This window comes from Pseudophryne corroboree, chromosome 9, assembly GCF_028390025.1.
Source record: "Pseudophryne corroboree isolate aPseCor3 chromosome 9, aPseCor3.hap2, whole genome shotgun sequence".
Lineage (NCBI taxonomy): Eukaryota > Metazoa > Chordata > Amphibia > Anura > Myobatrachidae > Pseudophryne > Pseudophryne corroboree.
The window spans coordinates 280,378,041-280,522,219 of NC_086452.1; the positions used below are offsets into that span (position 1 = coordinate 280,378,041).

The 144,179-nt window shown below is 46.1% G+C and overlaps 1 long non-coding RNA gene across 1 annotated transcript; it reads right to left on the bottom strand.

The window, feature by feature from the left end:
• Window positions 1–36,521: 36,521 nt before the first annotated feature.
• LOC134956960 (uncharacterized) lies at window positions 36,522–103,820 on the bottom strand. Its single transcript, XR_010186337.1, has 4 exons — window positions 103,766–103,820; window positions 38,323–38,391; window positions 38,035–38,247; window positions 36,522–37,122 (listed from the first exon to the last, which is right to left on the bottom strand). It is a non-coding gene; the product is annotated as an uncharacterized LOC134956960 (long non-coding RNA).
• Between the last annotated feature and the right edge of the window lie 40,359 nt (window positions 103,821–144,179).

The following is a 144,179-nucleotide window of genomic DNA, read 5'->3' on the forward strand; positions in this document are numbered from 1 at the left end:
GTCAGCATACAGCGGCCAATCCGGTGCTTGGCCGCACCCACTTTCCCTCACTCCACCAATGTCAATGCACCAAGGGGTATATAAGAGACTGCAGGATCAGTCTGCAGGCATCCTGGACTTTGTGTCACTCCTGCGACTCATGTGAAAGGATCTGTTCCTGTTTCCTCCGTGTTCCTGGCTCTCTACCTAAGAACTTGTACTCCTGGTTATTGCACAGCTCCGTGGAACTTCAAGTCCCAGCAATACCTGCATTCATCAACAGGCTTCACACCCATCATCATCTTGTGTGCTCCAGCCTTGCAGTAGAGACTGACTCCAGGTGTGTTCCATTCCTCCACCTGTGATACAGCTTGCTTGCTGTCAGTGCTTCACCACCTGCACTGTGGACTTAGTCAGACTCCTGCCTCTGCTACCAGGTTTGCCATTTAACACCATCACTGCCAAGTTCCATGTTTTAACCTGCACTGGTTTCCATACCAGAATCATCTTTACAAAGTTATCATTTCATCTGTTCACCATATTACCGGTTATCATTTCTCCAGTCATTATTCATTCCGTTGCCATAGACTTTCAGCTATTACGCTGTGTGATTGACATTGCATTTATTATTATTATTTCTGCTGCCGTTCTGTGAATCATCTGTTAAATAAATATCATTGCGCTCATGCGCAGAAACGTTATCCAGCCTTCTCGTTTTCTCCCATCCACCTCCACTGACCCACTAGCGCCCCCTCCGGGGACACAGCCAAAACACAATCTGACAAAATGCACCACAGGTATGGATGGATAGTATACTTGACGACACAGAGGTAGGTAGAGCAGTGGCCTTCCGTACCGTACTGCTATATATATATACTGGTGGTCACTGTCAGCAAACTGCAAAACTAAAATGCACCACAGGTATAGAATTTAGATGGATAGTATACTTGACGACACAGAGGTAGGTAGAGCAGTGGCCTTCCGTACCGTACTGCTATATATACTGGTGGTCACTGTCAGCAAACTGCAAAACTAAAATGCACCACAGGTATAGAATCTAGATGGATAGTATACTTGACGACACAGAGGTAGGTAGAGCAGTGGCCTTCCGTACCGTACTGCTATATATACTGGAGGTCACTGTCAGCAAACTGCAAAACTAAAATGCACCACAGGTATAGAATCTAGATGGATAGTATACTTGACGACACAGAGGTAGGTAGAGCAGTGGCCTTCCGTACCGTACTGCTATATATACTGGTTGTCACTGTCAGCAAAACTCTGCACTGTACTCCTCCTATATAATACTGCTGGTCCCCAGTCCCCACAATAAAGCAGTGTGAGCACAGATATATGCAGCACACTGAGCACAGATATGGAGTGTTTTTCAGGCAGACAACGTATACTGGTGGTCACTGACAGCAAAACTCTGCACTGTACTCCTCCTATATAATATACTGGTGGTCCCCAGTCCCCACAATAAAGCAGTGTGAGCACAGATACATGCAGCACACTGAGCACAGATATGGAGTGTTTTTCAGGCATACAATGTATACTGGTAGTCGCTGTCAGCAAAACTCTGCACTGTACTCCTCCTATATAATACAGCTGCTCCCCAGTCCCCACAATTAAGCAGTGTGAGCACAGATATATGCAGCACACTGAGCACAGATATGGAGTGTTTTTCAGGCAGACAACGTATACTGGTGGTCACTGTCAGCAAAACTCTGCACTGTACTCCTCCTATATAATATACTGGTGGTCCCCAGTCCCCACAATAAAGCAGTGTGAGCACAGATACATGCAGCACACTGAGCACAGATATGGAGTGTTTTTCAGGCAGACAACGTATACTGGTAGTCGCTGTCAGCAAAACTCTGCACTGTACTCCTCCTATATAATACAGCTGCTCCCCAGTCCCCACAATTAAGCAGTGTGAGCACAGATATATGCAGCACACTGAGCACAGATATGGAGTGTTTTTCAGGCAGACAACGTATACTGGTGGTCACTGTCAGCAAAACTCTGCACTGTACTCCTCCTATATAATATACTGGTGGTCCCCAGTCCCCACAATTAAGCAATAAGCACAAATATTTTTGCATCAAGAATTCAAGATTAATAAACGGAGAGGACGCCAGCCACGTCCTCTCCCTAACATTTCCAATGCACGAGTGAAAATGGCGCGACGCGCGGCTGCTTATATAGAATCCGAATCTCGCGAGAATCCGACAGCGGGATGATGACGTTCGGGCGCGCTCGGGTTAACCGAGCCATACGGGAGAATCAGAGTATGCCTCGGACCCGTGTAAAATGGGTGAAGTTCGGGGGGGTTCGGTTTCCGAGGAACCGAACCCGCTCATCACTAATAATGTGCTGGGTGTAATATGGTGGAGGGGGCCTGTATATAATGTAATGTGCTGGGTGTAATATGGGGGAGGGGGCTGTGTATAATGTAATGGGCTGGGTGTAATATGGGGGGCTGTGTATAATGTGCTGGGTGTAATATGGGGGAGGGGGCCTGTATATCATGTAATGTGCTGGGTGTAATATGGGGAGCTGTGTATAATGTAATGTGCTGGGTGTGATATGGGGGAGGGGGGCTGTGTATAATGTAATGTGCTGGGTGTAATATGGGGGGGTTGTGTATAATGTGCTGGGTATAATATGGGAGAGGGGGCCTGTATATAATGTAATGTGCTGGGTGTAATATGGGGGGCTGTGTATAATGTGCTGGGTGTAATATGGGGGAGGGGGCCTGTATATAATGTAATGTGCTGGGTGTAATATGGGGGCTGTGTATAATGTGCTGGGTGTAATATGGGGGGCTGTGTATAATGTGCTGGGTGTAATATGGGGGAGGTGGCCTGTATATAATGTAATGTGCAGGGTGTAATATGGGGGGCTGTGTATAATGTTCTGGGTGTAATATGGGAGAGGGGGCCTGTATATAATGTAATGTGCTGGGTGTAATATGGGGGGCTGTGTATAATGTGCTGGGTGTAATATGGGGGGCTGTGTATAATGTCATGTGCTGGGTGTAATATGGGGGGCTGTGTATAATGTCATGTGCTGGGTGTAATATGGGGGGGCTGTGTATAATGTAATGTGCTGGGTGTAATATGGGGAGGTTGGGATTGGGTGACCGGCGGTTGGGATCCCATCGTTCAGCATACCGACGCCAGGGTCCCAGCTGCCAGATTGTCGGCGGGTGGGAGTGGGCGCAACGAAGCTCCTTGCTTGCTCGCTGCGCTCGCCACAGGTTCTATTCCAAGTCTATGGGTTTTGTGGACACCCACGAGTGGGAACAGTCCCTGCTAGTCGGAATGCAGACTATCAGGATTTCTAGCGGCCATCTGCCGGTAACGTGATTACATCCCATATGGAGGAGCTGTGTGTGCTATGTGTAATGTGGTACTGGGTGTAATATGGGGGGGAGGGGGGCTGTGTATAATGCAATGTAATCTGATACTTGGTGTAATATGGACGAGGGGCACTGTGTATGTTTATGTCATACCTCCCAAATGTCCTGATTTTGGCTGGACAGTCTAGTTTTTCACGGACTGTACCGTTGTCCCACCCGTGGGCATCAGTGTCCCACTCACAGGAGCCAGCCGCCACACCGGAAGGAGCACAAGACGCCAGCACGGAGAATACGCATCCAGCCGCAAGGAGACCAGCCACGCACAGACTTGGTTACAAGAGGAAGGGATTTAGTGGTCAGTGGACTGCTTCCGCTGTCATCCAAAGTTTTTGAACTTGTCACTGACTTCTGATGAATGCGGACCAGGTGACGTATAAGGGAGGATGTTCCTAGGTGGTTAACGTCCTTACCCCTACTTATTACAGCTTGACAAAGGCAACACACGGCTTGACACCTGTTGTCCGCATTTGTGTTGAAATAATTCCACACCGAAGAGGTGATTTTTTTTGTATTTTGACCAGGCATGTCAATGGCCATATTCGTCCCACGGACAACAGGTGTCTCCCCGGATGCCTGACTTAAACAAACCACCTCACCATCAGAATCCTCCTTGTCAATTTCCTCCCCAGCGCCAGCAACACCCATATCCTCATCCTGGTGTACTTCAACAGTGACATCTTCAATTTGACTATCAGGAACTGGACTGCGGGTGCTCCTTCCAGCACTTGCAGGGGGCGTGCAAATGGTGGAATGCGCAAGCTCTTCCCGTCCAGTGTTGGGAAGGTCAGGCATCGCAACCGACACAATTGGACTCTCCTTGGGGATTTGTGATTTAGAAGAACGCACAGTTCTTTGCTGTGCTTTTGCCAGCTTAAGTCTTTTCATTTATCTAGCGAGAGGATGAGTGCTTCCATCCTCATGTGAATCTGAACCACTAGCCATGAACATAGGCCAGGGCCTCAGTCGTTCCTTGCCACTCCGTGTCGTAAATGGCATATTGGCAAGTTTACGCTTCTCATCAGACGCTTTCAATTTTGATTTTTGGGTCATTTTACTGAACTTTTGTTTTTTGGATTTTACATGCTCTCTACTATGACACTGGGCATCGGCCTTGGCAGACGACGTTGATGGCATTTCATCGTCTCGGCCATGACCAGTGGCAGCAGGTTCAGCACGAGGTGGAAGTGGATCTTGATCTTTCCCTATTTTAACCTCCACATTTTTGTTCTCCATTTTTTAATGTGTGGAATTATATGCCAGTATCAATAGCAATGGCCTACTACTATATATACTGCGCACAACTGAAATGCACCACAGGTATGGATGGATAGTATACTTGACGACACAGAGGTAGGTAGAGCAGTGGCCTTCCATACCGTACTGCTATATATATACTGGTGGTCACTGTCAGCAAACTGCAAAACTAAAATGCACCACAGGTATAGAATCTAGATGGATAGTATACTTGACGACACAGAGGTAGGTAGAGCAGTGGCCTTCCGTACCGTACTGCTATATATACTGGTGGTCACTGTCAGCAAAACTCTGCACTGTACTCCTCCTATATAATATACTGGTGGTCCCCAGTCCCCACAATAAAGCAGTGTGAGCACAGATACATGCAGCACACTGAGCACAGATATGGAGTGTTTTTCAGGCAGACAACGTATACTGGTGGTCACTGTCAGCAAATCTCTGCACTGTACTCCTCCTATATAATACAGCTGCTCCCCAGTCCCCACAATTAAGCAGTGTGAGCACAGATATATGCAGCACACTGAGCACAGATATGGAGTGTTTTTCAGGCAGACAACGTATACTGGTGGTCACTGTCAGCAAATCTCTGCACTGTACTCCTCCTATATAATACTGCTGGTCCCCAGTCCCCACAATAAAGCAGTGTGAGCACAGATATATGCAGCACACTGAGCACAGATATGGAGTGTTTTTCAGGCAGACAACGTATACTGGTGGTCACTGTCAGCAAAACTCTGCATTGTACTCCTCCTATATAATATACTGGTGGTCCCCAGTCCCCACAATAAAGCAGTGTGAGCACAGATACATGCAGCACACTGAGCACAGATATGAAGTGTTTTTCAGGCAGACAACGTATACTGGTGGTCACTGTCAGCAAAACTCTGCACTGTACTCCTCCTATATAATACAGCTGCTCCCCAGTCCCCACAATTAAGCAATAAGCACAAATATTTTTGCATCAAGAATTCAAGATTAATAAACGGAGAGGACGCCAGCTACGTCCTCTCCCTAACATTTCCAATGCACGAGTGAAAATGGCGGCGACGCACGGGTGCTTATATAGAATCTGAATCTCGCGAGAATCCGACAGCGGGATGATGACGTTCGGGCACGCTCGGGTTAACCGAGCCATATGGGAGAATCCGAGTATGCCTCGGACCCGTGTAAAATGGGTGAAGTTCGGGGGGGTTCGGTTTCCGAGGAACCGAACCCGCTCATCACTAATAATGTGCTGGGTGTAATATGGTGGAGGGGGCCTGTATATAATGTAATGTGCTGGGTGTAATATGGGGGAGGGGGCTGTGTATAATGTAATGGGCTGGGTGTAATATGGGGGGCTGTGTATAATGTGCTGGGTGTAATATGGGGGAGGGGGCCTGTATATAATGTAATGTGCTGGATGTAATATGGGGGGCTGTGTATAATGTAATGTGCTGGGTGTGATATGGGGGAGGGGGGCTGTGTATAATGTAATGTGCTGGGTGTAATATGGGGGGGTTGTGTATAATGTGCTGGGTGTAATATGGGGGCTGTGTATAATGTGCTGGGTGTAATATGGGGGGCTGTGTATAATGTCATGTGCTGGGTGTAATATGGGGGGCTGTGTATAATGTCATGTGCTGGGTGTAATATGGGGGGCTGTGTATAATGTCATGTGCTGGGTGTAATATGGGGGGCTGTGTATAATGTGCTGGGTGTAATATGGGGGGCTGTGTATAATGTCATGTGCTGGGTGTAATATGGGGGGCTGTGTATAATGTCATGTGCTGGGTGTAATATGGGGGGGCTGTGTATAATGTAATGTGCTGGGTGTAATATGGGGGGGCTGTGTATAATGTAATGTGCTGGGTTTAATATGGGGAGGTTGGGATTGGGTGACCGGCGGTTGGGATCCCATCGTTCAGCATACCGACGCCAGGGTCCCAGCTGCCAGATTGTCGGCGGGTGGGCGCAACGAAGCTCCTTGCTTGCTCGCTGCGCTCGCCACAGGTTCTATACCAAGTCTATGGGTTTTGTGGACACCCACGAGTGGGAACAGTCCCTGCTAGTCGGAATGCAGACTATCAGGATTTCTAGCGGCCATCTGCCGGTAACGTAATTACATCCCATATGGAGGAGCTGTGTGTGCTATGTGTAATGTGGTACTGGGTGTAATATGGGGGGGGGGGAGGGGGGCTGTGTCTAATGCAATGTAATCTGATACTGGGTGTAATATGGACGAGGGGCACTGTGTATGTTTATGTCATACCTCCTAAATGTCCTGATTTTGGCTGGACAGTCTAGTTTTTCACGGACTGTACCGTTGTCCCACCCATGGGCATCAGTGTCCCACTCACAGGAGCCAGCCGCCACACCGGAAGGAGCACAAGACGCCAGCACGGAGAATACGCATCCAGCCGCAAGGAGACCAGCCACGCACAGACCGCACAGCACCCGGCATCACAGACGCCTGTCACGGATCCATGAAACACAGGTAGATTGCAGGGACAGTTAGCGTGTGAGGGTTGTTGAATGGCAAAAAATGGACTCCAGCAATTATTCATATAAACCGACCGAAAAAGCTGCTTGATTACAACAGAGAGTTTGTAAACATAGATTTTATTCATTTTTTTTATTTTTTTATTTCATTTTTATTTAATTGTAATATATTTTCTTCAATTTAATCTATTCCTTCTTTAACGTTTATTCTTCTCTTTCCTCTTCTTAAATCTTCTTAAGGCATTGCTATTCACAGCGCTTTGTTTCCAATTTATCAGTGTCCCGCAGTTGGCAGACCCTCTCTCACGCTGCTCTGCTTAGCAGAGCAGCAGTGAATAGACACTGTCCGCATGTGCACAGCGTCTATTCACCAGCAGAGAGGATGCAGGACATGACCAGCAACTCACAGAGCGCTGTTCATGCCCCCATAGTAACAAAAACAGGGGCATGGCTTGTAATCGTGGCACTTCCTGTGAGGCCACACCTCTATCCACGAGGCCATGCCCCTAATTTTGGGCGTGCGCCTACGGCGCGCACAGATGTCCCTCCGATATTGTAAAGTACTGGGTATAATATGGGAGAGGGGGTGTGTGTATAATGTAATGTATTATGGGGCTGTGTGTACTAGATGTAATACGTATATACAGTATGTAAATATGGGTGTAGTAGTAGTGTGTGTGTGTATGTATATATATATATATATATATATACACATACACATACATATATACACAAATCCACATCAGTGTATGTAGATTTCATTTTTGTCCATCTCTTCTCACAAATGTCTCTCAAATGTACATGGTACATTAATATATCGTGCACCTACTGTATATTATTACTCTTTTTTTTCTTTTTTTTTGCTGCTTTTAGTAGTATAGTTTTCACCTGCCATTGCAGGACACACCCCTGATTGCAATAAATACGCCCATAGGTGGAGCTAGAAATGCCCTTGGGGCGGAGCTAGAGACGTACCTCAACGGCGCATTCTGCTGCCGCTTGGAATCTCCCTGAAACTAGTTTTCAAAAGTAGGCAAGTATGCCCACAGGTCAGTTTGCGCACTGCTAGGTACTGACTTGCACCTAGGCACACCTGCTGGTCACTGAATTAATGGATTCTATTTTCTCTTATGCCCTAGAGGATGCTGGGGTCCATTTTAGTACCATGGGGTATAGACGGGTCCACTAGGAGCCATGGGCACTTTAAGAGAGTAATAGTGTGGGCTGGCTCCTCCCTCTATGCCCCTCCTTACCAGACTCAGTTTAGAAAATGTGCCCGGAGGAGCTGGTCAAGGCTAGGGGAGCTCCTAGGAGTTTTCTTAGTTTTTTTTGGTTTAATAGAGTAATAGGTTACAGGAAGGCTGCTGGCAACAGCCTCCCTGCTTCGTGGGACTTAGGGGAGGGGGGGGGGAGTAGGAACCAACTCTTGAAGTTAATGGTTCTCTATCTCTGCTGACAGGACACTGAGCTCCTGAGGGTGCTGATCGCAAGCCCACGAGGCGACCGCTCACTCCCGCAGCACGGCTGCCACCCCCTAACAGAGCCAGAAGAAAGAAGAGTAGTGAGTACAGCGCCGACGGCCTGGTTAACGGGTCACAGACGAGAATGGCGGCACAAGGGTGGGTGGGAGCGCAGCTCTGACAGGCTGCACTCCTTGAAGACTCAGCAACACACAGTGTAGGCGCTTTGAGGGGCGTCCTGGGCCAGCGCGATCACCCTAAACTGGTACAAAACATCTAACAGGGGCTAATCCCGCTGTTAGCATACAAAACCTCAGGCCAGTATAATCAAATTGTGCTGGAAGCTGCGCACCATTACAGGTGCGGGGCTTCTCCTCAGAGCAGATCCAGCACTCACCAGTGCCATTTTCTCCCTGCAGATCTTAGGAACAAGACACTGACCTCCACATAACTCCAGTTATCCTCTGCGGTACCATGGTGTTATAGACAGGGGGGAGTGTGTTTGTTAGTACTAATTAACCTATTAAGGTTGGTTAGTCAGCCCCGTGCTTTTATCATAACTGCCCACAGGGACGCTGTATGGCTGGCTCCTTATACTCTGTGCTTCTCTGCAGGTGCTCTGGGGGGAAACTGTGTCTGACATTTTCCTGTGTGCAGAGGCGGATTGGCCATAGGGTTTACAGGGAAGATTCCCGGTGGGCCGACGCACCCATGGGGCCTGTTTAGTTTGAGGACATGTGGTCCTTTTTATAGACAAAATTAATAAGATGCAAAATAATTAGCATATATGAAAATGACTTTGCCACTTAGCCTGTGATTGCAGATGATCTAGTGTATGCTCTGTCTGCCTGCTTGGCTGACATATAAGATTGAGTGAATAGTGATTGGGATACGGTTGGTGTAATAAGCAAGAAAATATCTTTCTAAAGAATGATATAGTTTCCTAAATTCTGAAGGTGTATCATATAATGTGCTCATAATTTTTTTTTTTTTTTAACTTCCCCCTTGATGCTGGACATGCCCACTATTTGTAAAGTCTTGGGGGGAGGGTGCTGCTGCCATGGCCCATGGCTAGACCTTACACCTCTGGTGCTGCCCATGTGGGGCCACTAGTACAAATTTTTCCAGGGCTGCTTTTTGTTCCCAATCCGCCCCTGCCTGTGTGGGTGTGTGAGTGTATAGCCATGTTACCACGTCTAAGGAATCTGTGTTCTGTACTGCAGAGTGTTTATCTTCTTCTGAACAGTCTATTCCATGTACTCAGGACTGCAATGTACTTTCCCAGGGTGGATTCTTTATGGGGCATGATATCCCAGATTTCAACTAGGATGTCACAGACTGAGAAAAAACACCATTTTTGAGAAAATCTGTGGAAGATTTGGCATACTCAGCCCCCACTGCTTCATCTAAGAACCCCCCCTACAAAAACTAACACTTGCCCAGATAATGCAAATTGACATCATACTGACTCTGATACAGGGAACGGTGATGGAGATATGCAGGGGGGATGCATCACTTGCTAAGGGGGTGCAACTAATTATTGAAGCCATTAGGGACATTTTACACATAACTGAGAAGGTACCTGAGCAGGTAGAGGAATCTTATTTTACAGAAAGTAAGAAATCCTTTCTTACCTTCCCAGCCTCCAAGGAGTTAAACTCTTTGTTTGAAAAATCCTGGGAAAACCCAGAGAAAAAATTCCAGATCCCAAAAAGGGTTCTCATTGCTTTCTCTTTTCCTGAAGAGGATAGAAAAAAGTGGAAAAAACCCCCTATAGTTGACGCTTCTGTATCTAGGTTGTCAAAAAAGGTGGTTTTACCCGTTCCTGCTTCAACTGCTTTGAAAGAGCCGGCTGATCGCAAGATTGAGACTACCCTCAAATCTTTATACAGAGCTACTGGCGTAGCTTTAAGGCCCACTGTTGCTTGTGAGTGGATTTTTAAAGCCATAGTAAAGTGGTCAGGCACATTGCTAGAGGACTTAGATACTATGGATAGGAGTGACATTGAATTGTTTTTGCGTCACATACAGGATTCTGCAGGCTTCATGGTGGAGGCCATGAAGGACCTTGGCATGCTGAATGCATGGGCTACTTCCATGGGGGTCTCGGCACGCAGAGGACTCTGGCTACATCAACAGACTGCGGATGCAGAATTCAAGAAAAGCGTGGAGAACCTACCCTTCACAGATCAGGCTCTGTTTGGGGAAGCATTGGATGCATAGATCTCCATGGCAACTGCGGGTAAGTCAACCTTTCTTCACTCAGCAGCACCACCGGCTAGGAAATCTTATCCTTCGCCTACGCTGCAGTCCTTTCGGACCGCAAAATTGAAAAAATCCAACCCCCTTCCACCTTCATTAGAGGTCGGGGAAAGTCCAGAAAACCTGCACCAAAAGGTTCCCAAGAACAGAAACCAGGTTCTGTTTCCTCAAAATCTTCAGCATGACGGTGGACCTTCCAGCCTGGGGGTCAGACAGGTGGGAGCGAGGCTAAAAACTTTCAGTCACGTTTGGGCATCATCATGTCCAGACCCCTGGGTAAAGGATATTGTTGCTTAGGGATACAAACTGGAGTTTCAAGAACTCCCACCTCACAGATTCTAAAAATCAGGCTTACCAGCTTCGCTTTCAGAAAGTTCTATCCTACAGGAAGCCATTCAAAAATTCGTTCAAACAAATGTTATTGTTCCAGTTCCACCTCACCTACAACACAAGGGTTATTACTCAAACCTGTTTGTGGTACCGAAACCGGATGGTTCGGTAAAGCCGATATTAAACTTAAAGTCATTGAACCCCTACTTAAGGGAATTCGAATTCAAGATGGAGTCTCTGAGAGCGGTGATCTCAGGTCTGGAGGAGGGGGAATTTGCTAGTATCCCTGGATATCAAGGATGCCTACCTTCACATCCCGATCTGGCCGCCTCACCAGGCTTATCTCAGATTTGCACTGTTGGATTGTCACTATTAGTTCCAGGCACTGCCATTAGGCCTCTCCACAGCACCGAGGGTGTTCACCAAGGTCATGGTAGAGATGATGTTACTCCTCCGCAGACAGGGAGTGAACATAATTCCATATCTGGACGATCTGCTGATAAAAGTGTCTTCCAAGGAGAGGATGTTGCAGAGTATTGCTCTCTAACTCGACAACTCCAGGATCATGGGTGGATCCTGAACCTTCCAAAGTCACATTTGGAGCTGACATGGAGACTGTCCTTCCTGGGGATGATACTCGACACGGAAGTGCAGAGGGTATTTCTACTGGTGGAGAAAGCGTTGGTGATCCAATCAATGGCCCGGTATGTCCTCAAGTCAGTAGGCCGTGTATCGGTTCATCAGTGCATTCGCCTTCTGGGGAAGATGGTTGCCTCCTACAAGGCTCTACAGTACGGAAGAGCCTTGCGATGTTCTTCCAATTAGGTCTCCTAGACAAATGGTCGGGATCACATCTTCACATGCACCAGAGGCCTGTCGCCAAAAGAGAGAATTTCACTCCCCTGGTGGCTACAAACTTCTCACCTACTCGAAGGCCGCAGGTTCGGGATTCAGAATTGGATCCTTCTAACCACGGATGCAAGTCTCAGAGGTTGGGGAGCAGTTACCCAAGGGGAAAACCTCCAAGGAAAAGGGTCAAGTCTGGAATCCATCCTTCCAATAAACATTCTGGAACTACGGGCCATATACAATGGCCTCCTACAAGCGGCACATCTTTTACAAAATCAGGCAATTCAGGTTCAGTCGGACAATGTGACGGCAGTGTCCTACATAAACCGTCAGGGCGGAACGAAGAGCAGAGCGGCAATGTCAGAGGTAACAAGAATCCTTCTCTGGGTAGAAAAGCATGCAGTGGCGCTGTCAGCCGTCTTCATTCCGGGAGTGGACAACTGGGAAGCGGACTTCCTCAGCAGACACAATCTCCATCCATAAGAATGGAGCCTCCACCCGGAGGTGTTCGCAAAGGTGACAAGCCGATGGGTTGTACCTCAGATAGACATGATGGCCTCTCTCCTCAATAAGAAGCTTTGCAGGTACTGTTCCAGGTTGAGAGACCCCCACGCAGTGGCGGTGGACACACTGGTAACTCCGTGGACGAACCGGTTAGTGTATGTGTTTCCTCCACTACCACTGATCCCAAGAATTATCAAACTCATAAAAAGAACAAGAGTTCAGGGGATCCTCATTGCTGCGGACTGGCTAAGAAGAGCTTGGTACGCGGATCATCTGGAATTATTGCTGGAGGATCTGAGGCCTCTTCCTCTTTGCGAGGACCTTCTACAACAGGGGCCGTTCGCTTATCAAGACTTACCGTGGCTACGATTGATGGCATGGAGGTTGAATGCCAGATCTTAGCTCGGAAGGGCATTCCGAAAAAGGTCATTCCTACCCTGATACAGGCTAGGAAGGGAGTAATGTCAAAACATTACCATCGGATTTGGAAAAAGTATGTGTCTTGGTGTGAATCCAAGAAGTTTCCTACGGTGTGTCAAAGTCGAAAAATATTGTAGCACACACACCACGTACTGACCACACACACTTGTTCCGCCGTGCGTGCACATATCCGCAATTTGCGTATGATCGCTACCGCGGACCTGCGCGTGGTATGGGTATTTACGGCGGAGTTTGTGAGCGCATAGAGAGTTATCAGAACATTACATATTTAACCCAAATAGTGCACATTGTACACATAGCCCCCCTGCACCACATCAGAAAGAAATAGCTGTTTAAAATGGTTACAGAACAAAGGGATTCACCTTTACAGGATAGGAGGGGACAGTACAAGGTTACAAGGTGGTGTTTGGTATCCAGCTGTAGGGTATTTTAAGGGAAACATTCTGGTGTTGGTTTGAGGAAGATCGCATGTTCCGGCGGATAGTTAGATGCAGAAGCAGAATCTAGGTTTAAACTGTATTTACTGTATATTATGTATGCGGGGGGAATCCAGAGTAGACCACTTACAAGAGCAGTTAAGAAAGACATCGCCCACTTCTTGAACTGATCAATGGTCCCCGGTGCACAGGATATGTCGCACCCCCGAACCAATGGAAGAATGTCTATTGTATAATGTTTTGATCTACTGAATAAAGAGCGAGCTGCAGGCCAGGTCACTATCACAGACTCTTAACGCTTTCAACCTGATTAGCGGAGGATCGGGACCGGGAAGCGCACGCGATTATTCACACGTATGTACATTGACTGTAGCCATTATTCTGTTGTAGATTTATCTTGTTAGCCTGTAGTGTATAATTTGTACTGTTTTACCTTTTGAAATAACCCACTGTGGCCTTAGAACCCTGTGGTTCAACTACATATCGGTGTTGTGTCCTCATTTCCCTGCTAGGGTTTAAAGCGTATTATATTACATAACTGTATAAGGTTTAAGAGTGTATTGATAAGGTGTACGCACTGCGGGTACTTTATACCATCGGCGCTACTTAATGTTTAAGGTATAACATCATTGCAGTGCTTTGCTGCATAAAGGTTTAAAGTGTAATCATAATAAAGTTGCAATAGTGTAGCTTGCACTGGCGCTCAGTTTTAAAGATGTATCCCTTCATTCAAATAGGGGATATGTGAACCAATGCGGAAATTATAACAACATGATTTGTTAAAAAACATATTTATTAAGACTCATAAACTCACTGACATCTACATACATAAAGTGCATGGGTGAAACTGGACCAGTTAAAGTGACTGTGCAATAGATGTATATCTCTCACCATATAGTGGGATTGCGGTGGGCTAGCTTAAAGAAGCAACATGGGTCCAAGGCTGTAAATAGCCTAGGCACCACCGCAGAAGGTTTATACAGCGTATCAGTCCTTTAGCTTGCTTCACTGGTCCTCGCCACCCGATTCCTCCGTCCAAGAACAACGCGTTTCGGTCATGTAGCTTTGACCTTTCTCAAGTTTTGGATGGAGGCTACCTCTTCCTAGAGGTGTATTTATACTCCTGTGAATAATTACAAATATTTCCACCTGTTGTGACAAACTCCGCGGTTTCCGGAAATTCTATCCCGGAAATGTCGCGGTTTGCGTTCCAGCCGCGACCGGAAGTGATGTCCCGTGCGTTCCAGCATTACCGGAAGTTGTACGATTTATCTTACAACGCTGGTACTGTCAGTCTGGCTGTACTTATTCTTGCCGTTCGTTTGGTTAATTATACCCTGCAACACTTCTCTTATTCATTCCACATGTAAATCCAGGCATTTGTAAAGTAAAAAAATCGATCCCTTTGGCTGATGTCAGCTCCGCAATTTTTGAACAGGGAAAATGACTGTTTTCCTAAAACCATCATCCAGGATTGGGTAGATAGATGAAACCCTTTAGGTTGATGTCCGTTCCGCCATCTTTGAGCAGGGAAAATAGCCGTTTTCCTCAAATCGCCATTTCTAATACTTGTCGGGTTTTTTCTTTCTCCTTACATATTCAGGGACCCCCTCTGACCAAACTTTGTGGTACTTTATGTTCCCACTGGTCCATCCCTATTACCCGAGAGGGGTCCCTGTTTTCATTGTGCGGAGTTCACCCCAATAGTTAACATCAAATATGGTTCATCATTAATGATATGTGGAAGAGAGAAAAAAAGAAAAAATCATTTATAAAAGGGAGAGATCATATGAAAAATAATTATTTATAAACATACTGTAAGGTGACCAACATCTAAAAAATTCCTAAACATGCGTGATGAAGATGCTTGATTAAAATGTGTCATTAAGATTTATCATTAGAATATATCATTAAAATATAACATTAAAATATAAAGGTATCAATCTAAAAACCACTTCAGCTCGAAGTCAACATTGTGTCCATTTGGTCTCAGGGAATTAAGATCAAATATCCAACGCATCTCGGTCTGTGCGAGGCGTTTGTCAAGATCTCTATTTTTCCAGTTTGGTTTAATCTGTTGAATTCCCAAATATCTTACAATGTGCCCCTCACATTTATTGTGTACCTTACTGAAATGGTCTGAAAATGGATGACTATCCAGACCCTTACGGATATTGTACACATGTTCCGCCATTCGTATTTTTAAGGGTATGGATGTTTTACCCACATATATCTGTCCACACCTGCATTCAAGTAAATATATGACATTTTTTGAATGACAGGTGATAAAGTCCCTAATTTTATACTTTTTTCCTTTCACTGTAAAGTGTAATCATATCATTGCATTGTAACACTAATAAGGTTTACAGTTTATCAATTGAGTGTGCGCGCGCTGCATGTACTTTGTACCCCCAGCGCGTCGTGTGTACGTTAAGTCCGTACACAGCGGCTCATGGTAAAAGTGTGTTAAAAGGTATAGCTTTAATGGTTTAAGATAATATCAACATTATCAGGTGGAGTTTCACCTGGGATTTTTCCTCCTCTTTCTGCAGGCTGGTGTGGATGTGTGCCTATGCTTGGGCTCCATCAAGGTCCAGATTTTGAGCCTTGTCCATTTTCTTCCAGAAACAACTGGCTGCTCTCCCTGAGGTTCAGTCTTTCTTTAAATGAGTTCTGCACATCCAACCACCCTTTGTGCCTCCTATGGCACCTTGGGATCTTAATGTGGTGCTGCAGTTCCTGCAATCGGATTAGTTTGAACCTTTTGTCGAAGTCGAAAAATATTGCAGTACACACATCACGTACAAATTACACACAGATGGCCTCCGTGCGCGTACTTGTTCTGCCGTGCATGCACATATTCGCAATTTGCGTATGGTCGCTCCCGCGGTCCTGCATATTAGCGCGTGGTATGAGTAATTACGGTAGAGTTTGTGATCGCATGGAAAAGCCATAAAAACACATTACATATTTAATCCAAATAGTGCACAATGTACACATAGTCTCCCTGCACCAAACCAGCAAGTTACAATAGTTTAAATGGTATCAGAACAAAGGGATTCACCTTTACAGGATAGGAGGGGACAGAATTAGGTTATAAAGTGGTGTTTGGTATCCAGCTGTAGGGTATTTTAAGGGCAATATTCCGGTGTTGGTTTGCAGAATATTGCACGCTCCTGCGAATAGTTATGCGCAGGAGCAGAATATAAATATTAACTGTATTTACTGTACATTTGGTATGCGGCGGGAACTCAGAGGAGACCACCTGCAAGTGCACCTGGAACAGATGCAGCTTTAAGAGATGCAGCTCACTAAATCCTGCAACCTACTTCCCAAGTGTGCCTGGACAGTCACAAAGGGTGGAGGATGAGAATGATGGTGAAGGAGGATTTAGTGCAGATACTGATACGCATGATTGTTTGGAATATATGAATCAAACTTTCACTGCAAGACCTGACATCAGTGACAACCCACTAAAAAGAGTAGACTTTACCTTCTACACTGACGGTAGTTGCCACAGACAGACAGAATCGGGAGACTTGTGCACTGGATATGCAGTTGTAGATGACGCAGGTATCATAGAAGCTGAACCCCTTGGCCCACCGCACTCAGCACAAGTTGCTGAGTTGGTCGCCCTAAGCAGATCGTGTGAATTGGCCAAGGGTAAGTCAGCTAATATATACACAGATTCTAGGTACGCCTTTGGAGTGGTGCATGATTTTGGGGCCCTATGGCGCCACAGAAATTTCATGACGGCAGCTGGCACACCTGTAGCGCATGCGTCCCACATCAAAAGGCTTTTGACAGTAATACAGGAACCATCTTCCAAGTCTAGCTGAGGCGGCACACGGTCTGACTCATCTGGGCAAAGAGGGTATGTGCAAGCTGGTAAGAGCCTACTGGTGTGTGCCAGGATTCTCTTCTCATGCAGGTAAGAGAGCAATGACATGTTTTACTAGCTTGAGGAAAAATATTGGTAAGACAATACCAAAAGAGCCATCCCATATCCCTCCGACAGATGGACCTTTTCAGGTAATACAAATCGATTTCATACAATTACCACCCTGTTGGAATTTGAAATATGTGTTAGTTTGTATTGATGTATTTTCCAACTGGGTAGAAGCGTTCCCTGCTTCCACAAATACTGCTACGTTCACTGCATAGAAAATTGTGCAGGAATTTGTGTGTAGATATGGTATCCCTAGAATGATTGAAAGTGATAGGGGTACCCATTTCACAGGTAAAGTCTTTCAGGTCATGTGCAAACTGATGGGAATTAATAGCAAGCTGCATACTCCGTACTGGCCACAGGCGAGTGTAAAGGTAGAGAGAGTGAACAGCACTATTAATAACAAGCTGAGCAAAGTGATGGCTGAAACTGGATTGCTGTGGCCAGAAGCTTTGCCACTAGTATTGTACAGCATCAGAACCACTCCCAGGTCTTCACTTAACTTATCACCCTTTGATATTCTTTTTGGTCGACAACCTCATGTAATGATAGACCCCCAGGATGATTTGAAATGCAATAATGAAGTGACTGTGAAATATTTGGTTAGTATGAGCCAGCAGCTGAGAAATCAACAAAGAAATCTAAAGCTGGTGATTCCTGACCTACCGAACAGTAATTGTCATGACATTGAGCCTGGGGATTATGTGATGATTTGAAATTTCTTACGCTCAGGTTGCCTCCTAGACAGGTGGGAAGGACCATACCAAGTCTTGATAACCAGCACGACAGCACTAGAGGTCGCCGAAAGAGAGACTTGGGTCCACTCGTCCCACTGCAAGAAGGTCGCTGACCCGGAGAGAACTGTTGACAAAGAGCAGGGTGTGGAGAACCTCGTATCATTGGAGTGTTTGTTCCGGGAAAGTTGAGAGGCAGGACTGTGTAAAGGCATCTGAGCACAGAGAGCAACAAAATCTAGGACGGTTGTCGCACCATTTTCTTTTTTCACCCCCTGCATTTTCCTTCCTTTTCTCCTTCTTATTTTCCTTCTTTCACCTATCGAAATGGATCTATCACAAGAGACTGCGTTTCGGGTTCTACTAATAATTCTGTTTTTCGATCAGGACAATTTGTTTTGGTGAGGGTCCCAGAGAGGTCGAGCAGGGATCTGGAATGGGTTCTGATGGCGAGTACGAATTTGTAGGATCTCAGGAGCAGCACATCACTCGAGTAAAGGCTGGTATCAGTAAGCGCTCTGGTAGTCATGGAGCTCGGAGGCACTGTGAAGGGTTATTGTCTGATGAATATTGTATTTGTAGGAATTGTGAGAATATAGTCGAGGATGGGTGCATCCAGAGTTGTCAGTCCAACCTTAATATCGACATGGACCACCATCCGTTGAGTGATTACCACTCACTAGTGGGTAAGGTCTTAAACCAGACAGAATGCTGGGTGTGCTCGCAGGTATCTCAAGGTCAGAGTAAGTCTGGATTAGTACCATACCCTTTAGCAATAGATGAGGTACTCGAATTACGGGGTGGGAGACCCGTGGACAAGAAATTCAGTATCTCTAGGCCCCCTAGTTTGAAGCTCCACCAGTATCACGTAGACAGGTCCTTATTGTGTTTTAATATTGCAATTACCGAAAACCAGGAAATTGGGAAGTGACGTGGAATAACCAGACAATGACCTTTTCACACAGAGCTGATAAGATACCCATAGACTCTGAACTTGTACGCCAAATAGCCAACAGTGGGAGGTATTTTCGGTATAGGTATACCCGTGGAAGCAAGACCATGTGGGCTGGAAAAGTATCATCAGGGTATTGTGCCCATATCATCCAGCCCGATACTTGTACTGAGAAAATGGGAGAACTAGGGATTGGTTTCTTTACTTGGAAAGTTTGCAATATGGTGATGTTACATTTTGTCCCCTATGTTCTCCCAGATGATGCCTATTTCATATGTGGGAGGAAAGCATACAAGTGGCTTGCCCCGAGCTCTGAGGGATTGTGTTATATTGGGAGAGTACTACCGGAGGTCATGACCATAACCCATGATAAAATGAAAGACGTTCACCGCAGTGCTCAGGCACCTAATACTCATACTCACTATGAACACATCATCAAGAGACACCTCATAGATTGGGCAGAGCACGCAGCCTCTGATTTGATCCACGAATCCACCGGGATTCAGTTCCTTCTCGCATTAGACATCACCCGTACTGCCAGAGGAACTATAAATTATAGGTATATCCATGCGCTAGCGGACTTGATAGATAATATCACTGAGATGTATGATGACACCTTCAGGTATACGGGAAGGGAGTTACAAGCCTACAAGAAGGAACTTATCCAGCACAGGATGGTCCTTAATTATGTTACAGCCGTGACAGGTGGGTACTGTGTTACTCTGGCGACTCAATATGGTGTGACGTGCTGTACGTATATTACGAACAGCACTGACGACCCCACGGAGATCATCGATCAGAAGATGGACGAGATCTTGCAGTTGAAGTGGGAGTTCAGGAGGATGCACAACCTTACCTTAGCGACTGGGGGTAATGAACTGACCGGCTGGGTCTCATGGTTGAACCCACGCAAATGGTTCTCAGGTTTAGGAGAGTGGGCTCAAAATGTCATTATGAGTGTGGGGAAGTTTCTCCTTTGTATCCTGGGAGTCACCATAATTATTGGTTTGATATTTAGGTGTGTTCAAATTCTAACGCTGCGCAAGCATGGCTCAAATTTGATGAGTCTAAGGAGCGATGGCGCTATTACAGCAGCAGATTTAATTTACGATCCATCCATAGAGACAGTGTTATGATAAGGATTGCAAATGAATTTCATAGCCTGTACTTTCACCCGTTTTTCTTTGTCTCCCCCTCTGCCCAGATACATCCAACCGAAAAAGACATCAGCCCTACCCAAAATATTTATGTGAATGTATTTTTATATATGTGTCTTATCTTCATTTCTGCAACCTCCAGTTAATGGCACACATAGTCGGCAGGTGATATCCACATATACTAGCACTCACATATGTTCCCCCTCCATGTATCATCAACTAAATGTGCACCCCATTTGTTGGAATAAGAAGCCAAAAAGAGCTCGATAGTTTGTTGGCCCATTTACAGACCCTTAATATGGGATGAGAAGGATTTAATGCATACTTCGCAATACCTCGAAGCTTATTTAGAACATATACGTGCCATATATGTTCTAAATAGGCTTCGAGGTGCATGCCCCTCAGACATGGATTCATACATACATGCTTTTTACTATCCCACTAAGTCATACCTTTTCCACCTACAACTCTCCCCCGATCATCCAAGCTTCTGTATATATTGTATAGATATTTTTCTGTTTAGTGATTAGTTAGTGGCAGTTATTGGTGACTGCCTAAGGGTGCACTGTCGAAGTCGAAAAATATTGCAGTACACACATCATGTACAGACTACACACAGATGGCCTCCGTGCGCGTATTTGCAATTTGCGTATGGTTGCTCCCGCGGTCCTGCGTATTAGCACGTGGTATGGGTAATTACGGTAAAGTTTGTGATTGCTTGGAAAAGCCATAAAAACACATTACATATTTAATTCAAATAGTGCACAATGTACACATAGTCGCCCTGCACCACACCAGCAAGTTACAATAGTTTAAATTGTATCAGAACAAAGGTATTCACCTTTACAGGATAGGAGGGGACAGAATTAGGTTATAAAGTGGTGTTTGGTATCCAGCTGTAGGGTATTTTAAGGGCAATATTCCGGTGTTGGTTTGCAGAAGATCGCAAGCTGCTGCGAAAAGTTATGCGCAGGAGCAGAATATAAATATTAACTGTATTTACTGTACATTTGGTATGCGGCGGGAACCCAGAGGAGACCACCTGCAAGTGCACCTGGAACAGACATCGCCCACCTATTCAATCCGACCTATGACCTCTCCTGTACTGTAAATGACCATCCCTTTGTCCAATGGACAAAGAGATTACAGTATCCATTGTGTTATGTTTTGGACTATTGTATGAAGGTCATCTCCCTTGATGACTGAGGACCGGCCAGAAAGCGCAGGCGAAACCAAAAACGTATGTACCATTGATTGTAGCTATTATACTATTGTATTGTATTGTATTGTATTGTTATTGTACCCCCCTTTCAGTAAATATATGTTGGTGTGTCGGAACCCGGCATTTTAAATACAATCTGGTGTCGTGTCTCCTTTCCCTGCTAAGGTTATAAGTGTATTTCAGTCACACGTGTAGCTGCTAGTGCTCACTGAGTATCTTTGGGTGTGTACGCACTGCGTGTACTTTGTACGGCCAGCGCAGCATTTGTACGCAAAGTACGTACACGGTATGGGGCTCTGTACGCTAATGGTGTAGAAAGTACGTAGGCTAAGGATTGATTACAGCGGCCGCAGAGGCTCCATTTAAAGTGTATTGAATGTCTTTATAAAGTGTTGCTTTTAGTCCTGTATGTAAACCGACGTTTACACTTTACAGGAGGTGAACATAAAGTTTCTTACTTGGAAGACAGTCACACTGTTGGCATTGGCATCTGCAAGACGGGTGTCTGAATTAGGGGCATTGTTGCACAAGAGCCCCTTCTTGATTTTCCATGAAGATAGGGCTGAACTCAGAACGTGTCAGCAATTTCTCCCAAATGTTGTGTCGGCATTTCATATCAACCAACCTATTGTGGTGCCAGTGGCTACTGACACCTCGATTACCTCAAAGTCCCTTGATGTTGTGCGGGCTTTGAAAATATATGTGAAGAGAACTTTTCGGCACAGGAAGTCGGACGCTCTGTTTTCCCTTTATGATCCTAACAAGATTGGGTGTCCTGCTTCTAAGCAGACAATTTCTCGCTGGATCAGATTCACTATCCAGCATGCTTATTCTACCACAGGCTTGCCGTATCCAAAATCTGTTAAGGCCCACTCTACTCGTAAAAGTGGGTTCTTCCTGGGCAGCTGCCCGGGGTGTCTCAGCTTTGCAACTTTGCTGAGCAGCTACTTGGTCAGGGTCGAACACGTTTGCTAAGTTCTACAAGTTCGATACTTTGGCCTCTGAGGACCTAAAGTTTGGTCAATCTGTTCTGCAGGAACCTCAGCACTCTCCCTCCCATACTGGAAGCTTTGGTACATCCCCATGGTACTAAAATGGACCCCAGCACCCTCTAGGACGTAAGAGAAAATAGGATTTTAATTACCTACCGGTAAATCCTTTTCTCGTAGTCCGTAGAGGATGCTGGGCGTCTGCCCAGTGCTTCGTATTCCTGCATTGTTACTTGGTTCAGTATTGTTGGTTCAGCCGTTGCTGAATTGTTCCGAGTTGGTTAGCTTGGCTTTCTTTTTGTTGTATGTGTGAGCTCGTGTGAATCTCACCATTATCTGTATTTCCTTCTCTCGAAGTATGTCCGTCTCCTCGGGCACAGTTTCTTGACTGAGTCTGGTAGGAGGGGCATAGAGGGAGGAGCCAGACAACACTATTAATCTCTTAAAGTGCCCATGGCTCCTAGTGGACCAGTCTATACCCCATGGTACTAAAATGGACCCCAGCATCCTCTACGGACTACAAGAAAAGGATTTACCGGTAGGTAATTAAAATCCTATTTCTCTGACGTCCTAAGTGGATGCTGGGACTCCGTAAGGACCATGGGGAATAGCGGCTCCGCAGGAGACTGGGCACAACTAAAAGAAAGCTTTTGGTCTAACTGGTGTGCACTGGCTCCTCCCCTTATGACCCTCCTCCAGACCCCAGTTAGAATCTTGTGCCCGGCTGAGCTGGATGCACACTAGGGGCTCTCCTGAGCTCCTAGAAAGAAAGTATATTTTAGGTTTTTTATTTTACAGTGAGATCTGCTGGCAACAGACTCACTGCAGCAAGGGACTAAGGGGAGAAGAAGCGAACCTACCTGATTGGAGATAGTTTGGGCTTCTTAGGCTACTGGACACCATTAGCTCCAGAGGGATCGAACACAGGACCCGACCTCGATCGTTCGGTCCCGGAGCCGCCCCGCCGTCCCCCTTACAGAGCCAGAAGCAAGAAGTGGTCCGGAAAATCGGCGGCAGAAGACCTCGGTCTTCAACAAGGTAGCGCACAGCACTGCAGCTGTGCGCCATTGCTCCTCATGCACACCTCACACTCCGGTCACTGATGGGTGCAGGGCGCTGGGGGAGGGCGCCCTGAGCAGCAATATAAACACCTTGGCTGGCAAATCATCACAATATATAGTCCCAGAGGCTATATATGTGATAAATTACCCCTGCCAGAATTCCTGAAAAAAGCGGGAGAAGTCCGCCGAAAAAGGGGCGGGGCTAACTCCCTCAGCACACTGGCACCATTTTTCCCTCACAGCTCCGCTGGAAGGATCGCTCCCTGGCTCTCCCCTGCAGTATCAAGCTACAAAGGGTAAAAAAGAGAGGGGGGCCACTAAATTTAGGCGCAGTATAACTTATATAGCAGCTATAAGCGGAAATAATTCAGTTAATACCTGTATTATTATAGCGCTCTGGTGTGTGCTGGCATACTCTCTCTCTGTCTCCCCAAAGGGCTTTGTGGGGTCCTGTCCTCTGTCAGAGCATTCCCTGTGTGTGTGCAGTGTGTCGGTACGGCTCTGTCGACATGTTTGATGAGGAGGCTTATGTGGAGGCGGAGCAGATGCCTATAAATGTGATGTCACCCCCTGCGGGGCCGACACCTGAGTGGATGGTTATGTGGAAGGAATTACGTGACAGTGTCGACTCCTTACATAAAAGGTTTGACGACATACCAAATATGGGACAGCCGGCTTCTCAGCCTGTGCCTGCCCAGGCGTCTCAAAATCCATCAGGGGCTCTAAAACGCCCGCTACCTCAGATGGCAGACACAGATGTCGACACGGATACTGACTCCAGTGTCGACGACGATGAGACTAATGTAACTTCCAATAGGGCCACACGTTACATGATTGAGGCTATGAAAAATGTGTTGCACATTTCTGATGTTACCCCAGGTACCACAAAAAAGGGTATTATGTTTGGAGAGAAAAAACTACCAGTAGTTTTTCCTCCATCTGAGGAATTAAATGAAGTGTGTGAAGAAGCGTGGGCTTCCCCCGATAAGAAACTGGTAATTTCTAAAAGGTTACTAATGACGTACCCTTTCCCGCCAGAGGATAGGCCACGTTGGGAAACATCCCCTAGGGTGGATAAAGCGCTCACATGCTTGTCAAAGAAGGTGGCACTACCGTCTCCGGATACGGCCGCCCTAAAGGAGCCTGCTGATAGAAAGCAGGAAGCTATCCTGAAGTCTGTATATACACACACAGGTATTATACTGAGACCAGCTATTGCTTCAGCATGGATGTGCAGTGCTGCAGCTGCGTGGTCAGATTCCCTGTCGGAAAATATTGATACCCTAGACAGGGACACTATATTGCTAACCGTAGAGCATATTAAAGACGCAGTCTTATACATGAGAGATGCACAGAGGGATATTTGCCGGCTGGCATCTAAAATAAGTGCAATGTCCATTACTGCCAGGAGAGGGTTATGGACTCGGCAGTGGACAGGTGATGCAGATTCTAAAAGGCACATGGAAGTTTTGCCTTATAAGGGTGAGGAGTTGTTCGGGGATGGTCTCTCGGACCTCGTTTCCACAGCAACAGCTGGGAAGTCAGCATTTTTACCCCATGTTCCCTCACAGCCAAAGAAAGCACCGTATTATCAGGTACAGTCCTTTCGACCCCATAAGGGCAAGCGGGTTAAAGGCGCGTCCTTTCTGCCCAGAGGCAGAGGGAAAAAGCTGCAGCATACAGCCAGTTCCCAGGAGCAAAAGTCCTCCCCCGCTTCCTCCAAGTCCACGCATGACGCTGGGGCTCCACAAGCGGAGCCAGGTACGTTGGGGGCCCGTCTAAAAAACTTCAGCAATCAGTGGGCTCGCTCACGGGTGGATCCCTGGATCCTTCAAGTAGTATCCCAGGGGTACAAGCTGGAATTCGAGACGTCCCCCCCCCCCCGCCGTTTCCTAAAATCTGCCTTGCCAACAACTCCCTCAGGCAGGGAGGCAGTGCTAGAGGCAATTCACAAGCTGTATTCCCAGCAGGTGATAGTCAAGATGCCCCTACTTCAACAAGGACGGGGCTACTATTCCACAATGTTTGTGGTACCGAAACCGGACGGTTCGGTGAGACCCATTTTAAATTTTAAATCCTTGAACACATATATAAAAAAATTCAAGTTCAAGATGGAATCGCTCAGGGCGGTTATTGCAAGCCTGGACGAGGGGGATTACATGGTATCACTGGACATCAAGGATGCTTACCTGCATGTCCCCATTTACCATCCTCACCAGGAGTACCTCAGATTTGTGGTACAGAATTGTCATTACCAATTCCAGACGTTGCCGTTTGGTCTATCCACGGCTCCGAGGGTATTTACCAAGGTAATGGCCGAAATGATGATACTCCTTCGAAAAAAGGGAGTTTTAATTATCCCGTACTTGGACGATCTCCTGATAAAGGCGAGGTCCAGAGAGCAGTTGTTGGTCGTGGTAGCACTATCTCGGGAGGTGCTACAACAGCACGGCTGGATTCTAAATATACCGAAGTCACAGCTGGTCCCTACGACACGTCTACTGTTCCTGGGAATGGTTCTGGACACAGAACAGAAAAAAGTGTTTCTCCCGGAGGAGAAGGCCAAGGAGCTGTCATCTCTAGTCAGAGGCCTCCTAAAACCAAAACAGGTGTCGGTGCATCACTGCACGCGGATCCTGGGAAAGATGGTAGCTTCCTACGAAGCAATTCCATTCGGCAGGTTCCATGCAAGAACCTTTCAGTGGGACCTGTTGGACAAGTGGTCCGGATCGCATCTTCAGATGCATCGGCTGATAACCCTGTCTCCAAGGACCAGGGTGTCTCTGCTGTGGTGGCTGCAAAGTGCTCATCTTCAAGAGGGCTGCAGATTCGGCATACAGGACTGGGTCCTGGTGACCATGGATGCCAGCCTTCGAGGCTGGGGGGCAGTCACACAGGGAAGAAACTTCCAAGGACTATGGTCGAGTCAGGAGACTTCCCTACACATAAATATTCTAGAACTGAGGGCCATTTTCAATGCCCTAAGTCAGGCAAAACCCCTGCTTCAAAACCAGCCGGTACTGATCCAGTCAGACAACATCACGGCAGTCGCCCATGTAAACCGACAGGGCGGCACAAGAAGCAGGACGGCAATGGCAGAAGCCACAAGGATTCTCCGATGGGCGGAAAATCACGTGTTAGCACTGTCAGCAGTGTTCATTCCGGGAGTGGACAACTGGGAAGCAGACTCTCTCAGCAGGCACGACCTCCACCCGGGAGAGTGGGGACTTCATCCAGAAGTCTTCCAACTGATTGTAAACCGTTGGGAAAGGCCACAGGTGGACATGATGGCGTCCCGCCTAAACAAAAAGCTAGAAAGATATTGCGCCAGGTCAAGAGACCCTCAGGCGATAGCTGTGGACGCTCTAGTGACACCGTGGGTGTACCGGTCGGTTTATGTGTTCCCTCCTCTTCCTCTCATACCAAAGGTACTGAGGATAATAAGGAGAAGAGGAGTAAGAACTATACTCATTGTTCCGGATTGGCCAAGAAGAGCTTGGTACCCGGAACTTCAAGAAATGATCTCAGAGGACCCATGGCCTCTGCCACTCAGACAGGACCTGCTGCAGCAGGGGCCCTGTCTGTTCCAAGACTTACCGCGGCTGCGTTTGACGGCATGGCGGTTGAACGCCGGATCCTGAAGGAAAAGGGCATTCCGGAGGAAGTCATTCCTACGCTGATTAAAGCTAGGAAAGAAGTGACCGCGAACCATTATCACCGCATTTGGCGAAAATATGTTGCGTGGTGTGAGGCCAGGAAGGCCCCAACGGAAGAATTTCAGCTGGGCCGTTTCCTGCACTTCCTACAGTCAGGGGTGACTATGGGCCTAAAATTGGGTTCCATTAAGGTCTAGATTTCGGCTTTATCGATTTTCTTCCAGAGAGAACTGGCTTCACTGCCTGAAGTTCAGACTTTTGTTAAGGGAGTGCTGCATATTCAGCCCCCTTTTGTGCCTCCAGTGGCACCTTGGGATCTCAACGTGGTGTTGGATTTCCTAAAGTCACATTGGTTTGAGCCACTTAAAACCGTGGAATTGAAATATCTCACGCGGAAAGTGGTCATGTTGTTGGCCTTGGCTTCGGCCAGGCGTGTATCAGAATTGGCGGCTTTGTCATGTAAAAGCCCTTATCTGATTTTTCATATGGATAGGGCAGAATTGAGGACTCGTCCCCAGTTTCTCCCTAAGGTGGTATCAGCTTTTCATTTGAACCAACCTATTGTGGTGCCTGCGGCTACTAAAGACTTGGAGGCTTCCAAGTTGTTGGACGTAGTCAGGGCCCTGAAAATTTATGTTTCCAGGACAGCTGGCGTCAGAAAGACTGACTCGCTATTTATCCTGCATGCGCCCAACAAGTTGGGTGCACCTGCTTCAAAGCAGACTATTGCTCGCTGGATCTGTAGTACGATTCAGCTTGCACATTCTGCGGCTGGACTGCCGCATCCTAAATCAGTGAAAGCCCATTCCACGAGGAAGGTGGGCTCTTCTTGGGCAGCTGCCCGAGGGGTCTCGGCTTTACAACTTTGCCGAGCAGCTACTTGGTCGGGGTCAAACACATTTGCTAAATTCTACAAGTTTGACACCCTGGCTGAGGAGGACCTAGAGTTTGCCCATTCGGTGCTGCAGAGTCATCCGCACTCTCCCGCCCGTTTAGGAGCTTTGGTATAATCCCCATGGTCCTTACGGAGTCCAAGCATCCTCAAGGACGTTAGAGAAAATAAGATTTTACTCACCGGTAATTCTATTTCTCGTAGTCCGTAGTGGATGCTGGGCGCCCATCCCAAGTGCGGATTGTCTGCAATACTTGTATATAGTTATTGTTTAACTAAAGGGTTATTGATGAGCCATCTGTTGAGAGGCTCAGTTATTGTTCATACTGTTAACTGGGTATTGTATCACGAGTTATACGGTGTGATTGGTGTGGCTGGTATGAGTCTTACCCGGGATTCAAAATCCTTCCTTATTGTGTCAGCTCTTCCGGGCACAGTATCCTAACTGAGGTCTGGAGGAGGGTCATAGGGGGAGGAGCCAGTGCACACCAGTTAGACCAAAAGCTTTCTTTTAGTTGTGCCCAGTCTCATGCGGAGCCGCTATTCCCCATGGTCCTTACGGAGTCCCAGCATCCACTACGGACTACGAGAAATAGAATTACCGGTGAGTAAATTCTTATTTTTAATTTGTTATTTTTATTAAAAGCATGCAAGTCGACAAGAATAAACATCTGACGAGGACCAAAGCCAAGAAGAAGAGATGCCAAGTGAACTGAGGGCATCCAAAGATCGCCGACATCAAGAAAAACAAGCAAGGACAAGGCCGAGCCAGGTACTTATATAGAGTACCTTCCCAGACTTGCAGTCAGTCACACTCACATACCTGTAGGCACACTCACAGGTCAGTGTGCGCACAGCTAGGTACGCTCACACACCGGTAGCCACACTCACAGGTCAGTTTGCGCACAGCCAGGTACACGCACATACCGATAGGAACACCCACAGGTCAGTTTGCGCACAGCAAGGTACACTCACATACCGGTAGGCACATCCACAGGTCAAATTGGCAACACAGCAAGGTACACTCACATACCTGTAGGCACACCCACAGGTCAGTTTGCGCACAGCCAGGTACACTCACATACCGGTAGGCACACCCACAGGTCAGTTTGCGCACAGCAAGGTACACTCACATACCGGTAGGCACATCCACAGGTCAGGTTGCACACAGCAAGGTACACTCACATACCGGTAGGCACACCCACAGGTCAGTTTGGAAATTTTCTAATATTTTTATCCCTTAACTGACAACAAGTCGTCAAGAAGATCCATCTGGCGATGATGGCTCACCAGAAGAATACAGAAGGAAGAATCAGAGACCACGATACAGCAAATTGTAGAGCAGTGCCTTGGTCGAAGCTGTGGAGAGATCTTACGACGTGCTGTATGGACCAAGGGCACAGAGCACTGCACCAAAAGTGAAAAGGAAGATTTGGAACGAGAGAGTGACTGCAGTTGCTGGAATCCGTCGGGACTTCCAGAGGTACTGCGACTGCCGAAGACAAGTTAAGAAGAAGATGGGGATGCAGCGACTCCATGAGATGGGTACAGGAGGAGGCCCCGAATTGAACCTCCGATGGACATCCTGGGGAAGATACCATCAGAAGAAGGATGAACCCCATCATGGTTCAAGGAACAGCCGAGAATGTTGACTCCTCATGAAGAGGTCGAGTTCATGACGAAGAAGAACCACCAAGGAGACCAAAGAAGACCGCAGGAGACCAGAGGACGACTACAGAAAAGACACCTGCCACCGCAGAACAAAGACCAACCCGGAGGGAACAGGATGTTCCTGAAGAGCCACCTGCCACATACCTGGAGGAAACCGTGACCATCGACTTGGAACCTATCCCCAGCGTGTTTGAGTTCAAGAGGAGTCACAGAGGAAACTTTTGTGGGATTTGATGGCAGTCAATCAGACCCAACTTCAGTCCCAAGCAGAAGAGAATCCAGAGAAGACATGGGTCGAGTCAGCAATGTTCCTGGAGCAGCGGGACCTCAGACCCAAGAAGGTAGAACTGTGAATGCAATGGGTATTTGTATGAATGCTTTATAAAAAGTTTGAACTAATTTTTGGAAAAAAAAATTGGGTTGTTTTTTTTTTAAAAACAGACGAAATGCCACAAAGCAGCTCCAGATTGGCTTCAGGAATTGAACCGTACTTCAGGCCGGACTTACTTCAAGAAGACTCGGAAGAAGAGGATGTGGATCCGCAGCCACCTGTTTCCACCGCTCTTGGTGAGTAATTAGTATGTCCACATGTATATTTATGTTTTTCTCTTGCTAAAACCATCAAAAATGTAAAGTGCACTACAAAGTGGTGGCCGATATTCAACATGGACAAGCACCTTCACGTGTGGACAGAGTCAACACCTTGGCTGCGGAGATGCAGCAGCGTCAGGACTCATCCCGAGACACCATCAACATCCAAATGGACACCTTGAGGAGGACAATGGACGGCATGGCCAACACTCTCAAAGAAATACAGAAGACCCAACAAGAGGATCGACAGATCATCATGGACAGTCTTCTGATTCTGACAACATCAATGTGTAAATTGGTGGACAACTCGTGTCAAAGTGCCACCATGAACAGCATGGCAGACAGCCAATGCCAAACAGCTGCAAGTTCATGCCTCATAGTGACTGCCATGAAACTCATTGCGGAAAAACTTCCAGGAGCACCACAAAAACCAACAAGACCACCACCACCAGCTGCACAGAGTCCCCCACTATATGCCTTCAATCCACCCACATTCTGGTATGGACAATCTCAACAATACCAAGGGTATCAAGGGATGTACCCCGTCTACAGGCAGACATGACCAACAGCAACAGCAAAACCTCCAAGTAGATGTCCACAACCACAAAGCACACCACCAATTCCAGATCCGGATGAAGAAGAGGAACAGGATCATACTGGAGACTGAAATACGGTTGTATAATTATATTCTTTTATATGTATAATAAACTAATTTCCTCCCTCCCATTAGTTTATTTTTTTCTTTGAAATGTTTAACTTGCAAATTTCTCTTGAGCAGGTTTAAATTACAAAGGAGTTGCAGACGCGCACACAGGGGGGGGGGGTTCCGAGTACCTAGAAACCCCCCTGCCCGCTGATACATCGGCTTAGCTGACTTTTTTAAAACTTTTTGACGAAGGAACGGAGGCTACCGGCTGCGTATGCAGCGCTGCAGCCTCCGTATAGGTACACAACGAGGCTGTGCTCACTAAATATAGAGGGAGGAGCTGCAGCGCAGAGCGTCTGTCAGGCAGCAGCAGCCGGGTGAGGCAGTGACTCATGCATGCTGGTGGGATTCCCGGTGGTGCGTGCCGGTGGGGAGAGAGATGGTAAGAATGCCAAATTGATTTCTCACAAATATTTAAAATGCCCGCTCTAATATATATTGTAAACGCCTGCACCTCTTATTACCATATCCCATGAACACTGCATCCCATAAGAGAAAACAATACACCCACACAATATCTGAGTTCCAAAGTTCATTGATGTATATATTTGTTATTAAAAAGTATATGGATTCTATATATATTACAAAGTACAGTATACCTATAGTTACATGATTACACTCAGACAGTAAGCAGTTAAAACATATAATTACATACAGTTACATGCCATTACATACAGTTTCAGTTACAGGCCAGTGATACAATTACCATTCCCTCCAATGAATCTTATGTCTCTCTCTCTTTGTAAATAAATACAGGAACTGATCTGGCAGCAAGTCCATCATCCTCTGAGACCAAAAAGTCACTGAGCTCCTGTGTGATCAATAAGTGTTATCTAGTTTTTGGGGGAGGAATTCACGATGAGTCACCAGTCCCTTTGTATATGCTAATCATGTTCAGCCTTGAAGACATCCAAAGGGCTGGCATGAGTTTCCTGTTCATTACCTGTTTGGAATATCTATTGTTCTAATAAAAGTGATTTTAGCTTTTATACATTTAATCATAATTCAGTGTTGCAATGTCCTACAACTTAATAACAAGTATCAAATGAATCTACACATTAATCTGGTTGCTTCAATAGTAAACATGACCGGTCTATCTAGTTTCATTCAAATAATACACATACATGACATTACTTCATTACATAATTTTAAATCATCATGATGTCTGGCGCTTGATATTATCATAATTATGTACTGTATGAAATAAGTGTCGAATCCATCTCTGGCATGTCCGTGTAAATGTGTGTTACCATATATTGCTGTGCTCGCTGCGCGTATTTGCAAGTATAGCGACTTATATGTGTGTAGTTTGTATGTTCTCTTTATGTAATATTTTTTGACTTCGACAGTCCACCCTTTGGCAGTAAACAATAACTGCCATCAATTATTAACATAAGAAAAAATATTTCATACCATAATCGGTGACCTAGACACAAGTATGTATGCATTTCACAAATCAGATACTTGCCTATATTTGGGGAAGACAGGGAGGAGTACGAGACATCCTCTATATGCACTCGGCAGTCACGGGATCACTGGTTGGGTGTGGGACAACATTCAACCTATAGAGTATGCTGGGACAGTGCTTTGGCCTATAAGGTCTGATTTGCGATGAACATTTCACACATACATGTACCTACGTCTTTGTACACTGATGTTTGGATTCGACTGAGGTTCTGCTGGGTAGATGAAGAAGACAAATTGCGACAGTGACATATAAAATTTTCATGATCTATATATTCCTATCATTTTCTGAACATTGTTTCCATTTCTGGAACGTATGCTAGGTCTGTTTAATAATTAAATAAGGGTTATAAGTAGTGTCCTTCCTAAATAACATAAACCTTCGGAGTTCGGGGAGAGCCACTCACAAACCTTTCTTCCACATATATTAATGAGCTCTTTATCTGCAATGTGTGAATAGCCATTGTCTGATTGTTCCTGATTACCCCTGAACTCCATAACTACTAGACCTTTGATTTTTCTCTGATTTTAACAAACTGATCGGCCAATCCTGGGATCCTATAAGGAAATCACTCCTTCCAACAGAACCAGATCCAGTCCCACACTCGACTCCTCATAAAAAAACCTCGCAAAAATAGAATATCCTGAAAGAAAATGTTTGTCAGCGGGAAAGAGAGAAAAGAGAAATAGAACAAAACAAAACAACTCTTGTTCATAATAAATCAATTACAATGACTGGTCTTTCTGCAGTCCTTTGGTACGCTCAGGTAGTGTTCAACAGTGCCACCTCTCAGTCTTCACGGAACAGAGTCTCTGGTGATACTTTTGCGATCTCTTTGCCTTGCTCTTTGAAAACACAGTTCACTTGGAACACACAGTTCACTTTGCTCTCCACCTTGCTCTTTGAACACACAATTCACTTTGAACACACAAACTCGATGAATGTGAGCAATAAACTACTTTGTCACGAGCTCTCTCCGGGTCAGCGACCTTCTTGCAGTGGGACGAGTGGACCCAAGTCTTTCTTTCGGCGACCTTTAGTGCTGTCAACAAATCTTGGTATGGTCCTTCCCACCTGTCTATTAGGCAACCTGAGCGTAAGAACAATCACACAGTCTCTTGGTTCACAATCAAGACAGTTAGTATTTGGCATACCAGCAATCAACAGTTTCAAGTTCTTTTGTCAAGTTCTCAAATGCTGGCTCATCTTAACAAGGTACTGTACTGTCACCTCATTGGTGTATTTCTGATCATTGTGCGGATCAATCATGACATGAGGTTGTCTTCCAAAAACAACCAAAAAACCCCACAAATACCAAAACCAAATTTCGAAGATGGTGATTCGTTGAGTGAAGATCTGGGAGTGGTTCCGAAGCTACATAATACTAGTGGCAGTATCTATGATCACAATAGTACAATTTCAAGCTTTGCTCCTACTTCTAGGGGTACCATTATCTACACACAAATTTCTGCACAATTTTCCTTTGGGGTAAACACAGCAGCATCCGTGGCGGCAGGAAATGCCTCTACCCAGTTTGAGAAAACATCAGTGCACACCAATACATAACAATAATTCCTAAAGGGTGTTAACTGTACGAAGTCGACTTGTATTTCCTGAAAAGATCCATCTGCAGGAGGGATATGGGATGGCTCTGTTGGTATTGCTTTACCAATATTCTTCCTCAAGCAAGCAAGACAGGTCATTGCTCTCTTACCTGCATGAGAATAGAATCCTGGCGCACACCAGTAGGCTCTCATCAGCCTGCACCTACCCTCTTTGCCTAGATGAGTCAGACCGTGTGCCACCACAGCTAGACTTGGAAGGTATGCTCTGGGGGCTACTGGCTTACTGTGTCCACCTGCCCACAGTCCTGAGGACTCCTGGCCATACACCTTTGTCCTCCAGACTGCCTCTTCCTGCAGGGAACACAAATTTTTTTGTATCTTAATTTAACTATCGTGTGTTTGCAATGTAGAGTACCATGAGCATAACTCAAAAAAAGAAAAGAAAAAAGAAACATCTCTAGAGGAGAGAAAGAAGAAGAAAATGAAAAAGAAAATGTCAGGTTTGCCATTCACCAACAGGCATATCAGTGTCTATACAAAATTTCCCTTCACAAGTTTTCGCATTCTCCACCCTTTGTGCATGACAAGGCACACTGCAGTAATACTGGTGTCATCGTGCTGTAGAGATATACTGGGTTTGGGCAGAACTCTGAAGGACCTAGGCATGTGGAGTTTGAACTGTACTTGGGTCCATGTATTGTACCACCCTGTGTGAACGCAAAAGATGAAGAGGAAACTGTAGAGAAACAGAATAGAGGTTGGTGACAGATGAGTTTTGTAGAGGTGAAGAAGATTTTATAAAAATTTGACAACTGGATTGGGCACTACGGGGAAGTGATTCTCTACTTGCTCTATACCCCTAAAAAAAAATTCTGTGTGTCTTATCTCTACTAGGACTATCCCAGCCATCAATCCAGTATCCTGTCCATCCTAAGTTCATAGGTAACCCGGTATCTGTTAGTTAATTTCCTCTACCTGTGATGGACATGCATCTAGAACAGTGAAATGTAACATTAGTCTTCAAGTTTTGTCAAAGGGTAATGTTGCATTTATTTTGTTCTTCCCATTAGCCGAATCTGTGTTTTCTATATGGCTCGTGATTCCTTACTATATGTCCCTTGGTCCCATCTATGGGGTATATTTACTAAGGTCCCGATTTTGACTGAGATGGTGTTTTTTCTTCAAAGTGTCATCTCGGGAATTTACTAAACTCAAATCACGGCAGTGATGACGGCATTCGTATTTTTATTACGGCTGTGTAGTAAAATTACGAATGAATACACCATCGGTCAAACGCGGCTGTTTAGGTATTGAACACGGTCATTTACTAACCATTCGTATTTGTAATCTCTACCGTGAAAATGCATTTGCGGCCGTGAACAAATACAAATCGTAAAAAAAGGCTAAAAATAAAGTAGACCTGCTTTTGAGAAGCGTGTTTACATGTGTTGCCAATTCTACATTACTCACACCTGACTTTTTGGGCCTTTAAAAGGGGACCAAACAAATTTTTCTCCTCTCTCACGCTGAAATGGCTGCTACCGTGTGTAGTACTGCTTTCTTGTTTGCTGGGGGATACCTGACAGTGCTCCATGAGGCTACAATAAGCCAAGTCCAGGAAAATGAGCATGGTCAGCAGGTTGTACAGGTTCCGCGTAGGCTGGGCATGCCTGTTTTTTTTTAGTGGTTGTTTAAACTTTAACAAATTGTCTGATGACCAGGTTATACAGATGTTCCGACTAAATGTAAATAACCTTTTATGTCTGTATGACCTTGTCAAACTGAACCTAGACCCTGCGCCAGCACGCTCTCGCTCTGGCTCAGGCCTGCACAAACTCCTGGCTATGTTGCACTTTATGGCTACTGGCAGCTTCCAGTCTGTGACTGGCGATGTCATTATTATCTCACAGGCCACCTTTTATAAATATTTAATTCAGGTGATTTAAAATATACATACACGTCTATGTCTAAGTTGTTTTTCTGTAATGTAATATAACACAGTATTGTATTGATTACAGGTCATGACACTCACCTTAAATTTAGGAATGTCCACTCAGGTTTTGGATGTCTTGGATGGACACATAGATGCCTCTCTCTGCTTCCCTACCCAGAAGTCGCAGTGGCATGCAGTCAGGGTAGCTTTCTGTGAGCTTGCGGCCATGCCCAATGTGCTGGGTGCCATAGATTACACACACGTTGAGCTGAGGCCACCTAGGGGCAGGCAATATATTTATACCAATACACATCTGGGCCTAGACACTAATGTACAGGTGGTTTCTGTAGCTAATTAAACAAGACACATATTCCGTGTGAGCAATTTATTTCCTACAACAAAGGCATTTTTGCCACAACAAATCAACATAATATAATATTAGAAAAAATATTAGCTGCAGGCCAGATTAATTTTTTCTTTTGTGTGTGCTGGGTGCCGAGGATTGTGCTGGCTCGTTGCTCCTGGTTCTACTGGAGCGTCTAACTGAGGATTGAACTGGGGTCTGGTTTGGTGTAGTTGTTCCCGAGCTAGAGCTGACTTGGTGTGATGCCAAAACTATAAGGCTTTGGCTGAGTATATTGAGGCTGGCAGTGAGTTTCGTATTAGCTGCAGTGTGGCTTGCTATTATTCGGGACATGTTTTCATTAATAATGTGGTTGTGTTGGATGATCTGAATTAGGGATTGTTGTTCGCGCTGTTGTTCATCCATGATGCGTACGAGATTTGCTTCCATTTGGCAGTTGTCTACCCTCATCTGTTCCATTGAATTGGCTATTCTTCCCACTTGAACGATAAGTCTGCCAGAGTTTCGAGCCAGTCTAGGCAGATGATGGGGCAGACTTGCCAGGTATTGGCTGTGGGTGTTAAGGCACGCATAGTTTTGTTCCTGTTGTTTGGCCCAACCGCTCCAAAACTCAGGGCCCATTTGAGTCTGGGCTGGTGTTGTGCTCAATTGTGGGCTGTGGGATGTTTGGGGTGGTTGGGGTATGTCCTGTGGCATGGTTGTCTGGGTATCATCTATGGGTTGCAGGTGAAGAGTGTATGTATCCTGCTGGTCACTTTCCTACTGGGCATCCTCGGGCATGATGGCTGGTTCTGTATGGGGTTGAAGACAGCCAGTATTTAGTAACTTTTTAGTATTGGTCTTACTATAGCTTTACGTCAACATGCATTACTTCTTAATATTCATGTTTGAATTGATAAATAGATTGTGGCATAAACTTAACTATGTTGTTCACCTTTTTGTATAAATATGTTGCTTCTAACCTTCACTACTCAGTTGTAAAAAGTTTTTTGGAATTGTTGGACTCTGAGCCATAATTAATGTGCGACCACGAAGAACTCGAACAAATACAAATTGCCACATTTACATATTGGGTATGAACCTTCCTTTGGAACAACACACACAATACAATAAATGTGTTTACCAATACACTCATACATTGTTCAAGGCAGTCAGTGGTCTGCCCAAAATGTTATCAAAAATTTTGCTAGAAAATGTAAACATTAACAATGGGTGAAAAAGTCTTAAGGTGGCCTAAGTTTAGACCTGGTGATGTTGGCCCTGCAAAAATATTGGATGAGACTTAACATTTATGTTGGTGTTTTTCCAAAATATTCAAAATATACATATTTGTTGCTATGGCCAACATGACATCTGACAATTAAGCATCTAAAAAAACCTTACCACCATGTGCTTGCTGTTGGTGATTATTACAAGGATGACTGTTCACTTGTTTTTTATTTTTGCTGTGCACAAACAGTAGGGCAGATGTATAAACCTGGAGAAGGCATAAGGAAGTGATAAACCAGTGATATGTGCAAGGTGATAAAGGCACCAGCCAATCAGCTCCAATATGTAAATTTACAGTTATGATGTTTTTGTGCTGCTGCCTTCATCACCTTGCACATCTCACTGGGTTTTCACTACCTTATTCCTTCTCCAGGTTAATACATCTAACCCACTGTTTTTATCCTTCCTTACAGGAAATTGTTATGTTTACTCACCACACAACTGAGGGGATTGTGGATCCTCACTTTGTGGGCTGGCCAAAATAGCTAGTGGTGACAGGGCCGACACTGCGGAGATGCGCCGTTGGGGTGGTGATGCTGGTGCTGGGGATTCAGCCTGAAGACGGCGTCTTTTGCTTGGCCTCCTAGCCACAGTAACCAAGCCCTGTGATGGGCGCCTTAGTGGAGAGGCGTTTGCAGAAGAAGAACCTATGTGATAAGATAAACATTAACATTTTGTTTTTCTATGTGTTTGCAGAATATGTGTTTACAGTAAAATCTTACCTGCATTGCCACCATCTGCATCTCTTGGCAGTGTGGGATGAGGCCTGGCTGTGCTGCTTCTTTTGCGTACTGTAGAAATATGAAGATTGTCCTTATGAACATACTTTGTTTAAGAATATGTTTATGCAAATTCATTATTGTGATGTAAACATATGTGGAACCTGATGAGAAGTAAACTAAACGATGCTTATGCATTTCTCAGTGACTTAATTGGGTGTGTATACTTTAAATAATAAACAATTTTACCAAACATGCAAAACAATGGGTAATAAGGAAAGTGCTCGTGCGCAATATAGCAGCTGGAATGGGTACACTTTCCCGAAGGATCCCTTACCCTTCACCAAAAGTGCAATAGTAACAAAAAATAATGAAAAGTGTAACTTATCCTGCGCTTGATCTTTGTTTCAGAATGTCAACACTCAGACACCCATTATTCAGTATATGTTTTTTTAGAACATGTAAAGAGAATTTAGGGAGATAGATATAGTGAAGCACAATTTAATACAAATCAATTCATAAACAGTACATAAATATAAAATTCATAGCTTGGTATAATTAATTTATAGCAGCATAATAAATTGCACAGTCTTCAATGGGGAAAAACAGATGGGTAATTACCAGTCTTTCAGAACTGTGAAACAGTTCATATCCAGCTTGCGGGTTTTATATTTAAAGAGGATCCCGGAAATCCTCTATCTCCACGCTAGGCTGGAACAGGATGGCAAAATCCCAAGTGTGTTGTCCCGTTTTGCTGTGCGTTCACCGACGCGTTTCTACCCCAAAACAGGGGTCTTTTTCAAGGTGTGTGGGTAGTTGTAATGCTGCTCCCGTTCCGGAATTTAAATCGACATTCCGCCAATGGGAACGTCACCCCCTCAGCCCGACCCTATACAGCTAAATCCTACCAAGTCCCGTGGTCCCTTGCGGGTGGTGACGTCCTCTCGCTGGTCCGCTGACCTCAGTCGTGTAGCAACGTCCTGCGGCTATCCGTTGTCATGGAGATGGCCCGGCTGTCCTAGCACTTCCGGGTAGCGGCGGTGTCCGTTCTCTCTTCTAATCAATCCACCCAGTTTAAATACACGGACAGATTGTTCCAAGTTCCTCAATCATGTCTCTATGTGATTATATTAAAACATCCTTGTAATAATCGGTAGTTAAAAACGGCTAATAGCGCGACGTCACTTCCGGGGATGTCATCTAAGTGGAAAGTGATGAACGATATTCATGAAATCAGCAAAAAATAATGCAAACATTAAGAGGTTAAAACATTTAAAATTGGACATATTGAAAAAGCACTTTTGTCCATACGATGACGTGTTTTTTATCTGGAAAGGGGGAGCTGAGGATTTAGGAAAATGTTTTAACTATTTAAACTCGAATCAAGTCAATATCTTTTTCACATTTGAGAGTAGTCAGGAGACAATTAACTTTTTAGATGTCACGGTTTTTATAGAGGAACATTGTCTTAACACAAAAATTTTTATTAAACCTACGGACTCGGGGGCTTATATTCAGTCCTCTAGTTGCTACCATCCTAACTGGCTAGAGTCAATACCGGAAGGACAATTCAAACGACTGAGAAGAAATTGGACTAAAGATACAATATATGAGGAGCAAGCGGAATTATTAAGTAAGAGATTTGAGGTTTCAGGTTATAATACTGGAAAGGTAACAAAGTCCAAGAATAAGATAGTAGAATTAGATAGAAAAGATCTACTAAAACCTAGCACCCAATGTCAAACCAAGTGCAAAAATGGATATGAATGGGCGTTTGTTACTTCATTTAGCAGCCAACATAAGAAGTTGGAAGGGTCTCTAAAAAAACACTGGAAGATCTTACAGAAAGACCCATTAATAGGGAATCTGCTCCCCACAAAACCCAAATGTGTCTATAGGAGAGCGCCAACTATTAAAACAAAGCTAGTGAAAAGTGCTCAACCACCAAAGAAACCAATGAATACTATTAAATCAAAAGGTTTCTTTCGTTGTGGGATGTAAAGGGATTCCGGGCAAGGGAAGCAAAATTACTGAGGTCATAATTAATGGTACCAAGTCCATAATCACAGATTTTATAACATGTAACAGCAAGAATGTAGTTTACGGTATAGAATGTGCTTGTGGGTTTTGGTACATAGGGAGAACCTCACGCCCCCTAAAAGTTAGAATAGGAGAACATCTCCGGAATATAAAAAATGGCCTCACAACTCATGCCTTTTCTGAGCACTTTAGAACTACCCATTGTAGCAATGTTACTGCCATCAAACAATTCTGTGGAATTAAACACATTAAGGGAGATTGGAGACGCAGTGACATTGCCACTCAATTAGCACAATCAGAAATGAAAACCATTTATGAGCTACGGACATTAAAACCTTGAGGTCTGAATAGTGATTTTGAGATTAAGTGGTTTTTATAGTATGGACAAAAGTGCTTTTTCAATATGTCCAATTTTAAATGTTTTAACCTCTTAATGTTTGCATTATTTTTTTGCTGATTCATGAATATCATTCATCACTTTCCACTTAGATGACATCCCCGGAAGTGACGTCGCGCTATTAGCCGTTTTTAACTACCGATTATTACAAGGATGTTTTAATATAATCACATAGAGACATGATTAAGGAACTTGGAACAATCTGTCCGTGTGTTTAAACTCGGTGGATTGATTAGAAGAGAGAACGGACACCGCCGCTACCCGGAAGTGCTAGGACAGCCGGGCCATCTACATGACAACGGATAGCCGCAGGACGTTGCTACGCGACTGAGGTCAGCGGACCAGCGAGAGGACATCACCACCCGCAAGGGACCACGGGACTTGGTAGGATTTAGCTGTATAGGGTACAGCTGAGGGGGGTGACGTTCCCATTGGTGGAATGTCGATTTAAATTCCGGAACGGGAGCAGCATTACAACTACCCACACACCTTGAAAAAGACCCCTGTTTTGGGGTAGAAACGCGTCGGTGAACGCACAGCAAAACGGGACAACACACTTGGGATTTTGCCATCCTGTTCCAGCCTAGCGTGGAGATAGAGGATTTCCGGGATCCTCCTTAAATATAAAACCCGCAAGCTGGATATGAACTGTTTCACAGTTCTGAAAGACTGGTAATTACCCATCTGTTTTTCCCCATTGAAGACTGTTCAATTTATTATGCTGCTATAAATTAATTATACCAACCTATGAATTTTATATTTATGTACTGTTTATGAATTGATTTGTATTAAATTGTGCTTCACTATATCTATCTCCCTAAATTCTCTTTACATGTTCTAAAAAAACATATACTGAATAATGGGAGTCTGAGTGTTGCCATTATGAAACAAAGATCAAGCGCAGGATAAGTTACACTTTCCATTATTTTTTGTTACAATTTTACCAAACAATACATACACAAAGGGACATAATGCACAATATTATAATACTTAAAACCCAAACGTCGTAGCTTGACACAACCACAATATTGCACGCTAAGTGACCAATTATTAATGCTAACAAGAAAACACTACCCACAAATATGTGGCCAAAATTGAAATCATCTAATCCAAATATGCATGCTAAATCACATCAACAACACAAATTTCAACCCAGAACAACACACAATAAACATAAGTCCATTGAAAAAACAAAACAAAAAACATTAATCACACTTCTTTAAAATACACCAACAAACATTTACTTTTGAAATAAGACACCAGAAAAAGGCCAAGGCAACCAGAAAAATTAACAATACAAAGGATTAAAACATACATAGTTGAGATTAACACTACATCAGGCCTGGACAACCTGTGGCTCTCCAGATGTAGTGAAACTACACATCCCAGCATGCCCTGCCACAGTTTTAGCATTCTGTAATTGCAAAACTGTGGCAAGTCATGATGGGACTTGTAGTTTCACAACAGGTGGAGAGCCGCAGGTTGGCCTGGCCTGCAATACATCACCAACACATTAGAAGAATGAACCAATTTACAATCACAATTAGCTAGAAGACATTTCAGACAACTAAGGACAAAGCACAGATGTTTAAATTAATTTTAAAAAAAAATCACCATCCTGCCTTGGCCGATCCGAATCCCGGACATGAGTCGCACCAACCACTTCGGCCGGAATGAGAGTATGCACAGGCTCCTCCCAATCCCGATAAGACGCTCGAAAGGGGTGTCCACCCCCGGTTTGGCGGGCTGATTTAGCCTCCTTGGCCATCTTCGCCTTGACACGGTGCTGTATATCGTAGAAACGCTTACGACACGTGTCCTCGGTCCGCCTCACCACACCCTCACTATTTACAGCCGCAACGACCTTCCACCACAGAACAGTCTTCCTGCGTGACGACACCTTTGCAGCATCATGGCCAAACAACTGTCGATGATGCCTCATCAGCTCCCGCACCAAAGCCATATTCTCAGCGTAGCTGAATTTAAAATTGCGGCCCGTCTTTGTAGTGGTGCGTGGCTGCGGAGCCACAGCACCATCACTGTCAGTATTACTGGAGGCCACAGCAGCAACCTCCCCCTCCTCCTCACTAACCTCCTCCACCTCACTCACCTCCTCCCTCTCACTCACCTCCTCCACCTCACTCACCTCCTCCCTCTCACTCACCTCCTCCACCACACTCACCTCTGACTGGGACATAATCCGGACAAACAACAAATAACACTGAGAAAAAAAAACAGTAAACACACTCCTCCACTACCACTACACACCACACACCAAGCACACACACACACACACACACACACACACACACACACACACACACACACACACACACAAACAATGACAACAGACTTTAAAAAAAAACAATAACAAAAAATAGACAGACTTTTAAATAACTACACAACAAGTATGACAAGACTACTTACACACACAGTACAGCACTCAACAATCGAAAATAACCTCAAATCCTCCACAAACTCCAAACTACTCACCAACTCCTAACACACCTTCCTCTCATCTCTCCACTAGCTAAACCCACGAGATGCGGACGGTTTGGGGCATTTTTATAGTAATGAGCACAGACACTCCTCCATCACGAATCAAACCAATCACGGACGAGTGACAAAAACGAAACTTAGAAAAAAAACGCGCCCGGGAACGGATAAACACTGCCGTACCCGAAATGTGATGCAGTCGTAAAAAAAAAAACATAACACAGCCGTAAATCCTCAAAATCGGCCGCATTCTACCTTACAAAACCACAAATGACATCGACATCGGAAAACACGAAAAATAAAAATACGACAGCTTAGTAAATTAGGCGTAACAAATTCAAAAAGTTGCAAATTCACACATTCGATGTCATTCGTGATGAATCTCACTCCAAATCGGTACAAATACGAATTTTAGTAAATATACCCCTTTGTGTTTAATAATGTGGCTTGTGTTTTCTGTCTAGGGGATCTATATTGACTATGTGTCCTACTACTCCTACAATCTCTGGCAAAATGCCCTTCCTTCCTACAAGTGTAACATATTATTGACCATTTGGGATCTGGGGTTTGGACTGATGGGTCTTTCCTGTATGTGCCAGTATACTTACCATCCTCAACCTCTCCAACTGTTGTTCTCTGCGCCTAGCACTATTCTTGTGATGTTCAATAGCACACTATCTAAGATTAGCTACTGTGACCCCTTTCCAATTTTGCAAAGAAGTCTGCACCCTGACACTCAATGCCTTATTGAGCCCGTCCATTTGCACAGAGACAGCCACCTCCCATTTGCCGAATTAGTGTTTACCAGTGATCTTATCCAGATGGAGAGTTTTCTATTTCTGCAAGAGACAAAAACAAAAAAAAAAGTTTGACAAGCTTCTAGGTCATGCGAAGTATTTAATTCAATCCTTCTCATCCCGTATTAGGGGTCTGTACATGGTCCAACAAACATTTCCAAGCACATCTGTACTAGGGGCATTACTAGGAATTAATACTTCTTATATGGTAACTGAAAGAAATACCCGGGGGTTATCTTGTCTCTGTCTGCTTTCCTACTGGCAAATACTAATGTGCGGACAGGTTTTTTTCCCTCCATTTCTGACGTTACGTTCTTGATTTTTTTTGTTTTATTTTTGGGTTTTACTATATATGTACACAAATGATACCATACTTACCTGTTCTACTGGTCTCAGCCACTTCCCCCATAGGCTACTGCTCTTCTTTTACCAGTTGGATACTCCTCTGGGTACATGAGAAAGGGCTGAAAACAATCAGGTCACCTTCTCCTCCTAAAGAAAACTTCAACATTCATTAGTACATATATAGGTTACAGTCATATTTTTATTATTTTCTATAGTTTGTATGCTGGCCGTAACTGCTTCCACATCTACATATGGTGGTGTACTTGCATTCTCTTTTTTTTTTTTCCTACTTATTTATTGTTGCTACAAGTTCAAACAGTTCTTATATTTCCATTCTTGTCTTATATGACTTTGGTTAAACATACCACCTGCAATACCTTAGGATCAAACTCACCAACCCCTCTTGCTGTCACAGGTTTATTTGTATGTCTGACCCTTTGTTTTCGGGATTTTATCACACATATTCTTATCCTTAAGTTCTGCAATACCTCTGGTTCAAAGCTGCCCACCCTAGGGAATGGTTCCCTATCTTTGTCAGTCATACGTTCCCATTATGACAAAAAGTCTTCAGTGTGTGGACCATACTTCCCACACATAATACTTTTTCCTTTAAACTTCACTGACCCCCTGGGCCGCGGCTCTTCAACCTGAACCCTGGTTAATCGTCCCTTACTTGAGCAACTGGCTCCCATAATTGTGGGCCTTTTCCCACAAACACCAAAATACTCAATATAAGGTGACGGTGAAAGTTCTCCGAGCGCTCTTCACCCGCTCACCGCCCACGTTGGCCAGTACTACCATACACTGTCGATAGCGAAGGCAATGTACCCAACTTAGGGCCCCTATTGACCTATATTTACTGGAAGTTTTTAGGAATAACTTACCCTTTCCAGTAAAGTATCTGTCGTTGGAGATTTTCCTGAGACCAGCGAAAACTCCCTATGCGCTTTATTATACACAAATCACGCTTGCGTATGCTCTATACAGCGCTAATGATACCACGATTTTACGCAAAAGCTTGTAAAAAGGATATCACGTTGTGCTAAATATCGCACCCACAAACGCGCGGTCCAATCGCACAGCATATAGGTACTTGTTACTTATCTGCCGTACGACCACTGGAATCGAATCACAAGCTGCGAAACCTCAGCCGGAGCGTATCAAAAACTATATGGGTCACAACACAATTCACAATTCCCTACCATGCTCCTGTGTAAGTCTCCTCACGACTTACGTATTAAACCTTATACTAACGTGAGTCAGCCACCTCACGCCACCAAGCCTCCACTCACTCGGTGTACCACACGACGGGATCCCGAATTCCCTGGGTTCGAATATCCACTCACTCCTACGTTCGCTCACTCAAATACACTTTGTTTTTCTGTACAGAAAATGTTGATTCATTCAGGTAAGCAGCTTTACTCCCAGAGGCAATACAGTTTAAACAAAAAGTTTTATACTAATCTGCTTTAGAAACTGGGCAGTTTTGTGCTATTGTAGCGTGGCTACTGTCCCACCTTTTAACTAAACGATACTATCATGTGGTTTTATTATGCGCACACAACCCTACGCAAGCTTGCGTAATTACGGAACCGTGCATACCTCTATGCCACGTGTGCGGCCTTGCGCCACTTGCACGTTTTTGTACGCTGTCCACGTTCCGTATCACGTGTACCAATGTGCGTACACAATAAAACAACTCACACAACTTCAATAAAAGTGAGCAATAAAAACTATAATTGCCCACTAAACACAACACACACTTGTTCCATTTAACCCTATTACGACTGGGCCAGAACTGCGTTTTGTGTCTTTATACTTACTTCCTTAAACACTGTTATTTTAGTTTTAACTATATAGCAACAAATGTATTCGGTTTCACACAGATCTATAATGAATCTAGCAATAAGCAATAATTTAAATGATATGATTCAGATTGGATAGCTATCTTGCAGAATATACACTGATATAAACACACACATAATTATAATAATATTATATATAATATACCATTCACTGGTCTCCTATGAGACACCTTACCCATTCAGTGCTTCTAATTTGCATATCAAAGCTATGTGCTTTTGCCTGCCTGTAAAAGTGGTTTTCACTGCTAAGAAAAAGCAGTTACACTGGTTAATTAACATTTCAATGGCTATCTTAAACTAGCAAGCAGATTTAACTAAATTCTGGAGGAAAAAGAAAAAACCTTGTTTAAATCTGTGTGTAATTCTTACACCAAGTATTCATCTATTAACTCTCACTAGGCCCAGCTGAAACTATTTGTAATTGACTATGGCATGGGTTAAATAAATGCATTGGTAACTCATAAATGGTGTTTGATGTGACCAAGGAAAGCTGATTATTCTGAGCAGTGAAAATCAGCCATTTAGAAAATGACCTTCCCAAAATGGCCACTGCTCCTCCCCCTTCCACATCCATGAGGGTTACACAAAATGGTGGACAGGCCATGTGATTAGTCCAAAATGGAGGACAGACCATGCAGCTTCCTTTGTCACAAAGAAATCACACATCATACAAGCACCAGAAGTTATTTTAGACCTGAGTTAAAAATAAAAACTATATCAAGGCTATGCAGCAACTTTTAAATATACTTTTAAACCTACTTAAACAGATAAACAATCCAATCTGAATCAAACACAATATGACTTATTTGAACCTTGTTTTGCAACAATAAAAATGCATTTTAGCATCTTAAATATTATGAGAAACGCATTATCCCTTGAATTTCATATCAGCGTCTTACTAAAAACACAGCAATACACACGGATATGATTTTCTCAGCTTTAGGATGCGTCCATCACAAGCTGATCGACCAAACCATCGCGTTTATAATGTACATTAAGAACGTGAAATCCCGGACGAGCCCCATCTAAGAATGCCAAATTGATTTCTCACAAATATTTAAAATGCCCGCTCTAATATATATTGTAAATGCCTGCACCTCTTATTACCATATCCCATGAATGTGCGCTATACATCGCAAAACACTGCATCCCATAAGAGAAAACAATACACCCACACATTATCTGGGTTCCAAAGCTCATTGATGTATATATTTGTTATTAAAAAGGATATGGATTCGGGGCGTGGCTTGGTAACAGACCCAGGCAGTCATGTAGTGCTGGAGCTCCTGCCTGAGGCACCTATATTTACACTATTCCCTGCTGCTACCAGATCCCCACACTTGTTCCTGCACCCTTGCCCCACTCCTACCTTGGGTACAGTGGTCTGCGGAGCCGGCGGGTGCCTCCTGCACCCGTGCAGGTTGCGGCCTACTCACCCACCTGAAGCCGGGGGCTCAATTTCTCTTCAGCCGGGACCGGAAGTGGACCATATGCACCCCGCTGGCTGCCTTTACTGCTCTCCCTTCTTGCCTGGCTGACCTGGCCAGAGAGCTCCCTCTTCTGTGCGCTGACCGGAGCGGGGACCAGCTGACCGGCGCCAAGGAGACAGCGGGGAGCCGAGGATCGTGTTACCGCGCACGGGAGCGCGCCGGACCCCGCCAGCCTACCAAGCCTCCAGACTGCCTCGGTGCCTGGGAGGCACCTCTCCACTGCCACCAATGTTTAAGCCCGCACCAGAAGAATAGTGGACGGCCCGGTCTCAGAGGCCTTATACTGGAGACCGACGGCGCCATTTTGTTTAAGGGCTACTTGCCCACTTTGCCCATCACCACTGTCCTCCACACTGTGCTCACAGCCTAGCTGCTTGCAACTCATTCTGCTGGGCACTGTTGAAATATTGACAACTGGGGATCAGCAGTGTGTAGTACCTCACCTGTCCCCCCCCCCTCCTGGCCTCCATATTTTTATTTTTATTAAATCTTTATTACCCTACATTCCCGTCTACTAAGGGAAACACAGCCAACCTCACCTATATGCAACCTGTTTCATTGCTGGGACTGGAACGCCCTTCTGTGGCGACTCCCTGAATTGCACCCTTTCTTCAGACTTTATTATACTGTAACGGGGAGATAGCGGAGACCCCCCTTCCCCTGCCACTGCTGTTCCTGCTCTTCTGAAAAGGGGGTACATTGAGCACCGCGACATGTTGGCGGGCGCCCGGCTCTCTGCAACTACGATACTCTACCCTTAACATCATGGTGCCTGATCTCTAAATTACAATGATCTGACCGAGCCACACTGAGGGGAACATGTGATATGTCGCCTGTAAGTGGACACCCAATTCGACGATAATTCCTTCTGACTACGCTTAGCACCGTGCCTCATAACGAGAAGACGATCTACCAAGAAAGTGTCAACTACTCCAGCCGATTCATCCCAAGCCAAGGCTTTTCGGACGCTATTCCGGCCACCAGTAACTGACTCTACCTCATCCACCCCTTCTTCATCTTCATTACTCTCCGGAACCATGGCCGGTAATATGACTGGGGGGCTCCCTGCTCTCCTTCCGCCATCTTCTCCTGTGGTGGAGTCCTCGCATTTATCTACCATTCTCTCTAAACTGCGGTCCCTTCCCACCCGCCAGGACCTGCAACAAGACCTTCAGTCTATGGAACAACGGATACAAGATTCCATTCAGACCCGTCTCTCTACCATACAGTCCGATGTCACTCAGGTCGCAGATAGAGTGGTAACGTTGGAAGATAGCTCCGAGAGGACGGACTCTAAAATATCTGATCTCCATGATCTCATTTCTCGCCAGTCGCGTTCTCTGATAGCCATTGGCCGCCGACTAGATGACGTGGATAACAGGGGACGCTGGAATAATCTGCGAAAACGGGGACTGCCTGAAGACGTCGCACCCCAAAACGTTGAATCTGCTCCAACCAAAATATTCAATGAACTTTTAGGAGCGGACTCTGACTACCAGATGGTGTTTGACAGAGCACATCGGGCCTTGCGACCTAGAGGGACGCCGACGGACAGACCCCGGGACGTTATCTGCAGACTCCACTACTTTCAGGAAAAGGACGAGATTCTTAGGGCAGCCAGATGGGTACCGGACATTATTTTTGAGGGCCATAGGATACAAATCTTCCCGGACCTCTCGTGGTCTACCTTACAACAGAGGCGTATACTCCGCCCCCTCACAGATGAACTTAAAAACCGTAACATCAAATTTCGGTGGGGATTCCCATTATCTATCCAAGTGACCTACAAAGGAACCCTTTTTGTCCTACAGGAATATGACGGCGTTAAGGACTTCTGCTCAGCCCTGGATATCCTGGCCCCGAGTCTCCCTAATTGGTTGGACCCGTTTGAACTTTCACTGTCTCCTCCGCCCCATATGGAACGGTGGTAGAGAGTCTGTAATCCCAGGAGGCGGCGACGGGATGACACGTTCAAGGAATCTGCAACCGTTCCTGCTGCTACAGTTGCCACAGATGACGGAGGTGGGCAGGGCCTCCAGTTTCAATCTCCAGGGACACGTGACTACTTGACATATTTAATGTGATTTTGATATGTTGTTTTCTTTTTTGCGATGTCCCTCCACTGCTGGTTGCATAGTTCTATGCCGGCAACTGTTTCAGTGCCTGTTTGCCTCCAGTTGTTGCTCAGGTACTGACACTTCCTGCCTAGTTATGTGCTTTGGTTTTTGTTTCTTGATTCCTAAGTTGTGTCACTCCTATATTAGATTAACGTTACCCGTTATGCCGTTTTGCCTTCAGCACCCAGTGTCTTACTTGATTTCGTAGTCTTCTGATTCAATTTCTTTTTTATGTGAACTGCTCTGTCCACTGAATCATTTTGTTTGTACCTCAATGCTATCTGATGGCGATGTGTCCCGGTTCCCCTCAGACCCCCCTTTGCTCTGCTATTCATTTGTAGATCATGGGCCGTTTCTGGTTTCCCATGACTAATGATGCAGAGTGTTGCTGTTGTATTGACAGCTGTTTTCTTTGTCTTTTATTGTCTACGTTACTTCCCCCTGTCCTTCCTCTTGTGCTTCCCTCCCCCCCTCCCCCCACTTGGATGAGGTATTATGGGCGGTTACTCTTTCAGCAGTGTTATATGGGTGACACGTTGATATGGCAGTGCTGGTATTCACTAGTATCAGATCATTATGGCTAATTTAAAGTTAGTATCATTTAACATCCCCGAGAAGAGATCCCGGCTTCTATACTCTCTGTATACCGACAAAGCGGACGTGGTGTTCCTTCAGGAGACGCACTTTAAAAGAGGTGCCTCTCCGAAGCTACACTCCCGTCATTTCCCGCAGGGATATTATAATGATTTCTCTGGGGCTAAGGCCAAGGGGGTTGCAATTTTATTTGCTAAGCATATTAGATTATGTGATGTATCAGAAATCCCTATTGGAGACGGGAGGGGCCTGTTGGTGAAGGCCACTATTGCTGACCAAACTTTTACCTTTGTTAACCTTTATCTTCCTAATCAAGGCCAGATCCGTTTTATGAGAGAGGCATTGGAGCTGATAGAACAGTCTCTGGCAGGGGTATTAGTGATTGGAGGTGACCTTAACTGGGCGTTGGAGCCTCTTCTAGATACTTCAACTGGAGCACCCAGATCCTCATTACATGATGTTAGACGCTTTAAGTCAATTCTGCATGATTTCCAGCTAATGGACACCTGGCGCCTGCTCCACCCCAAAGATAGAGACTACACGTTTTATTCTTATCCACTTAATTGTTATTCCCGTATCGACTATCTCTTTGTGGATCATAACTCCCTTGATTTTCTTGTAGATGCCACAATAGGTCAAATAGTTGGCTCTGACCATGCCCCCACTACTCTTACCCTGTCTTTGCGCCACCCTCCCCCACGCCAATGGCGTTGGTGCTTTAACAAGCGATTTCTCAGAGACCCAGACTGTCGGGCCCAATTAGAAAGCACTATAGAGGATTATATTGCTTTTAATGTGACTGACGAGGTATCCCCAGTGACGGTGTGGGAAGCCCATAAATGCGTGGTTAGAGGCAAATGCATCCAACTGGGCTCCCTCCTCAAGAAACAAAAAAATGACTGTCGGGAAGCCCTACTTGCTAAAATTAAAAAGCTGGAACTCATACATAAATCCACACTAACTTACGATGTGTTAGCAGAACTGCAAGAAGCTCGGTCTTCCCTTAATAACCTGCTGAATGAAGGCACCCGCAGGGCATTCCATTGCTGCCGGCACAAGTTCCATAGGTGGGGTAACAAACCTGGGAAGCTTCTTGCCCGCTCTCTTCGTGCCCAAAGATCCCTCACCTATATTAGGGAGATTAGGGACTCCTCTGGTGTGCCCCATGCTTCTGACGGTAAGATGGCTGAGATCTTTCAGGCGTACTATACGAAACTCTATAATTTGCGCTCCCAATGTGAACAGTCAATGCATGGGAAGGCAGTAGAGGATTTCCTAAAAGAGATTAATTTCCGTCCCTCTCCCCAGCTATAATTAAAGCCCTTGAAGACCCTTTTACACACGACAAACTTGTGTCTGCCCTGAAGTCCTCCCCGTCTGGTAAAAGTCCGGGCCCCGACGGCCTCCCCATATCTTATTACAAAACATTTCAAGATAAACTTCTCCCTCTCTTGCTCCACGCTTGCAATTCTGTCTCTCCGCAGGCCCCCTTTTCAAACCAGTCCTTAGAGGCACACGTCACGGTCATCCCTAAAGACGGGAAAGACCCATCATTGCCATCCAGTTACAGGCCAATCTCCCTCCTTAATGTTGATATTAAATTGTACGCTAAACTCTTAGCGAACCGCCTGTGTTTGTTGCTGCCGGCAATGATACACTCGGATCAGGTTGGCTTTGTTCGAGGTAGAGAGGCGAGGGACAATACCATACGGGTGATTGACCTGATAGCCCATGCAAGCTCCGATAAGGCTCCCATGATGCTTCTCTCCATAGACGCTGAGAAAGCCTTTGACCGCATCGACTGGGTTTTTATGGAAAAGACGCTGCGACTATTGGGCCTGGGGGAAGTGTTTTTGCAAAAAATCTTAGCGCTATATCGAGCTCCCTCGGCACAGGTGCGGGTGAACGGAATACTTTCTGACCCGATAGACATCTCTAATGGGACTAGACAGGGATGCCCGTTGTCACCATTGATCTTTGTTATCTGTATGGAGGCTCTGGCTAGGGCCATCCGACAGAACCCTGATGTCACTGGCTTGAGGGTGGGTGAAACTGAACACAAACTTGCATTGTTCGCGGACGACCTGCTAGCGGTCGTTACGAACCCTGCTATATCCCTGTCTGGTCTTATGAAAGAATTTGCACGCTTTGGAGCATTATCCAATTTTAAGATCAATTATGCTAAGTCTACGGCCCTTAATATCTCTCTCCCCGCTGACTTAGTCTCGTCTCTGAAGACTATGTTTCCCTTCACCTGGCACCCCTCACACATTAAATATTTAGGCATTTTGATCCCCTCCTCACTTTCGACTACTGTCACTCTAAACCACCTCCCTTTACTGCGTAAGCTGCGTAAGGAAATGTCGCAGTGGCTTCAACAGAAGTTCTCCTGGCTAGGCCGTATGAGCATTGTGAAAATGAATATCCTGCCAAGGCTGCTGTATCTTTTCCAGACCATCCCCTTAAAGCTCCCCCATCAGTTTTTGGTAGACACACACAAAGCTATTAGCCGATTTGTTTGGGAGGGCAGGAAGCCCAGGTTCAAGCATTGCTACCTATTTTATAGGAAGACGCAGGGGGGCCAACAGCTGCCCATGGTCTCGACATACTATCAGGCTACGATTTTGAATAGGATCCTGGATTGGTCGCGTCCTGGTGCCGGCTCTAAGCAGTGGGTTGACTTGGAGAAACGGTCCTCGGGTTTACAACTGCAGGCAGTACCCTGGCTTAGGACTATTGGCCGCTCCCCACACCTGACAGTTGGGCCCACCTTAGCTCTATGGAGAACACTGCGATATAGACTGGGTCTTTCCTCATCTACTTCCCTGCTTCTCCCGCTTCTTGACAACCCACTGTTTGGGCCGGGTATGGGTGGAGGTGCGGCCGCCAGGTGGGGATAGGCAGGCTTGACTAGGGTAACACATTTGCTCTCTGGAGGGAAGGTCAGAGCTTTTGAGGAACTCAGGGAGGGCACTGATATTCCTGCAACTGACTTCTGGTTTTATCTCCACATTCGTCACTTTACTTTGTCTCATAGGTCACCCGCTACATTAACTAGCAATATTACACATTTTGAAGCAATGTGTTCCCAATCCTCTGAACCCACACATGTTGTATCGGGTATATATAAGATATTGCTACATGGACGTTTCACAGGAGATCCCGCTTTCTGCACGAAATGGGATGCTGATCTTGCACCTAGAGGGATACATACTAATTGGAAGAAGCACTGTGAAATTATGTCCCGTTGCTCTACAAGTTTAGAAGTTATTGAAACACCGTATAAACTGCTTACTAGGTGGTATCGATGTCCCTCCCTTCTGCATAAGTTCTTTCCTTCGGTATCCCCCTTGTGCTGGAGATGTGGAAAAGACCGTGGTACCCTTATTCATATATGGTGGGACTGCCCCCTGATCTCTACCTTTTGGGGCCAGGTTATTCAAATTTCCTCCAAAATCCTGGGGTTTCAGGCTCCTACTGGGATTGACTTCTGGTTGCTCTCCCACACTACAATTCCACTAGCAAAATACAAACATTCCCTTCTCAAGCATCTGAAAAACGCAGCGAGGGCGGTGGTACCGGTCCACTGGAAGTCTCCGGCCCCCCCCCCCCCCCCCCCCAGAATATGGGAATGGTTCCAGCGAATAGAATTTTATAGAACAATGGAGGATATTTTTCATTCAGTCCTTGACTCACATGCCGATTATGTCGCCACGTGGTTTTCTTGGCTGGAATTTAAATCTACCTCCGCCTACAAAGACCAGATTCCACTAGACTCACCATGATACCGCTTTCTGATGTAATCCGCCTCACTGTACGGTACCCATATTTGCACCCAGTTAAGATTGATTAGCTCACCCATTCCCCTTCCCTGACTTTACCCCCTTTTCCCCCCACTATCCTTTGTCTTGTCTTTTGTGTGGATTCTAGATGTTCTATGCTTTACTGGTCTAATGACCCACGTGTTTATATAATGTTGTATTGTTTGTAACATCTTTGTTTCTTCTGAAAAACCAAAATAAAGAATATATTAAAAAAAAAGGATATGGATTCAATATATATTACAAAGTACAGTATACCTATAGTTACATGATTACACTCAGACAGTAAGCAGTTAAAACATACAATTACATACAGTAACATACCATTACATACAGTTTCAGTTACAAGCCAGCGATACAATTACCATTCCCTCCAATACATCTTATGTCTCTCTCTCTCTTTGTAAATAAATACAGGAACTGATCTGGCAGCAAGTCCATCATCCTCTGAGACCAAAAAGCCACTGAGCTCCTGTGTGATCAATAAGTGTTATCTAGTTTTTGGGGGAGGGATTCACGATGAGTCACAAGTCCCTTTGTATATGCTAATCAGGTTCAGCCTTGAAGACATCCAAAGGTCTGGCCTGAGTTTCCTGTTCATTACCTGTTTGGAATATCTATTGTTCCGTGTTGCAATGTCCTACAACTTAATAACAAGTATCAAATGAATCTACACATTAATCTTGTTGCTTCGATAGTCCGGTCTATCTGGTTTCGTTCAAATAATACACATACATGACATTACTTCATTACATAATTTTAAATCATCATGATGTCTGGTGCTTGATATTATCACAATTATGTACTGTATGAAATAAGTGTCGAATCCATCTCTGTGGCATGTCCGTGTAAATGCGTGTGTTACCTTATATTGCTGTGCTCGCTGTGCAAATTTGCAAATATAGCGACTTATATGTGTGTAGTTTGTATGTTCTCTTTATGTCATATTTTTTTGACTTCGACAATGGGGACAGGTGAGAACTTACTTTCACCTCCCCTCTGTTATGTCCGACAGCCGCCGCAGCAGCTTGTTTGGGGGTGGGGGAAACAGTGAATAATGGATTATATACACACCCATACTTGCATTGGGTGGGGGTCAAACGCACACACACACGGGGGGGCTGCTAATAACTGGGTTATATATACACCCATATACTTGTATGGGGGTCAAAACACACACAAATATACACACATGGGAGGGGCAGCTAATAAATGGGTTATATACACTCATATACTTGTATGGGGGTCAACACACACACACACACACACACACACACACACATAGGGGCAGCTAATAAATGGGTTACATACACTCATATACTTGGATTGGGGTGGGGGGTCAAACACATACACACACAGGGGGGGTAGCTAATGAATGGGTTATATATACACATATACTTGGATTGGGGTGGGGGTCAAACACACATACACACGGAGGGGGGGCAGCTAGTAAATGGGTTTTCTCTAACGTCCTTGAGGATGCTGGGACTCCGTAAGGACCAAGGGGAATAGACGGGCTCCGCAGGAGATAGGGCACTTTAAGAAAGCTTTGGACTCTGGGTGTGCACTGGCTCCTCCCTCTATGCCCCTCCTCCAGACCTCAGTTTTACACTGTGCCCAGAGCAAGATGGGTGCACTGCAGAGAGCTCTCCAGAGTTCTCTGCCTAGAAGCATTTTTGTTTGGATTTTTTTCTACCTTTTACTGCTTTTTCACAGGGAACACTGCTGGAAACAGGCTCCCTGCATCGAGGGACTGAGGAGAGAGGAGCAGACCTTCTTGTCAAAGATAGGCTCTGCTTCCTCGGCTACTGGACACCATTAGCTCCAGAGGGGGTGAACGCAGGTTCTACCGCCGTCCACCCCCTGAGCCGCACCGCCGTTCTCCTCACAGAGCTAGAAGTACAGAAGTCATCAGGCGGCAGAAGCCTTCAGCTTCACTGAGGTAACGCACAGCACTGCAGCTGTGCATCATTGCTCCCATACACCTCACATACTCCGGTCACTGTAAGGGTGCAGGGCGCAGGGGGGGGGGGGGCGCCCTGGGCAGCAATATAAACCTCTGCATGGCAAAAAAGACTATATACATGTACAGGTGGGCTCTGTACATGTATATAAAAGAGCCCCCGCCATATTTTACTAAGTTTGAGTGGGACAGAAGCCCACCGCCGAGGGGTCGGGGCTTCTCCCTCAGCACTCACCAGCACCATTTTCTCTCCACAGCACTGCTGAGAGGAAGCTCCCCGCACTCTCCCCTGCTTACACACGGTGAAAGGGTGCTTAAAAGAAACGGGGGGGGGGGGCATATACAGCGCTGCTGAGGAAAAACATTTTGTGTTGGTCTCCAGGGTCATTGCGCTGGGGTGTGTGCTGGCATACTCTCTCTCTGTCTCTCCAAAGGGCCTTGACAGGGATACTGTCTTCAGGAAAGGGGTTCCCTGTGTGTGTGTGAAGTGTGTCGGTACGCGTGTGTCGACGTGTTTGACGAGGAAGGCTCGCTTAATGTGGAGGGGGAGTGCTTGAATGTCATGTCGCCGTCGGCAACGCCGACACCGGAATGGGTGGATATGCTGAATGTCTTGAATGCAAATGTCAATCTATTGCATAAAAGGTTAGACAAGGCAGAAGCTAGGAATCAGTCAGGTAGCCAGTCCATGCCTGTCCCTGGGGCGCCAGGTCCTTCGGAGTCTCAGAAGCGCACCATATCCCAGATCGATGACACAGATACCGACACAGATACTGACTCTAGTGTCGACTATGAAGATGCAAAATTACAGCCGAAGGTGGCAAAGGGTATACGGTACATGATTATTGCCATTAAAGAGGTTTTGCATATTACTGAGGGACCCCCTGTCCCTGACACGAGGGTACACATGTATAAAGGGAAAAAGCCTGAAGTCACTTTTCCATCCTCATTTGAATTAAATGACTTGTGCGAAAAGGCTTGGGAATCTCCGGATAGGAGACCACAAGTTCCCAAAAGGATTCTCATGGCGTATCCTTTTCCACAAACTGATAGGATACGCTGGGAATCTTCGCCAAAAGTTGACAAGGCGCTGACACGTTTGTCCAAAAAGGTGGCACTGCCTTCTCAGGATACGGCTTCCCTCAAGGAACCTGCTGATCGCAGGCAGGAAGTTACCTTAAAGCACATTTACAATCATTCCGGTACTATTGCTCGACCGGCTATGGCGTCGGCCTGGGTTTGTAGTGCGGTTGTGGCATGGGCAGATTCCTTATCTACGGAAATTGACACCTTAGATAGGGATGCCATTCAAATGACCATAGAGCATATCAGAGAAGCTGCCTTGTATATGAGGGATGCTCAGAGAGACATTTGTTTATTAAGCTCCAGAATAAATGCTATGTCTGTTTCTGCTAGACGGCTCTTGTGGACCAGACAGTGGACGGGAGATGCCGATTCAAAGCGGCATATGGAGTCCTTGCCTTACAAAGGGGTGGAGTTGTTTGGAGACGGCCTCTCGGATCTTGTCTCTACGGCTACGGCTGGTAAGTCAAATTTCTTACCTTATGTCCCCCCGCAGCATACAAAAAAGGCACCTCATTATCAAATGCAGTCCTTTCGTTTCAATAAAAACAAGAAGGTACGTGGATCATCCTTTGTTGCCAGAGGGAAAGGCAGGGGAAAAAAGCTGCACACAGCTAGTTCCCAAGAGCAGAAGTCCTCCCCTGCGTCTGCAAAGTCCACCGCATGACGCTGGGGCTTCCCGAGGGGAGGCAGATCTGGTGGGGGCTCGTCTTCGGTTTTTCAGCCACGTCTGGGTTCACTCGCAGGTGGATCCCTGGGCATTAGAGATTGTTTCTCAGGGATACAGGCTGGAATTCGAAGACTTGCCTCCTCGACGATTTTTCAAATCGGCTCTGCCGGCTTCCCCGTCAGAGAGGGAGCTAATGTTGGCAGCAATCCAAAAATTGTATATTTAACAGGTGATTGTCACAGTTCCTCATCTCCAGCAAGGAGAGGGATATTACTCAACCCTGTCTGTGGTCCCGAAACCGGACGGTTCGGTCAGACCCATTTTAAACCTGAAATCTCTGAACCTGTACTTGAAGAGGTTCAAGTTCAAAATGGAATCACTCAGGGCGATCATCGCCAGCCTGGAGGGGGGGGGGATTGGATGGTGTCCCTGGACATAAAGGATGCTTACCTTCATGTTCCGATATTCCCCCCGCATCAGGCGTTCCTGAGAATTGCAGTGCAGGACTGTCACTACCAATTTCAGACGTTGCCGTTTGGGCTTTCCACGGCCCCGAGAATTTTCACCAAGGTAATGGCGAAAATGATGGTGCTCCTGCGCAGGCAGGGGGTCACAATTATCCCATACTTGGACGATCTCCTCATAAAGGTGAGATCTCGGGAGAGGTTGCTGGACAGCGTGTCTCTGTCCATGAAGACGTTGCAGATACACAGCTGGATTCTCAATATACCGAAGTCCCAGCTAGTCCCTACAACGCGTCTGACCTTTTTGGGGCTGATTCTAGACACAGACCAGAAAAAGGTTTTTCTTCCGATCAAAAAGGTTCAGGAACTCATAGCCATGGTCAGGAATCTATTAAAACCAAAAAAGATTTCAGTGCATCATTGCATGCGGGTCCTGGGGAAGATGGTGGTTTCCTACGAGGCCATCCCTTTCGGCAGGTTCCATGCGAGGACTTTTCAATGGGACCTCTTGGACAAGTGGTCCGGGTCCCATTTACAAATGCATCAAAGGATCACCCTGTCTCCCAGGACCAGGGTATCTCTCCTGTGGTGGCTGAACAGTGCTCACCTACTAGAAGGTCGCAGGTTCGGCATTCAGGACTGGGTCCTGGTGACCACGGACGCAAGCCTCCAAGGCTGGGGAGCAGTGACACTGGGAAGAAATTTCCAAGGTCTCTGGTCAAGCCTAGAGTCTTGTCTCCACATCAACGTCCTGGAGTTGAGGGCCATATACAACGCCCTGCGTCAAGCGGAGGAATTGCTTCCGAGAAAAACGGTTCTGATTCAGTCAGACAATGTCACGGCAGTGGCTCATATAAACCGCCAAGGCGGAACAAGGAGCAGAATGGCCATGGCAGAAGCGACCAGGATTCTACGCTGGGTGGAAGGCCATGTAAGCGCGCTATCAGCTGTGTTCATCCCGGGGGTGGACAACTGGGAGGCGGACTTCCTCAGGAGGCACGACCTGCATCCGGGAGAGTGGGGACTTCCTCAAGAAGTCTTCGCACAGATCACGGGTCATTGGGGACTGCCTCAAATCGACATGATGGCATCCCGTCTCAACAAAAAGCTAAAGCGGTATTGCGCCAGGTCAAGGGACCCTCAGGCGATAGCAGTAGACGCTCTGGTGACACCTTGGGTGTTCAGATCGGTCTATGTGTTTCCTCCTCTTCTTCTCATACCCAAGGTGTTGAGAATAATACGAAGAAGCAGGGTCAGAACAATACTCATTGTTCCGGATTGGCCACGGAGGACTTGGTATCCGGAGCTGCAAGAGTTGCTCGCAGTGGATCCGTGGCCTCTTCCTCTAAGGCAGGACCTGCTGCGGCAGGGGCTCTGTCTGTTCCAAGACTTACCGCGGCTGCGTTTGACGGCATGGCGGTTGAACGCCGGATCCTAGCGGAAAAAGGGATTCCGGAGGAAGTCATTCCTACCCTATATGTTTCTTGGTGTGAGGCCAGAGCTGCTCCTACGGAGGAGTTCCATTTGGGCCGTCTACTTTACTTCCTTCAAACAGGAGTGACTTTGGGCCTAAAATTAGGGTCCATAAAGGTCCAGATTTTGGCCTTATCCATTTTCTTTCAAAGAGAATTGGCCTCTATTCCTGAAGTACAGACCTTTGTGAAGGGGGTGCTGCATATTCAGCCTCCCTTTGTGCCTCCGGTGGCGCCTTGGGATCTTAACGTGGTGTTACGTTTCCTCAAGGCACCTTGGTTTGAACCACTCAAAACTGTGGAGTTGAAATACCTCACGTGGAAAGTGGTCATGTTGGTGGCGTTAGCTTCGGCAAGACGTGTTTCCGAATTGGTGGCTTTATCACATAAAAGCCCATACTTGGTTTTTCACGTGGATAGGGCAGAGTTGAGGACTCGCCCTCACTTTCTGCCAAAAGTGGTCTCATCTTTTCATGTGAACCAACCTATTGTCGTGCCTGTGGCTACATGGGACTTGGAGGATTCCGAGTACCTGGATGTAGTCAGGGCTTTGAAGATTTATGTGACCAGAACGGCTAGAATCAGGAAGACTGAAGCTTTGTTCGTTCTGTATGCGGCCAACAAGGTTGGCGCTCCTGCTTCAAAGCAGACTATTGCTCGCTGGATCTGTAACACGAGTCAGCAGGCGCATTCTTCGGCAGGATTGCCGTTACCGAAATCAGTTAAGGCCCACACCACTAGGAAAGTGGGCTCTTCTTGGGCGGCTTCCCGAGGGGTCTCGGCATTACAGTTGTGCCGAGCAGCTACTTGGTCGGGGACAAACACCTTTGCAAAGTTCTATAAGTTTGATGCCCTGGCTGAGGAGGACCTCCTGTTTGCTCAATCGGTGCTGCAGAGTCATCCGCACTCTCCCGCCCGTTTGGGAGCTTTGGTATAATCCCCATGGTCCTTACGGAGTCCAAGCATCCTCAAGGACGTTAGAGAAAATAAGATTTTACTTACCGGTAAATCTATTTCTCGTAGTCCGTAGAGGATGCTGGGCGCCCGTCCCAAGTGCAGACTTCTTCTACAAGACTTGTATATAGTTATTGCTTACATAAGGGTTGTGTTATAGTTTTTCGGTTGAACCGTGGCTATGTTGTTGTTCATACTGTTAACTGGGTAAGTTTATCACAAGTTATACGGTGTGATTGGTGTGGCTGGTATGAATCTCACCCTTAGATTTACAAAAATCCTTCCTCGTACTGTCCATCTCCTCTGGGCACAGTTTCCCTAACTGAGGTCTGGAGGAGGGGCATAGAGGGAGGAGCCAGTGCACACCCAGAGTCCAAAGCTTTATTAAAGTGCCCTATCTCCTGCGGAGCCCGTCTATTCCCCTTGGTCCTTACGGAGTCCCAGCATCCTCTACGGAATACGAGAAATAGATTTACCGGTAAGTAAAATCTTAATGTATATTCACTCATACTTGCACAGGGGTGGGGATCACACACACACACACACACACACACACACACACACACACACACACACACACACACACACACACACACACGCTGAGTGCTGGAGAAAATCTGTGAAGGATGTGATTTTTCAGGGCTCTGTTCTACCATCCGCAGGCGACCCCTCTGGGTCACATAAGAGACCATTTGCGAATATTGTGAATACTGATACCGACACGGACACTGATTCTTGTGTCGACGATAGTGACTCCAGAGAAATAGATCATAAATTGGCAAAAATTATACAATATATGATTGTGGCTATAAGGGAAGTTCTGGAAGTCACTGTACCTCAGGAAAAGGCTTATTTCTATAAAGAAAATAAATCTAAGGTCACTTTCCCTCCTTCCCACGAGCTTAATACACTCTTTGAAGGGATGTGGGTGACTCCCGAAAAGAAATTTCGTATTCCCAAGAGAATTCAGATAGCTTATCCTTTCCTGGTGTAGGACAGGAAAAAATGGGAGTCACCCCCTGTGTTAGACAGTGCACTGTGTAAACGTCGATTTACATACAGGACTAAAAGCAACACTTTAAAAACACATTAAATACACTTTAAAATGGAGCCGCTGCTGCCGCTGTGATCAAACCTTAGCCTACGTACTTTTTATACCATTAGCGTACAAAGCCCCATACCAGGGGGGTAATTCCAAGTTGATCACAGCAGGACATTTTTTAGCAGTTGGGCAAAACCATGTGCACTGCAGGGGAGGCAGATATAACATGTGCAGAAAGAGTTAGATTTGGGTGGGTTATTTTATTTCTGTGCAGGGTAAATACTGGCTGATTTATTTTTACACTACAAATTAGATTGCAGATTGAACACACCACACCCAAATCTAACTCTCTCTGCACATGTAATATCTGCCTCCACTGCAGTGCACAACTCCTAAAAAAAATTCCTGCTGCGATCAACTTGGAATTACCCCCCATGTACGCACTTTGCGTACAAACGCCGCGCTTACCGTACAAAGTACACATCCAAAGACACGCCGTGAGCACATTGCAGCTACACGTGTGACTGAAATACACTTGTAACCTTAGCAGGGAAAAGAGACACAACACCAGATTGTATTTAAGATGCTGGGTTCCGACACACCAACATATAATTGCTGAAAAGTGGTTACAATAAACAACAATATAATACAATAGAAAAATGGCTACAGTCAATGGTACATATGTTTTGGTTTTAACTGCCCTCACCTTCGGTCCTCAGTCATCAAGGTAGATGACCTTCAGAGTCTGTGTGGGACCAGGCATGCAGCTGGCTTTTTATACAATAGTCCAAAACCTAACACAATGGAAACTGTAATCTCTTTGTCCATTGGACACAGGGATGGTCATTTACAGTACAGGAGAGGTCATAGGTCGGTTTGAAAAGGTGGGCGATGTCTGTTCCAGGTGTACTTGCAGAAGGTCTCCTCTGGGTTCCCGCCGCATACCAAGTGTACAGTAAATACAGTTAATATTTATATTCTGCTCCTGCGCATAACTATTCGTAGGAGCGTGCGATCTTCTACAAACCAACACCAGAATATTGCCCTTAATATACCCTACAGCTGGATACCAAACACCACCTTATAACCTAGTTCTGTCCCCTCCTGTCCTGAAACGGTGAATCCCTTTGTTCTTATACCATTTAAACATGTGTAACTCACTGGTGTGGTGCAGGGAGACTATGTGTACATTGTGCACTATTTGGATTAAATATGTAAAGTGTTTTTCTGCTGCGGGGTACACTGGGCTCCACAAGTATTGGACAATGGGGTGTAGAATAGGATCTTGATCCGAGGCACCAACAGGCTCAAAGCTTTGACTGTTCCCAGAATGCACAGCGCCGCCTCCTATATCACCTTGCCTCCCAGCACAGGAGCTCAGTTTTGTAAGTTGGTGCTGCAGTAAGCAGGCACTTAACAGAGGGGCTGCTCCAAGCAGCCCCAAGAAAAGCTTTTTATGGGGTAAAAAGTGAAGACTTCAAGGGCAGCAGCGGTGGTAGATGTCTTGTGACATTCACTGCTGCAGCTCCAGCTCTCCCTAGCGGCGCTGTACACTCCCGAGCCCTGGTTGCCCGGTACCTACAGCGGAGGCTCCGGTTTTCTTCACGTTAGACACACATGGCTGGGGCTCTCCAGGATCGCGTGGCCACGCTTCGGGAGGTGGTAAGTGGGTCCCACTTGCAGAACCCGGTCTTTATCGCTATCCAGCGTGGTCAGTGGGAGGCGGGCTGCGCGCGCTGGCGGTGGACACTGTGGCAGTACAGGCGATCCCACTAGATCAACAGGGCATGGGCGCAGGTCAGGTTTTCTCTCTAAACCAATTATTATTGTGTTGCCAGCAGAGGGGATAAGGCTTAGACCTGAAGCCCCTCTCCCAGCCCCAGGGCGCCATTTCTAGCAAGTGTTCCCGCCCTGGAGCTGCATATCTGTCTTTTCCTCACTCCCAGTCAGTGTCTGCGGCACCATTATCCCTCAGCTCACTGTTCCTCGGACTGCTTGGGCAAATCCTCCTATGTAAAGCCGCCTGGTTGTCAGTGCTGTGACTTTACAAGACATTTAAGTATTCTATCTGCCTTTTTTTAGTCAGTGTTAGTTAAGAAAGAGTGCAATTAGTCAGGGTTTTATAGTACAATTACCCTGTCATATACATCCAGTTCTTACTGTGTATTGTTATATCTATTGTTATATACAGTAGCTGTGTAAGCTTGTCCAGTGCAGTATTATTGTCAGTAATAACCTCTGCATTGTACAAACTGTGACTATTTGTGTGTGCATTTGATAACTGAGTGGTGTCCATTTTGTGTCTTTCACTCAACCTGCTATCCCTATATTCTATAACCTGAGGGGGCTTGGTGCATCAGGTGTTATCTAATATAGGATTTTCACAAAGATATACTGTATAACGTATTTTTCTCTGTGATTTAGTCACCATATCTCTCCTTTATCTCTGCTAGTGCTGACTACACTGCGCAGGGGTTTGGGTTTAGAGGTATAGTGCTGCTGATAATTGTACTGTGTTACCTCATACTGCAAGTTATATCATGTCTGCTTCTGAGGGTAACGGTTCTGGGGCGGAACACACTGCTGGTGTTGCTGATGCCACAGACAAATATGAGGAGAATATAGCAGCTGTGGGCTCTGGTTCTGGGGGCTCCTTGCCCCCCAGTGGGACTGTGGCAGCAGAGGCACATACTGACCCACCGTGGGCCGCTTTTTCCACGCTTCTGCATACGCTAGTTCATAAACTAACACCCCCTATGGGACCCCCAATGCCGGTACAACCGTATGTGGTCCCTGCAGCTAACCCGCCATAGGCGGACGATTTATCTGCTCAATTAAAGAAGTTGAAGCAGTCCTTGACTACTAAAAAGTCGCCTAAGTCCAAGAGGTCCTCTAAGCGAGCTCTTGTCTCTTCTCAATCCACTGCCATCACTGACACCTCATCTGATGAAGACGGCACATTAACTGACCCCACAGGTTCTGACTCAGATACGGCTGATGGGGAGGGTAGTTCACATGTGGATGTTCCTGATCTTTTGGAGGCTATTAAGTTTATTCTGCAGATTACGGATGATCCCGAGCCATCAGTCTCTCCTAAGAAACCAGATAGGTTCAAGCGTCAGAAGGTGGTTAAACAAGTTTTACCTCACTCTGATCACCTAGTGGATATACGTCAGGAACCCTGGGAAAACCCGGGTACGAAGTTTGTGCCTCAAAAGAAGATGCTGGCTCGCTATCCCCTTGCGCCAGAGCTGTCTAAGAATTGGGAAACGCTTCCTCCAGTGGACTCACATGTGGCTAGGATGGTGGTTTCCTCAGCTCTACCTGTCACTACCATCACGTCTCTAAAAACGCCTACGGAAAAACATGTGGAGGGTTGTCTGAAAGCGATTTACACCCTCACGGGTACTGCACAAAGGCCCACTATTGCAGCGACATGGGCTGCAGAGGCTATTGAAGCATGGGCCTTGGAGTTAGAAGCTGAAATCTCCTATGACCATGCTAGACAATGCTTGTCGTATATTGTCACAGCTTCTCGATATATTAAAGAGGCGGCTTCTGATGCCGGTATCCTAGCAGCCAAAGCCTCTACTACGTCAGTCTTTGCTTGCCGGATATTGTGGCTGAGATCCTGGTCTGTGGATCTGGACTCTAGAAAAACCCTGGAGGTACTCCCTTTCAAGGGAGATATTCTGTTTGGGGAGGACTTAAATAAGATAGTGGCTGACTTGGCTACTGCCAAAACTGCCTGTCTGCCTAATACCGCTCCTTCTGTGTCGAAGGCTAAAGGTACGTCCTTTCGCCCTTCAGATAAAGCAAAAGGTCAGGTGTACCATAAGCAGGCCCGCACTTCCAAACCTGGCAAGCCGAAGCTCAAAAGAGCCTGGGCTGCCCGTCAGCCAGCTGCCAAGACCGATAAGCATACCGCATAACGGGGTGGGCCTCCCCCTGGGGGATCCCAGGGTGGGGGGGCCGGCTTCTAGGGTATACCCAGGAATGGTTGAAGACCACTTCAGATGCCTGGGCACGGGAAGTCGTCACTCGAGGTTACACCATAGCCTTCAAAAACCGACCCCCTCATCGATTTTGCCAGACAGATGTCCATTTGGACCAGACAAAGGCAAAAACTCTACACTCGGTGGTACAGACCCTCCTGGATACAGGAGTTGTAGTACAAGTGCCTCTTGCTCAGAGGGGCCGGGGGTACTATGCTCCGCTGTTTCTAGTCCCAAAACCGAATGGGTCCTCCCGGACCATTCTCAACCTCAAGGCATTGAACAGGTTTGTGAAGATTTCCAAGTTCCGTATGGAAACGCTTCGCTCTATAGTTCTGGCCTTGGAACCTGGGGACTACATGGTCTCCCTGGACATACAGGATGCTTACCTGCATATTCCTATAGCAGTGTCACATCAACAATACCTGAGGTTTGCTATTGGTAACATCCATTACCAGTTTCGGGCATTACCTTTTGGTTTAACAACGGGTCCGCGAGTCTTCACCAAAGTTATGGCGGTGATGACGGTGGTACTCCGTATCTGGACGACTTGTTAATCCTGGCAAATTCTCCAGATCTTCTCCTGCATCATCTGGATATGACGGTCCGGTTTCTACAAGCCAAAGGGTGGCTCCTCAACTGGAAGAAATCCTCCCTGGTCCCTGCTCAGAGCATGGTGCACCTGGGAGCGCAGTTGGACACTCACAACCAGAGGTTGTTCTTGTCTCAGGAGAAAGTCCTGAAGCTTCAGGACAGGAGTCATTGCTTTCTTTCTCGTCCGTAAGTGTCGATACATTCGGCAATGCAGGTGCTGGGCCTCATGGTATCAGCATTCGACATGGTGGAGTATGCTCAATTTCACTCTCGCCCCCTCCAGAGGCTGATTCTAGCCAAGTGGGACAGCCTGTCTCACCGGATCAGGTCTCACATGATCTTATTGACTCCGGAGGTCCGTCTGTCGCTGCTTTGGTGGCTCCGGGACCAACAATTGTGCAGGGGTCGTCCCTTCTGGATATCCAACTGGGTCCTGTTGACAACAGATGCCTGTCTAAGAGGTTGGGGCGCGGTGCTGGAGCAGCACTCCCTTCAGGGTCGGTGGACCAAGGAGGAATCTTTCCTCTCGATCAACATTCTGGAATTGCAGGCTGTCTTCAATGCGTTGAAACTGGCCCAGCATTTAATTCAGAACCGTCCTGTTCAAGTACAGTCGGACAACGCCACCAAAGTGGCTTACATAAATCATCAAGGCGGCACTCGAAGCCGTTTGGCAATGGAGGAAGTCTCACGGATTCTACATTGGGCGGAACGCCATCTACCGGCCATATCGGCAATATTCATTCCGGGAGTCCTGAATTGGGAAGCGGACTTTCTCAGTCGTCAGGATGTACATGCCGGCGAGTGAGGCCTCCATCTAGAAGTGTAAAAAGTGGAAAAGTGGGGTCTTCCAGATGTAGATCTGATGGCGTATCGACACAATTACAAGTTTCCGGTCTTCGGAGCAAGGACAAGGGATCCTCAAGCAGCATTCATGGATGCGCAGGAGGTGCCGTGGAGGTTTCGACTGCCGTATGTGTTCCCTCCGGTGTCACTCCTGCCCAGGGTAATTCGGAAGTTCAAGCAAGAAAGAGGAAATGTGCTTCTCATAGCTCCGGTGTGGTCCAGACGGCACTGGTTCTCAGACCTGCAAGGCCTATCGTCGGACCGTCCACTTCTACTTCCACAACGCCCAGACCTCCTAGTTCAGGGCCCCTGTGTCTACCAGGACCTAGCCCAGCTATCTTTGACGGCGTGGCTCTTGAAACTTCCGTCTTGAGGGCTAAGGGTTTTTCTGAAGAGGTCATTAAAACTATGTTGCGGGCCCGGAATCCGGCTTCTGCTCGGATTTATCATAGGGTCTGGCATTCCTACTTTGGTGCGCATCTAACAATTATGACGCTTCCAAATTTAGTACAGCCAAACTTTTGGCTTTTCTGCAGCAAGGCCTAGATTTAGGCCTGCGTCTGGCCTCCCTCAAGGTTCATATTTCTGCCTTGTTGGTGTGGTTTCAGAGAAAAATTGCGACTTTACCTGATGTTCATACTTTCACTCAGGCTGTGTTGCGTATCCAACCTCCATATGTCCCGCCTGTGGCTCCTTGGGACTTGTCGGTGGTTTTGGAGGCGTTGCAGGAGCCTCCATTTGACCCCTTGGTTCAGCTGACGTTAAGTGGCTTTCCCTTAAGGTGGTGCTCTTGCTGGCTTTTGCCTCTGCTAGAAGAGTGTCGGATCTGGGTGCCCTGTCTTGTAGTTCCCCATATCTGATTTTTCACCGTGGCCGGGGCGGTTCTTAGGACTTGTCCTGGATATTTACCTAAGGTGGTTTCTTCGTTCCACCTTAATCAGGAGATTGTGGTTCCGGCCTTTGTCTCTCCTGATTTGTCTCCCAAAGAGCGGTCTTTGGATGTAGTACGGGCTCTCCGTATCTATGTGAAAAGAACTGCTTCTATTCGAAAATCTGATTCTCTCTTTGTTTTGTTTGGATTTCACAAACGCGGCTGGCCTGCTCATAAGCAGACCCTGGCCAGATGGATTAGAATGGGGATTGCACATGCTTATGTGAGGGCTGGTCTGTCTGCTCCTGCTCACATTACAGCCCATTCTACTCGGTCTGTTGGACCTTCTTGGGCGGCCCAACGTGGTGCGACCCTTGATCAATTGTGCAAGGCGGCTACGTGGTCCTCAGGGAACACATTCATAAGGTTCTATGCCTTCGATACTGCCGCTTCCCAGGATGCTTCCTTTGGACGCCGGGTTCTTGTGCCCGCTACAGTGTGTCCCCTCCCATAAAGAACTGCTTTAGGACATCCCCATTGTCCAATCCTTGTGGAGCCCAGTGTACCCTGCAGCAGAAAATTAGTTTTATGGTAAGAACTTACCTTTGTTAAAACTCTTTCTGCGAGGTACACTGGGCTCCACAAGGCGCCCACCCTGATGCACTTAGCTTCTTTGGGTTGGTAAGGCATTAACCGTTGACACTTCTCCTGTCGTAAGAGTGTGGTGTATGTGGCTACTAACCGTTGTCGTCTCTTTTCCTGCTACTGCATTGGGCTGGTTAACTAAAAACTGAGCTCCTGTGCTGGGAGGCGGGGTGATATAGGAGGCGGTGCTGGGCATTCTGGGAACAGTCAAAGCTTTGAGCCTGTTGGTGCCTTGGATCAAGATCCTATTCTACACCCCATTGTCCAATCCTTGTGGAGCCCAGTGTACCTCGCAGAAAGAGTTTTAACAAAGTTAAGTTCTTACCATAAAACTCGTTTTATGGCTTTTCCATGTGATTACAAACACTACCGTAATTACTCTTACCACGTGCTAATATGCAGGACCGCGGGAGCGACCATACGCAAATTGCGAATATGTGCACGCACGGCAGAGCAAGTACGCGCACGGAGCCCAACTGTGTGTAGTTTGTACGTGATGTGTGTACTGCAATATTTTTCGACTTCGACAGTCCTCCCTTTGGCAGTCACCAATAACTGCCACTAACTAATCAATAAACAGAAAAATATCTATACACTATATACAGAAGCTTGAATGATCGGGGGAGAGTTGTAGGTGGGAAATGTATGACCTAGTGGGATAGTAAAAAGCATGTATGTATGAATCAATGTCTGAGGGGCATGTATCATCGTGCCGTAGATATTCTAAATAAGCTTTGAGGTATTGCGAAGTATACATTAATTCCTTCTCATCCTGTATTAAGGGTCTGTAAATGGGCCAACAAACACTACCGAGCTCTATTTGGCTTCTTGTTCCAACAAATGGGCTGCACATTTAGTTGATGATACATGGAGGGGGAACATATGTGAGTGCTAGTATATGTGGATATCACCTGTCGACTATGTGTGCTATTAACTGGAGGTTGCAGAGATGAAGATAAGACACATATATAAAAATACATTCACATAAACACTTTGGGTAGGGCTGACGTCTTTTCCGGTTGGATGTATCTGGGCAGAGGGGGATACAGAAAAAAATTGGTGATAGAAACAGGCCATGAAATTCATTTGCAATCCTTATCATAACATTGTCTCTATGGATGGATTGCAAATTAAATCTGCTGCTATAACAGCACCCTCGCTCCTTAGACTCATCAAATTTGTGCCGCGCTTGCGCCGCGTTAGAATTTGAACACACCTAAATATCGAACCAATAATTATGACGACTCCCAGGATACAAAGGATAAACTTCCCCACACTCATAATGACATTTTGAGCCCACTCTCCTAAACCTGAGAACCATTTGCGTGGGTTCAACCATGAGACCCAGCCGGTCAGTTCATTACCCACAGTCGCTAAGGTAAGGTTGTGCTTCCTCCTGAACTGCCACCTCAACTGCAAGATCTCGTCCATCTTCTGATCGATGATCTCCGTGGGGTCGTCAGTGCTGTTCGTAATATATGTACAGCACTTCACACCATATTGAGTTGCCAGAGTAACACAGTACCCACCTGTCACGGCTATGACGTAATTAAGGACCATCCTGTGCTGGATCAGTTCCTTCTTGTAGGCTTGTAACTCCCTTCCCATATACCTGAAGTTGTCATCATACATCTCAGTGATATTATCTATCAAGTTCGTTAGCGCATGGATATACCTATAATTTATAGTTCCTCTGGCAGTACGGGTGATGTCTAATGCGAGAAGGAACTGAATCCCGGTGGATTCGTGGATCAAATCAGAGGCTGCGTGCTCTGCCCAATCTATGAGGTGTCTCTTGATGATGTGTTCATAGTGAGTATGAGTATAAGGAGTCTGAACACTGCGGTGAACGTCTTTCTTTTTATCATGGGTTTTGATCATGACCTTCCGTAGTACTCTCCCAATATTACACAATCCCTCAGAGCTCGGGGCAAGCCACTTGTACGCTTTCCTCCCACATATAAAATAGGCATCATCTGTGAGAACATAGGGGACAAAATGTAACATCACCATATTGCAAACTTTCCAAGTAAAGAAACTAATCCGTAGTTCTCTCATTTGCTCAGTACAAGTATCGGGCTGGATGGTATGGGCACAATACCCTGATGATACTTTTCCAACCCACATGGTCTTGCTTCCACGTGTATACCTATACCAAAAATACCTCCCACTGTTGGCTATCTGTCGTACAAGTTCAGAGTCGATAGGTATCTTATCAGCTCTGTGTGAAAAGGTCATTGTCTGGTTATTCCACGTCATTTCCCAATTTCCTGGTTTTCGGTAATTGGAAATATTAAAACACAATAAGGACCTGTCTACATGATACTGGTGTAAAAGTATATACTGGCGCCGGCTGAGTTTCAATTAATGAACGGATAAACGTATTTGTAAAAAACAAATTTATCAATTTATTACAATATGTACTGGAAAATTTTAACCATATAGATAACTGTTAAAAAAAGCTTCAGTATAGTGAACTTAAAAAGATTTGAGAGTCTCTCAAGTAAGCAGGTATGACCACTTCTATCCCCATTAAAGCAAATTATACTTATTTCCAACTAGGGCTCATTCCTCCGAATAGTCCTCAATGCAATTAAATTGTGGATATTACCCGGTTTCTTAGTACAAGGTCCCCTTGGTTCTCCAATTGCAAACCGAGATCCAGTAGCAGCAGGGGTGTATGTCCAGGGTGTCCAGATGATAGCACTTAGGAGGATCCTGCAGGAGTATGTGAGTCCAATTGTTGTCAGATAAATAAGTGGCAGGTAGAAAGTAACGATGCTGAAGTAAGCTTCTTATTCGGCCAGCTTCTTATTCACTTCTTATTCAAGCTCTGGCTTCTTATTCACTTCTTATTCGAACTCCAGCTTCTTATTCAGATCATTCAGTTTTGCAAGGGTTAATGAGTCTTGGGTAACAAATTTGACACCGGAAATCAAGAGAGTAGGTTCCCTTACATATGACCCACTTGTATTTTGCCTGGCCCAACGCTGTTTTGGGCATGAAATACACTGGCAAAGTGGGCACACACACCATATTTTACCATTTTGAATAAGTAGCTGTAGTTTTGCAAGGGTTAACCAGTCTTGGGCCACAAATCTGACACCTGAAATCAACAGAGGGTGGTCACTTACATATGACGCAGTTGTATTTTGCTTGGCCCAACGCTGTTTTGGGCATGAAATACACTGGCAAAGTGGGCACACACACCATATTTTACCATTTTGAATAAGTAGCTGTAGTTTTGCAAGGGTTAACCAGTCTTGGGCCACAAATCTGACACCTGAAATAAACAGAGGGTGGTCACTTACATATGACGCAGTAGTATTTTGCTTGGCCCAACGCTGTTTTGGGCATGAAATACACTGGCAAAGTGGGCACACACACACCATATTTTACCATTTTGAATAAGTAGCTGTAGTTTTGCAAGGGTTAACCAGTCTTGGGCCACAAATTTGACCCCCAAAAACAACAGAGGGTGGTCACTTGCATGTGACCCACTTGTATTTTGCTTGGCCCAACGCTGTTTTGGGCATGAAATACACTGGCAAAGTGGGCACACACACCATATTTTACCATTTTGAATAAGTAGCTGTAGTTTTGCAAGGGTTAACCAGTCTTGGGCCACAAATTTTACCCCCAAAAACAACAGAGGGTGGTCACTTACATATGACGCAGTTGTATTTTGCTTGGCCCAACGCTGTTTTGGGCATGAAATACACTGGCAAAGTGGGCACACACCCACCGCTGCTCTCCGGGATCTCGTGACTGCAAGTGCAGGGAGGAGGTAAGAGGGTCCACCCAGGTGGGACCCACAGAAATTGCAATCCAGCGTGGTCTCTGGAGACGGACGGCGTAGCTGGCGTGGACACTGTGGTTGGGCAGGGATCCCACTATATCCACCAGGGCAAGGGGCACCGGTCAGATTTACTAAAATCCATTTACAATAGGCCACGCAATACCCGGTGGTGAAGCCCATCAAAGGGGATAAGGCTGACCTGTAGCCCCTCCCCAGTAGCGGATCTTGCCACGGGAAAGCAGGACTTTTGCCTGGGGCGCCGCCTTCTGGAGGGCACCGCACCATGGCCAGATCCGCCACTGTGCCCCCCCGCTGCGAAGGGAACCAGACGCTACGAGTCTAGTTTCCCTTCGTGGAGAGGACCTTTGCTGTCATCGCGCACCGCACAGCATTGTGGCACAGACGCTAGGGGTCATAATTGACCTCTAGTGTCTATGCTGTGCTATGGGAGAGACGTCATGACTGACATCTCCCATAGATCGGAGGAGAGGAGAAGAACGGCGCCGGCGGAGGTCTGCAGTGGTCTGGAATCAGGAGCGGGGATCGTAAATATAAATGTATTTTTTTTTTTCTTTCAGCTGCGTTTCAAGGGGTAAAAATGGGTGCGTAACTGATCACGCCCCCATATGAAGCCACGCACATATATCTTTTGCCCGGGGCGCCACAAGGGCAAGAACTGGACTTGCCCCTCCCCTAGACCAAGGCATCCTTTACTGCAAATTTTCCCACTATGGAGCTGCATCTCTCTCTCCCTCACTCCCTGTCAGCATTTGAGCGCCATTACACAGAGCTGCGCAGATTTGGGACTGCTGGGCACTGTCTCCTCTGTAAAGCCGCCTGCATCATCAGTGCTGTGCATTTACAGGACACTTAAGTATTATACATGTCGATTAGACAGTGTTAGTTAAGAACAAATGCATAACTATTAGGATATTTAGTACAAGTATACTGTGATATACCATCCACTATTACTGTGCATTGTTATATCTGTATACATACATAGCTTTACTTAGTATTGCTAGTCTGGTGCAGTTTTATTGTTTGTAACAATTTCTGCATTGTACCTGTGACTGTGTGTGCCAATAGCTGCTGTGTGGTTCTTATTCCATGTATCTCTCCCTATATTCTGTACCCTGAGGGGGCTATGTAAGTCAGGATCATAAATATATATTATATTATATATATATATATATATATATATATATATATATATATATATATATCGTAGGAGTGTACGGCACTCAGGACTCTGACAGTTGAATGAAGCAAGCCTTCTAAGCTGTTAACATTTCAATTTATTAAATTTTCTTCAGAACATAAAAACATACATGAAGCTCACTCACCTTATATCCCCACACCTCTGTGCACACTGCGCTGGCCGGAGCGGGGGACCGCCCCCCGCCGTGGTCCGTCGGGCGGCAATCTCCCGTCAGCTGTGGCGCGGTTTGATGACGTCATCGCCCATGCAGCGACGCACGTCCAGTGACAAGTATCTATGGCAACAAACTGTAAACAAAACTCGTGATTACTACCTCCCTGTTGTATGTAACCATGGCATCACAAAACGGAACTAGTCATCACTTGCATGCTAAGCAGTACTGACTGTATAGTGTATATTAATCCTAATGGTTATATCACACATTTCCATGTATATATTGTATTGTTAAATAATATGCATATTCACATCAGAAGACACTATATGGAAACAAGCAACATAACTGTAGGTAAGCTAAGGTCATAGACGAGCAAATACCTATACAATAAGACAGATCTGTATCAATAATATTGAGACGATATTAAAAAATATATATATCAGAAATATTCTGGACATTGAAAAAAAAAAAGGAGAATTTAGGAGAAACAAGACAAAGGTACCATGTCATTTAAACCCCTAGGAGTTACTTTGTCCAATTTATGGATCCATCTTGATTCACATCTCAGGAGAGCCTTACCACGATCTCCTCCTCTTAGCGATGTGCTTTCTAATGTGCTTTTCTAATGAGATCGTGGTAAGGCTCTCCTGAGATGTGAATCAAGATGGATCCATAAATTGGACACAGTAACTCCTAGGGGTTTAAATGACATGGTACCTTTGTCTTGTTTCTCATAAATTCTCCTTTTTTTTTTCAATGTCCAGAATATTTCTGATATATATATTTTTTAATATCGTCTCAATATTATTGATACAGATCTGTCTTATTGTATAGGTATTTGCTCGTCTATGACCTTAGCTTACCTACAGTTATGTTGCTTGTTTCCATATAGTGTCTTCTGATGTGAATATGCATATTATTTAACAATACAATATATACATGGAAATGTGTGATATAACCATTAGGATTAATATACACTATACAGTCAGTACTGCTTAGCATGCAAGTGATGACTAGTTCCGTTTTGTGATGCCATGGTTACATACAACAGGGAGTGAGTAATCACGAGTTTTGTTTACAGTTTGTTGCCATAGATACTTGTCACTGGACGTGCGTCGCCGCATGGGCGATGACGTCATCAAACCGCGCCACAGCTGACGGGAGATTGCCGCCCGACGGACCACGGTGGGGGGCGGTCCCCCGCTCCGGCCAGCGCAGTGTGCACAGAGGTGTGGGGATATAAGGTGAGTGAGCTTCATGTATGTTTTTATGTTCTGAAGAAAATTGAATAAATTGAAACGTTAACAGCTTAGAAGGCTTGCTTCATTCAACTGTCAGAGTCCTGAGTGCCGTACACTCCTACGATACAATTACTCTCTTGCCTCTGAGGGTTCAGTAAGGGCACCGGACCAAGCCATTCTATATACCAGAGAGTGCCGGATCATCACTTTATTATATATATATATATATATATATATATATATATATATATATATATATATATATATAGAGAGAGAGAGAGAGAGAGAGAGAGAGAGAGAGTTTCACAGGAAATACTACATCGGTATCTTTTTCTGTGTATTTCAGTCACCATGTACTGCTTAAATCCTCTGTTTGTGTTCTGCATCTGCAGTCAGACTCCACAGGGGGTTTATGTCAGGTAGTGCGTCTGGCTATGTTGTACTGTTATGCCCTAAGTCTACGTTTCTATATTATGTCTGCATCACAGGGCTGGATATCCATGGTGAATCCTGCGTCATGCAGTGCTGACGCCGAGGATTTATCTAAGGAAAATATTCCAGCTGAGGGTCGAAGTTCCGGGGGCTATGTACCCCTCAGTCAGCCTGTAGCACTGGTGGCTTACCAAGAACCACCTTGGACTGCCTTTTCTAATGTGCTGACTATGCTAATAACGAGACTTACGCCCCCTGTGGGACCTCCTATGCCATTACAGCCACATATTGTCCCTGCAGTTAATCCGCCTTGGGCAGATATGCTGTCAACTCATGTACAGCAATTAAATCGGTCTCTGGTTAAACAGAAACCTAACCCTCGCCCCCCCTAAGACCAAAGGGTAATCTAAGCGGACAATTACCTCCTCACAATCCACGCATGTTACTGATACTTCATCACATGAAGATGGGCGTATACACTGACCCCACAGACACTGATGCAGATGCTTCTGATGGGTAATCTATTTCACAGGTGGATGTTCTTGACCTCCTTGAGGCTATCAGGCTGATTCTTTTGATGATGAATCTGCACCTCAAGATACGTCTAAGAAACCTGATCAGTTCAAACGTCAGAAGGTCACTAAATTAATTTTGCACCATTCTGACCATTTAGTTGACATACGTCAGGAATCCTGGGAGTCTCCAGGAAAGAAATTTGCCCTCTCTAAGAAAATGCTAGCTCATTATCCCCTCGCTGCAGAGTTAAGTATGAATTGGGAAACTCTGCCACCAGTGGACTTGCATGTCTGGTCTGTGGATCCAGACTCTAAAAAGACCTTGGAGGTTATCCCTTTTAAGGGAGACATCCTTTTTGGGGAAGATTTGAACAAGATTGTTGCTGACTTAGCGTCTGCTACAACTGCATGTATGACGTGTACTAATCCTTCCGCTCCGAAGGCTAAAAGTACCACTTTTCATTCCTTTCTACCTCCAAGTAAAGCAAAGGGTCAGGCGTACTGAAAACAGGCTTACACTTCCAAAACCTCTAAGCCCAAACCTAAACGTTCCTGGGCGGCCCGTCAGCCTGCTTCTAAACCAGAAAAGCCTGCTGTATGATGGGGTAGGCCTCCCCTTGGGGGATCCCAGGGTGGGAGGCCGACTTCTAAGGTTCGCACAGGTATGGTTACAGACCACTTCAAATGACTGGGTAAGGGAAGTCGTCACTCACGGATACGCTATCTCTTTCAAGAAATGCCCCCCTTGCGAGTTTTGCTTGACAAACATCCCCTCAGACCCGGTAAAAGCAAAAACTCTCCATTTGGTGGTACAATCCCTTCTGGACACAGGAGTGATAGTAACGGTGCCTCTGGCTCAGAGAGGCAGGGGGTACTATTCAACGTTGTTCCTAGTTCCGAAACAGAATGGATCCTCCCGGCCTATTCTAAACCTCAATTCTTTGAACAATTTTGTGAAGGTTTCCAAGTTCCGTATGGAAACCCTTCACTCTATTGTTCTGGCTTTGGAGCCCATGGACTATATGGTATCTATGGACACACAGGAAACTTACCTACATATACCTATTGCCATATCGCATCAACAAAACCTGCGGTTTGCTATTGGCAACCTACATTATCAATTCCAGGCCTTACCTTTTTGCCTGACCACGGCTCCACAAATCTTCAACAAGGTCATGGCGGTTATGACTGCCCTACTCCGCTGTTAGGGTATCAGGATCCCACCAGGTCTGGACGATTTTTTTATCCTGGGAAACTCCCCAGAGGTTCTCCTCCGTCATCTGGAACTGACGGTCCAATTTCTGCAAGCCCACGGGTGGCTCATCAACTGGAAGAAATCCTCCCTGGTCCCTGCTCAAAGCATGGTGCACCTCGGGGCATTGTTGGACACACTCAACCAACGGTTGTTCTCGTCTCAGGAGAAGGTCCTGAAGCGTCAGGACAGTTTACAATACTTCCTTTCTCGCCCACGAGTGTCGGCGATGCAAGTACTAGGCCTCATGGTGTCGGCTTTGGACATGGTGGAGTATGCTCAGTTTCACTCTCGCCCTCTGCAGAAGCTAATCCTTGCCAAGTGGGACTGCCTGCCTCACAGGATCAGATCTTGCATGATATTCTTTACTCTAGAGGTTCGTCTGTCACTGACCTGGTGGCTACAGGACCAACAATTGAGCAGGAGTCGTCCCTTCTGGATCTCCAACTGGGTCCTTCTGACGACGGATGCCAGTCTGCGGGGTTGGGGTGCAGTGTTGGAACTACATTCTCTTCAGGGTCGGTGGACCAGGTAGAAATCTCTCCTCCTGATAAATATTCTGGAGTTGCGGGCAGTGTTCAATGCTCTGAAACTTGCCCTGACTCTGGTACAGAACAGGCCTTCTCAAGTACAAATGGACAATGCTACCACGGTGGCGTACATAAACCATCAAGGCGGCACTCGAAGCCGCATGGCAATGTTGGAAGTGTCAAAGATCCTTCACTGGGCGGAACGCCATCTGCCAGCCATATCGGTAGTGTTCATTCTGGGGGTCCTCAACTGGAAAGCGGACTTCCTCGGTCGTCAGGACATACACGCCAGAGAGTGGAGCCTTCATCCTGAAGTATTTCAACTCCTAGTAGACAAGTGGGGTCTACCAGATGTAGACCTGATTGCGTCTCGACACAATGACAAGGTTACGGTCTTCGGAGCAAGAATAAGGGATCCTCAAGCAGCGTTCGTAGACACACTGGCAATTCCATGGAACTTTCGGCTGCCGTACGTGTTCCCTCCGGTGTCACTCCTGCCCAGGGTAATAAGGAAGTTCAAGCAAAAAATAAGAATTTACTTACCGATAATTCTATTTCTCATAGTCCGTAGTGGATGCTGGGGACTCCGAAAGGACCATGGGGAATAGCGGCTCCGCAGGAGACTGGGCACAAAAGTAAAAGCTTTAAGACTACCTGGTGTGCACTGGCTCCTCCCCCTATGACCCTCCTCCAAGCCTCAGTTAGGATACTGTGCCCGGACGAGCGTACACAATAAGGAAGGATTTTGAATCCCGGGTAAGACTCATACCAGCCACACCAATCACACCGTACAACTTGTGATCTGAACCCAGTTAACAGCATGATAACAGAGGAGCCTCTGAAAAGATGGCTCACAACAATAATAACCCGATTTTTTGTAACAATAACTATGTACAAGTATTGCAGACAATCCGCACTAGGGATGGGCGCCCAGCATCCACTACGGACTATGAGAAATAGAATTATCGGTAAGTAAATTCTTATTTTCTCTGACGTCCTAGTGGATGCTGGGGACTCCGAAAGGACCATGGGGATTATACCAAAGCTCCCAAACGGGCGGGAGAGTGCGGATGACTCTGCAGCACCGAATGAGAGAACTCCAGGTCCTCCTCAGCCAGGGTATCAAATTTGTAGAATTTAGCAAACGTGTTTGCCCCTGACCAAGTAGCTGCTCGGCAAAGTTGTAAAGCCGAGACCCCTCGGGCAGCCGCCCAAGATGAGCCCACTTTCCGTGTGGAATGGGCTTTTACAGATTTTGGCTGTGGCAGGCCTGCCACAGAATGTGCAAGCTGAATTGTACTACAAATCCAACGAGCAATAGTCTGCTTAGAAGCAGGAGCACCCAGCTTGTTGGGTGCATACAGGATAAACAGCGAGTCAGATTTTCTGACTCCAGCCGTCCTGGAAACATATATTTTCAGGGCCCTGACTACGTCCAGCAACTTGGAATCCTCCAAGTCCCTAGTAGCCGCAGGCACCACAATAGGCTGGTTTAAGTGAAATGCTGAAACCACCTTAGGGAGAAATTGAGGACGAGTCCTCAATTCTGCCCTGTCCGTATGAAAAATTAGGTAAGGGCTTTTATAGGATAAAGCCGCCAATTCTGAGACACGCCTGGCTGAGGCCAGGGCTAACAGCATTACCACTTTCCATGTGAGATATTTTAAGTCCACAGTGGTGAGTGGTTCAAACCAATGTGATTTTAGGAACCCCAAAACTACATTGAGATCCCAAGGTGCCACTGGAGGCACAAAAGGAGGCTGTATATGCAGTACCCCCTTGACAAACGTCTGAACTTCAGGAACTGAAGCTAGTTCTTTTTGGAAGAATATTGACAGGGCCGAAATTTGAACCTTAATGGACCCTAATTTTAGGCCCATAGACAGTCCTGTTTGCAGGAAATGCAGGAAACGACCCAGTTGAAATTCCTCTGTAGGGGCCTTCCTGGCCTCACACCACGCAACATATTTACGCCAAATACGGTGATAATGTTGCACAGTTACATCCTTCCTGGCTTTGATCAGGGTAGGGATGACTTCATTCGGAAGGCCTTTTTCCTTCAGGATCCGGCGTTCAACCGCCATGCCGTCAAACGCAGCCGCGGTAAGTCTTGGAACAGACATGGTCCCTGCTGGAGCAGGTCCTTTCTTAGAGGTAGAGGCCACGGGTCTTCCGTGAGCATCTCTTGAAGTTCCGGGTACCAAGTCCTTCTTGGCCAATCCGGAGCCACGAGTATAGTCCTTACTCCTCTCCTTCTTATGATTCTCAGTACCTTGGGTATGAGAGGCAGAGGAGGGAACACATACACTGACTGGTACACCCACGGTGTTACCAGAGCGTCCACAGCTATTGCCTGAGGGTCCCTTGACCTGGCGCAATATCTGTCCAGTTTTTTGTTGAGGCGGGACGCCATCATGTCCACCTTTGGTTTTTCCCAACGGTTCACAATCATGTGGAAGACTTCTGGGTGAAGTCCCCACTCCCCCGGGTGGAGATCGTGTCTGCTGAGGAAGTCTGCTTCCCAGTTGTCCACTCCCGGAATGAACACTGCTGACAGTGCTATCACATGATTTTCCGCCCAGCGAAGAATCCTTGCAACTTCCGTCATTGCCCTCCTGCTTCTTGTGCCGCCCTGTCTGTTTACGTGGGCGACTGCCGTGATGTTGTCCGACTGGATCAGCACCGGCTGACCCTGAAGCAGAGGCCTTGCCTGACTTAGGGCATTGTAAATGGCCCTTAGTTCCAGGATATTTATGTGAAGTGACGTTTCCATGCTTGACCACAAGCCCTGGAAATTTCTTCCCCGTGTGACTGCTCCCCAGCCTCTCAGGCTGGCATCCGTGGTCACCAGGACCCAGTCCTGAATGCCGAATCTGCGGCCCTCTAGAAGATGAGCACTCTGCAACCACCACAGGAGAGACACCCTTGTCCTTGGAGACAGGGTTATCCGCTGATGCATTTGAAGATACGATCCGGACCATTTGTCCAGCAGATCCCACTGAAAAGTTCTTGCGTGGAATCTGCCGAATGGAATCGCTTCGTAAGAAGCCACCATTTTTCCCAGGACCCATGTGCATTGATGCACTGACACTTGGCCTGGTTTTAGGAGGTTCCTGACTAGGTCGGATAACTCCCTGGCTTTCTCCTCCGGGAGAAACACCTTTTTCTGTACTGTGTCCAGAATCATCCCTAGGAACAGCAGACGTGTCGTCGGAATCAGCTGCGATTTTGGAATATTTAGAATCCATCCGTGCTGTCGTAGTACTACTTGAGATAGTGCTACTCCGACCTCTAACTGTTCTCTGGACCTTGCCCTTATCAGGAGATCGTCCAAGTAAGGGATAATTAAGACGCCTTTTCTTCGAAGAAGAATCATCATTTCGGCCATTACCTTGGTAAAGACCCGGGGTGCCGTGGACAATCCAAACGGCAGCGTCTGAAACTGATAGTGACAGTTCTGTACCACAAACCTGAGGTACCCTTGGTGAGAAGGGCAAATTGGGACATGGAGGTAAGCATCCTTGATGTCCAGAGACACCATATAGTCCCCTTCTTCCAGGTTCGCTATCACTGCTCTGAGTGATTCCATCTTGAATTTGAACCTTTGTATGTAATTGTTCAAGGATTTCAGATTTAAAATAGGTCTCACCGAGCCGTCCGGCTTCGGTACCACAAACAGCGTGGAATAATACCCCTTTCCCTGTTGTAGGAGGGGTACCTTGATCATCACCTGCTGGGAATACAGCTTGTGAATGGCTTCCAATACCGCCTCCCTGTCGGGGGGAGACGTTGGTAAAGCAGACTTCAGGAACCGGCGAGGGGGAGACGTCTCGAATTCCAATTTGTACCCCCTGAAATACTACCTGCAGGATCCAGGGGTCCACTTGCGAGTGAGCCCACTGCGCGCTGAAATTCTTGAGACGGGCCCCCACCGTGCCTGAGTCCGCTTGTAAGGCCCCAGCGTCATGCTGAGGACTTGGCAGAAGCGGGGGAGGGCTTCTGTTCCTGGGAAGAGGCTGTCTGCTGCAGTCTTTTTCCCCTTCCTCTGCCCCGGGGCAGATACGAGTGGCCTTTTGCCCGCTTGCCCTTATGGGGACGAAAGGACTGAGCCTGAAAAGACGGTGTCTTTTTCTGCTGAGAGGTGACCTGGGGTAAAAAGGTGGATTTCCCAGCCGTTGCCGTGGCCACCAGGTCCGATAGACCGACCCCAAATAACTCCTCCCCTTTATACGGCAATACTTCCATATGCCGTTTGGAATCCGCATCACCTGACCACTGTCGCGTCCATAACCCTCTTCTGGCAGAAATGGACAGCGCACTTACTCTTGATGCCAGAGTGCAAATATCCCTCTGTGCATCTCTCATATATAGAAATGCATCCTTTAAATGCTCTATAGTCAATAATATATTGTCCCTGTCCAGGGTATCAATATTTTCAGTCAGGGAATCCGACCAAGCCACCCCAGCACTGCACATCCAGGCTGAGGCGATTGCTGGTCGCAGTATAATACCAGTATGTGTGTATATACTTTTTAGGATATTTTCCAGCTTCCTATCAGCTGGTTCCTTGAGGGCGGCCGTATCAGGAGACGGTAACGCCACTTGTTTTGATAAGCGTGTGAGCGCCTTATCTACCCTAGGGGGTGTTTCCCAACGCGCCCTAACCTCTGGCGGGAAAGGGTATAATGCCAATAATTTTTTAGAAATTAGCAGTTTTTTATCGGGGGAAACCCACGCTTCATCACACACCTCATTTAATTCATCTGATTCAGGAAAAACTACGGGTAGTTTTTTCACACCCCACATAATACCCTTTTTTGTGGTACTTGTAGTATCAGAAATGTTCAAAACCTCCTTCATTGCCGTGATCATGTAACGTGTGGCCCTACTGGAAAATACGTTTGTTTCCTCACCGTCGACACTGGAGTCAGTGTCCGTGTCTGGGTCTGGGTCTGTCGACCACCTGAGGTAACGGGCGCTTTAGAGCCCCTGACGGTGTTTGAGACGCCTGTACAGGTATTAACTGATTTGCCGGCTGTCTCATGTCGTCAACAGTCTTTTGTAAAGTGCTGACACTATCACGTAATTCCTTCCATAAGACCATCCAGTCAGGTGTCGACTCCCTAGGGGGTGACATCACTAATACAGGCAATTGCTCCGCCTCCATACCATTTTCCTCCTCGTACATGTCGACACAACGTACCGACACACAGCACACACACAGGGAATGCTCTGATAGAGGACAGGACCCCACTAGCCCTTTGGGGAGACAGAGGGAGAGTTTGCCAGCACACACCAGAGCGCTATATATATACAGGGATAACCTTATATAAGTGTTTTTCCCTTATATAGCTGCTGTATAGATTTATCTGCCAAATTAGTGCCCCCCCTCTCTTGTTTTATCCTGTTTCTGTAGTGCAGGACTGCAGGGGAGAGTCAGGGAGCTTCCCTCCAACGGAGCTGTGAGGAAAAATGGCGCCAGTGTGCTGAGGAGATAGGCTCCGCCCCCTTCTCGGCGGCCGTTCTCCCGCTTTTTTATGGAAAAACAGGCATGAGTTAAATGCATCCATATAGCCCAGGAGCTATATGTGATGCATTTTTTGCCCCCTAAGGTGTTTATATTGCGTCTCAGGGCGCCCCCACCCAGCGCCCTGCACCCTCAGTGACCGGAGTGTGAAGTGTGCTGAGAGCAATGGCGCACAGCTGCGGTGCTGTGCGCTACCTTATTGAAGACAGGACGTCTTCTGCCGACGATTTTTCCAGACCTCTTCTGCTCTTCTGGCTCTGTAAGGGGGACGGCGGCGCGGCTCTGGGACCCATCCATGGCTGGGCCTGTGATCGTCCCTCTGGAGCTAATGTCCAGTAGCCTAAGAAGCCCAATCCACTCTGCACGCAGGTGAGTTCGCTTCTTCTCCCCTTAGTCCCTCGATGCAGTGAGCCTGTTGCCAGCAGGTCTCACTGAAAATAAAAAACCTAAAACTAAACTTTTTTCTAAGCAGCTCAGGAGAGCCACCTAGACTGCACCCTTCTCGTTCGGGCACAAAAATCTAACTGAGGCTTGGAGGAGGGTCATAGGGGGAGGAGCCAGTGCACACCAGGTAGTCTTAAAGCTTTTACTTTTGTGCCCAGTCTCCTGCGGAGCCGCTATTCCCCATGGTCCTTTCGGAGTCCCCAGCATCCACTAGGACGTCAGAGAAAGGAGGAATCCTACTTCTACTCGCTCCAGCATGTCCCAGAGTACATTGCTTCTCAGACCTACAGGGTCTCTCGATAGAGCGTCCTCTTCTACTTCCACAATGCCCAGACCTCCTAGTTCAGGGCCCCTGTGTCTACCAGGATTTGTCCCGTCTGGCTTTGACAGCGTGGCCCTTGAAGCTTCCGTCCTGAGTGCCAAAGTTTTTTCTGAGGCGGTCATTCAAACGATGTTGAAAGCCTGTAAACCAGCTTCGGCTCGGATTTATTATAGAGTCTGGAATTCTTACTTCACCTGGTCTGCGGCTAAGAATTATGATGAATACAAGTTCAGTACTGCAAAACTTTTGGCATTCCTGCAACAGGGCCTGGACTTAGGCCTTCGTCTAGCCTCCCTCAAGGTTTATATTTCAGCCTTGTCGATATGGATTCAGAGAAAAATTGCGTCTCTGCCTGACGTTCATACTTTCACTCAGGGTGTTCTAAGGATTCAACCTCCCTATGTCCCTTCTGTGGCTCCTTGGGATTTGTCTGTTGTTCTAGATGCCCTGCATGAGGCCACGTTTGAACCTCTTAAGTCTGTGGACCTTAAGTGGCTTACGCTTAAGGTTTTGTTTTTGCTGGCTATTGCCTCTGCTAGACGGGTTTCGGACTTGGGTGCCTTGTCATGTTGGTCACACTTTTTGATTTTTCACTGTGACCGTGCAATTCTTAGAACTCGCCCTGGTTATTTACCTAAGGTAGTGTCATCATTCCACCTTAGCCAAGAGATTGTGGTTCCGGCCTTTATTTCTCCTGATTTGTCCTCCAAAGAGCGGTATTTGGATGTGGTACGGGCTCTCTGTATATACGTGAAGAGAACCGCTTCCATTAGGAGATCGGATTCTCTATTTGTTCTTTTTGGTTTTCATAAACGTGGCTGGCCTGCTAGTAAGCAGAACTTGGCCAGATGGATTAGAATGGTGATTGCACAAGCTTATGTACAGGCTGGTCTTCCAGCTCCTGCAACTATCAAGGCCCATTCTACTCGGGCTGTTGGACCTTCTTGGGCGGCCTGCCGTGGCTCCTCCCTCGAAAAATTGTGCAAGGCGGCTACGTGGTCCTAAGTGAACACGTTCATTAGGTTCTATGCCTTTGATTCTTCCGCCTCCCTGGATGCTTCCTTTGGACGCGAGTTTCTTGTGCCCGCTACACTGCATCCCCACCCATGAGGAACTGATATAGGACATACCCGATGTTATTCCCTGTGGAATACAGTGTACCCCGCTGCATAAAAGGAGATTTATGGTAAGAACTTATCCTTTGTTAAATCTCTTTCTGCGAGGTACACTGGATTCCACAGGGCACCCACCCTGACACACTTAGCTTCTTTGGGTTTGTATGGCATTAGCCGCTGGTACCTTCTCCTGTTGTGAGAATGTGGGTCTGTGTGGCTACTAACTGTTGTCGTATCTTTTACCTGCTACTGCGTTGGACTGGTTAACAAAACTGAGCTCCTGTGCATGCAGGCGGGGTTATAGAGGAGGCAGTGCAAGGCATCCTGGGAAAAGTGAAAGCTTTAGCCTATTGGTGCCTCGGATCAATATCCAACTCTACACCCCAATGTTATTCCCTGCGGAATCCAGTGTACCTCGCAGAAAGAGATATAACAAAGTTAAGTTCTGAAAATAAATCTCCTTATTATCAGATTCCTATATAGCGCAGCAAATTCCGTTGAACTTTACAATTGTAAACAACAGTGAAAAAACAAAACTGGGTAAAAACAGACAGATATAAGGTAGGAAAAATGTACAATCACAGACTAGTTAACCCTTGCAAAACTACAGCTACTTATTCAAAATGGCAAAATATGGTGTGTGCCCACTTTGCCAGTGTATTTCATGCCCAAAACAGCGTTGGGCCAAGCAAAATACAACTGCGTCATATGTAAGTGACCACCCTCTGTTGATTTCAGGTGTCAGATTTGTGGCCCAAGACTGGTTAACCCTTGCAAAACTACAGCTACTTATTCAAAATGGTAAAATATGGTGTGTGTGCCCACTTTGCCAGTGTATTTCATGCCCAAAACAGCGTTGGGCCAAGCAAAATACAAGTGGGTCACATGCAAGTGACCACCCTCTGTTGTTTTTGGGGGTCAAATTTGTGGCCCAAGAATAGTTAACCCTTGCTAAACTATAGCTACTTATTCAAAATGGTAAAATATGGTGTGTGTGCCCACTTTGCCAGTGTATTCATGCCCAAAACAGCGTTGGGCCAGGCAAAAATAAGATTTTGCTCACCGGTAAATCTATTTCTCGTAGTCCGTAGTGGATGCTGGGAACTCCGTAAGGACCATGGGGAATAGACGGGCTCCGCAGGAGACTGGGCACTCTAAAAGAAAGATTAGGTACTATCTGGTGTGCACTGGCTCCTCCCACCATGACCCTCCTCCAGACCTCAGTTAGGATACTGTGCCCGGAAGAGCTGACACAATAAGGAAGGATTTTGAATCCCGGGTAAGACTCATACCAGCCACACCAATCACACCGTATAACTCGTGATACTATACCCAGTTAACAGTATGAAATATAACTGAGCCTCTCAACAGATGGCTCAACAATAACCCTTAGTTAGGCAATAACTACATACAAGTATTGCAGACAATCCGCACTTGGGATGGGCGCCCAGCATCCACTACGGACTACGAGAAATAGATTTACCGGTGAGTAAAATCTTATTTTCTCTGACGTCCTAGTGGATGCTGGGAACGGGCGGGAGAGTGCGGATGACTCTTCAGCACCGAATGAGAGAACTCAAGGTCCTCCTCAGCCAGGGTATCAAATTTGTAGAATTTAGCAAACGTGTTTGCCCCTGACCAAGTTGCAGCTCGGCAAAGTTGTAAAGCCGAGACCCCTCGGGCAGCCGCCCAAGATGAGCCCACTTTCCTTGTGGAATGGGCTTTTACTGATTTAGGATGCGGCAATCCAGCCGCAGAATGCTCCAGCTGAATTGTGCTACAAATTCAGCGAACAATAGTCTGCTTAGAAGCAGGAGCACCTATTTTGTTGGGTGCCTACAGGATAAAAAGCGAGTCAGTTTTCCTGACTCCAGCCGTCCTGGAAATATAAATTTTTAAGGCCCTGACTACGTCCAGTAACTTGGAATCTTCCAAGTCCCTAGTAGCCGCAGGTACTACAATAGGTTGGTTCAAGTGAAAAGCGGATACCACCTTAGGGAGAAACTGGGGACGAGTCCTCAATTCTGCCCTATCCATATGGAAAATCAGATAAGGGCTTTTACATGACAAAGCCGCCAATTCTGACACACGCCTGGCCGAAGCCAAGGCCAATAACATGACCACTTTCCACGTGAGATATTTCAAATCCACAGTATTAAGTGGCTCAAACCAATGTGATTTTAAGAAACTCAACACCACGTTGATATCCCAAGGTGCCACAGGAGGCACAAAAGGGGGCTGAATATGTAGCACTCCCTTTACAAATGTCTGAACTCCAGGCAGTGAAGCCAGTTCTTTCTGGAAGAAAATCGACAGAGCCGAAATCTGGACCTTAATGGAACCCAAGTTTAGGCCCATAGTCACTCCCGACTGTAGGAAGTGCAGAAAACGACCCAGCTGAAATTCCCCTGTTGGGGCCTTCCTGGCCTCACACCACGCAACATATTTTCGCCAAATACGGTGATAATGGTTTGCGGTTACTTCTTTCCTGGCTTTTATCAGCGTAGGAATGACTTCCTCCGGAATGCCCTTTTCCTTTAGGATCCGGAATTCAACCGCCATGCCGTTAAACGCAGCCGCGGTAAGTCTTGGAACAGACAGGGCCCCTGCTGTAGCAGATCCTGTCTGAGCGGTAGAGGCCATGGGTCCTCTGATATCATTTCTTGAAGTTCTGGGTACCAAGCTCTTCTTGGCCCATCCGGAACCACGAGTATCGTTCTTACTCCTCGTTTTCTTATTATTCTCAGTACCTTTGGTATGAGAGGCAGAGGAGGGAATACATAAACCGACTGGTACACCCACGGTGTCACTAGAGCGTCCACAGCTATTGCCTGAGGGTCCCTTGACCTGGCGCAATATCTAGTTTTTTGTTTAGGCGGGACGCCATCATGTCCACCTGTGGCCTTTCCCAACGGTTTACCAACAGTTGGAAGACTTCTGGATGAAGTCCCCACTCTCCCGGGTGTAGGTCGTGTCTGCTGAGGAAGTCTGCTTCCCAGTTGTCCACTCCCGGAATGAACACTGCTGACAGTGCTAAGACGTGATTTTCCGCCCATCGGAGAATCCTTGTGGCTTCTGCCATCGCCATCCTGCTTCTTGTGCCGCCCTGTCGGTTTACATGGGCGACTACCGTGATGTTGTCTGATTGGATCAGTACCGGCTGGTTTTGAAGCAGAGGCCTTGCCAGACTTAGGGCATTGTAAATGGCCCTCAGTTCCAGAATATTTATGTGTAGGGACGACTCCTGACTTGACCAAAGTCCTTGGAAATTTCTTCCCTGTGTGACTGCCCCCCAGCCTCGAAGGCTGGCATCCGTGGTTACCAGGACCCAGTCCTGTATGCCGAATCTGCGGCCCTCTTGAAGATGAGCACTCTGCAGCCACCACAGTAGAGATACCCTGGTCCTTGGAGACAGGGTTATCAGCCGATGCATCTGAAGATGCGATCCCGACCACTTGTCCAAGAGGTCCCACTGAAAGGTTCTTGCATGGAACCTGCCGAATGGAATTTTGCTTCGTAAGAAGCTACCATTTTTCCCAGGACTCGTGTGCAGTGATGCACCGATACCTGTTTTGGTTTCAGGAGGTCTCTGACTAAAGATGACAGCTCCTTGGCTTTCTCCTGCGGGAGAAACACTTTTTTCTGTTCGGTGTCCAGAACCATCCCCAGGAACAGTAGGCGTGTGGTAGGAACCAGCTGTGACTTTGGAATGTATAGAATACATCCGTGCTGTTGTAGCACTTCCCGAGATAGTGCTACTCCGACCAACAACTGCTCCTTGGACCTCGCCTTTATAAGGAGATCGTCCAAGTACGGGATAATTAAAAACTCCCTTTTTTCGAAGGAGTATCATCATTTCTGCCATTACCTTGGTAAAGACCCTCGGTGCCGTGGACAGTCCAAACGGCAGTGTTTGGAATTGGTAATGGCAATCCTGTACCACAAATCTGAGGTACTCCTGGTGAGGATGGTAAATGGGGACATGTAGGTAAGCATCCTTGATGTCCAGGAATACCATGTAATCCCCCTCCTCCAGGCTTGCAATAACCGCCCTGAGCGATTCCATCTTGAACTTGAATTTTTTTATGTATGTGTTCAAGGATTTCAAATTTAAAATGGGTCTCACCAAACCGTCCGGTTTCGGTACCACAAACAGTGTGGAATAGTAACCCCGTCCTTGTTGAAGTAGGGGCACCTTGACTATCACCTGCTGGGAATACAGCTTGTGAATTGCCTCTAGCACAGCCTCCCTGCCTGAGGGAGTTGTCGGCAAGGCAGATTTGAGGAAACGGCGTGGGGGAGACGCCTCGAATTCCAGCTTGTACCCCTGAGATACTACTTGAAGGATCCAGGGATCCACCTGTGAGCGAGCCCACTGATCGCTGAAATTTTTGAGGCGGCCCCCCACCATACCTGGCTACGCCTGTGGAGCCCCCGCGTCATGCGGTGGACTCAGAGGAAGCGGGGGAAGAATTTTGATTCTGGGAACTGGCTGACTGGTGCAGCTTTTTCCCTCTTCCCTCGTCTCTGTGCAGAAAAGAAGCGCCTTTGACCTGCTTGCTTTTCTGAAGCCGAAAGGACTGTACCTGATAATACAGTGCTTTCTTAGGCTGTGAGGAAACCTGAGGTAAAACATTTTCTTCCCAGCTGTTGCTGTGGATACGAGGTCCCAGAGACCATCCCCAAACAATTCCTCACCCTTATAAGGCTCTATGTGCCTTTTAAAGTCAGCATCACCTGTCCAGTGTCGGGTCTCTAATACCCTCCTGACAGAATGGACATTGCATTAATTCTGGATGCCAGCCGGCAAAATATCCCTCTGTGCATCCCTCATATATAAGACGACGTCTTATGTTCGCAAAATAGTATCCCTGTTTGACAGGGTTACAGACCACGCTGCAGCAGCACTATCTGCAGGTCTCAGTCTAGTACCTGAGTGTGTAAATACAGACTTCAGGATAGCCTCCTGCTTTTTATCAGCAGGTACCTTCAAAGTGGCCGTATCCTAAGACGGCAATGCCACCTTTTTTGACAAACGTGTGAGCGCCTTATCCACCCTAGGGGATATCTCCCAGCGTAACTTATCCTCTGGCGGGAAAGGGTACGCCATCAGTAACTTTTTAGAAATTACCAGTTTCTTATCGAGGGAACCCACGCTTTTTCACACTTCATTCACTCATTTGATGGGGGAACAAAACACAGCCTGCTTTTTCTCCCCAAACATAAAACCCTTTTTTAGTGGTACTTGGGTTAATGTCAGAAATGTGTAACACATTTGTTATTGCCGGGATCATGTAACGGATGTTCCTAGTGGATTGTGTATATGTCTCAACCTCGTCGACACTGGAGTCAGACTCCGTGTCGACATCTGTGTCTGCCATCTGAGGGAGCGGGCGTTTTTGAGCCCCTGATGGCCTTTGAGACGCCTGGGCAGGCGCGGGCTGAGAAGCCGGCTGTCCCATAGCTGTTACGTCATCCAGCCTTTTATGTAAGGAGTTGACACTGTCGGTTTATACCTTCCACCTATCCATCCACTCTGGTGTCGGCCCCACAGGGGGCGACATCACATTTATCGGCATCTGCTCTGCCATCACATAAGCCTCCTCATCAAACGTGTCGACACAGCCGTACCGACACACCGCACACACACAGGGAATGCTCTGACTGAGGACAGGACCCCACGCAGCCCTTTGGGGAGACAGAGAGAGAGTATGCCAGCACACACCAGAGTGCTATATAATTTAGGGATTAACACTATATTGAGTGAATTTTTCCCAATAGCTGCTTGTATATACAATATTGCGCCTAAATTTTGTGCCCCCCCCTCTCTTTTTAACCCTTTGAGCCTGAAAACTACAGGGGAGAGCCCGGGGAGCTGTCTTCCAGCTGCACTGTGAAGAGAAAATGGCTCCAGTGTGCTGAGGGAGAAGCCCCGCCCCTTTTTCAACAGACTTTCTCCCGCTTTTTCTGGAATACTGGCAGGGGTAATTTTACATCTATATAGCCTCTAGGACTATATATGATGTAGATTTGCCAGCCAAGGTGTCATATATTGCCCTCAGGGCGCCCCCCCCCAGCGCCCTGCACCCTCAGTGACCGGAGTGTGAAGTGTGCATGAGGAGCAATGGCGCACAGCTGCAGTACTGTGCGCTACCTTGGTGAAGACTGATGTCTTCTGCCGCCGATTTTCCGGACCTCTTCTTGCTTCTGGCTCTGTAAGGGGGACGGCGGCGCGGCTCCGGGAATGAACACCAAGGCCAGTTCCATGCGGTCGATCCCTCTGGAGCTAATGGTGTCCAGTAGCCTAAGAAGCCCAAGCTAGCTGCAAGCAGGTAGGTTCGCTTCTTCTCCCCTTAGTCCCTCGATGCAGTGAGCCTGTTGCCAGCAGGTCTCACTGTAAAATAAAAAACCTAAAATAAACTTTCTTTCTAGGAGCTCAGGAGAGCCCCTAGTGTGCATCCAGCTCGGCCGGGCACGAAATCTAACTGAGGTCTGGAGGAGGGTCATGGTGGGAGGAGCCAGTGCACACCAGATAGTACCTAATCTTTCTTTTAGAGTGCCCAGTCTCCTGCGGAGCCCATCTATTCCCCATGGTCCTTACGGAGTTCCCAGCATCCACTAGGACGTCAGAGAAATACAAGTGGGTCACATGCAAGTGACCACCCTCTGTTGTTTTTGGGGGTCAAATTTGTGGCCCAAGACTAGTTAACCCTTGCTAAACTAAAGCTACTTATTCAAAATGGTAAAATATGGTGTGTGTGCCCACTTTGCCAGTGTATTTCATTCCCAAAACAGCGTTGGGCCAAGCAAAATACAAGTGGGTCACATGCAAGTGACCACCCTCTGTTGTTTTTGGGGGTCAAATTTGTGGCCCAAGACTAGTTAACCCTTGCTAAACTACAGCTACTTATTCAAACTTATTCAAAATGGCAAAATATGGTGTGTGTGCCCACTTTGCCAGTGTATTTCATGCCCAAAACAGCGTTGGGCCAAGCAAAATACAACTGCGTCATATGTAAGTGACCACCCTCTGTTGATTTCAGGTGTCAGATTTGTGGCCCAAGACTGGTTAACCCTTGCAAAACTACAGCTACTTATTCAAAATGGTAAAATATGGTGTGTGTGCCCACTTTGCCAGTGTATTTCATGCCCAAAACAGCGTTGGGCCAAGCAAAATACAACTGCGTCATATGTAAGTGACTACCCTCTGTTGATTTCAGGTGTCAGATTTGTGACCCAAGACTGGTTAACCCTTGCAAAACTACAGCTACTTATTCAAAATGGTAAAATATGGTGTGTGCCCACTTTGCCAGTGTATTTCATGCCCAAAACAGCGTTGGGCCAAGCAAAATACAACTGCGTCATATGTAAGTGACTACCCTCTGTTGATTTCAGGTGTCAGATTTGTGGCCCAAGACTAGTTAACCCTTGCTAAACTACAGCTACTTATTCAAAATGGCAAAATATGGTGTGTGTGCCCACTTTGCCAGTGTATTTCATGGCCAAAACAGCGTTGCGCCAGGAAAAATACAAGTGAGTCACATGCAAGTGACCACCCTCTGTTGTTTTTGGGGGTCAAATTTGTGGCCCAAGACTAGTTAACCCTTGCTAAACTACAGCTACTTATTCAAAATGGTCAAATATGGTGTGTGTGCCCACTTTGCCAGTGTATTTCATGCCCAAAACAGCGTTGGGCCAAGCAAAATACAAGTGGGTCACATGCAAGTGACCACCCTCTGTTGTTTTTGGGGGTCAAATTTGTGGCCCAAGACTAGTTAACCCTTGCTAAACTACAGCTACTTATTCAAACTTATTCAAAATGGCAAAATATGGTGTGTGTGCCCACTTTGCCAGTGTATTTCATGCCCAAAACAGCGTTGGGCCAAGCAAAATACAACTGCGTCATATGTAAGTGACCACCCTCTGTTGATTTCAGGTGTCAGATTTGTGGCCCAAGACTGGTTAACCCTTGCAAAACTACAGCTACTTATTCAAAATGGTAAAATATGGTGTGTGTGCCCACTTTGCCAGTGTATTTCATGCCCAAAACAGCGTTGGGCCAAGCAAAATACATGTGGGTCACATGCAAGTGACCACCCTCTGTTGTTTTTGGGGGTCAAATTTGTGGCCCAAGAACTAGTTAACCCTTGCTAAACTACAGCTACTTATTCAAAATGGCAAAATATGGTGTGTGTGCCCACTTTGCCAGTGTATTTCATGCCCAAAACAGCGTTGGGCCAAGCAAAATACAACTGCGTCATATGTAAGTGACCACCCTCTGTTGATTTCAGGTGTCAGATTTGTGGCCCAAGACTGGTTAACCCTTGCAAAACGACAGCTACTTATTCAAAATGGTCAAATATGGTGTGTGTGCCCACTTTGCCAGTGTATTTCATGCCCAAAACAGCGTTGGGCCAAGCAAAATACAACTGCGTCATATGTAAGTGACCACCCTCTGTTGATTTCAGGTGTCAGATTTGTGGCCCAAGACTTGTTAACCCTTGCAAAACTACAGCTACTTATTCAAAATGGTAAAATATGGTGTGTGTGCCCACTTTGCCAGTGTATTTCATGCCCAAAACAGCGTTGGGCCAAGCAAAATACAACTGCGTCATATGTAAGTGACCACCCTCTGTTGATTTCAGGTGTCAAATTTGTGGCACAAGACTAGTTAACCCTTGCTAAACCGCAGCTACTTATTCAAAATGGTAAAATATGGTGTGTGTGCCCACTTTGCCAGTGTATTTAATGCCCAAAACAGCGTTGGGCCAGGCAAAATACAAGTGGGTCACATGCAAGTGACCACCCTCTGTTGTTTTTGGGGGTCAAATTTGTGGCCCAAGACTAGTTAACCCTTGCTAAACTACAGCTACTTATTCAAACTTATTCAAAATGGCAAAATATGGTGTGTGTGCCCACTTTGCCAGTGTATTTCATGCCCAAAACAGCGTTGGGCCAAGCAAAATACAACTGCGTCATATGTAAGTGACCACCCTCTGTTGATTTCAGGTGTCAGATTTGTGGCCCAAGACTGGTTAACCCTTGCAAAACGACAGCTACTTATTCAAAATGGTAAAATATGGTGTGTGTGCCCACTTTGCCAGTGTATTTCATGCCCAAAACAGCGTTGGGCCAAGCAAAATACAACTGCGTCATATGTAAGTGACCACCCTCTGTTGATTTCAGGTGTCAGATTTGTGGCCCAAGACTTGTTAACCCTTGCAAAACTACAGCTACTTATTCAAAATGGTAAAATATGGTGTGTGTGCCCACTTTGCCAGTGTATTTCATGCCCAAAACAGCGTTGGGCCAGGCAAAATACAAGTGGGTATCTTTTTATTAAGAAAATTGCAACATATATTATACAAATATGATAAAATTCATAAAACAAGACACACAGTATAAACTGAATTGTTGTCTAGCTAACCAAACAGAAATCAACAAAGCTTGTATGGCTGCACATACTGCCAGTACAGCTTAACATATATCATCTAGACAAAACCAACCTACTATACACACAATACACATCATAACCAGAAGCAATGAAAAAATGAATGAAACCTTTTAGCCACATGTAAACCGTCTCAACAAAAGAACTAGAAAAAGAAAATCTACGGGGTAGTGAAGAACAGAAAGCCAAAAGATGAACAAGAAAAGGATTTCTGCTACCCACTCAAGGGGGTTTCAAGTGGCGCCAGAGCCTGGACCACTCGACAGCATCCAACCTCCTCCTGTCCATATCCATCATCCCCCTAATCTCGTGTAGAATATTTCCCACCACCACTTCACAGGGGAGGACCTTTGCTCTGAGGGAAACCTGACACCGTGCACCCCATGTGTGAAACCTAACTGCTAAACTAACTAAAAAAATTGTGGTTAAATCATATCCTTTATACCCTTTGAACGTCCCATAAACCCACTCAGGGTAACTATGACCCGAAAGGCACGGGATGCATAAGGCCCTTGAAACCGCTTTACAAACCTTTATATTGAAGGGACACTCAAGGAGGAAGTGGTCCATTGTCTCCTCCTCCCCTAGACATTCCTCACGTGGGCAACCACGATCATCGGCACTTCGACACTTGAGATTACCCCGCACATAAAGTCTCCCTTGGAAGGAAAGCCAGGCAATATCTCTGAACTTCAGTGGGATTCTCTGAGAATTAATCAGAGACAACCCATCTGAGCAGACACTGCCCGGGCAGTCCCTTAATGACAGCGGAGCATAGAAGTGAGTCTGTAAAATTCTTCTCTCCAACTCCCTTCTAGAGAAGTTTTTGACTTCACCCACCTCCAGCCCCCAAAGCCTTGTCATCTTCAAGCACAGTATAACGTAGATCGGGAGGTAGCCATGCCGGACTCCAAGGGTTTTTACTCGGCCACCATCCATCCATAACCCGAGGAAGGGAGACACCCAGGCCCTAAAACTTTCTACCCATCGAGGGGGAGTTTCTAAAAACAAACTCCCTAGATTTAGCTTTAAAAAAGTTGTAGCGAAAAACACTACAGGGTTGACCATACACAGCCCCCCCTTGTTCCCTCGATCTGTAGGTAATCCCTCTCTTGACCAGATTCATTCTATTCCCCCATAACATCAGGAAGAATAAAGAATACATCCTGGTCCACAAAGATTGTGGCAAAAAGCACACATAACTGACATACAAGAAAAGCGGAACCAAGTAGGTTTTGCACAAATCAACCCTTTCCCTGAAAGAGAGCTGCCACCCTCTCCAGGACTGCACCTTTCTAGTAGCATCTTCCAGCCTCTTATCCCAATTTTGAGTGGCATAATCACCACGGCCAAATTTAATACCTAGAACTTTTATCTCTGGACTGGCGCGGGGGAGACTATCCGGAAGGGCAAACTCGTCACCTTCCTCCCCCATCCAGAAAGCTTCACACTTGTCCTGATTGATCCTGGAGCACGAAGCCTCAGAATACTCGCAGATAAGACGTTCCATGTCACGCGCCTCTGCCACAGACGACACGACCACAGTAACGTCATCCGCGTAGGCCGCCACCCTCAGTGGTAGCCCAGGGCCCAGCTGCACCCCTGCAACAGTACCGCACTCAATCCTCCGCACAAAGGGGTCAATTGCGAATACGTATAGAAGGGGGCTCAGGGGACACCCCTGACGGACACCCGAGTCAACCGAAAATGCGGGCCCAACCCAACCATTGACAAGCGGGAAGCTCTCAGCCTGTTTGTAAATGACACGTAGCCAATCTACCACCCTTACTGGAAGACCATACCTTTCCAGCACAGCCCACAGGTACTGATGATTAACCCGGTCAAAAGCCTTGGACTGGTCCAATGCCAGCAAATACTTACCCCATTTTTCAGCACGACATTGCTCCATGGCCTCCCGGATGCCAAGGACAGCACTAAAGGTGCTTCGACCCTTTACAGTGCAATGCTGAGACGGGGAAAGTAACAGCCCGGAAACTTCCATCAGCCGATTAAAGAGTACCTTTGCCAGAATCTTTCTGTCCGTATTGAGAAGAGCGATGGGGCGCCAATTCTCAATACGGGCTGGGTCCTTACCTTTAGACAATAATATGAGAGCAGAGGATCTCAGAGGGAGGGAGCACTCCCTCACCCAGGCTTTCATTAAATACCTCTACAAGATGAGGAGCCAAGATGTCTGAGAAAACTTTAAAAAATTCAGATGTTAACCCATCTGGGCCTGGAGATTTTTTTTATAGACAAACCGTCTATAGCCTTCTTGACCTCCTCCACTGTCACATCATTCCCCAAAGAGTCAAAAGAAGGATCAAGCTGCTCAAGCCCAGGTGTCTCCCCCAGGAACCGATCCATCCTCTCTCTAATGAGTGGCTGCTCAGACAAAAGGTCGGAGTAATAAGACCTGATGACTCCCAAAATACCCTCCCTGTCTCCACGAAGAGTACCCTGGTCATCAAACAGGACCCGGACCTCCCTCAAATCAACTGATTTTCTGCAACTCTGGTAGGGATCAGGCGAGTGGTATTTTCCATAATCCCTCTCCAAAATCAAAGAAGCCAGACGATCATACTGATATTCTCTCATCTGAGCCTTCACCCGGGAGATTTCCCCACAATCCCCATGCCCAGAGATCAAGAAATCTAGTTCCTTTCTCAGGCTCTGGTAGATACATCTTTTTGTCAAGTTTCTCCTGGCTACCAGCCTTTGAAAAAACCTTTGAGTCCTCTTTTTACACTCCTCCCACCACTCAGATCTACTCCAACCAGCCTCCAGAAGTGTTTCCTGCAGTTGAAAAAAGTCTCTAAAGGACTGTCTAACCCCCTCCTCCTTCAGGAGCCCGGAATTCAAACGCCAAAGGCCCCGCCCTTTCTGAGGGGTTTCTGAGACGTTCAAAGCAACACACAGAAAAACGTGGTCGGAGAACTCTACTGGCTTTGTCTCAGGAGGCAAAGTTTTCGAGGACTCCTTAACAAAAAACCTATCTATTCTAGACCTACGGCTGCCACAATGATAGGTGAAACCAGTGAGGTCTGGGAAATGGCGAACATGCACATCGACCAGACCAGCCTCTCTAATCATGCTAACTAAAAAATTGGAATCATAGCCCAGGGTCATCTTTGTGACTCCCCTATCTTTTGGCCTAATGACGGTGTTAAAATCACCGCCAAAGATGATCTGCCGGGCCGTAAAGAGAAACGGTTTTATCTCCCTGAAAAGACATTTCCTGTCCCAAGCTGTTTGGGGCCCATAGATGTTTATTAATCTCAGATCATGTCCTCTCAGGTTGACATCCAAAACCATGCACCTACCTACCTGTAATTCTATAATCCTGTGCACGTTTACCATATCAGTAAAAAGCACTGCCAACCCACCGTACGGCTCGGCCGCAAGAGACCAGAAGGAAGGCCCACGCCTCCACTGACCTTTGGCCCGATGAAGTGTGGCCAGGTCACCTATCCTGGTCTCCTGCAAAAATAAAAAATCAACATCAACCGTGTTGAAAAAAATCAAAGGCCAAGAAACGAGCACGTTCGGAAAACACGGAAGCCACATTAATGGTGGCACATCGCATAGGTTGGGGATCCATGTTTCTTGGATTATAGAAGTAGGATCCCATTCACTTTTTCTTTGCTTGTCTTTTAGAGTCCTCATCCGAGGATCCAACTCTTTTACATGCCACCCCAAAAGGGATAGCATCCTCATCAGACAGGGAGATCTCTTCCTCCTCCCCATCCTCCTCACTCACACTATCAGCAACAGGGACCACAGTCTCACTAAGTAGACTCTCGGACCCCTTCCTACCAATCCCCTCCCCAACAACACACCCCTCCACCTTTACCACCTCGTCCGGGGGAGGATCCGGATCAGGAGCCCTTGGGGTACTAACAAAGGAGCCGCCTCCGGGACCACCCCCACCAGGGGACCCAGGAGTTTCATCAACCACCAACACCTCATCTGAAGAATGAGGGACTTTCCCTTCTGGACACTGAGCTACTTCAACCACGTCTAACAGGGATCCTACAGCCTGGCTCAACTGTATCCCCACAGGGTCCCACTCCAGCTCCCCCTGAGAACCATTTCTTTCCAAGTGCTTAGTTTTGCTTTGGGCTTTACCTTGTCCCGTTTTTCCCTGTTTATCCTTAGCCACAACCTCCTTCCCAGCAACTGACAGATTAGAGGCCTGCTTTGGCTTTCTATTTTTTGAAACATTTGGGACAAAAACTAATTCTTTTCCCCCAACCATGACCACCTCCCCCTCTTCTTCATCATCAGAAGAAGACAGGACATCAAACCTATTTGAGCAAATAAAATCTGCCTCCTTTTTTTTAGGCTTCCTCCTCCTCCCTTTATTCACGATCTGAAAGGATGCCTCCCCCTTTTCAGGCTGAACCTTCTCTTTCCCACCATCTTCTATTCTCTTCGAGATGTCCTGATGCTGCACAGTAACCGGTACGCTACTTTCGTGACCAGGACCAACCTCCGGCACCACTTCTTCCACCCCTGCACTATAATTATGCGAAGCCTTAGGGCATCGACTGTAGGGATGACCAACTGTACCGCAAAGATTACACCTGACCTTGCTGCATTCCCGGGACCCATGCCCCAACTGGCCACACAAAGCACATTTAATCACCCCACAATCGCTACTGAGGTGACGAAAGTCACCACACTTATGACAGGTTCTGGGTTGCCCAGGATAAAAACACTGGAGCCGATCACGGCCAATGTAAGCAGCGGAAGGTATGTGTCTTGTCTCAGCCCCTACCTGGTGTAACCTCACAAAGGCCGAATAGGCACCACCCCAGACCCCCCTAGTATGATCAAACTTTACCAAAGGAGAGAGTACTGTACAAGACCTAGACAACCAATATATAATATCAGCAGGGGGCAGTGATTCGTTACGCACCAACACAGTGATCTTAACCCTGTCCTGTCTCGTGATGGTATGGGCTTTGAAAAAACAATATGGTTCCTTCATCTTGTTTTTCTCCCAACGGGAGCCAAAGGCCTGCAGGCCATTCAGGGAGAGGAAGCTCAGGTCAAAATCTGGAGTTCTCACTGGGTGAATGCATGCGAAAAGATCTGCAGCCTCAAACCCCAGCGAGAAGATCATACCTAAGAATTCCGACTTCGAAGGAGCCTCCCCATCCCCTACCCATGTGAACTGCACCACATTTCTTCTTCTTATGAGCTGACCCCCACTCACCCCGAACTGAGGACCAGCACTCGGCCGACCAGGAGCAGCCAAAGAATTAGCATATGAACCAGCACCCGGCCTAACCTCAGAGGGAGTTACAGGGAGCCCTTCAGGTGCCAGACCACTACCAGCCCCTATTCCCACACTCCCCACCCCACCAGTCATCCTGGCCTGGTTCGCCTGAAACAAATTCACAGCTGCTAGAGCCCTCACCGGCATATCCATGTTACCATATACAGTTTCTACCAACATAACTTCTTCAGGGGTTAATTTGCTCTTATCTACAGCTGGCAGTCCTTGAGCCAATCTCTGCCCCTCTTTCGGCACGGCTTCGTACTTTGAAACACCCATCGATGTGGGTAATGATGTCACCTGCGATGTCATACCCGATACGTCTTTGGCCCCGCCTCCCTCAGCCACCACAGCGACTAAGCCAGAGCCAGCCACCGCAGGCTTACAGGGATGGCCAGCCTCAGCATCAACCACGGCCCGCGCCGCACCCACACTTGCAACTTTAGAGGCAAGCGTTTCGGGGACAAGTCCACAGGGAGCATCGACAGCCACAAGAGTGCCAGCATCTGCCATTACCCCAGCAACCGCCACGCCCCCTGCACCGTCACCACCCAGCACTCCCTCCAGGAGAGACGCCTCCCCCATTTGGAAGCCACCAGATACTGCCATCATTGGTCTTTCCACGATATCTGCAGCATCATGCACGATCTTAGAAACATCACTTCCATCACAGCTCCTGACAGCCACTTCCTTCTCCATAGGCTGGACTCCCACCTCCATACACTCCACTGGAGGCTCTGATGCTGCTACTGAACTTGCCAGGACCAGGCCGCCACCGCCATCCTGTTCAGGCAGAGATTCCTGCAACTCCTGTTTCCCCTGAGACAGTACCTGACTACACAATGCTGATGCAGATACAGAAACTGCTGGGACCGAGCTGCTACTGCCCCCACAATCCTGCTCAGGTAAGGACTTTATCAACAATTCTTTCTCCTGAGAAAGTGCCAGATCACATAACACTTTAATTCTTTCCTTTACTGCAGCCAGGCTAGTACTTAGCTCCCAAATCTCATCCTTTAGGAGAGCTCTCTCACGACTGCTACAAGTATTTCGTTTCCTTCTCTTGAGGGAAAGACGAGAGGTTAAACGAGACTGCTCCGTTTTTAACTCTTCCAGGCTCATATTCACATATTCATCCATAGAGGATTCTGAGCTGCTATCAAAGACCACAGCATCCCCCGCTTCACCACAGGCAGGTACCTTCGCCATATCACCCCCCCGGTTTTCCTCACCTGGAGAGCCAGAGTCCCGTGGTTTGGGGGTCACCAGTTGGGGATCCTGTTTCTTCACAGGGTCCACAATCACTGGGGCTGCCACACTGACCGAATCTCCCAATGCTGGAACTTCCATGGCTGTATGCAGGCCAGAAATCCTGGGGCCTCCTTCGGGCCCAGCAGCCCGGGACTCGCCATCATCGTCCTCCCCAGGAGGATCCATCCTCCCCTGGGAGGCTCCCAGGGGAAACACTGCAGGCTTCAGAAAAGGACCAGGGCCTAAGAGCTCTCTCCTGTGCAGCCTCCTCCAGTCTCAGGTGTCAAATTTGTGGCCCAAGACTAGTTAACCCTTGCTAAACTACAGCTACTTATTCAAACTTATTTAAAATGGCAAAATATGGTGTGTGTGCCCACTTTGCCAGTGTATTTCATGCCCAAAACAGCGTTGGGCCAAGCAAAATACAACTGCGTCATATGTAAGTGACCACCCTCTGTTGTTTTTGGGTGTCAGATTTGTGGCCCAAGACTTGTTAACCCTTGCAAAACTACAGCTACTTATTCAAAATGGTAAAATATGGTGTGTGTGACCACTTTGCCAGTGTATTTCATGCCCAAAACAGCGTTGGGCCAGGCAAAATACAAGTGGGTCACATGCAAGTGACCACCCTCTGTTGTTTTTGGGGGTCAAATTTGTGGCCCAAGACTTGTTAACCCTTGCTAAACTACAGCTACTTATTCAAACTTATTCAAAATGGCAAAATATGGTGTGTGTGCCCACTTTGCCAGTGTATTTCATGCCCAAAACAGCGTTGGGCCAAGCAAAATACAACTGCGTCATATGTAAGTGACCACCCTCTGTTGATTTCAGGTGTCAGATTTGTGGCCCAAGACTTGTTAACCCTTGCAAAACTACAGCTACTTATTCAAAATGGTAAAATATGGTGTGTGTGCCCACTTTGCCAGTGTATTTCATGCCCAAAACAGCGTTGGGCCAGGCAAAATACAAGTGGGTCACATGCAAGTGACCACCCTCTGTTGTTTTTGAGGGTCAAATTTGTGGCCCAAGACTAGTTAACCCTTGCTAAACTACAGCTACTTATTCAAAATGGTAAAATATGGTGTGTGTGCCCACTTTGCCAGTGTATTTCATGCCCAAAACAGCGTTGGGCCAGGCAAAATACAAGTGGGTCACATGCAAGTGACCACCCTCTGTTGTTTTTGGGGGTCAAATTTGTGGCCCAAGACTAGTTAACCCTTGCTAAACTACAGCTACTTATTCAAAATGGTAAAATATGGTGTGTGTGCCCACTTTGCCAGTGTATTTCATGCCCAAAACAGCGTTGGGCCAAGCAAAATACAACTGCGTCATATGTAAGTGACCACCCTCTGTTGATTTCAGGTGTCAGATTTGTGGCCCAAGACTGGTTAACCCTTGCAAAACTACAGCTACTTATTCAAAATGGTAAAATATGGTGTGTGTGCCCACTTTGCCAGTGTATTTCATGCCCAAAACAGCGTTGGGCCAAGCAAAATACAACTGCGTCATATGTAAGTGACCACCCTCTGTTGATTTCCGGTGTCAGATTTGTGGCCCAAGACTTGTTAACCCTTGCAAAACTACAGCTACTTATTCAAAATGGTAAAATATGGTGTGTGTGCCCACTTTGCCAGTGTATTTCATGCCCAAAACAGCGTTGGGCCAAGCAAAATACAACTGCGTCATATGTAAGTGACCACCCTCTGTTGATTTCAGGTGTCAGATTTGTGGCCCAAGACTGGTTAACCCTTGCAAAACGACAGCTACTTATTCAAAATGGTAAAATATGGTGTGTGTGCCCACTTTGCCAGTGTATTTCATGCCCAAAACAGCGTTGGGCCAGGCAAAATACAAGTGGGTCATATGTAAGGGAACCTACTCTGTTGATTTCCGGTGTCAAATTTGTTACCCAAGACTCATTAACCCTTGCAAAACTGAATGATCTGAATAAGAAGCTGGAGTTCGAATAAGAAGTGAATAAGAAGCTAGTGCTTGAATAAGAAGTGAATAAGAAGCTGGCCGAATAAGAAGCTTACTTCAGCATCGTCAGGTAGAAGGGATGTCTGTGGTCATGGAATAAAAGCTCGACCCGTATCGCTGGTCTTATTTGCTGCCAACTTCCTCAGGAGAATATGTCTAGAGCTTCCCAGAGCTGATTTAAATACCCTCCCAATTAGGGACAAACTGAAGCACTTGATTGGAATAATTAAAATTCAAAAAACATCACATTCAAATACTAATCATAATAAAACTATTACTAGTCAGAAGGCAATCACACTGGTACCTGTGATATAATATAATAACAAATTTAAGAAACAAGCAGTATTTATGAGAAAAATCATACATAACTTTAATAGTCAGCTGGAGTTTTCTGAAGTGTTTCCTGGTCACATGGTACCTCCCGACCACATGACCAGGTCTCGCCCAATTCCAGAAATGCTGGGCGTCCCCCATTGAGGTTGCTGGCCAGAAAGGGCCCATATTAGGTGATTATCCGGTCACATGGTTTTGTTTGGCCATGTGACCGGACCACAGCAATAGTTTTAAGTAGCGCAGGCGGCAGGACGGAACGTTGTGTTCCACTCATACTGCCGCTGCGTGTCAGTGTTACTATAGTAACCAGAATCAGGAAGTTATGGTATCCAAATCGGAAGACGGCGGACTCGGCAGAGACAATATAGGGGGTAATTCCAAGTTGATCGCAGCAGGATTTTTGTTAGCAATTGGGCATAACCATGTGCACTGCAGAGGAGGCAGATATAACATGTGCAGAGAGAGTTAGATTTGGGTGGGGTGTGTTCAATCTGCAATCTAATTTGCAGTGTAAAAATAAAGCAGCCAGTATTTACCCTGCACAGAAATAAAATAACCCACCCAAATCTAACTCTCTCTGCACATGTTATATCTGCCTCCCCTGCAATGCACATGGTTTTGCCCAATTGCTATCAAAAATCCTGCTGCGATCAACTTGGAATTACCCCCATAATACTCAATAATACTAACAAGATATCCTGTGCGGGTTCATTGAAAAACGTCCAGCTAGCACTCTTATTTGTAAGTGCCATGTGGCAATGGGACGAGGTACAACATACAAAAAGGAAATATTTTCTCAATGCAATTAAAGCAATGTTTGTAAGAAGAAAAAGATACATAGGCAGATTTCTGTCGGGGACACTCCTATTGAGAAAAGATAATAAATAAAGAATAAAAAAATTATAAAAAGTAAAAAATAATAAATGAATGGATGAATAAAAAAAATAAAAAAAATAAAAAATATATATATAAAAAGGGAGGATAAAATATAATGATAGAATATATACATAGACTGACAATATGGAATACAAAATATCACTAAACTATAGTAGTATGATAGGAAGAAATTCGATATTTTCAATATTTTATGGGAACTAGTCATATCACTGGATTTCAAAACTATGTATAAAACAGTGTAACTAAATGAAGAGACCAGAAGAATTCTAATAGATATACTACCAGAACATATACATCCATCTTAATGCTCATTAACGAGCTGAGGTGAAAAAGAGACGGCAAGATTAGATACATGTGAACACATATATCCATACATAAATATATACACATATATGTGCACACACACATACAAATGTAAAACATAAAGAGGACAAGAGACTCAGCAAAGATCACATATGTCTTAGGGTATGGTGTTAAGTTCAATGTGTTCATTCAATCCGTCTGGGTGTAGCGAATTGAATTTAAACATCCAGTAGATCTCTCTACAGCACAATTTATTGAATCTATCTCCTCCTCTTGGTGTCGGTGCAATATGTTCTACACATACTACTGATAGACCTTTAGGATCACCACCATGGATTAGATTGAAATGGCGTGAGACACTATGTAGAGTATTACGTTTTATAATGTTTCTCCGATGTTCCATAAATCTTACATGGATTGCCCTCGTTGTTCTGCCTACATAGTGCAAACCGCATCCACAAGTGAGTAGATAGATAATGAACCTGGAGTCACAATTCATAAATGTTTCAAGTTTATAAGCATCTGCATTCCCAGGTAAATTAATAGTGGTAGTTTTCCTCAGCATATAGGTACATGTAGTGCATCTGGATTTACCACACCTAAAACATCCTAGTGGTTTTGTAGTTAACCATTTAGAACCTTCAGGAATTTCATTGTGCTCTTTTGGACCCAAATGACTGGGTGCCAATAATGACTTCAATGATCTATTTTTCTTATATACTATACAAGGTCTGGAAGGTAGTATTTCACCCAAGACTTTGTCCTGTTTAAGTACTCTAGTTTTTAAAAATTATATTTTTTATTTCTTGAGCACAGTTGTTATACTTGCATACAAATGCAAACTGTCGTTCATTAGTATTTTTGACTTTTTTAGTTTGTCGTGATAAAGCTAGATATTTATCGTATATAAAACCCTTTGTGAGGTCTAAGAACACTGTACGCTATTTACGTATGAAGTACCGTAAGGGTACGCTTGTTGCGTAACAATCGCTTAGCCGTGGTCGAGACGCTCAAGCGTCACGTTCGCTCACGGCCAAGAGATCACAGGCAGGCACGCTATTGGCTGTTGACTAACGTAATGGTTCACTATAGCGTAACGGACGCTGTATCGGGAGCGGGCTGCTCGAGCGATACAGACGCTCACGAGAATACGCTGTTGGTATCGGGCACACTTATAGGTGAGCGACTACCGTAATGCTACGCTATCAGCGTAGCGGACGCTCGAGACCACGAGGAGATCACGAGCGGCGCTGACGCTCACAATGTTAAACCTTTAAATCTAAACCATAAACAATGAAATATGCTGTAAAACCTTAGTGTAGAGATAGGGTGTAGATGCAACCTAGTGTAACCTTATTAACTCAAAAGCTGAATGAGCGTCACCGACGCTCTGAGAATACTTAACACTATAAGAATTACACAGATACCGTGCTTAGGGTCCAACGCCTAATATATATATATTATGAATGTTATACTTGCAAAAGAATTAATACAAATACAAATCATACACTACAATATAACATAGACTACCTAACCAGATAACTACACAGGAAATATAATACAATTACTATTTAAGGGAAAATAAGAGAAAAAGAGGAGGAGAGAGAGAGAGAGAGAAATTGGCCCACAATAACAAGAAGATCAATATAGTTGCGGAGAAACACTTACGCACAAGGGGAAACGATTGCATGCGCCTCGATATCCAGCTCCCGATTATCAGCAATGAGAACCGTTGAAGAGAGTGCACTGGATATGGTCGGCCTGCCTATTTATGCCCCACACACAATGCAATTCAATGGTCCCTACAATCTCATTGTTCATTGGACACAGGAATTCGGCTTCGCATTATAACAAAAGGTCATAGGTTGATTCATACAGGTGGGCTGTGACTGCTTCCAACTGTTCAGGTGGGTGGGACACTGAGTTTCCCGCCGCATGACTAAATAAGAACAAATAATAGTAAATGGACATAAACTTCTTATGTCCATAACTATTCGCACGAGCGATTAATCCACTCCAAACCAACACCGGAATATTGCTATTTAAATATTCTTCCGATGGGTACCAAACACCACTGTATGACCCCTGTTAGACCCTTCGTACAATACAAAGAGGGATCTCTCTGTTCAGGAACATGCTATGTTAACCAAACTTTCAGAATCTATCAAAGGGACCATGATCTACAAAATACATTATATAGTGAAAATATGTAACGATTGAGTCGCACGCTACGATCACATAAACTCTACCGTAAATACGCATACCGTGCGCCTGCGGGTGCCCGCGACTGTGAGTATGCGCACGTACGGGAGAGCGCACGCATGCGCAGCACGGACCTGTGTGAGGTGCAAATATGGTAGTGTGCATAGAGATATTTTTCTGACTTTGACAGTCCACCCTTTGGCAGTCAATAATAACTGCCACCTTCTAAAACATTTCAAAAGAGAAAAATATATGTCAGGGGTTAATACATTTACATGGTTGGGTATGGGAGGAGAGGAGAAGGTAGGAAAAGGGTATGACCTAGTGAGATAGCAGAAGCATGTGTGTATGAATCTGTGTTTGGGGGTCATGTATCATCATGCCGTACGTGTTTTAAATCAAGCTTCGAGGTATTGCGAAGTATACATTTGAATTCCTTCTTATCCCGTGGTACGGGTCTGTGGATGGGCTGTCAAACTTTACCGAGCTCTTTTCGGCTTTGGTTGTTACAAAATGGGGGAGCACATTTTAGTTGATGATACATGAATGGGGGAGATATGTGATTGCTGATATCTGTGCCTGTATTCCCTATCGACTATGTGTGTCATTACCTGAGGGTTGTAGAAATGAAGAAAAGACATAATTACGGTAAATGCGGTGGTATTCTATGTCAGGTAAATGTACATTCGTCGATTGAGGTCTTGTTTGGTGTCTGTTGAATGCAGTCTTCTTTGTGCTTTTGCCCATGAGGTGCGAGCAAAAGCTGTCAATGTCCATAGATTTACAAAAGTGTTGGGCTAGCGTAATTTTAAAATTTCTAGGGAAACTGGGGATCCATGGCATAGTTCATCAAAAATCTGTGTATCAGGTTGTCAAAACTTCTTCTTTAATCTCTCTGTTGTCTGTATATCGGCTCATCAAATTCCTCGTCCAAGTGGGTCTTTTTTTTTTACCTTGGAGGAAACGGAAAAACAGGTGAAAGAAACGGACCGTAGAAATCGCATTTTCATCACATCATTGTTTCTACATTTGGGTCATAAATCAAGTCCATTGGAATTACAGTTTCCTTGCTCCTTAAACTCATTACCCTAGTACGACGATTGCACCTCATTAAAGCCTGACCGCATCTAAATATAAAACCAATCGTTATGATAACACCTAAGATACATAGGAGAAACTTCCCAACATCCATTATGACTCCTTGAGCCCAGTCTCCTAAACCAGAGAACCAATTTCGCGGGTTCAACCATGACACCCAACCAGTCAGCTCATTACCTACAGCAGCAAGAGTGAGATTGTGTCTCCTGCGAAATTCCCACTTCAGTTGGAGAATATCGTCCATCTTTTGGTCTATGACCTCGACCGGGTCCTCGGTGCTATTCGTAATATATGTGCAACATTTCACGCCGTATTGTGTTGCCAGTGTGACACAATATCCGCCTGTCACTGCTGTGAGGTAATTAAGAACCATTCTATGCTGTACCAGTTCTGTTTTATAAGCCTGAAGTTCTCTTCCAGTATACCTAAACGTGTCATCATCCATTTCAGTGATATTATCTAACAAATTGGCGAGCGCAGATATGTATTTATAATTCAACACTCCTCTAGCGGTGCGAGTGATATCTAGCGCGATTAGAAACTGAATCCCGGTGGATTCATGGATCATGTCAGAGGCCGGGTGCTCTGTTCTTTCTTTCAGGTGCCGTTTAACTACGTGCTCGTAATGGGTGTGAGTATAAGGAGTTTGGGCAACACGGTGTATGTCTTTCATTTTGTCATGTGATACAGTCATTACTTCAGGCAGTACTTTTCCAATATAACACAATCCTTCAGAGTTTGGGGCAAGCCACTTATACGCCTTTCTCCCGCATATGAAATATGCATCATCGGGGAGAACATATGGGACGGAGTAGGACATAACCATATTACACACCTTCCATGTGAAATCTCCTAACCCTAATTCTTCCATCTGCTTAGTACACGTATCAGGTTGTACGATATGTGCACAGTATCCTGGTGATACCTCTCCAACTCTCGTAATCCTATTTCCTAAGGTATACCTATACCGGAAAGATTTTCCTCTACTGGCTATGTGGCGTATAAGCTCTGTATCTGTAGGCATTCTATCTGCTCTATGCGAAAAGGTCATGGTTTGATTACTCCATGACACTTCCCAATTTCCCGGCTTTCGGGGATTGGAGATGTTAAAACATAATAGGGACCTATCCACATGGTATTGGTGGAGCTTCAAACTAGGAGGGCTGGAGATATTAAACCTCCTGTCCACCGGTCTCCCACCACTTAACTCAAGTACCTCCCCTAACGTTAAAGGAAATGGTACTAGCCCTGATTTGCTATGACCTTGAGGTACTTGAGAGCATACCCAACAATCTGTTTTATTTAACACACTACCCACTAAGGAGTGATAGTCACTCAATGGATGCCGGTCCATATGGATATTAAAACTGGATTGGCATTTCTTTATGCACCCATCCTCAATGACATTGTTACAGAGCCGACAGATACAGTTTTCTTCAGCTAACAATCCTTCACAATTCCTTCTATGGTCAATGCTATCGGATCGTTTTCTGATACTCGCCTTTGCTTGTTGATTATGTTGTTCTTGGAAAACTACGCCTCCATCTCTGTCATCAGAACCCATTCCAGAACCTCTCTCGACCTCCATGGTACTCTCGCCGGAACAGACTGCTCTGGTCAACATCATGGTCAACAGGAAAATCCGGATCACAGTCTCTTGGGGCAAGTCCATCTTGTAGGAGGAAACGGAGAAGAATGAGAAGGGGGAAAAAATAATTTGAAGGAGAGGGGATGGGAAGTTGGAGAAAAACAATAAAAGGGAACAGGGGATCGACAACTGCTTTTGGTCTTGTGATTTTCAATGCTCAGGTGCCGCCTCAATCTTCCTGGAACAGACACTCCAGTGATACAACCTCTACCGTCTGTTCCTTATCACGGGACCTCCCTGGATCAGCAACCTTTTTACAGTGGGACGAATGAACCCAAGTCTCTCTCTCAGCAACCTTCAATGCTGTAGTGCTAGTCAATAAGACCTGGTATGGTCCTTCCCATCTGTCAATAAGGCAACCTGAGCGTAGAAAATTCCGTATCATTACATAATCCCCAGGTTCAATGTCATGACAATTACTATCTGGTAAATCAGGAATCACTAACTTCAGATTATCATTTTGATTCCTCAACTGTTTACTCATGTTAATCAAGTGTTTTACAGTCACTTCATTGTTACACTTCAAATCATCCTGAGGGTTAATCATAACATGCGGTTGTCGACCAAACAAGATCTCAAAGGGAGACAGATTAAGAGGGGATCTGGGAGTGGTTCTGATGCTGTACAGTACAATGGGTAAAGCTTCTGGCCATGTCAATCCTGTCTCTGCCATCACTTTACTCAGTTTATTTTTAATAGTGCTGTTCACTCTTTCCACTTTCGCACTCGCCTGTGGACGGTATGGAGTGTGCAGCTTGCTATCAATTCCCATCAATTTACACATTCCTTGAAAGACATCACCTGTAAAATGGGTACCCCTATCACTTTCGATAATTCTAGGGATACCATATCTACATACAAATTCCTGCACAATTTTCTTAGCAGTAAACATAGCGGTATTTGTGGCCGCTGGAAACGCTTCGACCCAATTTGAGAAAACATCTATACAAACAAGTACATATTTCAAATTTCGACAAGGGGGTAATTGAATAAAGTCAATCTGTATTACCTGGAAAGGGCCGCCGGCAGGTGGGATATGAGATGGTTCTGTAGGTATTGCCTTTCCGATGTTCTTTCTCAGACAGGTAAGGCATGACATTGCCCTTTTACTCGCATGAGAAGAAAATCCTGGGGCACACCAATATGCTCTTACCAACTTGCACATCCCTTCCTTGCCCAGATGAGTCAGCCCGTGAGCTGCCTCAGCTAAGCATGGAAGGTATGCTTTGGGGGCCACTGGTTTACCGTGTCCATCCGTCCAGAGTCCTGAGGACTCCTGACCATATCCCTTTGCCTTCCAGACTGCCTTTTCCTGTGTGGAACACAAATTTTGCATCTCACACAACTTCTGTGTGTTGATGGTATTAAATACCATCAGTTGTGTGGTGTCTGTCTGTCTGGGGGTAGCAGCTGCTAATTTAGCAGCTTCGTCTGCTCGGCTGTTACCAAGTGATACTGGGTCTTGGCTATATGTGTGTGCTTTACATTTGATAACAGCCACTCTGTCGGGTTCCTGTATCGCTGTTAGAAGCCTTTTTATATGAGCTGCATGCGCTACCGGTGTACCAGCTGCCGTCATGAAATTTCTGAGGCGCCATAGGGCTCCGAAATCATGGACTACCCCGAATGCGTATCTAGAGTCGGTGTAGATATTGGCTGATTTGCCCTTAGCCAATTCACATGCTCTGGTTAGGGCGACCAGTTCAGCAACCTGGGCTGAGTGAGGTGGGCCTAGCGGTTCCGCTTCTATGGTGCCTTGGTCATCTACGACTGCGTATCCAGTACACAAGTCTCCCGAGTCTGACTGTCTATGACAACTACCGTCCGTGTAGAACGTAAGTTCTACATCTTCCAGTGGGTTGTCACTGATGTCAGGCCTTGCGGTAAAATTTTGGGTCAAATATTCCATACAATCATGAGTGTCTTCCTTTGTGTTGAATTCTCCTTCCCCACCACTCTCATCCTCCACCCTTTGTGCCTGTCCAGGCACACCTGGGAGATATGTTGCAGGATTTAATGCACTGCATCTCCTTATGGTGATGTTTACGGGGGCCATTAGTGCCAATTCCCATCTTGTAAACCGCGCTGATGAGACGTGTCTGGTTTGTGCAGAATTTAACAAGGCTGACACTGCATGTGGTGTATGAATTGTGAGGTTGTGACCTAGCACGATGTCTTCGCTTTTCGTTACTAGCAATGCTATCGCAGCAACGCTTCGCAAGCATGTGGGGAGGGATCGCGCTACCGTATCTAGCTGAGCGCTGTAATATGCTACCGGCCTGCTGGCATCACCGTGCTTTTGGGTTAGTACGCCTGCCGCGCAACCAGCACTTTCTGTTCCGTATAGTTCAAAGGGTTTCCCATAGTCAGGCATACCTAATGCTGGTGCCTGCGTTAGGCACTGTTTAAGTCTCTCAAATGCTGTCTCAGACTCGTCTGTATGCGAAATCCGATCAGGTTTGTTTGAGGAGACCATCTCCTGCAAGGGTAACGCTAGAATGGAAAACCCTGGGATCCAGTTACGGCAATACCCACACATTCCTAAAAATGTTCTGATCTGTTGCTGGGTTTGTGGCAGAGTCATGTCTCTAATTGCTTGAATTCTATCAGCGGTCAGGTGTCTCAGTCCTTGTGTTAAACAGTGTCCCAAATATTTTACTTTAGTTTGGCATAATTGCAACTTGTCTTTGGAAACCTTGTGTCCTGTGTCTGAAAGATGAAACAGGAGCTGTTTCGTATCCTTCAGGGATGCTTCCAATGAATCAGAACACAGTAGTAGATCATCCACGTACTGTATTAATACTGATCCACTCACTGGTTGGAAAGACTGTAAACAATCATGCAAAGCCTGAGAAAATATACTTGGGCTATCTATGAATCCTTGTGGTAATCGAGTCCATGTGTATTGGACTCCTCTGTATGTAAATGCAAACAAATATTGACTGTCAGGGTGCAGAGGTACCGAAAAGAAAGCGGAGCAGAGGTCAATAACAGTGAAAAATTTCGCAGTGGGAGGGATTTGCATTAGGATGACAGCTGGATTTGGCACTACGGGGAACTGACTCTCAACTATTTTGTTAATCCCCCTTAGATCCTGCACTAGCCGGTAACCCCTCCCCCCACTCTTTTTAACAGGGAAGATGGGACTATTGGCAGTGCTGGACGTTCTTACCAGAATGCCCTGTTGTAGCAAGCGCTCTATTACGGGATACACTCCTAACTCCACCTCTGGCTTCAGAGGGTACTGTGGGATTTTTGGAGCTATCCTACCATCTTTTACTTGTACCACTACCGGAGCTACGTTTGCCATTAATCCAGTGTCCTGTCCATCTTTAGTCCAAAGTGACTCTGGTATCTGAGATGTCATTTCTTCTACTTGGGAGGGAGTCCTATTTGTCATAATGGTATGTGACATTAATTTTGACGGGGAGTCTAACATGTCTCGCACTTCCTGAGCGTGATTCTCAGGTATGTCCAAGAATACACCTTCAGGAGTACAATAAATGACGCACCCCATTTTACACAGTAAGTCTCTTCCCAGGAGATTAGTCGGTGCCGATGCAGCCAGCAAAAAGGAATGCTTGGTATGTAAAGGCCCTACTGTAATCTCGGCTGGTTTGCTAACAGGGTAGTGCTGGACTACTCCCGTTACCCCTATGGCTGGAATTGTCTTACCAGTGGTTCTCATGCCCACTGTCGAATTTATCACTGATTTGGCCGCCCCTGTGTCTACAAGAAAGTTTAATGATTTACCAGCTACATTGATTGCAATTTCTGGTTCACTTCCAAGACTTGCAATCAATTTTACTGGCTGCAGATTACAGGTATGGCCACACCCCTATTGGGTATGGTGACCTCCCTGAATCCCGCTGGCAGCAACTACTTGTGATGGAGTTAATTGGGAGCTACCAGAGGCTTGCCAGTCTCTGTCGGGGGGTATCTTTTTGTTTCCCCTGTATGTGGCTCATAACTCCGTTTCTGCGGACCTTGCTCCCAATGTCGTGTGTCGTGTCGTTGTCTAGGGGGTTGGTATGAGTTTCGTGAATTCTTCATTCTACAATCTCGTGCCATGTGTCCCTGTTTATGACAAGAATAACAAGTAACCACACTTGACTTACCCACAGGGTTTGGTGATATAAACAAAGGCTGCCTTGTGGTCAGGGCCTGTATACTTACTGACATTAATTTATCACCTTGTTGTTCCCTGTGTCTGGTGATGTTCCTATCGTGATCAATAGCAGCCTCTCTCAAAGTAGCCACAGACAGACCTCGCCAACATGGTTGTGTGGTCTGTACCCTAGTCTTTAATGATTCTTTTAAACCATCCATCAGTACCGATACTGCTACTTCTCGATGGTTTATGTTTGTTTTAATGTCCTCTATGCCTGTGTATTTTGCCATTTCTGATAATGCTCTGTGAAAATACTCTGCAGCTGTTTCTGACTCCTTCTGTTTAATGGAGAATATTTTGTTCCATTTAACTACGGCTGGGAAATACTCCTTTAACTGTAAACTTATTCTTTTTACATTGTCTTTGTTGTACACTTCTGTAAGAGGTACATCCTGATCTAATCCACAGTCAGCTAAAAATTGAGCTGCGTCGACATTGGAGGGTAAACATGCTCTCAGCAATATCTGCCAGTCTTTATTGTTGGGCTCTACAGTGTTACCTAGGTCTCTGATGTATTTTTGGCTGGCAACTAAGTCTTTTCTAGGGTCAGGGAATTCAGACACTATGGTCCTTAATTCCATTCGGGAAAATGGGCTGTACATGGCAATGTTCCTAACAGGAGTGACTCCTGAAGTGTCTGTTTTCCCATTTGGAACTACTATTACCTTAACAGGATTAACTCTAACAACCTCATCCTGTGTAGATTCTACAGGCTGTGGTGAAATAGTTTCAGCATAGTGTATGGTGCCGTACTTACCCGTTGATATGACCTCACCTATCCCTCCGCTAGGGGCTTTCGTTACTAATCTCGGGGGTTGAGCTGTGCCTACAGTGGTCTCTGCTATGGTGGCTGCTAGAGAGAGCGCTGAAATTGTTGCCGATTCGTCCTCTTGATCACACTCCTGAGGAAAGTTCAAAACAGGGTACAACTTGCACAGGTTAATACTTGCATTGGTTAATTGGTTAACATTATCTTTAACATTTACACAGTTGCTAAGTGTTTGTGTGTTACACCTTAGTGCGTCATTCTCCGCAACCAATTTTTCTCCCGATATATATGGTGGCGGTGGGGCCGTGGCTATCAGTTTTCTGATCGAGCCAGATCCCGCCGCCTGAGCCAATCCTCTCTGTATGTCACCCTCCTGTTGCCACAACTGTAAATAATCATAATGCTTGATTCGTCTCTTGGCTGATTTAATGAGACATATCCTTCTCCTTAAATTCGTTAACACTTCTGTGCTGAAGCTACCTACTCTTGGGAATTTCTCCCCGTCATGTACCGTCATTCTCTCCCATTCATCACATAAAGCTTCTGTGTGACTTCCGTATTTCTCACACATTACGTATCTTGCCGACCCGACTGGTCGGTTCACTGAATCAACCCGAACCGAGGTTGATCGCCCCCTACCTGAACAAGTGGCCCCCATAGTTCGAAGGTGTTGCTTTATTCAACCAACCCTTACGCAAACCAAAATGTTCAAAATAGGCTGACGGTGGCGGTTTACCGAGTACCCCACTCACTCGCCCACGCCGACCAATACGACCTGATCACACCGATATGGTGCTGGCGTACTTGACCTAGGGCCCCTGCGACCTGAACCTCTATTTACTGGAACCTGTGAGGGTGATCCGAAGAACACTTACTCTTTCCAGTAACTATTGGTTGTTGGATAGTTCCTGAGTGAGCAGCGAACCTCCCTTAAAATAAAAAAAATTACACAAATCACGTTAGAATGTACAAATAGCGTTTATGACCTTCGTACACAAATAGTACCGGTCAGGTTTACTAATGCACACAATTACGTGCGGTACAATCGTTCAGCACATAAGCAACTAATCTTATGTACGGAGCGACCAGTGGAATCGAAAATTGCGGCTGCGAATTCCTTCAGCCAGAGCTTGTATGGCCTATATGGGTGTTGCACCAACCCTTTCTTGGTGTTGTGCCTGTGGACTGTATAGCGGACTTCCTTGTCTGCTGTACCTGAACCTGCTGGTCTGCTATGACCTCCTGGTCTGTTACAGTATGACCTCCTGGTCTGCTACACTCTAATGCTCAAATTGTATGTTTTAACCAGGGATGCCTCCCTAGCCACCATGTACGTCACTTACACGCATGTACCTCACGAGAACTCGACTTTTCTTGTGGTTCAACCTCAAAAATTGTAAAAACAAACACTCACTCACCACATATACACTTTTGTTTCTATTTCTATTTCTGCGCAGAAATTTTCTTTAGACCAGATGTGTTACAAATTAGGAGAAGGATCTATTAATTTAAATTTCGAATTTTAAAATAGATTTGCGCGATTTATCGCCTTGCGTTATTTACCGCGTTGCGCTATTTATCGCGTTGGGAAAAAAAAATTAACACTTGTGATTTGAGTTACGTGGGCGTACCCGTACGCTCCGTTGCGTAATATACGCTGCGTGCGTCGGCCCTTGGATTGCGTACACAAGTCTCAGTCCTTTGTTAGAGACACGTGTACGCAAAGCAAAGATCCACCGTAACACAATTTATATGTTTATCAATGTAGATGATCCTTTATCATCTACCACGCACCACACTGACTTCGCCTTGTCTCTCAGGCACAGCTGTGTGTTTGTCTATACTTTAACTATATTACCTTTACTCTTAAACTATGAAATAGCGGCAAATCTCTCTTAGCACGTTTATCAACTATAAAAAGGCAAACAGAAGAGTGATATACGAAAATACACAAATGAAAAAGAAATGCAGATATATATGTGCGTGCGTGTGTACGCAAGACAGAAAAATAAACAGTTTTAAAAGAGACTAGCGTGTTGTTCTTACCTCTGGTTCCCGGATTCCTTCAGCACCCTTTACTAAGAGAAGCAGACGCTTATCCAAACAGCACTACGAGGAATATGATCTCCCGCCCTTTGCTGCTGGATAATGTCTGCTGAAATTACCTAGTGCAGATATGTGAAGGACAGGACGAGCAGCCAATTGATAAAGCTAGATATTTATCGTATATAAAACCCTTTGTGAGGTCTAAGAACACTGTACGCTATTTACGTATGAAGTACCGTAAGGGTACGCTTGTTGCGTAACAATCGCTTAGCCGTGGTCGAGACGCTCAAGCGTCACGTTCGCTCACGGCCAAGAGATCACAGGCAGGCACGCTATTGGCTGTTGACTAACGTAATGGTTCACTATAGCGTAACGGACGCTGTATCGGGAGCGGGCTGCTCGAGCGATACAGACGCTCACGAGAATACGCTGTTGGTATCGGGCACACTTATAGGTGAGCGACTACCGTAATGCTACGCTATCAGCGTAGCGGACGCTCGAGACCACGAGGAGATCACGAGCGGCTCTGACGCTCACAATGTTAAACCTTTAAATCTAAACCATAAACAATGAAATATGCTGTAAAACCTTAGTGTAGAGATAGGGTGTAGATGCAACCTAGTGTAACCTTATTAACTCAAAAGCTGAATGAGCGTCACCGACGCTCTGAGAATACTTAACACTATAAGAATTACACAGATACCGTGCTTAGGGTCCAACGCCTAATATATATATATTATGAATGTTATACTTGCAAAAGAATTAATACAAATACAAATCATACACTACAATATAACATAGACTACCTAACCAGATAACTACACAGGAAATATAATACAATTACTATTTAAGGGAAAATAAGAGAAAAAGAGGAGGAGAGAGAGAGAGAGAGAAATTGGCCCACAATAACAAGAAGATCAATATAGTTGCGGAGAAACACTTACGCACAAGGGGAAACGATTGCATGCGCCTCGATATCCAGCTCCCGATTATCAGCAATGAGAACCGTTGAAGAGAGTGCACTGGATATGGTCGGCCTGCCTATTTATGCCCCACACACAAGGCAATTCAATGGTCCCTACAATCTCATTGTTCATTGGACACAGGAATTCGGCTTCGCATTATAACAAAAGGTTATAGGTTGATTCATACAGGTGGGCTGTGACTGCTTCCAACTGTTCAGGTGGGTGGGACACTGAGTTTCCCGCCGCATGACTAAATAAGAACAAATAATAGTAAATGGACATAAACTTCTTATGTCCATAACTATTCGCACGAGCGATTAATCCGCTCCAAACCAACACCGGAATATTGCTATTTAAATATTCTTCCGATGGGTACCAAACACCACTGTATGATCCCTGTTAGACCCTTCGTACAATACAAAGAGGGATCTGTCTGTTCAGGAACATGCTATGTTAACCAAACTTTCAGAATCTATCAAAGGGACCATGATCTACAAAATACATTATATAGTGAAAATATGTAACGATTGAGTCGCACGCTACGATCACATAAACTCTACCGTAAATACGCATACCGTGCGCCTGCGGGTGCCCGCGACTGTGAGTATGCGCACGTACGGGAGAGCGCACGCATGCGCAGCACGGACCTGTGTGAGGTGCAAATATGGTAGTGTGCATAGAGATATTTTTCTGACTTTGACAGTCGACTTAAAGGTTTCAATTGGAGTAGAGTGGCCCTATCCATATGATAAACTTCCTCAAATGCTTCATTGAGAAGTTTATCTGGATATTTCCGTTGTTTTAGAGCATTCATTAATTCATTGGCCTGAAGCGAAAAGATCTCTAAATTGGAGCAATTGCGCCGCAGTCGCATTAGTTGTCCTTTGGGAATATTATGCTTCCACGGTGCATAATGTGCACTCTCATAATGCAAATATGAATGTGTATTCACAGGTTTTAAGTAGTTGGAAGTCACAATTACATTCTCTATTACTTCAAGGGTCACATCCAGGAAGTCTATCCGTTCCCTGTTGTGATTGTGTGTGAAAATCAAATTATATGTGTTGGAGTTAAGATACGTGACAAAAGAAGAAATAGACAAAATGTCCCCATCCCAAATGATAAACAGATCATCAATGTAACGGCCATAGAAGACCAGGTTCGCCTCCCAGCTGCTACCCCACACAAGCAAATCCTCCAGATCACCCATATAGAGGTTCGCATAGCTGGGGGCAAACCTGGTCCCCATGGCCGTCCCCATGATTTGAAGAAAATGGTGATGAAGAAACAAAAAATAATTGTGCGAAAGGATGAAGGAAATGGAATTGACAATGAATGCTTGATGTTCCGCGCTGAGGTCTGCATCTTCGCATAATTTTTTAGAAATTATGCTGGTTCCAAGTCCATGAGGAATATGTGTATACAGAGCTTGAACATCTAGAGTTAGAAAGGAATATGTCTCCTTCCATGGAATTGACTGAATTTTGGTAAGAAAATGTGTCGTGTCGCGGAGATGTGACCTGAGCGCGGAAACACGTGGCTGAAGGAAAGAATCTACATAGAAAGAAAGATTGGATGTAAGAGAACCAACACCAGAGATGATAGGTCGCCCAGGAGGTGAAGTGAGTGATTTGTGAATTTTAGGAAGAAAGTAAAAAGTGGGTGTGGTGGGAAACTGGGTCAACAGGAAACCATATTCCTCCCTGGATATGACCCTGTCGGCAAGTGCCCTATCGAAATGGGTTTTTAATTCTAGTAAGAATGAATCCGTCGGATTTTTATCCAATTTCCTATAAAATTTAGTCTCACATAGCTGTTTATTTGCCTCTTCAATGTAATCAGATCTATTCATCACCACCAAACCTCCGCCCTTATCTGTCTCTTTTATAACAAGGGAGGTATCTTTTGTAAGCTCTTTAAGGGCTCTCTTTTCTTGACGGGTTAGATTGGAATTATGTTTAGAGCTCCCCTGATACCGTCCTACCAAGTATTTAAAGTCTTCTAGAGGGATTTTATAAAAGGAGTCTACGTATGAACTTTTTGCACATATAGGAAAGAACTCAGATTTCTTCTTAAATTGGGTGGGCTCTCTGGTTTGATCATATACTTTAACTGTCCTATCCATTTCAACGTTATTTTGCTCCCATAGTTCCTACATGATACTGGTGGAGCTTCAAGCTAGGGGGCCTGGATATATTGAATTTCTTGTCCACCGGTCTCCCACCCCGTAATTCGAGTACCTCATCTATTGCTAAAGGGTATGGTACTAATCCTGACTTACTCTGACCTTGAGATACCTGCGAGCACACCCAGCATTCTGTCTGGTTTAAGACCTTACCCACTAGTGAGTGGTAATCACTCAACGGATGGCGGTCCATGTCGATATTAAGGTTGGACTGACATCTCTGGATGCACCCATCCTCGACTGTATTCTCACAATTCCTACAAATACAATATTCATCAGACACTAACCCTTCACATTGCCTCCGAGCTCCATGACTACCAGAACGCTTACCGATACCAGCCTTTACTCAAGTGATGTGCTGCTCCTGAGATCCTACAAATTAGTACTCGCCATCAGAACCCATTCCAGATCCCTGCTCGACCCCTCTGGGACCCTCACCAAAACAAATTGTCCTGATCAAAAACAGAATTACTAGCAGAACCCGAAACGCAGTCTCTTGTGATAGATCCATTTCGTTAGGGGAAAGAAGGAGAATAGGAGGAGAAAAGGAAGGAAAATGCAGGGGGGGTGGGTGTACAAAAAAGAAATGGTGCGACAACCATCCTAGATCTTGTTGCTCTCCATGCTCAGGTGCCTTTCAACAGTCCTGCCTCTCAACTTTCCCGGAACAAACACTCTAGTGATACAAGGTTCTCTACACCCTGCTCTTTGTCACGAGTTCTCTCCGGGTCAGCGACCTTCTTGCAGTGGGACGAGTGAACCCAAGTCTCTCTTTCGGCGACCTTCAATGCTGTCGTGCTGGTTAACAAGACTTGGTATGGTCCTTCCCACCTGTCTATGGGGCAACCTGAGCGTAAGAAATTTTGAATCATCACATAATCCCCAGGCTCAATGTCATGACAATTACTGTTCGGTAGGTCAGGAATCACCAGCTTTAGATTTCTTTGTTGATTTCTCAGCTGCTGGCTCATCCCAACCAAATATTTCACAGTCATTTCATTATTGCAATTCAAATCATCCTGGGGTCTATCATTACATGAGGTTGTCGACCAAAAAGAATTTCAAAGGGTGATAAGTTAAGTGGAGACCTGGGAGTGGTTCTGATGCTGTACAACACTAGTGGCAAAGCTTCTGGCCACAGCAATCCAGTTTCAGCCATCACTTTGCTCAGCTTGTTCTTAATAGTGCTGTTCACTTTCTCTACCTTTGCACTCGCCTGTGGCCGGTACGGAGTATGCAGCTTGCTATTAATTCCCATCAGTTTGCACATGACCTGAAAGACTTCACCTGTAAAATGGGTACCCCTATCACTTTCAATCATTCTAGGGATACCATATCTACACACAAATTCCTGCACGATTTTCTTCGCAGTGAACACAGCAGTATTTGTGGCAGTGGGGAATGCTTCTACCCAGTTGGAAAACACATCAATACATACTAACACGTATTTCAAATTCCTACAGGGTGGTAACTGTATGAAGTGGCTGGCGGGAGGGCAGCGCAACATTGCTGCCTACACACACAGGCACTGCAGGTGCAGGGTGCGGGGGGGGCGCCCTGGGCAGCAAAAACACCTCTATAAACTGGCAAAAAGGGGGCATAAGATGTCCAGGCACAGCCCTACCCCCGCCAGTATAACTATTATGAAAAGTTTCTGAGGTTAAAAGGGCGGAGCTTCTTCCTCAGGCAACCAGCTCACTGCCATTTTCTCTCTCCTCAGGCTGCAGAGACATCGCTGGTCCTCCTTCACTTCTGACTACAAGTATCAGGGTGCAAAACAGGAGGGGGCACAAGCGAATTTGGTGCTATACAAGTGTGTTTTATTGTGTAAAAAGCGCTGAATGTCAGTGGGCATTCTGTGTTCACAGGCATTAGATACTGGCGCTGGTGTTGTGAACTGGCTGCTCCTAAACTGTGTCCTTCTGACAGATTTTACTGTGGGTCAGTCCCCTATAAGTCCCAGTGTGTCTGTGTGTGTGTTGTACACGTGTGTAAGACATGTCAGAGGCAGGGAGTTCCTTCCCGGAGGAAACCATTTTAGGGACACAGAAGTGTAATATGGTGGCGCTGCCGGCACACCAAGAGCCTGCATGCATGGGTGAAAGAAATACGTGATAGTATGCATCATATCAATAGGAGATTAGATAAGTCTGAATCTCATGCTGAGTGCTGGAGAAAATCTGTGGAGGATGTGATTTTTCAGGGCTCTGTTCTTCCATCCGCAGGCGACCCCTCTGGGTCACATAAGAGACCATTTGCGAATATTGTGAATACTGATACCGACACGGACACTGATTCTTGTGTCGACGATAGTGACTCCAGAGAAATAGATCATAAATTGGCAAAAATTATACAATATATGATTGTGGCTATAAGGGAAGTTCTGGAAGTCACGGAAGCCTTTCCTGTACCTCAGGAGAAGGCTTATTTCTATAAAGAAAATAAATCTAAGGTCACTTTCCCTCCTTCCCACGAGCTTAATACACTCTTTGAAGGGATGTGGGTGACTCCCGAAAAGAAATTTCTTATTCCCAAGAGAATTCAGATAGCTTATCCTTTCCCGGTGGAGGACAGGAAAAAATGGGAGTCACCCCCTGTGTTAGACAGTGCACTGTGTAAATGTTGATTTACATACAGGACTAAAAGCAACACTTTAAAAACACATTAAATACACTTTAAAATGGAGCCGCTGCTGCCGCTGTGATCAAACCTTAGCCTACGTACTTTTTACACCATTAGCGTACAAAGCAGGGGGGTAATTTTACCAGGGGGGTAATTTCAAGTTGATCACAGCAGGACATTTTTTTAGCAGTTGGGCAAAACCATGTGCACTGCAGGGGAGGCAGATATAACATGTGCAGAAAGAGTTAGATTTGGGTGGGTTATTTTATTTCTGTGCAGGGTAAATACTGGCTGCTTTATTTTTACACTACAAATTAGATTGCAGATTGAACACACCACACCCAAATCTAACTCTCTCTGCACATGTTATATCTGCCTCCACTGCAGTGCACATGGTTTTGCCCAACTGCTAAAAAAAATCTGTCTGCGATCAACTTGGAATTACCCCCCATGTACGCACTTTGAGTACAAACGCCGTGCTTGCCGTACAAAGTACACGCAGTGCGTACACACCCAAAGACACGCCGTGAGCACATTGCAGCTACACGTGTGACTGAAATACACTTATAACCTTAGCAGGGAAAAGAGACACAACACCAGATTGTATTTAAGATGCTGGGTTCCGACACAACAACATATAATTGCTGAAAGGGGGTTACAATAAACAATATAATACAACAGAAAAATGGCTACAGTCAATGGTACATACGTTTTTGTTTTGCCTGCTCTTCCCGTCCGGTCCTCAGTCATCAAGGTAGATGACCTTCAGAGTCTGTGTGGGACCAGGCATGCAGCTGGCTTTTTATACAATAGTCCAAAACCTAACACAATGGAAACTGTAATCTCTTTGTCCATTGGACACAGGGATGGTCATTTACAGTACAGGAGAGGTCATAGGTCGGTTTGAAAAGGTGGGCGATGTCTGTTCCAGGTGCACTTGCAGATTGTCTCCTCTGGGTTTCCGCCGCATACCAAGTGTAAAGTAAATACAGTTAATATTTATATTCTGCTCCTGCGCATAACTATTCGTAGGAGCGTGCGATCTTCTGCAAACCAACACCGGAATATTGCCCTTAATATACCCTACAGCTGGATACCAAACACCACCTTATAACCTAGTTCTGTCCCCTCCTGTCCTGAAAAAGTGAATCCCTTTGTTCTTACACCATTTAAACATGTGTAACTCACTGGTGTGGTGCAGGGAGACTATGTGTACATTGTGCACTATTTGGATTAAATATGTAAAGTGTTTTTCTGCTGCGGGGTACACTGGGCTCCACAAGTATTGGACAATGGGGTGTAGAATAGGATCTTGATCTGAGGCACCAACAGGCTCAAAGCTTTGACTGTTCCCAGAATGCACAGCGCCGCCTCCTATATCACCCCGCCTCCCAGCACAGGAGCTCAGTATTGTAAGTTGGTGCTGCAGTAAGCAGGCACTTAACAGAGGGGCTGCTCCAAGCAGCCCTAAGAAAAGCTTTTTATGAGGTAAAAAGTGAAGACTTCAAGGGCAGCAGCGGTGGTAGATGTCTTGTGACATTCACTGCTGCAGCTCCAGCTCTCTCTAGCGGCGCTGTACACTCCCGAGCCCTGGTTGCCGGCTACCTACAGCGGAGGCTCCAGTTTACTTCACGTTAGACACACATGGCTGGGCCGCTCCAGGATCGCGTGGCCACGCTTCGGGAGGTGGTAAGTGGGTCCCACTTGCAGAACCCAGTCTTTATCGCGATCCAGCGTGGTCAGTGGGAGGCGGGCCGCACGCGCTGGCGGTGGACACTGTGGCAGTACAGGCGATCCCACTAGATCAACAGGGCATGGGCGCAGGTCAGGTTTTCTCTCTAAACCAATTCTTATTGTTTTGCCAGCAGAGTGGATAAGGCTTAGACCTGAAGCCCCTCCCCCAGCCCCAGGGCGCCATTTCTAGCAAGTGTTCCCGCCCTGGAGCTTCATATCTGTCTTTTCCTCACTCCCAGTCAGTGTCTGCGGCGCCATTATCCCTCAGCTCACTGTTCCTGGGACTGCTTGGGCAAATCCTCCTATGTAAAGCCGCCTGGTTGTCAGTGCTGTGACTTTACAAGACATTTAAGTATTCTACCTGCCTTTTTTTAGTCAGTGTTAGTTAAGAAAGAGTGCCATTAGTCAGGGTTTTATAGTACAATTACCCTGTGATATACATCCAGTTCTTACTGTGTATTGTTATATCTATTGTTATATACAGTAGCTGTGTAAGCTAGTCCAGTGCAGTATTATTGTCAGTAATAACCTCTGCATTGTACAAACTGTGACTATTTGTGTGTGCAATTGATAACTGAGTGGTGTCCATTTCGTGTCTTTCACTCATCTTGCTATCCCTATATTCCATAACCTGAGGGGGCTTGGTGCATCAGGTGTTATCTAATATAGGATTTTCACAAAGATATACTGTATTACGTATTTTTCTCTGTGATTTAGTCACCATATCTCTCCTTTATTTCTGCTAGTGCTGACTACACTGCGCAGGGGTTTGGGTTTAGAGGTATAGTGCTGCTGATAATTGTACTGTGTTACCTCATACTGCAATATCATATCTCATATCATATAACTCATATCATGTCTGCTTCTGAGGGTAACGGTTCTGGGGCGGAACACACTGCTGGTGTTGCTGAAGCCACAGACAAATATGAGGAGAATATAGCAGCTGTGGGCTCTGGTTTTGGGGGCTCCTTGTCCCCCAGTGGGACTGTGGCAGCGGAGGCACATACTGACCCACCGTGGGCCGCTTTTTTCACGCTTCAGCATACGCTAGTTCATAAACTAACATCCCCTATAGGAACCCCAATGCCGGTACAACCGTATGTGGTCCCTGCAGCTAACCCGCCGTGGGCGGACGATTTATCTGCTCACTTAAAGATGTTGAAGCAGTCCTTGACTACTAAAAAGTCGCCTAAGTCCAAGAGGTCCTCTAAGCAAGCGCTTGTCTCCTCAATCCACTGCCGTCACTGACACCTCATCTGATGAAGACGGCACATATACTGACCCCACAGGTTCTGACTCAGATACGGCTGATGGGGAGGGTAGTTCACATGTGGATGTTCCTGATCTTTAGGAGGCTATTAAGTTAATTCTGCAGATTACGGATGATCCCGAGCCATCCGTCCCTCCTAAGAAACCAGATAGGTTCAAGCGTCAGAAGGTGGTTAAACAAGTTTTACCTCACTCTGATCACCTAGTGGATATACGTCAGGAACCCTGGGAAAACCCGGTACGAAGTTTGTGCCTCAAAAGAAGGTGCTGGCTCGCTATCCCCTCGTGCCAGAGCTGTCTAAGAATTGGGAAACGCCTCCTCCAGTGGACTCACATGTGGCTAGGATGGTGGTTTCCTCAGCTCTACCTGTCACTACCGTCACGTCTCTTAAAAAGCCTACAGATAAACGTGTGGAGGGTTGTCTGAAAGCGATTTACACCCTCACGGGTGCTGCACAAAGGCCCACTATTGCAGCTACATGGGCTGCAGAGGCTATTGAAGCATGGGCCTTGGAGTTAGAAGCTGAAATCTCCTCTGACCATGCTAGACAATGCTTGTTGTATATTGTCACAGCTTCTCGATATATTAAAGAGGCGGCTTCTGATGCCGGTATCCTAGCAGCCAAAGCCTCTACTACGTCAGTCTTTGCTTGCCGGATATTGTGGCTGAGATCCTGGTCTGTGGATCTGGACTCTAGAAAAACCCTGGAGGTACTCCCTTTCAAGGGAGATATTCTGTTTGGGGAGGACTTAAATAAGATAGTGGCTGACTTGGCTACTGCCAAAACTGCCTGTCTGCCTAATACCGCTCCTTCTGTGTCGAAGGCTAAAGGTACGTCCTTTCGCCCCTTTCGTCCTTCAGGTAAAGCAAAAGGTCAGGTGTACCATAAGCAGGCCCGCACTTCCAAACCTGGCAAGCCGAAGCTCAAAAGAGCCTGGGCTGCCCGTCAGCCAGCTGCCAAGAACGATAAGTGTGCCGCATGAAGGGGCAGGCCTCCCCCTGGGGGATCCCAGGGTGTGCGGCCGGCTTCTAGGGTATACCCAGGAATGGTTGAAGACCACTTCAGATGCCTAGGTACGGGAAGTCGTCACTCGAGGTTACGCCATAGCCTTCAAAAACCAACCCCCTCATCGATTTTGCCAGACAGACGTCCCTTTGGACCAGACAAAGGCAAAAACTCTACACTCGGTGGTACAGACCCTTCTGGATACAGGAGTTGTAGTACAAGTGCCTCTTGCTCAGAGGGGCCGGGGGTACTATGCTCCGCTGTTGCTAGTCCAGAAACCGAATGGGTCCTCCCGGACCATTCTCAACCTCAAGGCATTGAACAGGTTTGTGAAGATTTCCAAGTTCCGTATGGAAACGCTTCGCTCTATAGTTATGGCCTTGGAACCTGTGGACTACATGGTCTCCCTGGACATACAGGATGCTTACCTGCATATTCCTATAGCAGTGTCACATCAACAATACCTGAGGTTTGCTATTGGCAACATACATTACCAGTTTCAGGCATTACCTTTTGGTTTAACAACGGGTCCGCGAGTCTTCACCAAAGTTATGGCGGTGATGACGGTGGTACTCCGCCTTCAAGGGGTCAGGATACTGCCGTATCTGGATGACTTGTTAATCCTGGCAAATTCCCCAGATCTTCTCCTGCTTCATCTGGATATGACGGTCTGGTTTCTACAAGCCCAAGGGTGGCTCCTCAACTGGAAGAAATCCTCCCTGGTCCCTGCTCAGAGCATGGTGCACCTGGGAGCGCTGTTGGACACTCACAACCAGAGGTTGTTCTTGTCTCAGGAGAAAGTCCTGAAGCTTCAGGACAGGATTCGTTGCTTCCTTTCTCGTCCGTAAGTGTCGATACATTCGGCAATGCAGGTGCTGGGCCTCATGGTATCAGCATTCGACATGGTGGAGTATGCTCAATTTCACCCTTGCCCCCTCCAGAGGCTGATTCTAGCCAAGTGGGACGGCCTGCCTCACCGGATCAGGTCTTACATGATCTTATTGACTCCGGAGGTCCGTCTGTCGCTGCTTTGGTGGCTCCGGGACCAACAATTGTGCAGGGGTCGTCCCTTCTGGATATCCAACTGGGTCCTGTTGACAACAGATGCCTGTCTAAGAGGTTGGGGCGCGGTGTTGGAGCAGCACTCCCTTCAGGGTCGGTGGACCAAGGAGGAATCTCTCCTCTCGATCAACATTCTGGAACTGCGGGCGGTCTTCAATGCGTTGAAACTGGCCCAGCATTTAATTCAGAACCGTCCTGTTCAAGTACAGTCGGACAACGCCACCACAGTGGCTTACATAAATCATCAAGGCGGCACTTGAAGCCGTTTGGCAATGAAGGAAGGCTCACAGATTCTTCGTTGGGCGGAACGCCATCTACCGGCCATATCGGCAATATTCATTCTGGGAGTCCTGAATTGGGAAGCGGACTTTCTCAGTCGTCAGGATGCACATGCCGGCGAGTGAGGCCTCCATCCAGAAGTGTTTCAACTCCTAGTGGAAAAGTGGGGTCTTCCAGATGTAGATCTGATGGCGTCTCGACACAATTACAAGGTTCCGGTCTTCGGAGCAAGGACAAGGGATCCTCAAGCAGCATTCATGGATGCGCTGCCGGTGCCGTGGAGGTTTTGGCTGTCGTACGTGTTCCCTCCGGTGTCACTCCTGCTCAGGGTAATTCGGAAGTTCAAGCAAGAAAGAGGTAATCTGCTTCTCATAGCTCCGGTGTGGTCCAGACGGCACTGGTTCTCAAACCTGCAAGGCCTATCGTCGGACCGTCCACTTCTACTTCCACAACGCCCATACCTCCTCGTTTAGGGCCCCTGTGTCTACCAGGACCTAGCCCGGCTATCTTTGACGGCGTGGCTCTTGAAGCTTCCGTCTTGAGGGCTAAGGGTTTTTCTGAAGAGGTCATTAAAACTATGCTGCGGGCCCGGAAACCGGCTTCTGCTCGGATTTATCATAGGGTCTGGCATTCCTACTTTGGTGCGCATCTAACAATTATGACGCTTCCAAGTTTAGTATAGCCAAGGTTCATAATTCTGCCTTGTCGGTGTGGTTTCAGAGAAAAATTGCGACTTTACCTGATGTTCATACTTTCACTCAGGCTGTGTTGTGTATCCAACCTCCCTATGTCCCGCCTGTGGCTCCTTGGGACTTGTCGTGGTTTTGGAGGCGTTGCAGGAGCCTCCATTTGACCCCTTGGTTCAGCTGACCTTAAGTGGCTTTCCCTTAAGGTGGTGTTCTTGCTGGCTATTGCCTCTGCTAGAAGAGTGTCGGATCTGGGTGCCCTGTCTTGTAGTTCCCCATATCTGATTTTTCACCGTGGCCGGGCGGTTCTTAGGACTTGTCCCGGATATTTACCTAAGGTGGTTTCTTCGTTCCACCTTAATCAAGAGATTGTGGTCCCGGCCTTTGTCTCTCCTGATTTGTCTCCCAAAGAGCGGTCTTTGGATGTAGTACGGGCTCTCCGTATCTATGTGAAGAGAACTGCTTCTATTCGAAAAATCTGATTCTCTCTTTGTTTTGTTTAGATTTCACAAACGTGGCTGGCCTGCTCACAAGCAGACCCTGGCCAGATGGATTAGAATGGGGATTGCACATGCTTATGTGAGGGCTGGTCTGTCTGCTCCTGCTCACGTTACGGCCCATTCTACTCGGTCTGTTGGACCTTCTTGGGCGGCCCAACGTGGTGCGACCCTTGATCAATTGTGCAAGGCGGCTACGTGGTCCTCAGGGAACACATTCATAAGGTTCTATGCCTTCGATACTGCCGCTTCCCAGGATGCTTCCTTTGGACGCCAGGTTCTTGTGCCCGCTACAGTGCGTCCCCTCCCATAAGGAACTACTTTAGGACATCCCCATTGTCCAATCCTTGTGGAGCCCAGTGTACCCCGCAGCAGAAAACAAGTTTTATGGTAAGAACTTACCTTTGTTAAAACTCTTTCTGCTAGGTACACTGGGCTCCACAAGGCACCCACCCTGATGCACTTAGCTTCTTTGGGTTGGTAAGGCATTAATCGCTGGCACGTCTCCTGTCGTGAGAGTGTGGTGTATGTGGCTACTAACCGTTGTCGTCTCTTTTCCTGCTACTGCATTGGGCTGGTTAACTAAAAACTGAGCTCCTGTGCTGGGAGGCGGTGTGATATAGGAGGCGGTGCTGTGCATTCTGGGAACTGTCAAAGATTTGAGCCTGTTGGTGCCTCGGATCAAGATTCTATTCTACACCCCATTGTCCAATCCTTGTGGAGCCCAGTGTACCTCACAGAAAGAGTTTTAACAAAGGTAAGTTCTTACCATAAAACTCGTTTTATGGCTTTTCCATGCGATTACAAACACTACCGTAATTACTCTTACCACGTGCTAATATGCAGGACCGCGGGAGCGACCATACGCAAATTGCGAATATGTGCACGCACGGCAGAGCAAGTACGCGCACGGAGGCCAACTGTGTGTAGTTTGTACGTGATGTGTGTACTGCAATATTTTTCGACTTCGACAGTCCACCCTTTGGCAGTCACCAATAACTGCCACTAACTAATCAATAAACGGAAAAATATCTATACAATATATACAGAAGCCTGAATGATCGGGGGAGAGTTGTTGGTGGGAAATGTATGACCTAGTGGGATAGTAAAAAGCATGTATGTATGAATCAATGTCTGAGCGGCATGTATCATCGTGCCGTATATATTCTAAATAATTTTCGAGGTATTGTGAAGTATACATTAATTCCTTCTCATCCCGTATTAGGGGTCTGTAAATGGGCCAACAAACACTACCGAGCTCTTTTCGGCTTCTTGTTCCAACAAATGGGGTGCACATTTAGTTGATGATACATGGAGGGGGAACATATGTGAGTGCTAGTATATGTGGATATCACCTGTCGACTATGTGTGCTATTAACTGGAGGTTGCAGAGATGAAGATAAGACACATATAAAAATACATTCACATAAACACTTTGGGTAGGGCTGACGTCTTTTCCGGTTGGATGTATCTGGGCAGAGGGGAAACAGAAAAAAATGGGTGAAAAAAACAGGCCATGAAATTCATTTGCAATCCTTATCATAACACTGTCTTTATGGATGGATCGTAAATTAAATCTGCTGCTATAACAGCGCCCTCGCTCCTTAGACTCATCAAATTTGTGCCGCGCTTGCACCGCGTTAGAATTTGAACACGCCTAAATATCAAACCAATAATTATGATGACTCCCAGGATACAAAGGAGAAACTTCCCCACACTCATGACATTTTGAGCCCACTCTCCTAATCCTGAGAACCATTTGCGTGGGTTCAACCATGAGACCCAGCCGGTCAGTTCATTACCCACAGTCGCTAAGGTAAGGTTGTGCTTCCTCCTGAACTCCCACTTCAACTGCAAGATCTCGTCCATCTTCTGATCGATGATCTCCGTGGGGTCGTCAGTGCTGTTCGTAATAGATGTACAGCACTTCACATCATATTGAGTTGCCAGAGTAACACAGTACCCACCTGTCACGGCTATGACGTAATTAAGGACCATCCTGTGCTGGATCAGTTCCTTCTTGTAGGCTTGTAACTCCCTTCCCATATACCTGAAGGTGTCATCATACATCTCAGTGATATTATCTATCAAGTTCGCTAGCGCATGGATATACCTATAAGTATAAGTAGTCTGAGCACTGCGGTGAACGTCTTTCATTTTATCGTGGGTTTTGATCATGACCTCCGGTAGTACTCTCCCAATATAACACAATCCCTCAGAGCTCGGGGCAAGCCACTTGTACGCTTTCCTCCCACATATAAAATAGGCATCATCTGTGAGAACATAGGGGACAAAATGTAACATAACCATATTGCAAACTTTCCAAGTAAAGAAACCAATCCCTAGTTCTCTCATTTGCTCAGTACAAGTATCGGGCTGGATGGTATGGGCACAATACCCTGACGATACTTTTCCAACCCACATGGTCTTGCTTCCACGTGTATACCTATACCGAAAATACCTCCCACTGTTGGCTATCTGTCGTACAAGTTCAGAGTCGATAGGTATCTTATCAGCTCTGTGTGAAAAGGTCATTGTCTGGTTATTCCACGTCATTTCCCAATTTCCTAGTTTTCGGTAATTGGAAATATTAAAACACAATAAGGACCTGTCTACATGATACTGGTGGAGCTTCAAGCTAGGGTGCCTGGATATATTGAATTTCTTGTCCACCGGTCTCCCACCCTGTAATTCCAGTACCTCATCTATTGCTAAAGGGTATGGTACTAATCGTGACTTACTCTGACCTTGAGATACCTGTGAGCACACCCAGCATTCTGTCTGATTTAAGACCTTACCAACTAGTGAGTGGTAATCACTCAACGGATGGCGGTCCATGTCGATATTAAGGTTGGACTGACATCTCTGGATGCACCCATCCTCGACTGTATTCTCCCAATTCCTACAAATACAATATTCATCAGACACTAACCCTACACCTTGCCTCCGAGCTCCATGACTACCAGAACGCTTACTGATACCAGCCTTTACTCGAGTGATGTGTTGCTCCTGAGATCCTACAAATTCGTACTCGCCATCAAAACCCATTCCAGATCCCTGCTCGACCCCTCTGGGACCCTCACCAAAACAAATTGTCCTGGTCAAAAACAGAATTACTAGCAGAACCCGAAATGCAGTGTCTTGTGATAGATCCATTTTGTTAGGGGAAAGAAGGAGAATAGGAGGAGAAAAGGAAGGAAAATGCAGGGGGGTGTGTGAAAAAAATGAAATGGTGTGACAACCGTCCTAGATCTTGTTGCTCTCCGTGCTCAGGTGCCTTTCAACAGTCCTGCCTCTCAACTTTCCCGGAACAAACACTCTAGTGATACGAGGTTCTCTACACCCTGCTCTTTGTCACGGGTTCTCTCCGGGTCAGCGACCTTCTTGCAGTGGGACGAGTGGACCCAAGTCTCTCTTTCGGTGACCTTCAATGCTGTCGTGCTGGTTAACAAGACTTGGTATGGTCCTTCCCACCTGTCTATGAGGCAACCTGAGCGTAAGAAATTTTGAATCATCACATAATCCCCAGGCTCAATGTCATGACAATTACTGTTCGGTAGGTCAGGAATCACCAGCTTTAGATTTCTTTGTTGATTTCTCAGCTGCTGGCTCATCCCAACCAAATATTTCACAGTCATTTCATTATTGCAATTCAAATCATCCTGGGGTCTATCATTACATGAGGTTGTCGACCAAAAAGAATTTCAAAGGGTGATAAGTTAAGTGGAGACCTGGGAGTGGTTCTGATGCTGTACAACACTAGTGGCAAAGCTTCTGGCCACAGCAATCCAGTTTCAGCCATCACTTTGCTCAGCTTGTTCTTAATAATGCTGTTCACTTTCTCTACCTTTGCACTCGCCTGTGGCCGGTATGGAGTATGCAGCTTGCTATTAATTCCCATCAGTTTGCACATGACCTGAAAGACTTCATCTGTAAAATGGGTACCCCTATCACTTTCAATCATTCTAGGGATACCATAACCATATCTACACACAAATTCCTGCACGATTTTCTTCGCAGTGAACACAGCAGTATTTGTGGCAGTGGGGAATGCTTCTACCCAGTTGGAAAACACATCAATACATACTAACACGTGTTTCAAATTCCTACAAGGTGGTAACTGTATGAAGTCGATTTGTATTACCTGAAAAGGTCCGTCTGTCAGAGGGATATGGGATGGCTCTGTTGGTATTGTCTTACCAATATTCTTCCTCAAGCAAGTAAAACATGTCATTGCTCTCTTACCTGCATGAGAAGAGAATCCTGGTGCACACCAGTAGGCTCTTACCAGCTTGCACATACCCTCTTTGCCCAGATGAGTCAGACCATGTGCCGCCTCAGCTAGACTTGGAAGATATGCTCTGGGGGACACTGGCTTACCGTGTCCACCTGTCCAAAGTCCTGAGGACTCCTGGCCATACCCCTTTGACCTCCAGACCGCCTTTTCCTGTAGGGAACACAAATTTTGCATTTCAATTAGCTGTTGTGTGTTGACCGTGTTAAATGTCATCAGTGATGTGATGTTCGTTTGTATGGGGGTGCTTGCTGCTGATTCAGCAGCTTCGTCTGCCCGGCTGTTACCAAGTGAAATTGGGTCTTGGTTGTAGGTGTGTGCTTTGCACTTGATAACAGCCACTCTGTCTGGTTGCTGTATTGCTGTCAGAAGCCTTTTGATGTGGGACGCATGCGCTACAGGTGTGCCAGCTGCCGTCATGAAATTTCTGCCAGCACTCCAAAGGCATACCTAGAGTCTGTGTATATATTAGCTGACTTACCCTTTGGCAATTCACACGCTCTGGTTAGGGCGACCAACTCAGCAACTTGTGCTGAGTGCGGTGGGCCAAGGGGTTCACCTTCTATTATACCTTCGTCATCTACAACTGCATATCCAGTGCACAAGTCTCCCAATTCCGTCTGTCTGTGGCAACTACCATCAGTGTAGAAGGTAAAGTCTACTCCTTCCAGTGCGTAGTCACTGATGTCAGGTCTCGCAGTGAAAGTTTGATTCAGGTATTCCATACAATCATGCGTATCAGTATCTGCACTAAATCCTCCTTCACCATCATTCTCATCCTCCACCCTTTGTGCCTATCCAGGCACACTTGGCAAGTAGGTTGCAGGATTTAGTGAGCTGCATCTCTTAATGGTGATGTTTAACGGGGCCATCAGTGATAATTCCCACTTTGTAAACTTAGCCGATGAGACATGTCTGGTTTGGGCGGAGTTAAGTAAGGCTGATACTGCATGTGGTGTATGGATGCTCAGTTCGTGACCTAACACTACGTCCTCGCTTTTACTTACCAGCAAAGCAATCGCTGCAACACTTCGCAAGCAAGTGGGGAGAGACCGCGCTACAGTGTCCAACTGTGCACTGTAGTAAGCTACCGGTCTGCTGGCATCACCATGTCTCTGTGTTCAGACTCCTGCCGCGCACCCAGCACTTTCAGTACCATACAATTCAAAGGGCTTCTCATAATCTGGCATACCTAATGCAGGTGCCTGTAAAATAAACACTGTTTGAGTCTCTCAAACGCCAGTTCAGACTCATCTGTGTGAGAGATCCATTCCGGTTTGTTCGAAGACACCATTTCTTGCAATGGTAAAGCCAGTATAGAGAACCCTGGAATCCAGTTTCAACAGTACCCACACATTCCAAGGAAAGTGCGGATCTGTTGCTGAGTTTGTGGCAGAGTCATGTTGCGAATCGCCTGTATTCTATCAGCAGTGAGGTGTCTAAGTCCTTGAGTCAAGCAGTGTCCCAAATATTTGAGCCTGGTCCGGCACAACTGCAACTTATCCTTTGAAACCTTGTGTCCTGTATGGGAAAGATGAAACAGAAGCTGTTTCGTATCTTTCAAGGATGATTCGAGTGAGTCAGAACACAACAATAAGTTATCAACATACTGTAATAGTACTGATCCACTCTCAGGTTGAAAGGATTGTAAACAGTCATGCAAGGCCTGGGAGAAAATACTCGGGCTGTCAATGAATCCTTGGGGGAGACGAGTCCAGGTGTACTGTACTCCCCTGTATGTAAAGGCAAAAAGGTATTGGCTGTCAGGGTGTAGAGGGACAGAAAAGAAAGCAGAACAGAGGTCAATGACAGTGAAGAATCTTGCAGTAGAGGGAATTTGCATGAGGATGACATCTGGATTGGGGACTACGAGGAATTGGCTCTCAGCTATCTTGTTTATCCCCCTTAGATCCTGCACTAGTCTGTAACCCCTCCCCCCACTCTTTTTCACAGGGAATATGGGACTATTGGCGGTGCTGGACGTCCTGACTAGGATGCCCTGCTGTAGCAGCCGCTCTATGACAGGGTACACTTCTAACTCTACCTCTGGCTTCAGAGGATACTGAGGGATTTTTGGAGCTATCCTACCATCTTTTACTTGTACTGCTACTGGAGCTACATTCGCCATCAATCCAGTGTCCTGTCCATCTTTGGTCCAAAGGGAACCCGGTATTTGCAAGATCATTTCCTCTGCCTTTGATGGACTCGTGTCTATAACAGTAGAATGCGACATTAGCCTTTGAGGGGTGTCTAGTATATCTTGTACTTCTTGAGCATGGTTCTCAGGTATATCTAAAAAGACACCCTCCGGAGTACAGTATATGACACACCGCATTTTACACAATAGGTCTCTGCTGAGTAGATTAGTCGGAGCCGATGCAGCCAGCAGAAAAGAATGTTTGGTTTGCAAGGGCCCTATCGTAATCTCTGCAGGTCTACTCAAAGGGTATTGTTGCACTGTTCCTGTTACTCCCATTGCCGAAATAATTTTTCCCACGGTCTTTACACCTGATGTGGAATTCAACACTGACCTGGCCGCCCCTGTATCTACAAGAAAAGGTAATGGTACACCAGCTACATCAACCGTGACCTCAGGTTCACTACCAAGGCTAGCAATCAACTTCACTGGCTGCAGACTACAGGTGTGGCCCAACCCCTATTGTGTAGTGGGACCCTCCAGCAGCGCATTGGCAGCTACGATATGTGAGGGGGATAGCTGAGAGTTTTCGGAGGTCTACCAGTCCCACCTAGTTGGATACCTCCGTGTTTCCCCTCTGTGTGATCCCTGTTCCCAATTATGTGTGTCATAGCGTGGTTGATATCCTGGTCTAGGGGGTCGGTATACATTGTGTACCTATATTCATACATTCCCTTGAGTAATGTCCTTCCTTCTGACAATTATTGCATATTACTACTCGTGACTTACCATCAGGGGTCTGGGGTCTTGGCTGATGTGGTTTTGTTGTAAGTATACAGGCTGTATACTTACTGTCATCAGCTTATCCCCCTGTGACTCCCTATGCTTACTGATGTTCCTATTGTGCTTGATAGCGGACTCTCTCAATGCAGCCACCGAGATACCTCTCCAGTTAGGTAGAGAGGTCTGCACTCTTGTTCTCAGTGTCTCTTTTAACCCGTCCTTTAATACTGAAACAGCTACCTCCCTATGGTGTACATTATCTTTAATATCCTTGATCCGAGTGTATCTAGCTATTTCCTGCAGTGCCCGATGAAAATATTCAGATGCCGTTTCACCTTCCTTTTGTCTTATGGAGAAGATTTTATTCCATTTGACAACAGTAGGGAAATATACTCCTAATTGCAGATTGATTTGCCGTACATTCTCCTGATTGTATTCATCAGTGAGAGGTACCTCTGCGTCTAATTTACAATCTGTTATGAATTTTGTGGTGTCAATATTTGAGGGTAAACACACCCGTAGCACTGTTCGACAATCTTAATTTGTGGCCTCATGGACGTTACCTAACTCTTTAATAAACTTCTGGCATCCGACTAGATCTTTTCTGGGATCGGGAAATTCTGACATAATTGACCTTAACTCTGCTCAGGACCAAGGACAATGCATGGCAATGTTCCTGATGGGAGTTACTCCCTAAGCGTCAGTCTTCCCATTGGGGACTGCAATCACCCTGACATGATTTAATTCAATTACATCATTCTGATTTGATTCTATAATGTGAGGAGCTATCGTCTCTGCATAGTGTATGGTGCCGTACTTACCTGTGGACACAATCTCACTTATCCCTCCGCTTGGGGGCCTTGCTACAACCCTTGGTGGTTGGGCCGTGCCCACCTGAGTATCCTGTATGGTGGCTGCTAGAGAGAGTGCTGATATCGTGCTGGGTTTATCTTCCTGCTCACAGTCCTGGGAAAAATTTAAAACAGGATACAGCTGGCAAGGGTTAGCGTTAGTACATTTATCAATCCCTTTCCTATCCTGTACCAATGCACCATTGCTTGGTGGTGGTGCGGTTGCCATTGTTTTCCCGCTAGGTTTGGAACCTGCTGTGCGAGCTTGTTCCCTTTGCACATCCCCCTCTTGCTGCCACAGATTTAAACAATCTGTATGTCTAATCTTTTGTTTTTTGGATTTTATCAGACATATCCTTATCCTTAAGTTCTGTAATACCCCTGGCTCAAAGCTGCCCACCCTAGGGAATGATACCCTATCTTTGTCAGTCATACGTACCCATTCGTCACAATAAACTTCAGCTTGTGGACCATATTTCCCACGCATTATAAACCTTGCGGACCCCTTGGGCAGCGACTCTTCTGCCTGAACCCTGGCTACCATACGTCTCTTACTTGAGCAACTGGCTCCCATAATTGTGGGCCTTTTCCCACAAACACCAAAATACTTAATATAAGCAGACGGTGAAAGTTCTTAGAGCGCTTTAACCCACTCCCGCCCACGTTGGCCGGTACTGCGATACACTGTTGATAGCTGAAGGCAATGTACCCAACTTAGGGCCCCTAATTGACCTATATTTACTGGAAGTTTTTTTTAGGAGTGACTTACCTTTTCCAGTAAATATCTGGAGATTTTCCTGAGAGAGACCAGTGAAAACTCCCTTTATGCACTTGTACACAAATCACGCTTGCATATGCTCTATACAGCGATAATGATACCGCGATATTATGCAAAAGCTCGTAAGAGGGGTATCAAGTTGCGCTATGTATCGCACCCACAAACATGCGGTCCAATCGCACAGCGTATAGGTACTTGTTACCTATCCGCCCTATGACCACTGGAATCGAATCACAAGCTGCGAAACCTCAGCCAGAGCGTATAAAAAAAAACTATATGGGTCACAATTCACAATTCCCTACCATGCTCCTGTGTAAGTCTCCTCACGATTTATGTATTCCAATCTATACTAACGTGAGTCAGCCGCCTCACACCGCCAAGCCTCCACTCACTTGGTGTACCGACTGATGGGATCCCAAATTCACGGGGTTCTATACGTTCACTCCTACTTTCACTCACTCAAATACACTTTGTTTTTCTGTACAGAAAATTTCCACTCGTTCTGATCGTCAGCTTTTCCCCCAGAGGCAATACAGTTTAAACAAAAGTTTTCTACTAATCTGCTTTTGAAACCAGATAGTTATGTGCTATTGTAGTATGGCTACTATCCCACCTTTCAATTGAACTAAACTATCGTGTAATTTGTACTTAGCGTCCGCACTCTGATGCACTTCGTGTAAACATGCGACCGTGCGTGACTTTTATGCTGCGTGCGCGGTCCTGTACTTTGTCCGAGCCACGTGTACAAAACGTGCGTCCGCAATAAAACAAATCCCACAACCTCTATAAATGTGAGCAATGCTAACTATAATCACTCACAAGCACAACCCACGCTTGTTCTGTGTAACCTTTTATGACTGGGCCAGACCTGCGTGTTGTGCTTTATACTTATTTCCTAAAATACTTTTTATTTCAAATTTAACTATATAGCAACAAATGTATCCGAATTCACACAGATCTAAACGAATCTAGCAATCTAAACCTTGCGGCAGAACAATATGAGAGGGTATGCAAAGTATCGGTGCCCTTTGTGTACGCTTTTGGCGCCAAAAAAATTTCACAGATTTTTGAATAGCTTTTTTCCTGTTTACCTACGGGTTCTATCAGCACCACTGCAGACCAGACAGAGCAGACGCAATCTAACAGCACACAAATAGGGGTTTTATAACATCCACCAACCAGGAAAAGGTTACGTAGATAACTTTCCACCCTTTACTGATAGATTAAGTCTGCTATGACCTGCTAGGCTGTGAGCATGTGAAAACCGGATCGAGCCCCCAATTGTAAACGTCGATTTACATACAAGACTAAAAGCAACACTTTAAAAACACATTAAATACACTTTAAAATGGAGCTTCTGCGGCCGCTGTGATCAAACCTTACCCTACGTACTTTTTACACCATTAGCGTACAAAGCCCCGTACCATGGCCCTCATTCCGAGTTGTTCGCTCGCAAGCTGCTTTTAGCAGCTTTGCACACGCTAAGCCGCCGCCTACTAGGAGTGAATCTTAGCTTATCAAAATAGCGAATGAAAGATTTGCAATATTGCGAAAAGACTTCTCTTGCAGTTTCTGAGTAGCTCGAGACTTACTCTTCCAGTGCGATCAGTTCAGTGCTTGTCGTTCCTGGTTTGACGTCACAAACACACCCAGCGTTCGCCCAGACACTCCTCCGTTTCTCCAGCCACTCCCGCATTTTTCCCAGAAACTGTAGCGTTTTTTCACACACTCCCATAAAACGTCCAGTTTCCGCCCAGAAACACCCACTTCCTGTCAATCACACTACGATCTCCAGAACGAAGAAAAAACCTTGTAATGCTATGAGTAAAATACCTAACTGCATAGCAAATTTACTTGGCGCAGTCGCAGTGCGAACATTGCGCAAGCGCAATTAGCGGAAAATCGCTGCGATGCGAAGAAAATTACAGAGCGAACAACTCGGAATGACCACCCATGTACGCACTTTGCGTACAAACGCCGGGCTGGCTGTACAAAGTACACTCAGTGCGTACACACCCAAAGACACGCCTTGAGCACTTTGCAGCTACACGTGTGACTGAAATACACTTATAACCCTAGCAGGGAAAAGAGACACGACACCAGATTGTATTTAAGATGCTGGGTTCCGACACAACAACATATAATTGCTAAAAGGGGGTTACAATAAACAATATAATACAATAGAAAAATGCCTACAGTCAATGGTACATACATTTTGGTTTCGCCTGCGCTTCCCGTCCGGTCCTCAGTCATCAAGGTAGATGACCTTCAGAGTTTGTGTGGGACCAGGCATGCAGCTGGCTTTTTATACAATAGTCCAAAACCTAACACAATGGAAACTGTAATCTCTTTGTCCATTGGACACAGGGATGGTCATTTACAGTACAGGAGAGGTCATAGGTCGGTTTGAATAGGTGGGCGATGTCTGTTCCAGGTGCACTTGCAGATGGTCTCCTCTGGGTTCCCACCGCATACCAAGTGTACAGTAAATACAGTTAATATTTATATTCTGCTCCTGCGCATAACTATTCGTAGGAGCGTGCGATCTTCTGCAAACCAACACCGGAATATTGCCCTTAATATACCCTACAGCTGGATACCAAACACCACCTTATAACCTAGTTCTGTCCCCTCCTGTCCTGAAAAGGTGAATCCCTTTGTTCTTATACCATTTAAACATGTGTAACTCACTGGTGTGGTGCAGGGAGACTATGGAGACTATATGTACATTGTGCACTATTTGGATTAAATATGTAATGTGTTTTTATGGCTTTTCCATGCGATTACAAACACTACCGTAATTACTCATACCACACGCTAATACGCAGGACCGCGGGAGCGACCATACGCAAATTGCGAATATGTGCACACATGGCAGAGCAAGTACGCGCACGGAGGCCGTCTGTGTAGTTTGTACGTGATGTGTGTACTGCAAAATTTTTCGACTTCGACAACTGTCCAGGTTGACAAAGAAGGTAATTCTCCCTTTACCTGGCACGGCTTCACTAAAAGAGCCGGCAGACCGAAAGATGGAAACTACATTGAAATCCATTTATGTTGCCAATGGTATGCTGCTCAAGTCCACAATTGCTTGCGCGTGGGTGAGTCGCGCTATTGAAAAATGGTCAGATAGCGTGTCATCAGAAATTGACACGATTGATAAAGATGAGATACTCCTTAAGTTAGGGAATATCAAAGATGCTGTGCATACATGCTCGAAGCGATGAAGGATATTGGACTCTTGAGTTCACAAGCCGCTACCATGGCAGTATTGGCTCGGCGAGCGTTGTGGATTCGCCAGTGGAATGCGGATGCAGATTCCAAAAGAAATATGGAGGCTCTCCCATATAAAGGTGATGCCTTATTTGGCGATGTACTGGATGCGTTAGTCTCGGCGGCTACCGCAGGTAAGTCGACATTTTTGCCCTCTGCGCCTGCACCGGCAAAAAAGACATATCACCCACACATGCAGTCCTTTCGGCCCAATAAATACAAAAAAGCAAGAGGTTCCCCCTTCTTTGCGGGTAGGGGAAGGGGAAAGGGAAAGAAGTCCACAGCAGCTTCAGGTTCCCAGGAGCAGAAGTCTACCCCTACTTCTGCCAAATCTTCAGCATGTTGCTGGGGCTCCTTTGTGGGAGGCCGCTCGGGTGGGGGCATGTCTCAAACTGTTCAGCCAAGGTTGGATGCTGTCTGGCCTGGATCCCTGGGTGTTGCAAATAGTGTCCCAGGGATACAAGCTGGAGTTTCAAGACGTTCCCCCATGCCGATTTTTCAAATTGACCTTGCCAGCTTCTCTTCCAGAAAGGGAAGCAGTAACAGCGGCAATCCAAAAATTATGTCAGGATCAGGTCATAGTCCTGGTTCCTTTGTCACAACAAGGGGAGGGGTTTTATTCAAGCCTTTTTGTAGTTCCGAAGCCGGACGGCTCGGTCAGACCGATCCTAAACCTGAAAAATCTGAATCTCTACTTGAAACGATTCAAGTTCAAAATGGAATCACTGAGGGCAGTGATTTCCAGTCTGGAGGAGGGGGACTACATGGTGTCTGTAGACATAAAAGATGCTTACCTGCATGTTTCCATTTATCCTACTCACCAGGCTTATCTGAGATTCGCGGTTCAGGATTGCCATTGCCAATTCCAGACATTACCTTTCGGTCTCTCCACGGCGCCGAGGGTATTCACCAAGGTGATGGTGGAGATGATGGTTCTCCTGCATCAAAAAGGAGTAAGCATAATTCCTTATCTAGATGAACTCCTGATAAAGGTGAGATCCAGGGAGCAGCTGTTACAAAACATCACACGCCCTGTCAATACTCCAACAATACGGTTGGATCATAAATTATCCAAAGTCACAGTTGGAACCGACAACAAGATTGTCTTTTCTTGGGATGATTCTGGACACAGAAGTTCAGAGAGTATTTCTTCTGGTGGAAAAGGCTCTGGAAATTCAGATAATGGTAAAACAGATATTGAAACCATCGAGTGTGTCGATCCATCAGTGCATTCGGTTGTTGGGGAAGATGGTGGTGGCCTACGAGGCCATACAGTTTGGCAGGTTCCATGCCAGGGTATTCCAGTGGGACCTGTTGGACAAGTGGTCGGGATCCCACCTACACATGCACCGAAAGATAATCCTGTCGTCAAAAGCCAGGATTTCACTCCTGTGGTGGCTACACAGTTCTCACCTAATAGAGGGACGCAGGTTCGGGATTCAGGACTGGGTCCTGGTAACCACGGATGTAAGTCTCTGAGGCTGGGCAGCTGTCCCTCAGGGGGAAAGCTTCCAAGGAAAATGGTCAAGTCAGGAAGCCTGCCTTCACATAAACGTGCTGGAATTGAGAGCCATTTACAACGGCCTTCAACAATCGGTACATCTTCTTCAAGATCATTCCGTGCAGATCCAGTCGGACAATGTAACAGCAGTTGCGTACATAAACAGGCAGGGCGGAACGAAAAGCAGAGCGGCAATGGCAAAGGTGACGAAGATCCTCCTCTGGGCAGAAAGACATGTAAAGACTCTGTCGGCAATTTTCATTCCGGGAGTAGACAACTGGGAAGCAGACTTTCTCAGCAGACACGATATCCATCCAGGAGAGTGGGACCTCCACCAAGAAGTCTCCGCAGAGGTGACAAGTCTTTGGGGAGTACCTCAAGTAGACATGATGGCATCTCGTCTCATCAAGAAGCTTCAGAAATATTGTTCCAGGTCGTGAGACCCTCAAGCAATAGCAGTGGATGCGCTAGTGGCCCAGTGGGTGTTCCGGTCGGTGTATGTCTTCCCTCCACTTCCGCTGATCCCAAGGGTGCTCAGGATCATAAGGAGAACAAGAGTTCAAGCAATCTTCATTGCCCCAGACTGGCCAAGGAGGGCTTGGTACCCAGCTCTTCAGGAGTTACTCTTAGAAGATCCTCAGCCTCTTCCTCTTCGCGAGGACCTGCTGCAGCAAGGGCCGTGCGTGTATCAAGACTTACCGCGGCTCCATTTGACAGCATGGCTGTTGAGCGCCGGATCCTAGCCCATAAGGGTATTCCCAAGGAAGTCACCCCCACCCTTATTCAGGCCAGGAAAGGAGTAACGTCGAAACATTACCACCGTATTTGGAGAAAATATATGTCTTGGTGTGAATCCAAGAAGGCTCCTACGGAACAGTTTCAGTTGGGACGTTTTCTCCATTTTCTGCAGGCTGGTGTGGAGGCGGGCCTCCGATTGGGGTCAATCAAGGTCCAGATTTCAGCCTTGTCAGTGTTCTTCCAAAAACAATTGGCCTCTCTTCCAGAGGTTCAGACCTTCGTGAAAGGGGTTCTGCACATCCAGCCTCCATTTGTGCCTCCAGTGGCACCATGGGACCTTAATGTGGTGTTGCAGTTCCTTCAATTGCATTGGTTTGAGCCTCTACAAGAGATAGAGTTGAAGTTTCTCACTTGGAAAGTGGTGATGCTTTTGGCATTGGCATCCGCATGGCGGGTGTCTGAGTTGGGGGTCTTGTCTCACAAGAGCCCTTACGTGATCTTCCATGAAGATAGGGCAGAGTTGAGAACTCGTCAACATTTTCTTCCAAAGTTGGTTTTATCTTTCCACATAAACCAACCTATTGTGGTGCCAGTAGTTACTGTCACGTTCACTGAGTCAAAGTCTCTAGATGTGGTTAGAGCTTTGAAGATTTAT